The following is a 144,179-nucleotide window of genomic DNA, read 5'->3' on the forward strand; positions in this document are numbered from 1 at the left end:
GTACCAATCAAGGTACTTGGACACCAACTCCGTCGCAGACCCCCATCTGACCACAATCGGTCTGCTGGGCGGGAGGTCGAGTGACTTGTGAATATTTTCCCTGTAATTAAACTCTGCTCAACCCATTGTCTGCAGAACGTATCTTGCCCACATAATCACTGGTCGGATCTGATGATAATGGGATATATGTATTTTCATCCTTTAGTTGTCGCATCGCTTCCTCAAAATAATAGTCACGTGAAAGTAACACAATATTACACCCCTTGTCGGACGGTTTTAGTAAAATATCCTCTCGGGATTGCAGCCAATTTTATGCCTGCAAGTCACCAGGAGATAGATTAGGTCTGTGTTTAGGATACACCAGGGACAGTACCTCTCTTGTAACTGCTTCCATAAAATGGTCCAATGAACTGCCAGCTGGCAAGGGGGGGGGGGGGGTTAAATTTCGAAGGATTACCTTCAGAAAAAATGTTATTGGGCACCTCTAACTCATGTTCCCAGGGTCTTGTCATATCACATAATGTGGCCAATACAATCCGATTTTGTTCATCAAAATTAGTACTCAGGCTGAAACCTAAACGGCCAATAGTAGTGTTGAGTAGAGGGCTGAATTTTTGTTTAACCACATAGTTTGACCCTGTGAAGTTCAAAGTACAGCTGGAAAATGCTATAAGAAAAATTTACCTGTACCATTTTTTTCAGTTTTCTGCAAGTAGTACTGTGAATAGACCCATAGGGGAAGGGGAAACCCATCCCACTATTGGCCCTTTAGGTTTCAGCTTGAGTACTAATTTTGATGAACAAGATCAGATTGCATTGACCACATTAAGTGATATGACCCTGGGAGCATGAGTTAGAGGTGCCCAATGACATTTTTTCTGAAGGTAATCCTTCGAAATGTAACCCCCCCCTTGCTGGCCAGCAGTCCATTGGACCAGTTTATGGAGGCAGTTACAAGAGAGGTACTGTCCCTGGTGTATCCTAAAGACAGACCTAATCTGGTGAACTGCAGGCAGATATATCCAGGTAGTGTGGTGGCTTTGGAGCTTTTTCTTATATATACTTCCCTGGAGCACCCCTTTAACCCCTTAAGGACTCAGCCCATTTTGGCCTTAAGGACTCAGACAATTACATTTTTACGTTTTCGTTTTTTCCTCCTCGCCATCTAAAAATCATAACTCTTTTATATTTTCATCCACAGACTAGTATGAGGGCTTGTTTTTTGCATGATCAGTTGTCCTTTGTAATGAAATCACTCATTATATCATAAAATGTATGGCGCAACCAAAAAACACTATTTTTGTGGGGAAATTAAAAAGAAAAACGCAATTTTGCTAATTTTGGAAGGTTTTGTTTTCACGCCGTACAATTTACGGTAAAAATGATGTGTGTTCTTTATTCTGAGGGTCAATATGATTAAAATGATACCCATTATTACATACTTTTATATTATTGTTTTGCTTAAAAAAAAATCACAAACTCTTTAACCAAATTAGTGCGTTTATAATCCCTTTATTTTGATGACCTATAGCTTTTTTATTTTTCCGTATAAGCGGCGGTATGAGGGCTCATTTTTTGCGCCATGATCTGTACTTTTTTTTGATACCACATTTGCAAATAAAAAACTTTTATTACATTTTTTTATAATTTTTTTTAATAAAATGTATTTAAAAAGTAGCAATTTTGGACTTTTTTTTTTTACGTTCACGCCACTCACCGTACGGAATCATTAACATTTTATTTTAATAGTTCGGACATTTACGCACGCGGCGATACCAAATATGTCTATTAAATTTATTTTTACGCTTTTTGGGGGTAAAATAGGAAAAAACTGATGTTTTACTTTTTTATTGGGGGAGGGGATTTTTCACTTTTTTTTTACTTTTACATTTAAAAAAATTTTTTTTTACACTTGAATAGTCCCCATAGGGAACTATTCATAGCAATGCCATGATTGCTAATACTGATCTGTTCTATGTATAGGACATAGAACAGATCAGTGTTATCGGTCATCTTCTGCTCTGGTCTGCTCGATCTCAGACCAGAGCAGAAGACGCCGGGAGCCGGAAGGAGGAAGGTGAGGGGACCTCCGTGCGGCGTTCTGAATGATCGGATCCCCGCAGCGCTGTGGGCGATCCGATCATTCATTGAAAACGCGTACTGCCGCAGATGCCGGGATCTGTATTGATCCCGGCATCTGAGGGGTTAATGGCGGACGCCCGCGAGATCGCGGGCGTCGGCCATTGCCGGTGGGTCCCTGGCTGCGATCAGCAGCCGGGATCAGCCGTGCATGACACGGGCATCGCTCCGATGCCCGCGGTTATGCACAGGACGTAAATGTACGTCCTGTTGCGTTAAGTACCACCGCACCAGGACGTACATTTACGTCCTGCGTCCTTAAGGGGTTAAGGAAAGATGTCGATCCTTTATGTGGTAACCTGCTCCCCTTTTTAAGAAGCATAGCAACAATAAAACAGATATACCTACATTTAGTGTAAAGCTTGTGCACATCTTTGCTCTAGGTTTGTGGTTTTGTGGGTCGAGAACCAGAGCTGTAACTTTGCATTCTTGTGTTCTGGTCCTGCCTCAAATTCAAAGGATTCCCAGAAATAGAGGTTGAAAGTGACATCAGCCAAAACCCTGAAATAGTAAATGTGCTGATTTGCACGGCGATTTAACATGCTTAGACAGAAGTTTCACAAATGTCTTTGGCTGAAGATATGTGGTTTGTGGGGAAAGCAGCAATTGTATATTTCACAAAACCAAGGGATTTGTTCCACTCCTTAACACTTTTTGCCTTCAGAGAGGGGGCTATGCCCGCAGCACTTCATCATTACAGGGGTCATTATCAGTTTCATCACCATACCACACTTTGACAGTAAAAGTCAGTAGCCATTTATATTTGGTTAAACTATATGGAAATAAGGGGGGGCTTACAAAATAACATATATACAGTGAAGGAAAAAAAGATTTGATCCCCTGCTGATTTTGTACCTTTGCCCACTGACAAAGAAATGATCAGTCTATAATTTTAATGGTCATTTCTTTTGAACAGTGAGAGACAGAAAAACAGCAAAAAATACAGAAAAATGCATTTCAAATAAGTTATGAATTAATTAGCATTTTACTCGGTAAAATAAGTATTTCACCCCCTACCAGCAAAATTTCGGTCTCACAGGTATCTTTTATACAGGTAACGGGCTGGTATCAGGAGCACTCTCCTTAAGGGAGTGCTCCTAATCTCAGCTTGTATAATAGACACCTGTCCACAGAAACAATCAATCAATCAATCAGATTTCAAACTCGACCAACACAAGACCTACACCGGGTGAGAAGTTTACAACAGATGGTGCCAGAACGGTGAGGAATCAGCCCAGAACAAAAATTGGTAACACACTATGAAGAACAGCCAATGGTTGTCCGGGCATGCTGAGAGTTGTATTTCTGTGACAGCTGAAGGCCACTGGTTGGGAAACACTGATCTAGACTGTTGAAGCAGTTCTATAAATCTGTTGGAGACATACACTAGGAGAAATTTAGTAGGAAAAAAAAACTATCAGTTGAATCCGTATAGATGGTACAATGTAGAGCTTTATGTTGTTTTCTTTTATATTTTGTTATTGATTTACTGGATATACTCCAAGGACAACTGGAGATCAATATACTGTATGTGGCTTTAAACCTCCTTGAATTTCTTTTGTATTCCCAGCAGGATTTTTGCTAAAGATAAAAAAATTCCAGTAATCCACTGCTGTAGGAAAAAAATGATGGCAAATTCATGATGGTGGAACCACCAATGCAATGGTTGGCTCTCAGCATATACTGGCAGGTTGGTGGAATTGCTGGAGAAACTCTAATAACAAGTGTACAGCTGTGTGTGAGTGAAGAAAATAATAATGGTCATTATTTTTGGAGGCGATTACAATATTACATTAAATTCAGTGAGGATCTTGGTGTTTTAAATTGGTCTTTATAAAAGATGTCAGGGATACATGGGGGGCATGTCGGCCGGTGCGTCATGCTGGGGATGGACATGCCCTCTTCCTGCCGGGGCCCTGTACAGGAGATCGGGGATAATTTATTTTCCCAATACAGTATTCCTTTAAAATATGCTTTGTAAATAGATGCTATTTCCTGTTTTATGGATTTATAATTGTTTTATATATATATATTAAATATACATTTACTTAGGGATCAGCTCTTTCTTACCGAGTTTTAAAAGTGTGATTAAAGTTATATTCAACTTCTGACATGTCATTGTGATGTTTTAGAATATGTGATTGAAGTGGTTTTGGCTGCTGGGCAATTTGTCCCTACTCCTCTGGTTAGCATTCCTCAGAAACTAAGCACATGGAGTGAAGACCACATGACATGTGATACAATTGGTGAGATCAGTGAGGGTCTCAGCAGCCGGAACCCCAGAAATCACAAATGACACTATGACATGTCAGAATTTGAATAAAATGTATACTGAAGTATAGTAGCAGTTAAAAGTTATAAAGATACATACAATGTCTTAGTGTATTAGAAAAAATGGCATAGAATAGTAGAAAATGTTCATTTTGAGCTAAAAGATAATATGAAAGTCTTTGCAGATAAGTAAGTATGCTTACCTACGATTCATTTTCTTCAGTGCTTGCTGTTCAGATGTTCCTTAGTAAGTGAATATGCTTGTTGCAAAGCAGCTTTGGTTCTTCTCAAATCTCAAAATAATATTGTGTTTATCCGAATTTCTATTTTCTCGGATAAATTTTGGATGAATTGCAATGTACATGACTTGCCGCTCAGTTAACATTTGCTGGGCTGGGCATAGAGTGCACAGACCTGCCAGAGATAAGCTTACACTTGCAGGAATTCAGTGGTAAAAGCATATAGTGTATGGTTTACTGTTCAGTGTACAGAAGCAGGGACTCCTGTCTTTTGACAGGAGTCCCTGCCCCTGTATAAATTATTATTGGCTGTCAAATTTGAATCAAATTTAATGGCCAATGGTAGGAAATACTCCCAAAATGTGTTTTGGAAGGTTTATTTATCTGTACTCTTTAGGGCACTGTTTTCAATGAGATTCTGCTGCAGCGTGCACATAACGGAATTTCTGAGGCATAGACATCTGCCGCCGAAATTCCGATTTCGGCCTCCTAAGAAAGAATTGACATGTCAATTCTTCCTGAAGAATCCGCTCAGTAGTGCAATGCCATCTGTGTAGACAATGCCTTTCTGAGTGGTCCTAGCGCTGCTTTAGAATGTGCAAATTTTAGCTTTTTTCCTGAGGGTTGGCAACCCACACTACACCATAGGTTGAGTCACATCCAAAGGCCAGACAGCAAAAAAATATATAGTCTTATAGGAAGCTGGATCAAAAGAGGAGAAGGAGATTCGCAGATCATTACAATAGAACCTTACTGCTTAGATACAAGTAACAGTAAGGAGTCCATCTATATACGTGCAGCAGAGCGGGGATTGGTGTGGGAATTTAAAGTGAGACACGTGCTGGCTCTTTAAATCTTAAAGAGTAAGAGCACCCACACACAGGGATCCAGGAATAGAGTGGCAGCAATGGGAATTCTATTATCACCATAGAGCAAACAAGTTAAGAGATGGAAAAGGTAAATATGCCATTTGTTGGCTTTGGCATAATGGCACAGCAGTAAGTCATTTTTGTTTTAGGTCCCTAACCGCCACAGAAACCTACTGGATCCAAAACTCTGTGTGTGAATCCAGCCTAAGAGTTAGGCTGCATTCACATCACATTTTTGCTATACTGTTTGCTATCAGTTCTTTTTTGTATAAATGTATTCCTCCAAACTGGATCAAACCGTATGTAACTGTGTGTTTTAAAACTAAACTGTATACGGATTTAAACCGCATATGGTTTGGAAATGGATATACTTTTCAATACGGTTGCATACATTTTGATTAAAAAAAAAACGTATACAGTTGTAACTTTGTCTTCACATCTCAATAAAGTTCCACTTGTTCCAATGAAATTCCAAGGAATAGTGGGAGGGCTTGCATTACGCATGTGCAAAGTCCAAAAACCGTATTGTGCAAACCATACCGAACCATAGAGTCATACAGTTGTAATTGACTCCCATGTTATAATAACTGTATATGGTTAGTATACGGTTTTTCACCCGGACACCATGCTGTGGTAAACTCCAGTGTGTACGGGAAAAAACAGCCATAAATCCAGTTGGACATATGGTTTTCAATGGATTGTCAATGAATACGGTTTGACACACAGTTTCCTATGGTTTTCTAACTGAAACCAGATATGGGAACCGTAGAGCAAAAACATGATGTGAATGTGAATGCAGCCTTTAAGAGTACCTGTCACCAAATAAAACTTTTAATATAGTGTTCCTTGTGTAATTAGCAGACACTTTCTCATTCACTTGCTTTTAAAATTATCAACATAAATATGTTTAAAATGGCCACTAGATGGCTCTGTTCTGTTCCCTGCCACAATTAATACAGTAAGCTTGGTCTCCACCCAGCCTGGCAGGAGTCCGAACTCAGGAAGTGTTTCTCTACACTGAGCTTGATAGACAGTTGCACTGAAACATGCATAGAGCCTTACTGAAAGCTGCACAGAGCCTCACTGAAAGCTGCACAGAGCCTCACTGGAAGATGCAAAGAGCCTCACTGGAAGATGCACAGAGCCTGATGTCTTCTATTCATCACAGCACTGCAACCATGTGAGGGTGGAAGTGGTTCCCCAGCAGGCTTCAGTGATATCATGCCTGATGGGAAACGACCACTTTTTCCTGCTGGGAGATTGAACTTTGTGAGCAAGAATAAAAGGTATGATACACAGCTTTTTAAAGCTCTGAAATTTTGGGAGGAGGAGTCTTAGGAGTAGTTAGGGAGCATAGTTTGAGTTTGTTTAGAAAAGTTTAGAAAAGTTTATTTGGTGACAGGTACTTTTTAAATTAAAACAATCAAAAAAAATAAATAAATAAATTTCTATGGCAGTTTTTCCCAATCAGGGTTCCTCCAGCTGTTGCACAACTACAACTCCATGCATGCCCAGACAGCCAAAGTTGTAGTTTTGAAAAAAGAAAAATTAATACAAATTTTAATAAAAATTTGGCAAGCCTCAGTGAGTGAATCTAGCCTAAAATTGTAATTTAAAAAACAAAAACAAAAAAAAAACGGAGGATTTCCCAAACAGCTTGTCTCCAGCTGTTTTAAAACTACAGTTGTAGTTTTGCAACAGCTAGAGACACGGTGGTTGGAAAACACTGGTATATGTTTCCAAATTAATCCATAAAGAAAACAAACTGTGGTCCTCTTTAAAGTCATCCGAAGGTGGAAAATGTCTTTACGCGGCTTAAATAATATTTTAATCCGGAGGTTTGATTTACGTTACTTAATCTTTTTTTCTGCTTTGTTCCACTTTAATGTAAAAAAAAACAAAAAAAACACGTATTTAGAAAAAAACAAGGCTGCAGTAAGTGTTTTTGTCTCACGGCCGCCACATAATGAAGATGATTCTTGAGACTAATTAATCCTTAAAACGATCAGTTGATCTATCTCATTGAGACCAATACATTTTTAATTGTTCATTTTAGTCAAGCATCATTTGAACAGAACTCAATTTGCAATTTCATTAGTGTACAAAAAAAAAAAAAAAAAAAAGAAAGGAAAAAAAAGAGTCCCAGGGTCTATTCCTGGTAAAAGAAAAAAAGAGAAAAAATCTTTGGCAAAAATTCATAGCGGATGTTAATCCTGTAATTGATTCTATGTATCAAGCAAGAATTAATGTGTCTTTCAATTTCATCATATTTCATTGTGCCAAGAACTGCATTTTGTCATACCTTCCCCTTCAGAAAAAAAAAAAAGAAAAAAAAATGATCTTAACAAGCTCAGCGGCACAATATCCAGGCAACTAATGATAAGCTTTGAAACAACATTCACAGGCCATTTGCTTTGATGGCATTTCAAGGTTTCTTTTCCTCATTTAAAGCCTACTGTATGCAAAAGGAAGAAATAGCAATTGTTAAACGGCTTTTAGAAAAATGAACATTGAGTGTGTTTTCCCTGCCTATCCGCAGACGATTGTGTAAAGAGTAATCCCGGCTTCTTAAGATGTTCTGCCCCATTTACAGTATATAAACACTGGGAGTGGGTTCAGTCTTAAAGGGAACCTGTCATGGTGAAAATCTGTAGGCAGCATGTTATAGAGGAGGAGGAGCTGAGCAGATGGATATGCATATTTCAATATGACTAGCATCTTATTTGGCTAAAAATCTGTTAATTTCTGGATTAGGAGTCCAGTGGGCCGGTCCGATTTAGTAATTGCTTATCCTTCACTGTATGAGTGTGTATAAGAAGAAAACATACAAAGGAAACTGCTAATCACTGATTAGGACCACCTACTGGGCTCCTGAGTCCAGAATGCATAGACGTTATAGAGAATCTGAGAGCTATTTCACCTGCACTAAATCCAATATACTGAGTTACAGTGCAGGCAAATAGCTGTAAAAAGAGGGGTTACTTACTTTTAGGCTAGGTATGTCCTAAGTTCTGCCTGTCACAATGGCATTGCCATTGTGCTTCAGTGCGCAATGGAGATGAGGAGCTGACTTCCATGACATGAGAGCCAGGGGTGGCGTTGAGTAGAGCGCTTGTCCATACACTCCCCTCTCCACAGCCTCTCATGCCCTGTTAGAGAGTGGGCTGGAGGCGGAATATTGATGAGGCAGGGGAGCTGGAGCACAATGGGAATGCACTTGTAACGGGCAGAACTCAAGCACATATCTAACCTTAAAACATAACTTATCCCTCTTTTTACAGCTATTCACCCGCAATATAAGCCAATGTATTGTGTTTAATGTGGGTGAAATAGCTCTCGGATTCTCTTAACCCCTTCCCGACCTATGACATACCTGTACGTCATGGGTGGCAAGGTGTTCCCGACCCATGACATACAGTTACGTCATGGACATTACTGCCGCTACTCGCGGCATCCCGCAGCGCCCGGAAAGATGGTGGCTATCACTGATAGCCAGCCATCTTACCGTGCGACCACGGGGGGTTTCGTCCCCCCCAGCGATCGCTGCTATCAGCTGGTCAAATCTGACTAGCTGATAGCAGCGTTTCGCTATCAGAATACTTAGCAGCACGGTGTGTGAGTTCCGATCACGGGGATCGGGACACACACCGCTCTGCTAAGTGTCCCTGACCCGTCCCCCGGCGTCACTTACCCGTCGGAGCGGTGTCCCGAGCGGTCCCGGCGTCCTCCGTGCGGTCCCGGCGTCCTCCGTGCGGTCCCAGCTGCGCTGCGTCCCGGAGGTGAGTTTGCAGCAGCAGTGCGGCATCTTCATTGGCAGCAGTGAGATCGCCGTAAAGCGATCTCACTGCTGCCTCTTAGAGTTTCAAAACTGCAACTCCCAGCATGCCCAGACAGCCTTTGGCTTTCTGGGCATGCTGGGAGTTGTAGTTTTGCAACATCTGGAGGTCTACAGTTTGGAGACCACTGTATAATGGTCTCCAATCTGTGCTCTTCCAGATGTTGCAAAACTACAAATCTCAGCATGCTCAGTCTGTCCAGGCATGCTGGGAGTTGTAGTTCTCTAACATCTGGAAGAGCACAGATTGGAGACCATTATACAGTGGTCTCCAAACTGTGGACCTCCAGATGTTGCAAAACTACAACTCCCAGCATGCCCAGACTGCCCAAGCATGCTGGAAGTTGTAGTTCGGCAACATCTGATCCTTCAGATATTGCCGAACTACAACTTCCAGCATGCCTTGGCAGTCTGGGCATGCTGGGAGTTGTAGTTTTGCAACAACTGGAGGCACACTAGTTGGGAAACATTGTCCGTTTCCTACCTCAGTGCCTCCAGCTGTTGCAATTGTTGCAAAACTATAACTCCCAGCATGCACTGACAAACCATGCATGCTGGGAGTTGTAGTTTTGCAACAGCTGGAGGCACACTGGTTTGGAAACACTAAGTTTGGTTGCAAAACACTTGAAAGTTTATTACTTAACTTAGTGTTTCCAAACCAGTGTTCCTCCAGCTGTTGCAAAACTACAACTCCCAGCATGCACGGACAGCCAAAGGGCATGCTCGGAGTTTGCAACAGCTGGATGTTTGCCCCCTCCCCCCAATGTGAATGTACAGGGTACACTCACATGGGCGGAGGTTTACAGTGAGTGCTGCAAGTTTGAGATGGCGCAAATTTTGCGCTGCAGCTCAAACTTCCAGCGGCAAACTTGCTGTGAACCTCTGCCCATGTGACTGTACCCTAAAAACACTACACTACACTGACACTAACCTAAAATAAAAAGTAAAAAACACTACATATACACATACCCCTACACAGCCCCCCTCCCCCCAAAAAATGAAAAACGTCTGGTACGCTACTGTTTCCAAAACGGAGCCTCCAGCTGTTGCAAAATAATAACTCCCAGTATTGCCGGACAGCCATTGACTGTCCAGGCATGCTGGGAGTTTTGCAACAGCTGGAGGCACCCTGTTTGGGAATCACTGGCGTAGAATACCCCTATGTCCACCCCTATGCAAATCCCTAATTCAGGCCTCAATTGCGCATGGCGCTCTCTCACTTTGGAGCCCTGTCGTATTTCAGGGCAACAGTTTTGGGACACATATGGGGTATCGCCGTACTCGGGAGAAATTGCCTTACAAATTTTGGGGGGCTTTTTCTTCTTTAACCCCTTATGAAAAGGTGAAGTTGGGGTCTACACCAGCATGTTAGTGTAAAAAAATAAATTTTTTACACTGACATGCTGGTGTTGCCCTATACTTTTCATTTTCACAAGAGGTAAAAGGGAAAAAAGACCCTCTAAATTTGTAACGCAATTTCTCCTGAGTACGGAGATACCCCATATGTGGGCGCAAAGTGCTCTGGGGGCGCACAACAAGGCCCAGAAGGGAGAGTGCACCATGTACATTTGAGGCGATTTGCACAGGGGTGGCTGATTGTTACAGCAGTTCTGACAAACGCAAAACAATAAATATCCACATGTGACCCCATTTTGGAAACTACACCCCTCACGGAATGTAATAAGGGGTGCAGTGAGCATTTACACCCCACTGGTGTATGACAGATTTTTGGAACAGTGGTCTGTGAAAATGAAAAATAACATTTTTGATTTGCACAGTCCACTGTTTCAAATATCTGTCAAACGCCAGTGGGGTGTAAATGCTCACTGCACCCCTTATTAAATTCCATGAGGGGTATAGTTTCCAAAATGGGGTCACATGTGGGGGGGGGTCCACTGTTCTGGCACCATAGGGGCTTCCTAAATGGGACATGCCCCCCAAAAACCCTTTCAGAAAAACTCACTCTCCAAAATCCCATTGTCGCTCCTTCCCTTCTGAGCCCTCTACTGCGCCCGCCGAACACTTGACATACGCATATGAGGTATTTCCTTACTCAAGAGAAATTGGGTTACCAATTTTAGGGTGATTTCTCTCCTTTTACCCCTTGTAAAAATTAAAAAATTGGGTCTACAAGAAAATGCGAGTGTAAAAAATGAAGATTTAGAATTTTCTCCTTCACTTTGCTGCTATTCCTGTGAAACACCTAAAGGGTTAAAACACTTACTGAATGTCATTTTGAATACTTTGGGGGTGCAGTTTTTATAATGGGGTCATTTATGGGGTATTTCTAATATGAAGATCCTTAAAATCCACTTCCAACCTGAACTGGGCCCTGAAAAATTACGATTTTGAAAATCTTGAGAAAAATTGGAAAATTGCTGCGGAACTTTGAAGCCCTCTGGTGTCTTCCAAAAGTAAAAACTTGTCAATTTTTTAATGCAAACACAAAGTAGACATATTGTATATGTGAATCAATATGTAATTTATTTGGAATATCCATTTTCCTTTCAAGCAGAGACTTTCAAAGTTAGAAAAATGCTAAATTTTCAAAATTTTCATGAAATTTTTAGATTTTTTTACCAAGAAAGGATACAAATATCAGTGAAATTTTACCGATAACATAAAGTAGAATATGTCACGAAAAAACAATCTCGGAATCAGAATGATAAGTAAAAGCATTCCAGAGTTATTAATGTTTAAAGTGACAGTGGTCAGATTTTCAAAAAATGCCCAGGTCATGAAGGTGAAAATGGGCTGGGTCATGAAGGGGTTAAATTCGAGTAAAGAAAAAGTCATACTGATTTTTTTCATTAGTCGACGAGCCTGTTTTTCAACCTGCCACAGATCAGCTAGTTGCCTCTATCTTGTTGACTCCTAGAGCCAAGGCATGCTTCTGGGGAAATGTAAACAGGTGTCAATAAACAGACAGCTTTCTGGGAAAGTGTATGCAAATTAGTTCTTCTGCATAGTGAAATGGCTATTTCCTGTTGGAGTTCCCTCCCTCTCACTACAAGTCCAAGGATCCCTTGTTTGTAAGTATGAGGTCACTTTTCTCCCTCCCACACATCAGTCACCCCACCCTTTGCAGCACAGATGAGCTGTGTGGTGTTCATGAAACTGTGTCCTGTGGAGAATGATCTCCCCCTCACCCAGCGGTCGCTTAACTCAATGAAGCAAGGACAGGGTCCCTTTCATCACCTGACTAGTGATGTAATGTCTTGGGCCATACTGCAACCTGGGAAAACCTGAGAAAACATTAATTTTGTATGCTGGGTAAAATATGCATGAAAATTGTGAGACAAGCAACAAACAAAGGTACAGACCTTATATTATGAACTACACTAACTTTACAGCCTCTGTAGCCTAGTCAAATACAAAAAAAATTCCTGGAATACTCCTTTAAACTACATGACAACTGACAACAAAACAATAAAAAAAAATGCCTTTTTTATGTTACCTGTGGTATAAAATTGATGCTTTACATCACAAAATGAGCTCCAAGTGTGAACTTAGCCATGCTACGAGTGAGCTGCGACCAACTACTTCATATGCTACAGTATGTAGTATTGTTGAGTAATAGAGCCATACCCATGAGGACTAATGGTAGTTTGGGCACACCACTATGACCTTAGCATCCCCATTTAGAACAGGCCTAAACAATCTCAGCAGACTCCATAGCTCACAGTGCAAAAAGACCTTTTTTCACACAGTTGCTAATACTTATAATTCCGGGAGGCAGCGTGTGTAGGTGAAAAGCCATACAATTAGCAGACTTTTCCCTGGTCGGGCTTTGAATGGCTCGTGTGAATATTTTGCTCTACACAAATTTTAATCTTTCAAACAGTGATAGATCATTTGTGCTCAACTTGCAGTATATCAGAGAGCAGCCTACAATGAAAGAACAAAGAGGCCTGAATTTCCTCTTAATTCATATTCTCTGTGATATACTGTCCTATATTATTACAGCCAGGGCTTTTGATGTTAGAGAAATTATGCCAGCTTTGTAGATAAAATTCAAAACCATTACTTTACAAAATGTAATATGCATGACTGGTAATTACAAGAAAAAACACTGCGGCGGAGCAGATTACAGAGTCACATGGCGCTGTAGACTCTTCATGCTTGTTGAAGGTGGGTGAATAAAGACACCTCTTAAAGGATAGTTCTTGGCAAATCTAATTTACACATTCTTTAACGGATTACTAAAGTATTCATCATGAGCTTTGTCTGAATAGGATATATTATAAAAGCAACACTGCACTACTTGGTCATGGTTTATTGACAATACCTACGCTTCTAAGTAAAGAAAAGTGTTAACTATATACATAAAGCCTCTCCGCGAATTCTAAATCAGTATACTCCAGTGCCTCAAATATCCCCCACTGCTAAGGCTATGTTCACATGTCATCTTTTCTATTGGAGGTATACTCTCACTGGCCACCTTATTAGGCACATCTAATACTTGACTTGCCAAAAAGCTCTAGTTTTGTCTCATCTGTCTCATCAAAGGGCACACCCCATGGCTTATGGTTGAATGTCCTTTGGACAGATGAGACAAAACTGAAGCTTTTTTTGCAGGTCACATCAGCTCTTTACAAAAAAAAAAACACACTGTAAAGCATAGAGGAGGCTCAGTTATGTTTTGGGGCTTTAGTGTATGGGACATAGAGTGTCTTAAATATGTACAGGAAACAATTACAATTATAATCAGGGCATGCTGAAGGGAAATGTGCTTCCCAGTGTCAGAAAGAATTGGTCTCAGTCGCAGGTCATAGCTCCTCCAACAGGATAATGACCCAAAACTCACGGTTAAAAACACTCAAGAACAGAACATTGGACTATTATGAAGTGGCCTTCGATGAGCCCTAATCTGAATCTTATAAAACATCTGTGGACAGGGGCGGAGTGACCATCAGGTCCATTCGGACATGGTCCAAGGGCCTGGCTGGGGAAAGGGCCTGCCGACCGCAGCTTCTATTGTAGATCAAGGACACTTGTGCCGGAACCCCAGGCAGTCGATCACTGCTTTCAGTTGTATACACGGTGCATTCAGCTGAAAGCTTCCTTTCAGTGTGATCACATCTGCACTCTACACTGAGAGGAGACGTGACCTCCGCCCCCACGCAGTATAGGAATCAATTAAATCACTCATCGGTGCCTGCACTGTGGAGGAAGTAAGATTCGGCCAGCCTGCACTCTGGAGGACTTGATCAGGTGAACATAATTGGTCATGAAAAATTACCTTGCCTATGTTAACGCTTAAGATATATGTGTGCATATAAATATATATAGGGGTTGTGAGGTATGAAGAGTGATTAGGATGCAATAGGGGCAGAGCAGAGGTGTATCAAGGGGTAGAATCTCACAGAGGGCCCTCCTAGACCGAGGTGTATATTACTGACACATCACTTGTTTGGATGACAATTGCATGATATCAACATTAATAGATAGGTAAGAGCACACTTTGGCCCTCATTTACTATTCTAAACCCGACTTGTTTTGTCGGTTTTTTTTGTCGCATCTTTGCAACATGTCGCAGACATCGTGCGCCAGTCTGCGACACGATGCAACATTTTTTCCCGACGGACCCGATGTGGATTCTCCCAAACCCGAAAAAGGGGCGTAACCCGACATTTATAAGCTTTCCCACGTATTTATAAAGGTTTCCAACCCGAATTTGTTGAATTTTTGTGGATTTTTTCCTGACAACTCAGAGGAGTTGGAAACCAAAACCAACAAAACCCACGTACGACAAACAGGATGCGACATAATAATAAATATCAGGGGAAAAAAGCAGTCGGGTAAGAAAGCAAGATAGACTTACAACCCGATTTTCTAAGTAAATGAGGGCCTTTATTGTAATAAGAGAGCCTGTCCCCATTTCATAACATTGATAGTTTAGACCAGGCATAGGCAACCATAGGCACTGCAGATGTTTTGGAATACATCTCCCATGATGCTTTGTCAACATTTTGTCTGTAAGAGCATCATGGGAGATGTGGTCCAAAACATCTGCAGAGCCAAAGGTTGCTTATGCCTGGTTTAGACATTAAACTAAAGACAGGTTCCATTTAAGGCCACATTTACATGGCAACATTTTGGTCAGAATTTTGTATCAGTACATGTAAGCCAAAGCCAGGATACAATACAGTGTCTGAGGGAAACTACAAAAACAATCATCTTCAGTTTAATCCCTTTCCCATGCTTATAATGTGGGAGCACCTGTGGAAGCCCTCTGCCCACATTGATCCAGCCACAAATGTGAGTACAGGCTAAGTTTTATTATATGGTTAAGAGAAACCGTACCCATGTGAGCGTATGCAATACACCCCTGCTCAAAACATCATATGAAGTCATGTTACAGTGGTGTTGTGCTAGTGGCCTGAACAGATTTCCCGTTACTCCTCAGTCTTCTTCAGAGGTTGCATGGCTTCTGATGATGCTGCCATATTTGGTGGGATAGTCCTGTAGTCACTACAAGTTGGTCCTGAATCTATACCTTGTCCTCTTGGTCACAGGTTTCTCATTGTCCCACAAGCCATACTGAGTTTATCTACTGATGACGTCCCTCTCAAACAACAGAAACGGATTGCTTTTATTTTCCTTACCGCCAACCAAACAATTGCAAAAGCTTGTAAACAAAGTACTTCAAACTCCTTGGAAGTACATGGAAAGCAAGTTTATTTTTTGGTGAATTAGAAACTTGCGTCCCTTGCAAAAGCAGTCTTCCATACGCCAGAGCTAAGAGCTACTCTAAACATCTGCCTAGTGCGCTTTTTTATGTTTTACCTAGATGACCTCTGACTTAAGGTGTCATTTGTGCTTCCTAAGCCATAAAAAACTTATCAAGGGTGGGCAACAAGATTCTGTTCACTTCTCATGTACAGTGGGGATCAAAAGTTTCGGCACCCCAGGTAAAAATTTGTATTAATGTGCATAAAGAAGCCAAGATCTCCAAAAGGCATGAAATTAAAGATTAGACATTCTTTTAATATGTCAACAAAAGTTAGATTTTATTTCCATCATTTACACTTTCAAAATAACAGAAAACAAAAAAATGGTGTCTGCAAAAGTTTGGGCACCCTGCAGAATTTATAGCATGCACTGCCCCCTTTGCAAAGCTGAGACCTACCAGTGTCATGGATTGTTCTTAATCCTCATATGGGAAGACCAGGTGATGTCACTCTCAAAGGTTTTAAATGCCCAGACTCATCTGACCTTGCCCCAACAATCAGCACCATGGGTTCTTCTAAGCAGTTGTCTAAAAATCTGAAACTGAAAATAGTTGACGCTCACAAAGCTGGAGAAGGCTATAAGAAGATTGCAAAATGTTTTCAGATGTCAATATCCTCTGTTCGGAATGTAATTAAGAAATGGCAGTCATCAGGAACAGTGGAAGTTAAAGCAAGATCTGGAAGACCAAGAAAAATAGACAGAACAGCTCGCAGGATTGTGAGAAAAACAATTCAAAACCTACGTTTGACTGCACAATCCCTCCAGAAAGATCTGGCAGACACTGGAGTTGTGGTACACTATTCCACTATAAAAGAGATACTTGTACAAATATGGTCTTCATGGAAGAGTCATCAGAAGAAAACCTCTTCTCCATCATCACCACAAAAATCAGCGTTTAAACTTTGCAAATGAACATATAGACAAGCCTGATGCATTTTGGAAACAAGTTCTATGGACCGATGAGGTTAAAATTGAACTTTTTGGCTGGAATGAGCAAAGGTACGTTTGGATAAGAAGGGGGACAGAATTTTATGAAAAGAACCTCTGTCCAACTGTTAAGCATGGGGGTGGATCAATCATACTTTGGGGTTGTATTGCAGCCAGTGGCACAGGGAATATCTCACGAGTAGAAGGAAAAATGGATTCAATAAAATTTCAGCAAATTTTAGATGCTAACTTGATGCCATTTGTGAAAAAGCTGAAGTTAAAGAGAGGATGGCTTCTACAAATGGATAATGATCCTAAACACACCTTGAAATCCACGGGGAATTACATCAAGAGGAGTAAACTGAAGGTTTTGGAAAATGCAGTCCAATGTACTTCCTGTTCAATGTATGCAATCCTTGAATAACAGTTCGAGGGTGCATATTGTTGTGCGAGATGTGTGCTAGTTGTCCGTTTGGAAGCCCAGATCCTGCATCTAGAGGGGCGACTGGCAACAATGAGAAGCATTAACAACATGGAGAGGAGTCTCCTGCTCACTGAGCAAGCACTCTCGGGAGTAGAGGTGGGGGAGGACAGTGGGACGGAGATGCACGACAGTCAGGCAGTTAGCTGGGTTACAGTTAGAAAGCGGGGTAGGGGGAAAAGTGTCAGGAAGGCTAGTACTGAACTGGCACACCCCAACAAGTTTGCCCGCTTGGCAGATGAGGGGGATGCCATTACAGAGCTAGCAGAACTGCAGCAAGATACTGCCTCTGACCGCCAGGGGGGGTGTCTGCTCCAGTAAGGAGGGAGGGAGGAGTACAGGGCAGGCCAGACAGGTACTAGTGGTGGGGGACTCAATTATTAGGGGGACAGACAGGGCGATATGTCACAAAGACCGGGATCGCCGAACAGTGTGTTGTCTGCCTGGCGCACGAGTTCGGCACATCGTAGATCGGGTTGACAGGTTGCTGGGCGGGGCTGGAGAGGACTCAGCAGTCATGGTACATAATGGCACCAATGACAAAGTAAGAGGTAGGTGGAGTGTCCTTAAAAATGATTAAGGTCCTTGCCTTAAGCTTGGGACTTAGGCCGCAAGCTTAAGGCAAGGACCTCCAAGGTAGTATTTTCTGAAATACTACCAGTACCACGAGCCGCACCAGAGAGGCAGCGGGAGATCAGGGAGGTAAACAAGTGGCTCAGAAGCTGGTGTAGGAAGGAAGGGTTTGGGTTCATGGAGAACTGGGCTGACTTCGCTGTCGGTTACCGGCTCTACCGTAGGGACGGGCTGCACCTCAATGGGGGAGGGTGCAGCTGTGCTTGGGGAGAAGATGGCTAGAAGGGTGGAGGAGTGTTTAAACTAGGGACTAAGGGGGAGGGAACCTACAGCAAATAGGGGGGAGATAGTGTAGATAGAGAGGTGGGAATTATAAATGTATCTGGGGGTGGAGCAGAGGGAGGGGTTAGAATAGTTAATAGGAATAGGCTTCATAGAAAAATAAAACTTACACCCTTGAATCCCATTTACCCCAATAACATAAAGGATGGAAATGTAAAGTGTATGTTCACAAATGCCAGAAGCCTAGCAAATAAAATTGGGGAGCTTGAGGCCTTGATACTGGAGGAACATATTGATATAGTTGGGGTCGCTGAGACATGGCTGGACTCCTCGCATGACTGGGCTGTCAATCTGCAGGGGTTTACATTGTTTCGCAAAGATAGAATGAACAGAAAAGGTGGTGGAGTCTGTCTGTATGTTAGAAGTGGTATGAAAGTCAGTGTGAACGATGCCATAGTGTGTGATGATTCTGAGGAGGTGGAATCACTGTGGGTAGAATTACAAAAGGAGGGAAATACTGAAAAAATAATACTTGGTGTAATCTACAGACCCCCTAATATCACTGAAGAGATAGAAGGTCGGCTGCATAAACAAATAGAGAGGGCCGCCCGGGCAGGTACATTGGTAATAATGGGAGATTTTAACTATCCAGATATAGATTGGGGTCCGGGGTTGGCTAAAACTACAAAGGGGCAACAATTCCTAAATTTATTGCAGGATAATTTTATGGGCCAGTTTGTGGAGGACCCAACAAGAAGTGATGCCTTGTTGGATCTGATCATTTCCAACAACGCAGAGCTGGTTGGTAATGTAACTGTGCGGGAAAACCTTGGTAATAGCGACCACAATATAGTTACTTTTGACTTAAAATGTAGAAAACAAAGACAGGCGGGGAAGGCAAAAACATATAACTTTAAAAAGGCAAACTTCCCTGGGCTGAGAGCTGCACTACAGGACATAGACTGGGGGAGGTGTTCTCAAATACTGATACAGAAGGTAAATGGGACATCTTTAAATCAACTCTAAATAACTATACAGCTAAATATATACCAAAGGGGAACAAATATAAACGATTAAAACTAAATCCTACATGGCTGACAAATGATGTTAAAAGAGCAATAAACAACAAAAAAATAGCCTTCAAAAAATACAAATCTGATGGGTCAGCTATAACATTTAAACAGTACAAAGAGCTTAATAAAATCTGTAAAAATGTAATAAAAACAGCAAAAATTCTAAATGAGAGACAGGTGGCCAAAGAAAGCAAAACTAATCTTAAATATTTTTTCAGATATATAAATGCAAAAAAACCAAGGACAGAGCATGTAGGACCCCTTAATAATGATAATGGGGAGGTTGTCACAGGCGATAAAGAGAAGGCGGAGCTACTGAATGGGTTCTTTAGTTCTGTATATACTAGGGAAGAAGGAGGAGCTGACATTGGACAGGTCAGTGCTGGTAACACATCATGTAAAGTACTGAACTGGCTTAATGTAGAGATGGTACAAGGTAAGTTAAGTAAAGTAAATGTAAGCAAATCTCCAGGGCCAGATGGACTACACCCAAGAGTTCTTAGAGAGGTAAGTTCAGTAATATCTGTACCCCTGTTCATGATATTTAGAGATTCACTGGTGTCTGGTATTGTGCCAAGGGACTGGCGCAAGGCGAATGTGGTGCCAATCTTCAAAAAGGGCTCTAGGTCTTCCCCAGGAAACTATAGACCGGTAAGTTTAACATGCATTGTGGGTAAATTGTTTGAAGGACTTATAAGGGATTACATACAGGAATACATAGGGGATAATAGTATTATAAGTGATAGCCAGCATGGGTTTACTAAGGATAGAAGTTGTCAAACCAATCTAATTTGCTTTTATGAAGAGGTGAGTAGAAGCCTTGACAGAGGAATGTATGTGGATATAGTGTTTCTGGATTTTGCTAAAGCATTTGATACTGTCCCTCATAGACATCTGACAGGTAAGCTAAGGTCTTTGGGTTTGGAAATTTTAGTTTGTAACTGGATTGAACACTGGCTCATGGATCATACCCAGAGAGTGGTGGTCAATTATTCCTACTCTGGTTGGTCCCCGGTTATTAGTGGTGTACCCCAAGGTTCTGTACTGGGCCCGCTGTTATTTAATTTATTTATCAATGATATAGAGGATGGTATTAACAGCTCTGTTTCTATCTTTGCAGATGACACCAAGCTTTGTAGCACGGTACAGTCTATAGAGGAGGTGTATAGGTTAAAAGATGACTTGGATAGACTAGGTGTCTGGGCATCCACTTGGCAAATGAGGTTCAATGTGGATAAATGTAAAGTTATGCATCTGGGTACTAATAACCTGCATGCGTCGTATGTCTTAGGGGGGGAAGAGTCACTGGTAGAGAAGGATCTGGGTGTACTTGTAGATCACAGACTACAGAATAGCATGCAGTGTCAGGCTGCTGCTTCCAAAGCCGGCAGGATATTGTCATGTATAAAAAGAGGCATGGACTCAAGGGACAGGGACATAATACTCCCCCTTTATAAAGCATTGGTACGGCCTCACCTGGAATATGCTTGTTCAGTTTTGGTCACCTGTCCATAAAAGGGACACTGCGGAGCTGGAAAGGGTGCAGAGACGCGCGACTAAACTAATATGGGGCATGGAACATCTTAGCTATGAGGAGCGATTAAAGGAGTTACAATTGTTTAGTCTTGAGAAGAGACGTTTAAGGGGGGATATGATAAACGTATATAAGTACATAAATGGCCCATACAAAAAATATGGAGAAAAACTGTTCCAGGCTAAACCCCCCCAAAGGACGAGGGGGCACTCCCTCCGTCTGGAGAAGAAAAAGTTTAGTCTCAAGGGGCGACACGCCTTCTTTACCATGAGAACTGTGAACTTATGGAACAGTCTACCTCAGGAACTGGTCACAGCAGGAAAAATTAACAGCTTTAAAACAGGATTAGATACATTCCTGGAACAAAATAACATTAATGCTTATGAATAAATATAAAATCCCATCCCTTCCCCAATATCGCGCCACACCCCTACCCTTCAATTCCCTGGTTGAACTTGATGGACATATGTCTTTTTTCGACCGTACTAACTATGTAACTATGTTTTGCCATGGCCTTCACAATCTCCTGACCTCAACATAATTGAAAATCTATGGATAGACCTTAACCCCTTAAGGACGCAGCCCTTTTTCGCAATTCTGACCACTGTCGCTTTACGAATTAATAACGCGAAAACGCTTTTACCGAATATTCTCATTCTGAGATTGTTTTTTCGTGACATATTCTACTTTATTTTGGTGGTAACTTTTCGGCGTTACTTGCATCCTTTTTTGGTGAAAAATCCCCAAATTTCATGAAAATTTTGCATTTTTCTAACTTTGAAGCTCTCTAAATGGATATTCACAACACATTTTATTTTTATTCACAAATACAATATGTCCACTTTATGTTGGCATCATAGAATGGACATATTTTTGCTTTTTGAAAAAATTAGAGGGCTTCAAAGTAGAGCAGCAATTTTCAAAAAATTCATGAAAATTGCTAAATCTGAAGGGTCAGGTGTTACAGAATTACAACTCCCAGCATGCCTGGGCAGTCCAGGCATGCTGAGAGTTGCAGTTTGGCAACATCTGGAGGGTTACCGTTTGGGCACCACTGTAACAGTGGTCTCCAAACTGTGACCCTCCAGATGTTGTAAAAATACAACTCCCAGCATGCCCAGACAGCCTTAATTAAACATTTAATCTGATAAAGGGTATCACAGTGCTGACTATATAAAAATACAGAAACAAATGACATACAGGTATAACAATATATAAAAGAGTTTAGCAAGGCAAGTTCAGAAAACAAAAGATGAAGTTCTTACAGCATGATGATATAGCAGTCCATGAGAGTGAGTTCCAGCTGTTCTTAGGATGGTCTTGTCAGCTTGTTGCACAGCATTCAATAACATGAGTCTAGCATTGTTAAATATTATATATCTGCCTTTTTGGAGGGAGACTCCATTCCCCCCTCCCCTCTGATCCCACCAGGGGGTCTTCTCTCTTCCTGGCCCCTTATCTCTTTGATTATATGATGAGACCTGAGTGCATGACTTCAAAGGAAATACAAACAAACAGCCAGACCCCCCAATAAAATGCAATACACAAAAAACAAAGAATACACCATCTGAATGACCCCTCACCCATGTCTTATAAAACACATGTATGTTTCCATAATCAGGCCTTGGGCCTGACACCTCCCCCTTAAGATGGAGACAGATAGATCTGTCTACATTACTCCTCTATTTCTCCCTGACGCAATCGTACCAGTACTTCTGCCTGGACTGGGCTGCTGTGAGGTTGTCATGTACCAGCCCAGTCAATGTCTGCATCCTGTCCCTGAATCTAAGAATATACTCCACAGATATACACCACAGAAGTCTCAGGGGCATGTAACCCCCCTTCCCATTCTCCCCTAACTAAATCTAGGGGTCCTCGCACTTTGTGACCATACAATAACTCAAAGGGCGAGAAACCTGTAGACTCTTGGGGTACCTCCCTGTAAGCAAATAACAGATGGGGTAAATACTTTCCCCAGTCTCTGCCCTCCGATTCTACAAATGTTTTTAGCATTTGTTTCAAGGTGCCATTGTTACCGGACACTCTGTCCAACCAACGTAGAGGGTTGTGATCAGTTATGATACAGGTATGGCTGTAATTTTTGCAAAGCCCAGACAACAGCTAGGCATTCCTTCTCTATGACCGCATAGGCCACTCCCAAATGTCCTGCCAGGGGGTCTCATGGGCCAACCTCAGCAGCTCTTTCCTGTACTGCCTAGGAACTACTAACTGCCTTTCTCTCTCCTGGGCCCCTAGCATGCCTTTGGAAAGGGACTCCCAGTACAAGATATCATTTTCCCAATATACCCGATGCCCCACTGTGTCAACATCTGTATGCTCAGCACGTCGTCTCAGCCCTTCAAGGGAAGGGTCACTGCGTAGAGCTTCCCGGAAATGCTAATTTCCCTCCCCCCATCTCGTGGTATCAGGGAGCACATTTCCCCCAGGTGAACTAGCATCTCCACCTTCCTCTGCTGGGGCTTGCAAGTCACACAGCTTGCCCCTTGCATCACCATCCTGTTAAAGCTGCAGCCCTGGCATGCTGCTGACCCGTTACCACTGCCACCATTGGTAGGCCTCCCTGGGGTTTACCTTCCTCCCCCTCAGTTCCAGACATAACAATACAGGCATCATACACAGGGCTATCACTCCTTCCCTCCTCCTCCTTAGGCTCACAGGATTGGGACATAGCACTCACTGCTGGTCCCTCATCCTTAAATATCACCAAGGGCACACCAACCCCTCCCCCTAGCCCATCTCCACTAGGTTTTGGCATTGGCAATGCATTGTCACCATATGTTACAATACACCCCATTTCACTTTTGGAAAACATTACTGGTTCAGTCACAGGTAAACATTTATCAATCCCCTGCACTCCCTCCCAGTTACCACATCTCGCAGTGTCTTCCAAAGTCTCGCACAGTACCTCAGAATGAACAGGGCTCTCTCCTAGCCCATCCGGTGTGCAGGTAGTGTCCTCTGGAGCATAATGACAGAGCATCTGACCCAAATCATTCCCCAGCAGAACATTAACAGGGATGTCCTCAGAGACCCCCACCTCCCGCAAACCCTTGCTTGTACCCCAATCCAGGTACACACGGGCCATGGGCACAGCAGGCCGCACACCTCCAATTCCTTTTAAAGCCATGGTTCTTCCAGGGATGATGTCCTCTGTATCCACCACTTCAGGCCGCACCAAGGTAAAGGAGGCTCCAGAATATCGCAAACCCACTGTCACCCGGTCACCCACAGTTACACTCTGCAGTTTATCCGCTCTTTTCTCCACCGCTCCGGACACCAGAAGAATGGCTGTGTGTCCTCCAGCTACTGGTGGAGAATTCTTTTTGTTGGGGCAAGTGGCACTCAGGTGCCCAATATTTTTGCATCTGTAACATTGGCGGGTGTCCCCCTGACCCAATGTGGCTCCTGTTGCTTTTGGGAATGATGGTAAGAATTTCCCGGTTGACCTGGTGTTGCTTTGTGGTTGTGTGGCTCCCCTCTAGGTACTTGCTCCAGCTTGTGCAGAACCACGCTTTGCTGCTGGCGCCCGGTTGTTGGCAAAGTCATCTCATAGTTCTGCTGCTTCCATGGCTGTCTTGGGCTTGCGGTCCAAAATCCACTCTCTGGCTTCAAAGCTCCGTGTTTGGAGAAATTGATCCAGGACCATCAAGTCCTCCAGGGCCTCATAGGTAGTGACTTGTAGACCCCAGTCCATTGCCTGAATGCAGTCCGTAGCTGACCTGCATGTTCAGTGCAGCTTTCTGTGGCACTTTGTTGCAAAGTCCTAAATCTTTTCCGATAAGCCTCTGGAGTCAGATTAAAACTTTTTAGCAGGGCAGATTTTATTGCCTCATAGTTCTGGTCACTTTCAGAGGGAAGCGAAGCAAACACACCCAGAGCTTTCCCTCGCAGCCGTGGGGTTAGATATCATCCCCACTGTTCCTTAGATAGATGGAACTGCCGGCAATCCTTTTCAAATCCCCTCAGAAACACATCCAGATCACCATCTTTCTTCAACATGGGGAAATGTTCCAAGCAGGGTTTGTGGTCTCCTTGATCCTGCACATCACTCCGTGCGGATGAAGCATCCCCTCTCAGCCTCAGAACCTCCAGTTCATGCCTTCGCTGGGCCTCTCTTTCTGCGGCTTGTGCCTGAGCCTCTCTCTCAGCAGTTTGGTACTGGAGAAGCAGTTGGAGTTTCATATTGGCATCCACATTCCCAAGGTGTTGTAAGGCAGTCCGCATATAAGAGTCCAAGGTCTCATGGGGAGTACTGTCCTGATGGGGAGTAATGTTATATTCCCCAGGAGATATCAGTCCTTGGATGGCAGTTCCAGCTGTAGGACTTTGCCTCATGTCACTCAGCTCTTCTGCACGGGCATCATACTCCACAAGATCAGCAATAAGTTGTTCCTTGTTCTTTCCTGCAGTAGGGATGTCCTTTTCTTGGCACATTAGCTCCAGTGCAGGCTTGGACTGCTTGCGATATGCCTCCATATTTCCGAGATGAGACAGAGGAGGTAAAACAGGAGATGGGGAGGACAGAACTGTCTTGCACTCTTTTTGTATGTCTTTTAAACCAGCACTGAGCTCTGTCTTTGGAATTTACACACAAGAAGATGTATGCAATTTCTTTTTTAGTGCTAAGATTTCCTTACAGGTAAAATCCAGCAAGCACAAAAAATCTCTAAATATATCCCGACGCTGCCACCAGTTGTCACGATCACACCCTATCGGTCCAGCTAAGATGCTAGAGAGAGTGTGATGGTGCAAGGGTTAAGGCCCCCAGACCTCTGGGTATCCACTACTAGTCCAAGCAAGTCACCAAATTAACCCTTAGATAAACGTGTTTCCATCAGAGCTGCCTTTTGAAAGGTGAGCTTCTATATTTAGAGATAAAAGACCAGAGCTGATTAAACATTTAATCTGATAAAAGGTATCACCTTGCTGACTATATAAAAATACAGAAACAAATGACATACAGGTATAACAATATATAAAAGAGTTTAGCAAGGCAAGTTCAGAAAACAAAAGATGAAGTTCTTACAGCATGATGATATAGCAGTCCATGAGAGCGAGTGCCAGCTGTTCTTAGGATGGTCTTGTCAGCTTGTTGCACAGCATTGAACAACATGAGTCTAGCATTGTTAAATATTATATATCTGCCTTTTTGGAGGGAGACTCCAATCCCCCCTCCCCTCTGATCCCACCAGGGGGTCTTCTCTCTTCTTGGCCCCTTATCTTTTTGATTATATGATGAGACCAGAGTGCATGACTTCAAAAAAGCCTTTGACTTCAAAGGAGATACAAACAAACAGCCAGACCCCCCCCCCCCCCCCAATAAAATGCAATACACAAAAAACAAAGGATACACCATCTGAATGACCCCTCACCCATGTCTTATAAAACACAAATGTTTCCATAATCAGGCCTTGGGCCTGACAGGGGGGTCCTGCTCTGCCATTGGTCAGAATCAGTTCTGACCAATGGCAGGGGATAGGAGGTGATCGCAGCACTGCGACCTCACTCCTAGCCCTCAAGATGATCGGGGCTATCACTGACAGCTCCGATCATCGCTATTTTCCGGGTGATCGGGTCACCAGAGACCCGATCAGCCCGGAATAGCAGAAAATCGCATTTCTGAATTGACATGCGATTTTCTGCGATCGCCGACATGCGGGGGGGGGGGGGGGGTTGGGTTTGGTTGGTCTCAGGACCCCCCTGGGCGATGTGCCGGGATGCCAGCTGAATGATTTCAGCAGGCATTCCGGTCCGGTCCCCAACCGGCTAGCAGCGGGGACCGGAATTCCCCCGGGTGTATGCATACGCCCCACGTCCTTAAGGACTCGGGATGCAGGGCGTATGAATACACCCGGTGTCCTGAACAGGTTAAAAGAGCAGTGCGTGACAGACAGCCCAGGAATCTCAAAGAACTGGAAGACTTTCGTAAGGAAGAATGGGCAAAGATACCTCAAACAATAATTGAAAGACTCTTGGCTGGCTACAAAAAGCATTTACAAGCTGTGATACTTCCCAAAGGGGGCAGTACAAGATATTAACTCTGCAGGGTGCCCAAACTTTTGCAGATGCTATTTTTTTGCTTTCTGTTATTGTGAAAGTGTAAATGACAGAAATAAAATCTAACTTTTGCTGACATATTATAAGAATGTCTAATCTGTAATTTGATGCCTTTTGGAGCTTTTTCCATCTTTCCTTAGCTTCTTTATGCACATTAGTACAAATCTTTGCCTGGGGTCCCCAAACTTTTGATCCCCACTGTATACAGGTTCACAAACCTTTTTTGAGCGTTCTGAAAGAGATTTGTGCCAAGTCAGGTCAGTAAATTATTAATTTATTTGACAAATTTAATACCAGAAACTAGATTAAATTTATTTACATGAGAACTGGTTAATACATGAAAAAATTGGTCACAAAACAAAAGTCTTGGAGTGAAAACCGTGTCCAGGAGCGTTTTATGAGAACATGATCAATGCAAGCTCCCATGGTTTATTCCTGAACACAACAGGACACTTTATTATACAAAAAATACAAATATAGTTTAACACTGTAAACATTTTACAACAAACTATAATAAAAATAGTGTTTCCTGTGAATTCAACTTTAGTTTCTCTCAGAGAAATTATATTGCAGTTCTAAACAAAATATCCAATACAACAGAATGAGAAGACTAAGATGGCACTGTGTCACTGGAGGATGCCCGGACTTTCATTTTTCTCCTGGCCAAAGCTTCTTGTTTCTTCCTCTCAATCTCCTCCATCGAACATTTCTTACTTTTGTCTTCAGATACAAAGACTGGAGTAAAGAAAACACAAAGAAGACCTTCAGATTAGTAAAGCAATTGGCATTTTCTTCACTAAGATATTCACTAGTTCTATTTTTTGATACTCAAAACAAATTTTTCAGGCCTTTTTTATTCATAGGTCATCAATATCAGTGGGTCGGTCTTATTTCTTGCACCAACCCTCCCCCACCCCCAATCAGCTGACTAAGGGTGTTGCAGTGTTCATAAGAGGACTGTGACCTCTTCTCTTTTACCAAGACACAGCTCTTTACATTCGGCAGCACCTGTACCTAGTAATGTAGCTCATCCTAATAAAGTGAAGTGAATGGGAAAAGCTGTAAACTGTCAGCTACAAAATCAAGAAGCTACTGAAGCGCCAAGGCCCCATAAATAACTGATTGTTGGACCCCCCACCATTAGGGTAGGGATGGCCTAGGCTACAAATAGGCCATCAAACAAATGTCCAGTAAAACTTCTTTTAATACCCCACACATTACCATTATTCCAACATATGGGGCAGGATGGGCATTTATTATAACTGGCATTTCATATACCAGCCTTACCTTAAAGTCCACGTAGCATCAACTGCGCTGGATTTATGCAACACATGTGCAATGGTAAAACCCCGTAAGGCTTAATGGATCCGTCTCATATTAAAACAAAACTTATTATACACTAAACAATACACCTCTACAAGCAGACACACTGCATGCGCGGTGTACTCGCACACATCGCAGCCGCTCGCCCTGCTCAATGAGCTAGGCCGAGAGCAGCCGCGACGTGAGAGTATACTGCGCATGCGCTCAGCAACTCACACATCGCAGTGTGCCTGCTCGTAGCGGCGGATTGCCGCTCCGAGCAAGCACCTGTAAAGGCAGCATACACGGTCCTTCAGCGTCGGATTCGCAGCGTAATATGCGCTGGGGATCCACTCATGTGAATGTACCCTAAAGTACAGTTACACGTGTTAGTTCCTTAAAGGGGTACTCCGCCCCTAGACATCGCTGCCCGCCGTGATCTCCCTGCAGCGCCGTAGGCTCGTGACATCATGGCCACACCCCCTCAATGCAGGTTTATGGGACAAGCCGTGCCGGCACACATCACTAGTCATCCGTAACGGGGATAAGGGTATAAGATTTCTAGGGGCGGAGTACCCCTTTAACCCCTTAAGGACCTGGGCTTTTTCCGTTTTTTCATTTTCAATTTTTCCTCCTTAACTTTAAAAAATCATAACTCTTAAAAATTTTCACCTAAAATTATATATAATGGCTTAATTTTTGCATCACTAATTCTACTTTGTAATGACATTAGTCATTTTACCCAAAAATCTACGGTGAAACGGGAAAAAAAATCAATGTGCGACAAAATTGATGAAAAAACACTATTTTGTAAGTTTTGGGGTCTTCTGTTTTTACGCAGTACATTTTTTGTCAAAAATGATACCTTATCTTTATTCTGTAGGTCCATACGGTTAAAATGATACCCTACTTGTATAGGTTTGAATTTGTATCACTTCCTAAAAAAATCATGAATACATGCAGGAAAATGTATACGTTTAAAATGGTAATCTTTTGACCCCTATAACTTTTTTATTTTTCTGTGTTCAGGGCCCTTTGAGGACTCATTTTTTGTGCCGTCATCTGAAGTTTTTAGCGGTACCATTTTTGTTCTGATCAGACTTTTTGATCACTTTTTAGTGGTATAAAAAGTGATCAAAAATGCGCTATTTTGGACTTTGGAATTTTTTTGTGCGTACGCCATTGAACGGGCGGTTTAAAAAGCGGTATATTTTTTATAATTCGGAAATTTCCGCACGCGGCGATACCACATATGTTTATTTTTATTATTATTTACATAATGTTTTTTTTTATTTTTGGAAATGCCGGGTGATTCAAACTTTTATTAGGGGAAGGGATAATTGAAAGGGTTAATGATTTTTTTACACTTTTCTTATGCAACATTATAGCTCCCATAAGGGGCTATAACATTGCATGTACTGATCTTTTACACTGATTGATCCATCTCCATAGGAATGGATCAATCAGTGTTTTCGGCGATTGAATGCTCAAGCCTGGATCTCAGGCTTGAAGCATTCATTCGGCGATCGGACAGCACAGGAGAAGGTAAGAAGACCTCCTCCTGTGCTACAGCTGTTCGGGATGCCGCGATTATACCGCGGCGATCCCGAACAGCTCCCTGAGCTAGCCGGGCACTTTTACTTTCGTTTTTAGCCGCGCGGCTTAAGGGTTAATAGCGCGCGGCACAGCGATCAGTGCCACGCGCTATTAGAGGCAGGTCCCGGCTTCACTATGACGCCGGGCCCGCCACGATATAATGCGGGGTCACCGTGTGACCCCGCGTTATATCGCAGGACCGGGACTCATGACGTACGCATACGTCATGGGTCCTTAAGAGGTTAAAGGGGTACTCCGGTGGAAAACTTTTTTTTTGTATAATCAACTGGTGCCAAAAAGTTAAACAGATTTGTAAATTACTTCTATTAAAAAAATCTTAATCCTTCCAGTACTTATTAGCTGCTGAATACTACAGAGGAAATTCTTTTCTTTTTGGAACACAGTGCTCTCTGCTGACATCACGAGCACAGTGCTCTCTGCTGACATCTCTGTCCATTTTAGCAACTGTCCAGAGCAGCATATGTTTGCTATGGGGATTTTCTCCTACTCTGGACAGTTCTTAAAATGGACAGAAATGTCAGCAGAGAGCACTGTGCTCAGGATTCAGCAGAGAGCTCTGTGTTCCAAAAAGAAAATAATTTCCTCTGTAGTATTCAGCAGCTAATAAGTACTGGAAGGATTAGAAGTAATTTACAAATCTGATTAACTTTCTGCCACCAGTTGATTTAAAAAAAAAAAAAAAAGTTTCCCACCGGAGTACCCCTTTAATGAGGGCTATTAGATGCACCTTATATGCCCGTGAAACTGTTCTGCACCAAAGTCAAGGGCACACTAATGTGGCATCTGCTCCCTATTTAAGCAACCCCATTGCTTGAGTAGTGTATGCTAGAGATACCAAGGAACTGCAATATAAATTCAGAAACTGTCACACTCCAACATGTTTCACCACTAACACTGTGGCTTTCTCAAGGAGAACAAACTGAGAGCATGTTCTCCTTGAATGATGCCAGTTTGTTCTCTTTGAGAAAGCCGCAGTGTCAGTGGTGAAACATGTTGGAGTGTGACAGTTTCTGAATTTATATTGCAGTTCCTTTATCTCTGTAGTTTATAACATACACTACTCAAGCAGAGGTGGTTTCTTAAATAGGTGGTGGATGCCCCATTAGTGTGCCCATGACTGTGGTGCACATCAGTTTCTAGGGCATATAAGGTACTTTTAGTAGCTCTCTTTAAGGAACTAACATGTGTAACTCTACTTTTTGCTGGGGATCGCCCTTAGCAACGGTTTACAAGTGCAGGACCTCCGCCCCAGCAAAGGTGCACAACTGAACTTGGGGTTGAGTTTTCCTGCTATAACTACGTTCATGCAAATATAAGCCGTTATGTCTTTGCTTAGGGCTTATACTAATGCACCCTTTTAACTTTCTGGGTAGCATTAGGGTTTCACCTGTGAGGCCGGCTATAAATGAACCAACCAGGGTGAGGCTTGTAGCTTATCTACTCCCTCCCATTGTATGTGTGCTTAGATTCACACTGGAGGTGACTGAGGAGCAATCTGCAAGTCGGGCCAATGGCTACCGTAATTTGGTTCCTGGTTTTATTTATCTGGCCAGGTAGGTTAGTTGATAGGACCAGCACCATTTGAGAAACCTTGGGGTTTGTGTGCGGGCTCAAGTGTGTCCTTCATATAAGGATATACTGGCTCAATTTTACATCAGTTTTGAGGATTAGCTAATGTCATTGTTTACATTAACCACAGTTGGGAAACCACATTGTGATCCATAGGTGCAGGTCCTCTACTCCGACATAGGTGCACAACTGCACTTGGAGTTGAGCACCTTGTATCACCTTAGATCACATCAATGTAAGTGTAACTTTACTTTAGACTCTAAATACATGCTAATAGTCACCAATATATAAGTGAAATAAATTGAAAATGTAATCTGGCTATTAAGCAGCATGTGACTGAGCTGAATTCTAGAGGTTGTGTCACTAGCAGGACCATAAAACTGAGTGGTACATACAATCATTGAGACCATAGGGACTGTGCTTTAAATCCCCTTATCACTCACTCATCCTATATTATTGTTTAGTGTATAATAAAAGTGCTGTTTTAAAGGAAAACTGTCAGGCTGTTTACCCACACTAAACCCAATACCCTGGGTTATAGTGTGGGAGACCAGGAGTCCAACAAGGGGGTGACGTACATGAAAAGAGTACGTTATGATTTTTTTTATTATTTTATAATCCCCCCAGTTCACTGCCCCCATCAGGATAAACCACCCCCTGCCTTTATTTTTATATATTTTTTTATCTTGATATTGCTCTGTATTTTCTGCTCAGTCTCAGTGAGATTCACAGACTGTGAAGGGGCGTTCCCAAGCAGACATGACATCATCTGAAGTCATACAGGGGAGAACTCTCTCCCTACACATAGCCCAGAGCAGTTCAGTGTGAGATTAGCTATGATTGGCTAAGGCTGCACCCCCCCCATACACCCCTCCCCCCCAAGGAGTCCAAAGTCTGTGCAAGAGATGAGGACGAAATGTGCTCAGGACAAGTAGGGAAACTTAGTGGCAGCTTTTTTACACACAAATAAAACATAGAAAACTTAATTTTTTTCAAACAAAGTACATTAGAAAGATTTACCATAAGGAGTGCAATAGCAAAAATTAGTTTTAATGACAGTGCCAATTAAAATATGCCTAGTAGGTCCTGAGATATGTCCCCCAGAAGAGCCTCTACTGAATTCAGTGAATCGCGCACAGGGAGCTCCGCCCACTCAATTAAAATTTTCCTTCTCTGTGACTCCACTTCACCAGGAAGGAGGGGCTCCGCCCACTCAATTTACATATTCATTGTAGGGATCGACCGATTATCGGTTTGGCCAATATTATCGGCCGATATTCACAACTTTGGACGTTATCGGTATCGGCAATTACCTTGCCGATATGCAGATAATGCCCCGCACCACCGGGCCAGAGACCGCCGCCGCCCCATTGCCTCCCCCATCACTGGTTTTATAGTTACCTGTTCCCGGGGTCCACGCAACTTCTGGCTCTTGCGGCGTACCGGAATATCGGTATAAGTTATTAGCTATCAGCCTCAAAGTTCACAGATTATCGGTATCCGCCCTAAAAACTCAATATCGGTCGATCCCTAATTCATTGTAACTTAACTAGAATGTGGAGTTACAGACAATGAATATGAAAAATTGAGTGGGAGGAGCCCAATCCCCTGTGCGTGATTAACTGAATTCAGCAGATCTTCTGGGGGACATATCTCAGGACCTACTGGGCATATTAAAGTAAGTGACCCCTCGTTAGACTCCTGTTCCCCCACACTAAAACCGTGTGTACAAGGTTTAGTGTGGGTGAACAGGCTGACAGTTGTCCTTTAATTTGACATGATATGAGAAAGATCCATTATCCCTTACAGGGTTACTGGATTTATTGAAAGGCCTACATCTTTATAAATCTGCCTTATAAATCTATGCAAACTTAAAGATTATGTAGATTTCAGCTAAAGTGCAGTATATTTGGTGCACACTTGTGCCAAGCCTACTTGAAAAGGTTTGAAAAAGTCTCAAACTTGTGCATATTTGACATGCACTGGCTTGATAAATTCCTCCCTAGGTTTTTCTGTATAAAAAAAATTCTGTATACTTTTTTTTTCAACATGGAATTATGGAAGCATTTATCATATTTAAAGGGATATTTGTTCAAGAAAGATTTATTACCTAGGATAGGTGACAAATGATATATAGGTGGAGGGCCAACTGCTGGACAACCTTCTGAATATGGGCCACAGTAAATATTAGTGGCCCACCAGCTGTCACACAAATTGCCCCACTTGCATAAACATCAAAGACTCGTTCATGTCAATTTAACCTACCCTAAATAAACCCATCACTGTGTAAACTTACCCAGACCTCTAAAACCAGTCCTCCTTCCCAACATTGGCTTAGTAACCTGGGGGTTGGAACCCCACTGACCTACCAACCACTGTGTGCAAAACCATAAAAAGGTAAAATGCAGGGGTGTCCTTTGCATTACATGCTCAAAGGTGGGAACACAGGACTGCAAGATGTCCCTGAAGCTTTCAATCATACAGAAGTGCCCAATTTTCTGGGACTGTGCCCGGCTGTTTCTGGGACGAGTAGCCATGATCCATTAAAACACTGGTAAGTTACATAATAGCATGCATAATCAAAAACACAGGATAACTAAAAAGCAGAATATCAAAGTGTAACATCTTCACCCCATCTAACAACTTTTTCTTCCTCATACCTTTAGAAGACTGTATGGTGGACTCTGAAAGGTGTCTTTTTATTAAGGATTGCTGAGGTTTGCCTATGTTGCCAGAGTTATACTGCACGATAGTGTCCCTGCCATTCCTGCCGTCACCAAAACTCTGAGAATTAAGACCATTATAAGCGCTCTGGTTTCCAGTAACCGACTGTGCTACATGAACAGTTGTAACCTGGGATGGTTTTACCCTTGTAAAGGAATATTTAGAAGGTGCTAAAGTGTCTTTTGCACTGCATGAAGCATCCAGGGACTTTACTGGATTCTGTGTATGAGTGCTGGCAGGAATTATGTTTTTACACTCCATTCCCGAAGGCACAGAATTGGATCTGCTAAAAGTCTGGTTGAACTTCTGCAAAGAACTGTTCTGATAAGTATTTGAACAATTTCCACTAAATGAGGCAGGTGAAACCCCTCGAATATTTAGTTTATTTGAACCCAAAAAGGAACTCGCAGCAACATGGCTTGCATAATTGTTTTGCCGGCTTGTGTTGCCTGATTTTGCAAACATTTGACAAGTTGAACTTGGCAGCTGAGAAGTTTCCTTCTTCAGGTTTACATCATTGACTTCTTGAGCCTGAGTTAACTTTTCAACATCATCACAAACTTGATACAATAGATCGTCGTCATCCTCCTTCTCTTCCCAAAGGCTATCAGATTCACAAAACATATCAAGAACTTCATCAGAAAACTTAGGATCGTTCCATTCATCATGCAGGATGGAGTCTTTGGTAACCGTTGTCCCTCTGCTCTGTGGCGCAGTTTGGGCACTTGGTTTCTGTGAGGCTTTTGTCAAAGTGCTTTGTATTGCAGGCACCAAGTTATGGACATTATTTTTTGTATTCTGACCTCCTACATTTGTCTGAGGTTTTGAAGGCACCAGAGTTTGAGTACTAGCAAAGGTTTTGGCATTATTTGTGTCCCTTGAATTACCCTGAAATATATTAATACTAGTCCCTCCAGTGCTACATAGGTTATTTGTCTTAACTTCAGATGCACTAGTTACTTTCTTCGGCACAAACTTAAAATTATTAGTCTTACTAGAAGTAGAAGAAATAGCCAATGACTTAACCTCCCCTCCAGTAAGGAGTGCATTGGTTTTATTAGAAGCCATACTATTTTTAGGAGTAGTAATAAGTTCAGGATTTTGAGTAACCTGCATGATAAAAGAATCATCTTCAAGAAGATCATTGCCCCAGTCATCCTCAAAGTCATCTTGGTTGTTTGATACTGACTGGACAGGTTTCTTTTCTCTATCATTATTTTGCTCAGAACACTTTCTTACACCTTGAAATGTACTAGTGGGGAATTTGGAAGCCAAACTAGACTGCTCTGACTTTTTAAGGCTTTCTGGACATGGTTCCCTTCTATTGTACCCAGTCACTTCATTGACATTGCTCCTCACATTAACTGGAGCATCGTTCAAGCTACTTGTGGAAACATCTGATAAACCTTGGCTTAAATGTCCACTGTACTTCTGCGTTGATGAATCAAATAGGGCATTAAAAGCAGCTTCAGCTTCCTGATCAACAGACTTCTGACTGATCCTCTGTGGTGCAGATGTCTGACTAACAGATTTAAGAACATGGGCAATATCGTCTCCTTCAGGAATGTCTTCCAGGAAGGAATCATCTTCATTGTTTCCAGTGTTGCCTCCACTGAACATTTCATCGTCAGAATTGGCAGCCTGCTCCTCGCTCTGATCTTTTTGCTTCACCAGGTTATTGTCCAACAGCCTTGCCAATTTCATGAGTTCTTCCTCTGTCTGTAAAATCCTTGACCTACAGTAATAAAAACCAAAAAAGTAGGGTAAGTCATAAAATAGAAAATAAACATGCACATGTGATTGGTGGGTGACAGAGCACTGGCACCGTCCTAAAAATACCAAGACCTAGGTTTCCGATAACCTATAAAAGAATTGGCAGAAGAGAATAACCAAAAGGTTCCCACATTTGCATGGACACTCTTTATTCTTCTCTACTGCAACAACCTAAAAGAGTGCTTTATTCTGTGAAAAATCTATGTGAAAAATGGTTGTTGGGGGGCATAGACCTTTTTTTAAAATAAGCAAGAAATGCACTGTGTTGCGGATGTTATCCGGACATGCTGAGAATTTTAGTTTTGCAACATCTAGAGGGCCACAGATTGTAGACCACTGATATAGACAATAAATCATTGTAAATAAAATAAAATATCTAAATATATAAACAAAATTAAAAAAAACAACAGTTACTTCCCACCAAGCAATGTACCTGGGCATTTTAGTTCTAGTTCGGGTTACTACGGGGGTACACGGTATAGCATTCTCTCCAATCCAAAAACCAAGATATGCAGCATCAGAGCTTGAAGGCTTTTCATTCTAGAAAAAAAAAATATATAATTATATATATATATGCATAAAACTAGGAATATTTGCAAAACTACCTGAAAACAACCACCTGAAAGTTTCCACACACTCCCTCCCTTTGCTTGTCCATACAATATGGAATTGAGGAGTTGTCCAGAATCACTGAAATATAATTGTCAGAAGAAAGCAGCCATGTTTTCCTTATCTTGGACAATCCCTTGTGATTGCAAAGTGTTCCTTTTTTTCCCCTAGTGGCCAAATCTGCTTAAAAAACTGCAATGAAAAAATTGTATGATATTAGGGAAGCCCTATTTAGGACTTCCGGTCTGTAATCCCTGTGTGGGTGTCATCGATCTCTTGTTCCTTGTTAATACCACAATGTAAAAGTCCTAAAACAATAACTATTAGCTATATTTTTGAACTAGCTGTATAAATGGGTCAGTCAGAAACTGCAGACACAGATGTAGTGGAGTCCTGCATTGTTTTACAAACACAACAAGAATCTGCAGATGCAGATAAGAACCCAAGTTGTAGCCATAGACAGAATTACAGCATCAAAATGTACTGAAATCTGCTAATATAACTAATATAGGGAGTCACATCTAATAATAATAATACACTGGACTTTTATAGTTCCCATAAAAACAGATGTGGAGATTTTAGTGCTTTAATGATAAATTCTAACAAAAGATAAAATACATGCTAAAATAACAAAAAAGAAAAAAAGGTAGCCAAGCACCACGATTGGTGGGGAACCGCAGTCAGACCCTCAATCACCTGTCCTGAAGAAAGTGTGCCTTATGGGAAAAACCTTTAGAAGGGGTTTCCCAATGAAAGACAACGTATCCCCTATCCACAGGAACCCCCCTGCGATCTATGGAACGAGATCCTGTCCATTCATTTTTATAGGAGTGTTGAAGAGAACCGAGTACAGCACTCGAGCATCTCAGTCGCTCCCATACAGATGAATGGAGAACATCGCGGCTGCAGCATACGCTCCTCTCGGAGAGCCGGGGCCCATTCCGGAAATTGCAGATCGACTCAGCAGTCGGCCCCCACCAGCAGTCAGACACTTATCCCCTCCCTTTGGATAGGGGATAAGTTGCCTTTTCCCAGACATCCCCTAAAAGATAAAAAGAATGAACAGTTACCTTCGGAGCAATTCTATTAACAATATCTGAGATATCAACTGTATATTTGTTTGCAGCCAGTCTCTTCTTTCCATTTTCTACAAAAATAAATATATATATATATTCAATTTATTTTATTCTTATGTCCTTAACGGATGTACATAAATATACAAGCCTTGATAATATCTACTACAACCAGACCAATGCATTTTCAGATCTCTGTTATATAACCTCTTATCCACCACAATCAATATTGAAGAAGAAAACAAGTGTCCTCTTGGGGTTATTCCAATTTCAAAACTTCAGTATCCACATGCAGTGCCTCAGGTGGTACTAAGCTGTGTGTGTGTTTCCAGTGCCACTATACAGTGATGTATGCAGCATCAGTAGTGTGCGACACCGCTCTGTTTATCATATCTCAAGCTTTATCAGTTCACAGTCCATTAGATCTATAGAGGTGCACTTCACTAGGGCTGGGCAATATGACCAAATATGTGCATCACAGTATTTGTGTAACTTATGGCGGTTCCACGGTATATAACTGTATTCCCCCCCCCAAAATTGATTATCAGCCCAGGGCAGCACTGTCCCCATTGGGGTAAATACTCACATATCACCCGCAAGCACTGCCCTCCTCGTCCTCCTGTTTGTTGCGGGCCGCCGGCGCTGACACTCTATACTGTACGCTGTATCGCTATGCCCGGGCTGCAAAAGATAAACAAAATAAACTTTAACTCATCTTCTCCTGTCGGTCCGGACCTGCTTCCTGGGGACGGGAACGACGGACAGCTGTCAGCCTATGACCAGCCGCAGCGATGTTCCGGCTCGGCCAGCAGGCTTCTTACATGACAGTGCGCTCAACCTATCATCGGCCGAGACGGAACATCGCTGCGGCCGGTGATAGGCTGACAGCTGTCCGACGTTCCCGTCCCCAGGAAGCAGGACCGGACCGACGGGGAAGGTGAGTTAAAGTTTATTTTGTTTATCTTTTGCAGCCCGGGCATAGGGATACAGCGCACAGTATAGAGTGTCAGCGCCGGCGGCCCGCAACAAACAGGAGGACGAGGAGGGCAGCGTTTGCGGGTGATATGTGAGTATTTACCCCAATGGGAACAGCGCAGCCCTGGGCTGATAATTAATTGGGGGGGGCAGAACAGCGCTCGCGGGTCACATATGATTAGTTCCCCGATGTGGGGACAGCGCAGCGCTGGGCTGATAATTCATTCATTACCGAGGGGGAGGGGCCAAACCGGTATTGCGGTATGGGAAAAATTCATATCGTGCAGCACAAAAATTTCAGTATTCGGTATGAACCGATATACCGCCCAGCCCTACACTCCACTGATCATTTTACAGCAGCATAGGAAGAATGCTCAAACGGTAGGGGGTATGAGCCAGAGATTATTTATTCAACTCAACAGCAATGCAGAGAGTTGTCCAGACACAACAGTGCATGAGCAAACAAAGCCTACTCCTTATAGCAGTGTTTCCCAACCAGGGTGCCTCCATCTGTTGCAAAACTACAACTCCCAGCATGACCGGACAGCCAGAGGCTATCCGGGCATGCTGGGAGTTGTAGTTTTGCAACAGATGGAGGCACCCTGGTTGGGAAACACTGCCTTATAGGAATGTGCACAAACTGCAGGACAAATGTGGTGACAACATCCAAAGGAAATGTAACAGAAAGAGGACCATCACCTTTCCTGCCATGATTGTAGGTATTACATGTATTCTCCATAAAATTCTAAAGCAGCTTATATTGGAACTCTAGGAAAAGCATTTCTCAGCTATTCCTACTGAATATGTATGAATAAACTGATAACTGGGAAGCATTGACATATTTAGCCTTTGGGAAGACAAAAAATTTAATCTTGTCCAAAAGAGATTACCTATGATGCCGGGCTGTTTCTGAAAATTCTCATAGACAACTATACATTGTCCCCGTATGTAATGGGACAATGCCGCAGTACAGTGTGCAGCTGCTACTAAGAGTACACTGTTTTGTTGGTTCTATTTATGGTGTTAAAGGGGTACTCCAGCCCGAAGACACCTTATCCCCTATCCAAAGGACAGGGGATAAGATGTCTGATCGCGGGGGTCCTGCCGCTGGGGACCCCCGTAATGTTGCATGCCGAGTCGTGATGTCGCGATACTCCGACCCTGTAGTTGTGACCCAGCAGACTCGGAGGCTGCAGCGCTGCGTAAGCTCCCACAAGTGGGTACTGCATGCAACATTGCGGGGGTCCCCAGCGGCAGGACCCCTGCGATCAGACATCTTATCCCCTATCCTATGGATAGGGGATGAGATGTCTTAGGGCCAGTGTACCCCTTTAACCACAATGCAGATGTGAACAGGGCTTTACATTTGCTTTTACCTAATTTAAAGGTCGTTGGTGAATGAGGGTCCCAGAAAATTTCCTGCTGCTGATCCCCATCATTTGATGGAGAATTTAAGGTTAATGTCCATGGCTGGTATCTGGAGAATTGCTTTGGAGTCTTCTTACTCTGACATGGTTCTGTATGTAAAAAAAAAAAAGAAAAACAATTAATCTAAAATGATAGCTTATGGGTGACAGCACTTAACAGCCTGTCAACACATACATCTGAATTGTTATAGAAGGATTGAAATGGTCATAAACATCACAAATGTAATGCTATGGACACAATACCTAAGTATTTAGCAGCAAATTTTTAAGCATCACTGTCATTTTTAACATGTCAACAGTTTACATTGCAGCGGGTCTCAGTCTCAAGACCCACTGTGATAATCAGTAATAGCTGAGAAAGTGTGCGGCAGTGCTCTCTACTCACCGGCTGTTAATCAAATCTGATTATATCACTGCATTAGTCTATTAGAGTCGGATCAGACAACTGAGAGTGAAGCTTACTGCTGCGCACTTCAGCCGGCTATTATTCACGAACACAGCAAGTCTCAGGAGTTAGACCCTTGATCTAAACTTTTGCCATGTCTGGGCAACATGTCAAAAGTTTGTAAATAACAATGATGTTTTAAACCTTTCTGGGGCACACCTATATCTATCCTAAATAAATTAAAGACAGACTAGATGGAGTCTAGTCTTAAAGGTCGTCTTAAAGGGGTTATCTACCATAAGGCGATTTTAATACTTACCTGCCAGAACTGGGTATTTCCTGTTGGATTTTGTTCTCTAAACTACACATCCCACAGTTCCATGCTTGAAAGTTCAGGTCACTTTCTTTCCTCCCACACATCAGCCACCCCACCCATTGAAACACAGTGGGGGATATTTATCAGAGGATTTAGACTGTTTTTTCCTGTCTTAATTTGTCGCACAGAAAGTCGCAGTCTAAATATGTGCCACTTTTTTGCGACTTTTGCTCTAGAGGATTTTTAGAACATGATGCATTCTAGTCTATTTTAGACGGAAATGCATTGGAAAATGCATTGGTGCTGAATTTATCAAAAGTGACAAGTCGCATCGGCTGAAAGTACGCCGAAATGTCAGACCATGTTGGAGCAGGTTTAAATACAGTCTAAAGCATAGATCTCAAAGTCTGTGCGCAGAATTGCTCAAGAGCCGTGCGCCTTTTGATAAATTTGGCGCACAATAATCCAGCCTAACCCTCTGTAGTTTGGTCTATATTAATGCGGGACATAGACAGCTTTGATAAATATCCCCCAGTGTTTTCTAATCAGGGGGCCTACAGCTGTTGCAAAATTGAAGCAGGACAGGCTCCCTCTGATCACCTGACTAGTGATGTCAGGTCTCAACGCGCTGCAACCTGGGAAATCCCGAGACCTGAGTTATTTTGTATGCTGTTACAAATAAATATTGGGGGGATAATGACAGAAGAATTGTGAGAAAACCGTCACACACAGGTACAGACACTATATTATGAACTACACTAACTTTACAGCCCCTGTAGCATAGTCAAATAAAAACAATCCTGGAATACCCCCTTTAATTTGCAGTCTGTGTTCTTATATGCAGGGCACCATGTTGATCATATAAGGAGGTATTATATAAGAAGTACATCTATCTGCAGAATACAAGCTTCAGTCTGAATCCCATTCACTGACTTCATGAGCGTTTCCCAACCACTGTGCCTTCAGCTTTTGCAAAACTACAACTCAAAGCACGCTTGGACATAAAAACGGCCGTCCATGCATGCTTGGAGTTTTGCAACAGCTGAAGGCACCATGGTTGGAACTTTTAGGCCACATTCACAGCACGGAGAGTAAATTTTTAAAGGGGTATTCCGGCGGGGGAAAAAGAAATTCTAATCAACTGGTGCCAGAAAGTTAAACAGATTTGTAAATTACTTCTATTTAAACATCTTAACCCTTCCAGTACTTATCAGCTGCTGTATACTACAGAAAAATGTGTGAAGTTCCTTCCAGTCTGACACCAGTGCTCTCTGCTGACACCTCTGTCCGTGTCAGGAACTGTCCAGTGCAGGAGAGGCTTTCTATGGGAATTTGATTCTAATCTGGACAGTTCCTGACATGGACAGAGGTGTCAGCAGAGAGCCCTGTTGTCAGAACTTCACAATTTTCTCTGTAGTATACAGCAGCTGATAAGTACTGGAAGTATTAAGATTTTTTTTTTAATAGAAGTAATTTACTAATCTGTTTAACTTTCTGCCACCAGTTAATTTAAAAACATTTGTTATCCCCTTGTTCACACCGGAGTTCTCCTTTAAGATTTCAATGGAAGTTCTGCTGCTCAGTTCCATAAGTAATTGGTTTCATGCACACTCTCTGTAGTGTGTACAGGGCCTAAAAGTGATCTGATCCCCCCCCCCCCCCAAGGAGAGTCTTGGATTAGACTCTGAACTAGTGTTTCCCAACCAGGGTGTAATCTGCCATAATTAACCATCAACTGATTTAGTCTCATAGGGTAATGTTCACACTAAAAAAATGAGTTAGGAAATTCCCCACTGATTTTTTTCAGCCATTCAAAATGATCAGGAATTGAAGCTACCGTTTACGGCAATTTAGCACGGAAATAAACAATGACAATCCTCCGGCAGATTCGACCAGAAAATTTAACATGTTCATCCTTCCACCTGAATCCAATCACTTGTTGAAACTTCCTGCGTGTGAACTAGGCAGCAGAACTCCCATTGAAAATAATAGGAGGCTGCTGCAAGGTGGAAACCGCACGGAATTTGACTTTCCGTAGTGCTAATGGGGCCTAAAAGTGATCTGATCCCCCGGAGAAGTCTGGGATGAGACTCTGAACCAGTGTGCCTCCAGCTGTTGCAAAACTACAACTCCGAGCATGCCTGGACAGCCAACGGCTGTCCAGGCATTCTCGAATTTGTAGTTTTGCAATAGCTGGATGCACAGAGTTGTCGTTTTACAACAGCTGGATGCACAGAGTTGTAGTTTTACAACAGCTGGAGGCACAGAGTTGTCGTTTTGCAACAGCTGGAGGCACAGAGTTGTTGATTTGCAACAGCTGGAGGCACAGAGCTGTAGATTTGCAACAGCTGGAGGCACACTGGTGGAGAAAGCTTCTCCGATATGTTCTGATTTGAAATCAGGACCTACAGATTTGTTGGCGGCCACAGCTGAGGTCACCGGCTTTACAAGAGTCCTGAATGGGACTGTTAAAGAGCCATACAGCATGTAATAGATCTCTATGCAAATAGGCTGTGTTCACGCTGTGCGTTTTTTATTTTGTGTGTTTTCTGTTTTGATTAGTGTCCTCCACATGTGTCTCAGTGAGATCTACAATCAAAACAAAAAAATACGTTAAAAATGCAATAAAACACCCACAGTGTGAACACTGACATCCTAGGGCAGTGTTTTCAACCAGGATTCCTACAGATGTTGCAAAACTACCACTCCCTACATGCCTGGATAGCCTTTAGCAGTCCGGGCATGCTGGGAGTTGTAGTTTTGCAACACCTGGAGGCATCCTGGTTGGGAAACATTGTCCTGGAGGCAGAGGAATCCGGGGAGCTGGGACATAACTGCTGAGGCTTATGAGAACTACATGTTGGGAGTTATGATTCTGAACACGTGACAAGGATGAAGCCGCCCCGTACACACACAGCGGTACTAAGCAGCGATTTACCCTCTTCTCTCTCACTTCCGGGGGGCACAGAGGGGGCGGACAGGCTGGAGCGGGCAGCCCCGGTCCTCGTAGTGCGGGACAGCTTCTTGCTGGTCTTTTTAGGGGTCTCCCTGTCATGTTCTCCGGCTCGTTCTTTGGGGACTTTCTTTTCTGCGCCGTCCCCGTCTTCACAGATGTGGCGGGACCTGTCCGCGGGCTGCCTCCTCCGGCCCGCCATGTTTTCCCCGGGACTTGTCCGTTAATTCACAGAAACGGTACAACCGAGGCCTACTACTACGGCGCCGCCATCTTGCCTGGTACGGAGCGCTGATTGGCGGACGGAGAGACAGGAGATGGATCTGATTGGACAGCGCGGTCATGTGACTCCAGCGCTGCGTCATGCAGCTTGGCTGACGGCGTCGTACAGTGTGCGTCCTGCGGGCCCTGATGTTAACCCCTCCGCTGCCGAGGTCCATTGTATGGACAGCGCCGGGGTGCAGGAGGGTGGTCTGTGTGGTCTCCAATCACATTATGGCCACACTGGATGACTACAGAACACATTTATGTATTTGTTTTATGGGTTAAAGTGATGCACTTATCTGCATCAAAAGAATAAAAATGAAACTAGATATAGATAGATAAAGAGAAGGTTGGCTGCAGCACACAACAATGAAGTTTCAAGTGATTTTATTCCATTCCAAAGCAAAGGGTATCAAATCACTTGAAACTTCATTTTTGTGAGCTGCAGCCAACCTTCTTTCTTGTGGATAGCTGTGGGCCCTTGACCTGGGCTTTTTTGCTGCTCTGCATCAAACTACAGGTTTATATTGAGGTGCCGCCAAACCTGGACTTTTATCTATATATAGATATAGATACATCTCAAAGTATGTATATAGGTATGTATATAAGTATAAAAAAAAATAGAGGTATGTTTAGCTCACTCAGGTTATCTATCCTGAGGTTAACTGGATTGGTCTAAATCCCAAAAGACCTAATTGTAAGGAGAAATGCGTATATAATAAGAATTATATAACCAGTCCCCAAAGGATAGTGGAATATAGAAAAAGAGAGAAAAGAAAGAATTGTAGCAATAGTGAAAAATAGGGAGAAAAAACAATAAAAATGATGATTACCGTATTTTTCGCCCTACATGACGCACCGGCATATGAGACACACCCAATTTTAAAGGTGTAAAATCTAGAAAAAAAAAGATTCTGAACCCAACAGTGATCTTCAACCTGCGGACCTCCAGATGTTGCAAAACTACAACTCCCAGCATGCCTGGACAGCCGTTGGCTGTCCGGGCATGCTGGGAGTTGTAGTTTTGCAACATCTAGAGGTCCACAGGTTGAAGACCACTGGTATAGGAGGTAATACTCATGTGTCCCCGCCGCTCCGGACCCGTCACCACTCGTCACTGCTGCCCTGGATGTCGCTCCATCGCTGTCGCCACCTCCCCATGGTGTCCCCCGACGCTCCGGACGTCTTCCCCGGGATCCACGCTCTCCGTCGCCGTCATAACGTCGCCGTCATCAAGTCACTACGCACGCCGCTCCTATTGGATGACGGGACGGTGTGCGCGACGACGTGATGACGTCGAAGGAGAGCGCCTGCCATGCAGGGGATCCCAGCACGGAGCAGACACCGAAGAGGCAGGTGAGGTCCCTCCCGATGTCCTGTAAGCTGTTCGCGTGGTCCCGAACAGGCCGACTGAGCAGTCGGGTTAGTGTCACTTTCGCCTCAGACGCGGCGGTCAGCTTTCGCTTTGCGGTCGCTGCGTCTGAAGGGTTAATACAGGGCATCACCGCAATCGGTGATGTCCTGTATTAGCCGCGGGTCGCGGCCGTTGATGGCCGCAGGGACCGCCGCGATAGGACAGGTTTGAATGTGTATTTGCCGTATAAGACGCACCAACCTTTTCCCCCGAAAAAGTGCGTCTTATACTGCGAAAAATACGGTAACCTGAATCAAGGATAAGAGAAATTGAGACATATTTATTACAATATCTATTACAATATCTCACATCTGGGCAGGACCCTTGCACCAGATGTTATAAGCAATATGAGTAGAATAGGTAAAAAGCACTATAAGACATCCACCTTTGGATAAAAAACACACATGTATATAGCCTTGAAATGTCTGTATATGAGGACGTAATGTAGAGAGATCCAATAATGTTACTTGATGTTATAGATAACAGTTCAGGGAGCGATATGTTGTCAAAAGGATGGTTCAATATGGTTAAGCGGTGCCTCAGTATGTTCAAATAGTGATTGATAATACCTGTAAGTCGGGATGTGATTCCACTCACAGACAGTATATGCAGCCAGCGTCCTCAAGAGTGGCAATCTCAGAGGTGAAGGCAGAAGTCGGTGTCTGGCCTCTGTGCAGGTGAGCAGTCCCGGTGGAATGAACAATCCTGGCAAGATGCAGGCTGGCACGGATGTGCGTCCGGCCAAGGTGATCCTCGTAAGTATAAGTAGATAGATGGAAAAAAGCAATAGGCTTATCGCAATCCCTTGCGTCCTCATGTTGGAGAGAATAGATCACACTCGCGATCAACAGTGGTTTAATAATTGGGGTACTGCAGCGCTGCCAAGGCTAAAGACGGGCTATAAAATATATATAAAGGTGGTTGTAGTATAAAATGGATTTGAATAAAAGACTATACGCGTTTCAAGACGACAGTCTCATTGTGATGGACACTTTGAGTACTTAGTGATGCCGTTTGGACTCTGTAACGCCCCGGCTGTCTTCCAGGAATTTGTAAATGACATCTTCCAGGATTTTCTTTACACGTGTGGCGTGGTTTATCTTGATGACATCTTGATCTTCTCTTCCAACTTGGAGGTGAATCGCACTCATGTGCGCCAGGTCTTACGTCACCTGCGGAATAGTCATCTTTATGCCAAACTTGAGAAATGTCTATTTGAAAAGATCAGTCTTCCGTTCCTGGGTTACATTGTCTCTAGCCAAGGCCTCCAGATGGATCCAGTCAAGTTGTCTTCGGTACTCAATTGGCCACGAGCTTCTGGTCTTCGGCCATACAACGTTTTCTTGGATTCACCAATTATTATAGACAATTCATTCCACATTTCTCCTACTTGATTGCTATGATTGTTGCTCTCATCAAGAAAAACAGTAATTCCAAGTCTTGGTCCACAGAAGCAGAAGATTATTTTACCTAATTGAAGTCTGCCTGCGCTTCTGCACCTGTTCTATCTAGACCCGACTCAGAAAAGCCGCTCTATCTAGAAGTTGATGCCTCATCAGTAGGAGTCGGTGCCATCTTAACTCAAAAGTACTCTAGGGGAAGATGGTGACTTGTGGTTTCTTTTCTAAGATGTCCTCACCTGCTGAGAGGGACCTTTCTATTGGAGACCGGGAACTCTTTGCCATTAAGTTTGACTTAGAAGAGTGGCGTCACTTATTGGAAGATTCTACTCATTCTACACAGACCATAATAATCTTTTATATCTTCAGTATGCACAGCTTCTCAACCCCCGGCAGGTCAGATGGTCTCTTTTCTTTTCCCGTTTTAACTTCTTTATTAATTTTCGACCTGCAGACAAGAATGTTAGAGCTGATGCTCTCTCTAGAGCTTCTGATGTAAAAGGTCTGGACTCTTTTACTTCCTTTGCCAATACAGGAGTGCCCTTGCCCCTCCCTTGACTTCTTTCTGCTCCATAACTGGAGGATCAGTTCCTTCGGCATATCTTTCGTTTGCATGGCTTACCATCTCACATTGTCTCTGATCGTGGGGTTCAGTTTATTTCCAAATTCTTGTGGGCTCTCTGTTCTCGTCTCAAGATCAAGCTTGACTTCTCTTCCGCATACCACCCTCAGTCCAACGGACAGGTAGAGAGGGTGAAGCAGATTCTCGGAGATTATGTTCGTCATAATTTTTTCTACTCTACAAGATGATTGGGCCAACCTGCTTCCTTGGGCTGAATTTTGTATAACCACAGGACTCTGAAGCCACAAAAACTTCCCTGTTCTTCATCGTCTACGACAGTCACCCTCGTCCTCCTCTTCCTTTACCAGTTCCTTCTGAAGTACCTGTGGTGGATATTCTGTTACGGAACTTTGCTTCTATTTGACAACAAACTCGGCACTTTTTAATTTTTGCATCCTCTCGCATGAAGTTGCAGACTGACAAGAAGAGAAGACCTCCTCCGATCTTTTCACCTGGAGACATAGTCTGGTTGTCCGCCAAGTATATTTGTTTTAAGATTCCCAGCTACAAAATGAGTCCCTGCTTTCTGGGCCCTTTCAAAGTCATGCAACACATTAATCCTGTGTCTTACAATCTCCATCTCTACGCATACAGAACTCATTTCACATCTCTCTCCTCAAACCCGTTATTCTTATTCAATTTTCTCATATGAATGTGTCTTCCACTCCTGTCTCTGGTTCCTCTGGCATCTTTGAATTTAAGGAGACATTGTCCACCAAGATCGTCCGAGGAAAACATTTCTTCTTGGTGGATTGGAAGGGGTTCGCGTCTGAAGAAAGATCTTGGGAACCTGAGGAAAACATACTACAGCTGATTTCCTCCAAAAACAACACCACACCTGTCATCAGCTTGTGTATGGTATTGCAGCTCAGTTCGATTGAAGTGACTGGAGCCAAGTCGCAATACCACACATAATTTATTATCTCTGTTTTTCTATTACTGAGTAACCCCTTAAAGAATGCTGCTTTTTAACTTGATAACAAAATTACTCAAAATGGCCTAATCCCAACCATCCCATCTGACAGATTAGGGAACCCTCATTCTCCACATAGATGGAATTCCCAGATGTAGTATCTCAATCTATCAGTCATGGGATATCCTCTAGATGTGTTTTATAGTCCCAATGTAGGAAATCCCTAATAGTTAAAGGAGTTATCCAGGATTACAAACATAGCTAGTTTCTTCCTGAAACAGCACAACTCTTGTGCCCTCGTGAGTGGTATTACAGCTCATAGAAGTAATTGGAATAGAGTTGTATACCACATACAACCTAATGACAGGTGTGGCCCTGCTTGAAGACTCTGGAAAAACTGTTATACTGTAATATTTAATGTTTCATTTATAGCACTGGTCTAGGAAAGAGACACAGCACCCTCCACACTACCCTATAGTTATGCTCCTGAGCAGTAATGCTTTATGCTTTGCACCTTGCTCACATTTGCTGGATCAGACACTCTGCACCCAGTCGTGCAAATGTTAATGCATAACTCTGATTATGGTCCGGCAGCAGGATATCTGTTTAAATCTCTTGGCAACTTCATAGATTGAGAGTTATCTGAGACTTCAGCGATCATGATATGGATTTTCCAGAAGCCCTATAGACTTGCATAGGACTTCAGGCAAATCTGTATTCAGATTGGTGTAGCCTTGAGCAAGTTTTGGGCTACACAGTTGCCAGGAGATTTAACAGATACAGTCATGGCCGAAAATGTTGGCACCCCTGAAATTTTTCAAGAAAATTAAGTATTTCTCACAGAAAAGGATTGCAGTAACACATGTTTTGCTATACACATGTTTATTCCCTTTGTGTGTATTGGAACTAAACCAAAAAAGGAAGGAAAAAAAGCTAATTGGACATAATGTCACACCAAACTCCAAAAATGGGCTGGACAAAATTATTGGCACCCTTTCAAAATTGTGGAAAAATAAGATTGTTTCAAGCATGTGATGCTCCTTTAAACTCACCTGGGGCAAGTAACAGGTGCGGGCAATATAAAAATCACACCTGAAAGCAGATAAAAAGGAGAGAAGTTCACTTTGTCTTTGCATTGTGTGTCTGTCTGTCTAATCTCAAGGTTAGAAGTCCATCTCCAGAGATCTAGCTTTGCCTTTGTCCACAGTGCGCAACATTATCAAGAAGTTCGCATCCCATGGCACTGGAGCTAATCTCCCTGGGCATGGACAGAAGAGAAAAATGTATGAAAGGTGTCAATGAAGGATAGTACAGATGGTGGATAAGCAGCCCCAAACAAGTTCCAAAGATATTCAAGCTGTCCTGCAGGCTCAGGGAGCATCACTGTAAGCGCGAACTATCCTTCGCCATTTAAATGAAATGAAACGCTATGGCAGGAGACCCAGGAGGACCCTGGTTCATTGCCAAAATGAACTTGAGTAAGCCAAAATCCTTCTGGGAAAACATCTTGTGGACAGATGAGACCAAGATAGAGCTTTCTGGTAAAGCACATCATTCTACTGTTTACCGAAAATGGAATGAGGCCAACAAAGAAAAGAACAAACTACCTACAGTAAAATATGGTGGAGATTCAATGATATTTTAGGGTTGTTTTGCTGCCTCTGGCACTGGGTGCCTTGGATGTGTGCAAGGCATCATGAAATCTGAGGATTACCAATGAATTTTGGGTCGCACTGTACAGCCCAGTGTCAGAAAGCTGGGTTTGTGTCTGAGATCATGGGTCTTCAAGCAGGACAATGACCCCAAACATACCTCAAAAAGCACCCAGAAATGGATGCTGGAGAGTTCTGAAGTGGGCAGCAATGAGTCCAGAACTAAATCCCATTGAACACCTGTGGAGAAATCTTAAAATTGCTGTTGGGAAAAGGCGCCCTTCCAATAAGAGAGACCTGGAGCAGTCTGCAAAGGAAGAGTGGTCCAACATTCTGGCTGAGAGGTGTAAGAAGCTTATTCATGGTTATAGGATAGACTGATTTCAGTTATTTTTTCAAAACGGTGTGCAACAAAATATTGAGTTAAGGGTGACAATAATTTTGTCCAGCCCATTTTTGGAGTTTGGTGTGACATTATGTCCAATTAGCTTTTTTTCCTCCTTTTTGGTTTAGTTCCAATACACACAAAGGGAATAAACATGTGTATAGCAAAACATGTGTACTGCAATCCTTTTCTATGAGAAATACTTCAAATTCTTGAAAAATTTCAGGGGTGCCAACATTTATGGCCATGACTGTATTTTACCACTGCACATCAGATGTACACTGTTAGACTATGTTTACACATTGGAATGTGCACACGGAAAATCTCTGTGCGAACATTCCGGAAACTATGGATGCAGGCTTAATATGCCCGCGCTAGGACTGCACAGGAATGCGCCGTCTTATAGACGGCTATCCATTCCTTGAGGCGTTTGCAGAAAGAATAAACAGGTTAATTTCCGGACACGGAAAACAGAATTTTCATGCAGAAACATCTGGCACGGAAATTCTGTTGTGTGCAAAGCAGCGCAGCAAGGCTTCGCATCCCAATCAAATTCCCTCCAGCCTTTTTTAGGGAAATGACCTTAATTCAACAAGACTTTATTTGGGAGGGGTAAAGAAGGCCAGGAAAAAAAGAGAGACCATGTGTCGCCTTAAAGACAAGGGGGGGGGGTCGGTTTACCTGATTTGAAGGGTTGCTATATTTCCGTACATTTGGCGCGGGTAATGGAATGGTACAGACAACCAACACACAAACTCTGGATGGGAGTTGAAGAGGCAGAAACAAAAATGCCTTTAAAATTTCTCCTGTGGTGCAAAAAGAGCTGGTTAAGGGGCCTGAAAGAACATCCAACCATAGGCGCCACTCACGCGATATGCACAGAGGATAGGGTATGGGAAGTGTTTCTCCCATTCAACTCACAACCAATGCCCATAATAGGACATCCAGCTTTCCCTGTTAGTATAGAAGACCCAGTCTTCAGACAGTGGATAGCAGCAGATAGATTTAGAGTAAAGCATATGAGGAATGAAGACCAGCCTAAGGAACAGAGGGACTTTGGGGAAATAGGAGTATCAGCAAAGTTGGGAGTTTGGAGGGGGTTACAACTAAGGCACTATATGGCCTCAATCCAAAATCCAGATTGGTTTAGGAATGTGAACACTAAATTTGAAGAAATGTGCCTATCAGAGTCCCAGGTCGAAAATGCTGTTTCCCGTATATATAAGATATGGATCACAGCAGCAGATCAAATTTTACCGGGATACACGCAAAAATGGGAAAGTGATTTAAACAGACACTTTTCGATAGAAGAATGGACTAAGATGTTCAGCCTCGCACCCTGCACAGCTATCTCCACACATATACAAGAGTCTAATTATAAGATAATGGTGAGGTGGTATAGGGTGCCAAAAGAGTTAGGTAGAATTCAAGGTTGCCTAGACATTACATGCTGTGGTTGTGGAGAGGAGTTAGGCACTTTATTACATATCTATTAGCAATGTCCGCTGATAACAGTTTTTTGGGGACAGGTCCATAGGATTATTGGTGAGGAAACCGGACAATCTACCCCTTTTTCCCCAGAATTTTTTTTATTACAATATAATGACTTACCAGTAAAGAAATATAGATACTCCCTTCTCAGTTTTCTGATAACTACGGCTAGAAGTTGCGTGTCAGTGTTTTGGAGACAAAAAAGAGCTCCATCATTAGCAAGTTGGTATACAACAGTGAACGATGTTATGTACCTGGAGAACCTGCGTTTAGTAAATAAGGATGAAGATGCTAGATTCCTGGGTACTTGGCAAACATGGAAAGAATTTACCTCACTGCTCAGATGCAGATTGTCCTCCCTAGATATAGGCAGCATGCAAAAAGTGGCAAGATGGCAACAGGAGCAATATCAGTACACTTTTTTCACGTTACCTTGATTTATATGGAACCACTGTAACATGATTCATACATTTAACTCTAGTGTTGGGAACCCGGCCAGCTGCCACTTTTACAGCTTTTTCCTCCTTTGTTAATTTTTATTTTTATAGGCACTATGGGGGAAATTTATCAAAAACTGTCCATAGGAAAAGTTGCCCAGTTGCCCATAGCAACCAATCGGCTCACTTCTTTCATTTTTAACAAGGCCTCTATAAAATGAAAGAAGTGATCTGTATGATTGGTTTCTATGGATAACTGGGCAACTTTTCCTTTGCACAAGTTTTGATAAATTTCCCCCTATTTACCTTCTTAACCCCTTGGGGACGGAGCCCATTATGACCCTAAGGACGGGAGAATTTTTTGCAGATCTGACCACTGTCACTTTAAGCATCAATAACTCTGCTTATACTAATTTGATTCCGAGATTGTTTTTTCGTGAAATATTCTACTTTAGGGTAGTGGTAAATTTTTGTCGATACTTGCATCATTTCTTGGTGAAAAATTAAAACATTTGATGAAAAATTTTAAAATTTTGCATTTTTCTAACTTTGAAGCTCTCTGCTTGCAAGGAAAATAGACATTCCAAATAAATTATATAATGATTCACAAATACAATATGTCTACTTTATATTTGCATCATAAAGTTGACATGTTTTTACATTTGGAAGACATCAGAGGGCTTCAAAGTTCAGCAGCAATTTCCCAATTTTTCACAAAATTTTCAAAATCGGAATTTTTCAGGGACCAGTTCAGTTTTGAACTGGATTTGAAGGGCCTTCAAATGAGAAATACCCCACAAATGACCCAATTATAAAAACTGCACGCCTCAAAGTATCCAAAATGACATTCAGTAAGTTTATTAACCCTTTAGGTGTTTCACAGGAATAGCAGCAAAGTGAAGGAGAAAATTCAAAATCTTCATTTTTTTCTTCATGTTCTTGTAGACCCAGTTTTTGAATTTTTACAAGTGTTAATAGGAGAAAAAGCCCCCAAAATGTGTAACCAATTTCTCTCTAGTAAGGAAATACCTCATATGTGTATGTCAAGTGTTCGGCGGGCGCAGTAGAGGGCTCAGAAGGGAAGGAGCATCAATGGGATTTTGGAGAGTGAATTTTGTTGAAATGGTTTTTGGGGGCATGTCACATTTAGGAAGCCCCTATGATGCCGGAACAGCAGAAAACCCCACATGACATACACTTTTGGAAACTAAACCCCACAAGGCACGTAACAAGGGGTCCAGTGAGCCTTAACACCAGGCAGGTGTTTGACGACTTTTCGTTAAATTCGGATGTGTAAATGAAAAAAAAAATTCACTAAAGTGCAGTTTTTCCCCCAAATTTACCATTTTCACAAAGGGTTATGGGAGAGAATGCCCCCCAAAATTTGTAACCCCATCTCTTCTGAGTATGGAAATACCCCATGTTAGGACGTAAAATGCTCTGCGGGCGAATTACAATGCTCAGAAGATAAGGAGCGCCATTGAGCTTTTGGAAAAAGAATTCGTTTGGAATGGTAGTCAGGGGCCATGTGCGTTTACAAACCCCCTGTGGTGCCAGAACAGTGGACCCCCCCCCCCACATGTGATCCCATTTTGGAAACTACACCCCTCACAGAATTTAATAAGGGGTGCAGTGAGTATTTACACCCCACTGGCATTTGACAGATCTTTGGAACTGTGGACTGTGCAAATGAAAAATTACATTTTTCATTTTGACGGACCACTGTTCCAAAAATCTGTCAGACACCTGTGGGGCGTAAATGCTCACTGTACCCCTTAATACACTACATGAGGGGTGTAGTTTCCAAAATGGGGTCACATGTGGGGGGCGATCCATTGTTCTGGCTCTATGGGGGCTTCGTAAACACACGTGGCCTTCAATTCCGGACACATTTTCTCTTCAAAATCCCAATGGCACTCCTTCTCTTCTGAGCATTGTAGTTCGCCCGCCGAGCACTTTACATCCACATATGGGGTATGTTCTTACTCAGAAGAAATGGGGTTACAAATTTTAGGGGGCTTTTTTTTCCTATTTTCCCTTGTGAAAATTAAAAATTTAGGGTAACACCAGCATTTTAGTCAAAACATTTTTTTTTTCATTTTTCCCATGCAAATTTAATGAAAATTCGTCAAACACCTGTGGGGTGTACAGGCTCACTATACACCTTGTTACGTTCCCTGGGGGTGTAGTTTCAAAAATGGGGTCACATGTGGGTATTTATGTTTTTGCGTTTATGTCAGAGCCACTGTAAAATCAGCCACCCCTGTGCAAATAACCAATTTAGGCCTCAAATGTACATGGTGTGCTCTCACTCCTGAGCCTTGTGTGCCCGCAGAGCATTTTACGCCCACATATGGGGTATTTCTGTACTCAGGAGAAATTGCGTTACTAATTTTGGGGGGCTTTTTTTCCTTTTACCTCTTGTGAAAATAAAAAGTATGGGGCAACACCAGCAACACCATGTTAGTGTAAACATTTTTTTTTTCACTAACAGGCTGGTGTAGCCCCCAATTTTTCCTTTTCATAAGGGGTAAAAGGAAAAAAAGCCCCACAAAATTTGTAGTGCAATTTCTCCCGATTACGGAAATACCCCATATGTGGCCCTAAACTGTTTCCTTGAAATACGACAGGGCTCCAAAATGAGAGAGCGCCATGCGCATTTGAGGACTGAATTAGGAATTGCATAGGGGTGGACATAGGGGTATTCTACGCCAGTGATTCCCAAACAGGGTGCCTCCAGCTGTTGCTTAGCTCCTAGCATGCCAGGACAGTCAGTGGCTGTCCAGAAATGCTAGAAGTTGTTGTTTTGCAACAGCTGGAGGCTCCGTTTTGGAAACACTGCCGTACAATACGTTTTTCATTTTAATTGGGGGACAGTGTAAGGGGGTGTATATGTAGTGTTATTCCCTTTATTTTGTGTTAGTGTAGTGTAGTGTTTTTAGGGTACATTCGCACTAGTGTGTTACGGTGAGTTTCCTGCTAGGAGCGAAAAATTTGCCGCAGACCAAACTTGAAGCAGGAAACTTACTGTAAACCTGCCTGTGTGAATGTACCCTGTACGTTCACATGGGGGGGGGGGGGGGGGCAAACCTCCAGCTGTTTCAAAACCACAACTCCCAGCATGTACTGACAGACCTTGCATGCTGTGAGTTGTACTTTTGCAACAGCTGGAGGCACACTGGTTGTAAAACCTTCTGTTAGGTTCTGTTACCTAACTCAGTATTTTCCAGCCAGTGTGCCTCCAGCTGTTGCAAAACTACAACTCCCAGCATGTACTGACATACCGTGCATGCTGGGAGATGTGGTTATGCAAACTACAACTCCCAGCATGTACAAATCGCCGAAGGGCATGCTGGGAGATGTAGTTATGCAACAGCTGGAGGTTACGCAACTACAACTCCCAGCATGCTGAGACAGCTGTTTGCTGTTTGGGCATGCTGGGATTTGCAGTTTTACAACATCTGGAGGGCTACAGATTATAGACCACTGCACAGTGATCTCCAAACTGTGACCCTCCAGATGTTGCAAAACTACAAATCCCAGCATGCCCAGACAGCAAAGAGCTGTTTGAGCATGCTAGGAGTTGTAGTTTTGCAAGATCTGGAGGGATACAGTTTAGAGACCACTGTATAGTGGTCTCAAACTGCAGCCTTCAGCTGTTGCAAAACTACATATTCCAGCATGCACAAACAGCTGTCTGGGCATGCTTGGAGTTGTAGTTTTGCAACATCTGCAGGGCTACAGTCTCAGACTGTAGCCCTCCAGATGTTGCTAGGCAACCTACCGGCGACGTCGCCGCTCGCCGATCTCCGTCGCCGCCCACCGATCACCATCGCCCGCAGCCTCTGGATGGGTAAGTGGACCTTTGGCGTTCGGTCCCCTTCGTTTCCCCGTTCTGCTCCAGGTGGGCAGGACGAGGAAAACTAAAGTAAACCCCTCCGCCCCCGATCTGCTATTGGTGGTCGCGTCTAGACCACCAATAGCAGGGATAGAAGGGGTGGCACCCCTGCCGCCTCACTCCTATGCCTTCAGGGGGATCGTAGTTGTCTTAGACAACCGCGATCCCCCTTATATTCCGGGTCACCAGGTCACCATAGACCCGTAATGACCCGAAATCGGCGCAAATCGCAAGTGTGAATTCACTTGCGATTTGCGCCGATAGCCGACATGGAGGGGGGGGGGTCTAATGACCCCCCTGGGCATTTGCATGGGGTGCCTGCTGATAGATATCAGCAGTCACCCTGGTACGGTCCCCACCCGGCGCGCGGCCGGGACCGAAATTCCCATGGACGTATGGATACGCCCTTCGTCCTTAAGTTCCAGGACGCAAGGGCGTATGCATACGCACTTCGTCCCCAACAGGTTAAGGGGGTACTCTGGTGAAAAACTTATTTATTTATTTATTTTTTTAATCAACTGGTGCCAGAAAGTTAAACAGATTTGTAAATTACTTCTAATAAAAAATCTTAATCCTTCCTGTACTTATTAGCTGCTGAATACTACAGCGGAAATGCTTTTCTTTTTGAAACACAGAGCTGTCTGCTGACATCATGAGCACAGTGCTCTCTGCTGACATCTCTGTCCATTTAAGGAACTGTCCAGAACAGCATATGTTTTCTATGGGGATTTCCTTGCACTCTGAAATCTTGACATATAACAAAAAGACCAATAGGGGTCCCCATACCATCCAGAACATAATCCTGTCCGACTATAACATTATCTTTGTCCCAGCTGAAGCACATGCTGTGAAAAAGTCCTGGAAGTGAGTGCAGAATTAGCACCCCTTGTGCTCACTCCTGTCCTATCAGACTGCAGCATGAAAACAGAGAGGAGGGGGTTACAGAGCAACCTGCAGTGATTGAATGAAGAGACACACCAAAGCTGACTCAGGAAGGAAGTGAATGCATGGTGAGTGAGGACAGGCTTAGTGCTTGCCTCGGAAATGCCCTTTCTTGAGCAGTGGATGTCAGAATGAGTGAGCAAAGGACAGAGAGATTTGTGAGCCAAATACAGAAGGTATTAAAAAAACATACAAAGCATTTGCAAGACCTAGTGAGTAACATATATAAGCATTATTGTTTTTCTATGCTATGACAGGTACGTTTGATTTACCAATATATGTTCATGTATGAGATTGAAAATGTTTTTTTTTCATCATTGGAAAACCCTTTTAATGTAAGCACATCCTTAAAGTAACCACCAACCACTATTGACTACATACAGTGCCATCCATAATGCCCCTATAGTTTTGCAGGAAGAGAGATGAACAGCTCTAACCTGTCAGCATTTTCTAACATCAAAACGTGCTAATAATACAGTTATTATTTATATACACATCTATGGCAATGCTCCATCACACCGTGTCCTATAAACCTATAGAGTGAGACAGAGATATGTATTAGTTGCCCACATACACGTGTTTGCCATACACCTCTCATTCCAGTACCCTCTGTATAACTCCCACTTCATACATCTGGAATACAGTAAACTGGGATTCTAAATAGCTCGTGCACCATTGATAAGACGCTGTATCTTAGGATTTGTCAGCCCTGACTTTTTAACTTTCATGCTTTTAAACCCTCATTCTTTATCTCTCTAAGACAAGAAGGACATCAAGTTCCAGCATTCACTAGGATAGGAATTAATGAAGCATAACAAGCTCAGCTGTCTTTGATGGCCCTAAACCATCTGGTAACCTTATTATAAAACAGTCTCCTTTTCTTCTTTGACTTTTCCATTTCACTTTTGTCTCCCCCCCCCCCCTTCTTCTTTACTTCTATAACATCATTTTGGCAATTTTGATTCTCTAAGTCGTTTCCCAGCAAGCATCCTTGTGTGTTTTTCAAAAAACAAAATATTGGCACAAGCTGCGGATTAACAGGATCTCGTGCCAAAAGACTCGGAGAAGGTGAACGCTGTTGACTGTATGGCTTAGTCTGAGAACATTTCTCCATTGACAAAGCTGGGGTTTCTTGCCAAAGTACGAGAACTTCAAATCTCAGTAGCACGGTCCAAAATCTGATAAAACGGTTACTAAACCGCAATATGTATAGGCTGTAAATCAACACCCCGGAGCTCTGTATGGCTTGTCTTTTTAAGTAAGTAAAAGCAACATACATTGGACTTTTGTTTCATGCAGATGTTTCATGCCAAACAATACAGGTTATTGACTACAAGAGGCCCCATATAAAAGTGAAAGAGACTCTTACATAGGCTGGAATGGGGCCGACGTGATCTGGGATTCGACAATTTTTTTATTTTTATTTTATTGTTTAGTATGTGCATGAAATTTTGTTATTTATTTTATCTTCCTTCTTGGATTTCCCCCACTACTTCTGAAGGTTTTAACATCATCATCCTCTACATAGAGCAGCTGTGCTTTATCTCCGAAAAAAGCAAAAAAAAGCAAGAAGTCAAAGGACAGCTCATCAAAAGGATGGACAATTCTTTGGGATTGATTCATATTTACACGGACAATAAGGAAGTCTTCCTGTAGGAACATATGTTGGGCATTCCACCCTGCAGCTGGCTGCATGCATGTTTCCAAACCACTTTTATAGTAAAGCACAGGAAACCCATTGGACGGGGGAGTTAAGTCATTCCGTAACATATGTTTCATGTATTCTTTTTTTTCTTCTTCGTTCTCTTTTTGTCAGTTTTGCAAACTTTGGCTTGGAATAAGATTCTTTTCAGGTTGTCTATTTGAAGGGAAATTTTTTTTGGTCCAATTTAGGGAATATAAAAAAAACCTGGCCTGGATTTGCATTTGTGAAATATACAAGTCCAACAAACAGGCAGCTATTATCATGTCTTTACTTGTGCATTCTGTAAAATGACCGGTGTGACTAGTGGAAAAAGTAGCAAGCGGGGAACAGTAAGTGGTGTCTGACAGCAACGTGTAATGAAAACTGTCTTGTGGTCGGCCATAGACATTTCCTGAAAGGTTTTATCAATTTTAATCAGTTTTCCTTGTCTGCTCTTCTTCCCCCTTAGGTTCAGTAACATCTTGAAATGCTGCACAGACATTTCAGGACAGAGGATGTCGTGTGGCCGCGTCATTATAGGGTTATGGAAATGCACTTACAGATTTGGAAGACATTTTATGATGTTTTTGCAGAGTGTTTTGCTTCCTACTATTAAAGAAGCACAACTGGATTTGTTGTTGTTAATATACAGTGCAGCATAGGCTATTATTAGAAAATGATGTAGAGGTTCTTTTGTATGCCTTGTGTTCACCTGTTTTAGCTGATGTGGCAAGCATGGGTTAGGCTCCATTTTGGATGTAGATTCATTACTGAATTTCTGTACTGCTGCCTACATTTCCAATTAATTCTTTGGCTGAAGGTGTGGCGTTTGATCATTGTACCTGTTCATCTGATCAGACTACTAGTGCTAAAGTTCACCCAGATGAATTTATCAGACTCTATAAGGGGCTTGAGGTCAGTTCATATTATGTTCCATGGGTTGAGGTGAGTTTTAGTGTGTTTTCTTGTTCAAAGTGCATTCGCCATGAGACAAAGGTGAGTTCACCTATCATCACAGTTGAGGTGTTTTATATACACACGTGAAGCCTAAAGGTTCAGTGTTCACACGTTAAAATTTTTAAGCATTTTTAAAAAACTTTCAAAGTTTTTTGCTTGGCTGTTTTTTAATTTTTAAAATCTAGTTAAAAAGGAAACTTTGTTCTGTGATTTGCACAATTGTGTGACGATTTTGGGAAAATCACTGCAAAAACAGAATCAAATCAGCAAGAAATGCAATGTGTGAACATGGCCTCAGGAGAGATATAAAACAATGATATATCCTAATCCCATAAAGATAGCAGCAGTATGTCTGTGAGCTGCTGGGAGGGGATCTTGATGAAGTCATTGTGTAGTTCACAAGAAGTCAGTTAACCTAGGTCTTGACATATATAACGATGCAATCTTCTGTGAAACAGACTGGTGATCACATGACCAAGCAGAAATAAAGCAAATGGTGCTGTATGACCTGTGCTGGTGAGTGTGCATAATATGGGCACAAAAAGAACAAAACCTGGAGTGTACTGTATATAATCCAATATTATAGTATATATTATCCAACCAATAATGTATATAATCCAATCAATTTTTCTCCTATAAATTGTGTGTAAATTTCCCCTCTGTGGCTGAGACCTCTCATGCATATGCCTCTCTCTTCCATTATTGGGGCCACAGAATAAAATTATCATGATGAGGATTATGACATCATTGAGCCCCTAATCCATGTCTGTGCCTTTCCAACAGTCAATCATTTTTATTTTCCTGAAGGGAACTTCTCATTTATAGGATGTATTTTTCAGTGGTATTATTTAAAGGGATATATTACATATTGCAAGATACTCTCTACCAGAATTAATGTTTCTATGGAAGAACACCTCCATAATATAGCATTCAATAAAGGAAATTCTTTTTTTTCCCATCATACAGAAAAAAGAAACAAGCACTCAATGGACAGATATGGACCTGTATTGGTACAAAACATATGCTCAGTATGATACAATAAAATGTGGTGCATATAAAGGTGAAGGATGATCTCATAAAATTTAAAGGGGTATTCCAGGAAAAACACTTTTTTTATATATATCAACTGGCTCCAGAAAGTTAAACAGATTTGTAAATTACTTCTATTAAAAAATCTTAATCCTTTCAGTACTTATGAGCTTCTGAAGTTAAGGTTGTTCTTGTCTGTCTAAGTGCTCTCTGATGACACCTGTCTCAGGAAACTATGGGGATTTGCTTCTAAACTGGGCGTTTCCCGAGACAGCCTTCCCGAGAGAAGCTCATAAGTACTGAAAGGATTAAGATTTTTCAATAGAAGTAATTTACAAATCTGGAAAAAATAAATGGGGCTCGAGGGTCAAAGATATCTGGTTTAAATTAATCAATATTTATTAATAATAATATAAAATGCAAAATAGACCAAATAGGGATGTACAGGGCCCTTGTACCTCCCTATTTGGTCTATTTTGCATTTTATATTATTATTAATAAATATTGATTAATTTAAACCAGATATCTTTGACCCTCGAGCCCCATTTATTTTTTCCATATTGTTCCTATTTTTATACACCGTGGGTATAGGTGTTTGTTGGGTTGCTCGGGTCCTCAGTGACGGTCAGACAGACAGGAGCCTCTCCATTGTGTTTATAATAATTTACAAATCTGTTTAACTTTCTGGAGCCAGTTTTTTCCTGGATAACCCCTTTAATGTCAAACATATTACAAATCTGTAGAACTGTGCAGCACTACAATACAGCGGTGAGTATAACCCTTAAGTTCTGTAGTATTTTTCAGCTCCATAGCTGTGTTACTCAGCTTGACATCCTTAAAGAGGTACTCAATAGTGTTGAGCAGCATAGGCCATATTCGAATTCGCGATATTTCGCGAATATATGGACGAATATTCATCATATATTCGCAAAATTCGCATATTCGTAATATTCGCGTCATATTTTCGCATATGCGAAAATTCTCATATACGAAAATTTGCAGATTCTAAAATTAGCATAAACAAAAATTTGCATGTGCGAAAAAATTTGCATATGCGAAAATTGGCATAAGCGAAAATTCGCATATGCAAAAATTAGCATATGCAAATTTTCCCATATGCGAAAATTCGTACGCCAGTCTCACACAGTACTATAAGAGCCTTCTTTAGACCACACAAGCTGGAAGCAGAGAGGGATGATCACTGTGATGTGTACTGTGGAAAAAAAAAATAAAAATAAAAAAAAAATATATATATATATATATTCATAATTACGAATATATAGTGCTATATTCTCGAATTTTCGCGAATTCGCAAATAAAATTCTCATTGCGAATATTCGTGAGCAACACTAGTACTCAACTGGCCAGCATTCGGAAGTAAACTTTTTCTGAGTGTTATTGTCTGATCTTTGCCTATATTGACCTTTCTCTACTAACCTTGACCTCAGCCATTAACAACATGGTTGAATCCTGCCTTGACCATTGATACCACTGACTATCCCTTCAAGCTTAGTGGCTTGCTTCTGACTCCTGCTTGTCAGGTGACTACTCTGTCTATGCTGTTCAGATTTGGTGGGTTCTTTGGTTTGTATATTTATTTAATTAAAATAATTGTTAAGAATTTTAAAAATTCCTGTAATAATACCCAAGTTTTTTTTTTACTTACTGGAGTCTTTATCTTGCCTGTATTCCATAGAGTTAGCCACATACAAAGAAAAATGTAGACTGTTGTAGATAGTTTGTCCATAATGATATATGCCCTTATATTGCTGGTTTCTAATCTTGGCACACAGACCTAATAGGTTAATACAACATTGTAAATGCATTTGAAGTGGTACTCTGGAGGAATTTTTTTTTTCAAATCAACTGGTGACAGAACGTTATAGAGATTTGTAAATTACTTCCATTTAAAAATCTTAATCCTTTAAGTACTTATCAACAGTTCCTGACACAGACAGAGGTGTCAGCAGAGAGCACTGTTGCAACACTCACGGAGGTAGTAGATTCGCTGTACCTGTGTGGATGATGGCTTGGGCTGTGTCAGGATGCGGAGTCTAAGGTGCTGGTTTTCACCAGAGCCCGCGGCAAAGCGGAATGGAATTGCTGCTGCAGTCGGCACCCAGGTTGCTACCCCTGAAACGATTCGTCCACACATGCTGCTGAGGAGATACGTGGAAAAAGAGGGATCTGGCAACTTGCAGTCAGGATAGCAGATCGTCAGGACAGGCGGCAAAGGTACGTGGTCAGGAACGTAGCAGGAGGTCAATAGGCAGGCGGAACAGGAGCAAGGTCAGGTCACGGAACAGAAGGTCAGAACGCTGGAAGGGCAAAATATTGAAATGCTTTCTCTAGGGGCTCAGGGCACACAAAGATCTGGCAAGAGGTGGAAAAACTTATAAGGAAGGGACAGGTGCAATTATTAATTAAGGGCACACTGGCCCTTTAAATCTCAGAGCTCTGCTGCGCACGGCCTAGGAGACGGGGGCACACATGCTGGAGAACAGAGGCAGCGGGGAAGTCAGCAGGAGCAGAGGGTAAGTGATGGAAGAAAGAGGAAGAAAGAGGAGAGCACTCACGACCAGAGTGAGTGGCCAGAGCGCTCAGCACAACAACTGTGGTCAGACTGAAAATAACTACACAACTTCCTCTGTAGCATACAGCAGCTGATAATTACTGGAAGGGTTAAGTTTTTTCAAATAGAAGTAATTTACAAATCTGTATAACTTTCTGCCACCAGTTTTATTTAAAAACATAGTTTTTTTCTCTGGAGTACCCCTTTATCTTCACAATGAGTCACAATGGGGGAGATTCATTAAAACCTGTGCAGAGGAAAAGTTGCCCATAGCAACCAATCAGATTACTGCTTTTATTTTTGAAACGACCTCTGAAAAATGAAAGAAGCAACGTGATTAGTTGCTATGGGCAACTGGTTAACTTTTCCTCCACATAGCTTTTGATAAACCTCCCCCAATGAGACTTTCATATTTCTCTTTGGAAAAAATTTCCATGAATATTAAAATATTCATGTGCACATGGGCAAAAAACTTGTGCGTGCAATGCTATACTGCGGCTTTCTCCAAGCTGTGGTCAGCACAGGGGGTCCTGTCCTGAAGCTTTCGATTACCTCAAATAGTGGCTTCATTGTGGATCCATGTAAAAAAAAAAACCATGTGGTTCTTAGCTATATGAACATGCTGTAATAGCCACAAGTCACATATCACTTTTTTACTTATAGGAAATGATTGAAGTCTCTCTCCGACCACAATATACCACCAGCAAGTTTATTACACTGCGTAGAGGCCTAAAACATATTCACTTGAAATGATAAGGTATGTGGCACAGCAGCAGTCAACCCCTTAAAAAGAAAAAAAATTCAAGGTTATTCATTTCACTGGTGCCAAGGTATTGGCTGTCAATTAACCTAATAAGGTAGGGTCAAACATGCCATATTTTGCTGTGTGTTTGCTACTGTATATTTAACTACCTATTGAACTGAGTGGGTGGAAAAATCAGCTGCGGAAAATATGCAGCAAAAGGTGGCATATGTGACCCTACCCTTAATATGTTACCCTTAATGTGTGGGGATACCAGAATGCCAATTATAATTAAAAAAAATTAAAAAACATTGAAAAATATAAAAAATATAAAGGCGCACAAATAGCCATTCTAGAATTACTTCAGTTCTAGAAAGTCTGCAGGTATTCAAGTAATTTCCCGATGAAAGGTGTTCAGCCAAGTGTAAATTGCTGTAGCCAGGAACAGATACGCTGGTATCTCACAGCTTGGATGACTGGCACCTTGTCACTAGTATAACACACCTATATGAGAAAGTGCCAAAACCAACAAACAGCATAGGTGAAATTAAGAATTTTCAGTTCTCATCCTGATAATGTTAATTTGTGTTGACGCGTCTTTACGAGTTTGTCAACTGTAACAAATGTTAAGATGGTGGCTTCTAAATGTAAAACCCTTTAATTGCTCTTAGTCCTCATTTTTACATTTTTATTTAAATAAAATTTATCGACTCTAGAAAGTCTCTGTGTCTTGTTCACGCCATATTCTGCTCTTACTTCACTTATTTTTTTACATTTCCTTCACAAATATATGATAGTGGCTTTTGTGGTGCACCAACCACCCCAAAAATAAGGGTATAATAATCTCTTTTCCACATAATTATTCCCATACAATTTCCGTTCTGCATACACAGCCTGCGGAACAAAGTTAGGCTATGTGACTGTGCCGTCTCTTCGGTAATATAAAGACAGATATGTTTTGCCATTCAAAGAAACCACATTATCAGGATTTTCAGTGTATAAAAAAAAAATTTGTGGTTTTGCGAGCATTGTTAAACGGTTGGAGAATGCTGAAAAATAATTTATGAGGTGGTCATAAAAGGTGCCAGACTGGGTTTGACATTGATTACTGAATTTTCTTTCCCTAAATAATTATGGTCAGTGAAATTTAACGTCTAAATATGGGTGAAAAAACGTACATTTGACCTTTGCTCGTAGAAAAGCTTACCATTCCTATAGTAGGACAAAAAAGAAATTAAAATAAAAAACTTACCTTGATATATGGTAAAGTAAATTACAAAACATAAATAAATAAGCTTGCAAGAAAAAAAGAAATTCAAATAAAATACTGTAGACCAAATAAGTTAGAAAAGAAAACAATTGGAAAAATATAAAGCGGCAAAAAGTATCGCATAAAATGTAGAAAAGTCAATTACTAACCAATGTCAGTAATCTTTGTCAAAGCCAATCATTTTAGGTAAAAATTTCACAACAGAAAGCTGGTAAACTTAAATATACATGTTCTATTTACTAGCTCACTTTGTCAGTGTGCTCTTCATTATCACGTAGCTTTTTTTTTAATAGTGTTTGCTACGGTTAATTTCATTAGGTGATGACATGAAACCTTAAAGGAAATGCTACTTTTGACCTTTGAAGAGAAAACCTTTCTGTGAACTCAAATTATTCTTCTCGAAGCCATAAATGCTTCACATTTTAGATGCAAGTTATTTATTTTGTGAAAGTCTATGGAACATTTTAATACAGTCTCGAACAAAAAAAAAAATTAGCAGACTTTGTGGCTGTTCCTTTTTTTTCTTATCTGTAAATACTTGTTTTTTTTTTTTAGAATTAAAATACGTATGTGATGTGTATTCCATTTTTGCTTGTGTTCGCTGTAGGATGATTTACACGACTTTCTGATTAAATAATTTTAAATACTTGTTGATGGATCATTGCCAGATTTGGTAATAAATTATTTTTTATTAGGAAAGAAACACAAAATTATATTTTAGAAATATAGAAGTTTCGACCATTCATTTCTTTTTTTGTAGTATGGCAAGTCGATGAGTACAAACATTAAATGTAGAAATAATGTCTAAAATTGAGTTATATTTTTATTTTTTACATTTATTTTTTACATTTCTCATACGACTTACTTTCTATTAACATAGATCCTGGACAAAAAATCTAGAAAGTTAATAGCAGAATAATATGGCAGTAATGTACAATCATTATTATAGCCCCCAAGAGTATAATACAATAAAAAGACCACCAAAATAATGTTGCATGTTTTATATACTTTATATAACCCATAAGGGTATGTTGGGCTATTAGTGGGGTCCCGAATCAGAATCCCTTCTATTATAAAAATTTAAGAGCATCAATCAGCTTGACTTTCAGTTCTGAAGGTTCCTGTAATAATCCTTGGAGGAAAACTTTACTTTTGCACAATTTATAACATTCCATGGTTAAAATACAGTATATACAAAATGTTGATACCTTACTTTACTAATCTTTACAGGGGATGTTTTATTCTCTGTACATGTCTAAAGCGTAAAGGAGTACTCCAGTGGAATTTTTTATTTTTTCTATGTGTCCGGGCTGCAAAAAGTAAAATAAGTAATTTTAACTCACCTTCCAACATTCCTCCAGTGCGCCGTTATCAGTGTACCGTCCTCCGGTCCTGGTCTTCTTTCGCATCCTTGAGCCTGATCCGTCACGTTATGCTCAGCCTATCGCTGACCGCAGCAATGTCCCATCTTGGCCGGTGATACGCTGAGCTACGTGTCATGTAACAAGTCTGAGGCTTGCCTCCTTCCTGCTACCTGGGCCCATTACATGATACTTCACTCAGCGTATCACCAGCCAAGGCCGGACATCGCTGTGGTCGGTGATAGACTGAACACAGCTGGAGTCATTGGGCCCCAGGATGTGGAAGAAGATCGGGATCGGAGGACGGGACACCAATATCGCCGCACCAGGGGAACGTCAAAAGGTGAGTTAAAGGGGTGCTCCTGTGGAATATTTTTTTTTTAATCTACTGGTGCCAAAAAGTTAAACAGATTTGTAATTTACTTCTATTAAAAAATCTTAATCCTTACAGTACTTATCAGTTGCTATATGCTCCACAGGAAGTTTTATTTCTTTCTGGAATTATTTTCGGTCTGACCACAGTGCTCTCTGCTGACACCTCTTACCATGTAAAGAACTGTCCAGAGTAGGAGCAAATCCTCAATGCAAACCTCTCCTGCTCTGGACAGTTGATACGGATAGAGGTGTCAGCAGAGAGCACTGTGGTCAGACAGAAAGGAACTTCAGAAAGAAATACAACTTCCTCTGTAGCATACAGCAGCTGATAAGTACTGAAAGGATTAATATTTTTAAATAGAAGTAATTTACAAATCTCTTTAACTTTCTGGCACCAGTTGATTAAAAAAAAATTAATTCCACTGGAGTACCTCTTTAAAGTTTGTTATTTTGCTTTATGCCGCCTGGGCATAAAAGAGAGCAGTGCATTGTTGGAACTCATTTGCACACTTAAAAGTGAGCAGTTCCGCCCCATGTTTGCAGAGAAAATCTAAACCACTGTCAATTTCTAAGGACCACCTGCAGAGTAGCCATGTATATGAAAAAAGAAAACATAAACAGGAGAATACAGCAGCACACTGCTAGCACATAGATACAGATAAAACATGAAATGCTATACAGCTATAGTGCAAAAAATGAAAAAGTGAGGTACTTAGCTCACAATTTAGCGGCCAAGTAGTTTGGACCATCCCACCACGATAAGGTGACCTCATTGGGACGGACCCTACCCTGTGAATATGCCTCTGTGTAATCAGTTTAACAGGCATTGCAAGGTCTGAGACTTCAAGCACCTTATACACACCTAATAGAGGTAGGTGGGGGCAGGAGCCAACATGGAGGCAGCCACTCCCCCATATGTATAACACAAACAAGGATAAGTTGGCCAGCACTACTGATACCAAAACTACTGCATGGACCTGGCATACAGGTGCACGCTGCTAGGCTGAATATACATAAACAGGAGAATACAGCAGCACACTGCTAGCACAAAGATACAGATAAAAATTTAAATGCTATACAGCTACAGGGCGAAAAATGAAAAAGTGAGGTACTTAGCTCACAATTTGGTGGCCAAATAGTTTGGACCATCCCACCACGGTAAGGTGACCTCATTGGGACAGACCCTACACTGTGAATATGCCTCTGCATAATCAGTTTAACAGGCATTGCAAAGTCTGAGACATTCAGCACCTTATACACACCTAATAGAGGTGGGTGGGGTGCAGGAGCCAACATGGAGGCAGCCACTCCCCCATATGTATAACACAAACAAGGATATGTTGGCCAGAACTACTGATACCAAAACTACTGCATGGACCTGGCATACAGGTGCACGCTGCTAGGCTGAATATACATAAACAGGAGAATACAGCAGCACACTGCTAGCGCAAAGATACAGATAAAACATGAAATGCTATACAGCTATAGTGCAAAAAATGAAAAAGTGAGGTACTTAGCTCACTAGTTGGCGGCCAAATAGTTTGGATCATCCCAATGAGGTCACCTCACTTTTTAATTTTTAATTTTTTGCACTATAGCTGTATAGCATTTCATGTTTTATCTGTATCTTTATGCTAGCAGCGTGCTGCTGTATTCTCCTGTTTATGTATATTCAGCCTAGCCGCGTGCACCTGTATGCCAGTAGTCCATGCAATAATTTTGGTATCAGTAGGGCTGGCCAACTTATCCTTGTTTGTGAAAAAAGAAAACATATATAAAATATTTGAAACTACTGACAGGTGAAATTAATAGCATGGATTATTTTTTACAATGATACCTACTAAGGATATATCTTGAAGTTGATCTTGGAAGCAGGCATGGTGGAAAAAGATAAGGGTCAAAGCACCTTGGCTAAGACCAAATTTGACACCTTCAGAGATCTTTCAATTTCATGTCTCAATAGGTAAGAGCTGATTTGGCATTTTGAAGGTCACTCAAGAAGGTACAGGAAGAGAAGATATTTGGAGAAGAACTACTGGTTTTTTTTTTTCCAGAGAAAACATCATGGTCAATAATGATTTTATTGCTCACACTAACAAAATGGAGGGTGAGAAAGTCAAGGCTATTTTTTTTTTTTTTTTTTTTACTTTAAAAAGAGACTGTATTGATAGGTTGGCTTACATCACAAAATTTGGTCTTGCTCTTCAAGTTCTTACATACATAACGACAAGGACAGTAGCACCTTGTGAATAAAATATGCTTCCCTAATAAACCCTGGTAAGCTCCTTCATTTGACAAGGAACTTGCCTGATGTGGTATGGGGTGTGAGATGCAGGGCAGATGGAATTACCCTAGGGGCAGATGGCATTCACCACTTGTATTTGTGACACCAGGACGTGATTTATCATCAATTCCACCCGAAGTTTGACTGCTGGATCCTGGGCTAGGCACGGGGGCAATAATGACTCCGACGCCAAGTCACGGACAACGGTAGCTTTACTGAGTGACAGATGGTACAGTCTATACAGTGTAGCCAGGCCCACGGAGGTGACCAGTGATTTCAGAGACCTTAAGGGCTTGCTGGGACTTGTACAATTTAGTGCAGGCCACGTTGACTTGACAATAGATGACAGTGACTGACATGACTTGACTGGAGACAGACTAAGCTGTGACTTTAGCTTACTTGTAGACTTGTAACTTGTGGCTGCAGACTTGACTCGAGGCCTCCTATGACTTCAGACACTCATAGGCTCGACTGCACCTCAGCAAAGACTCAGGAACTAAGAGAGAGAAGAGACTCCTCCCAGGGCTTTTATGGGGGAGACTCTGATGGGGTCCCATGGGTCACCCTTAAGTCACCCCCTAAGTAACAATCACATGACAACTCACATGACAACTGGTGTTCACATGTTAACCTTTCTTAAAAGGGTACTCCGGCCCTAAGATATCTTATCCCCTATCCAAAGGCGTCATGATATTGCGTCTCCGTGGTCGGAAGGCATACGACTTGGAGCCTCCAGCGCTTCTTGCAGTGCTCACAGGTGGGGGCTGCATGCTAGATTGTGGGGGTCCCTAGCGGCGGGATCCCCGCGATCAGACATCTTATCCCCTATCATTTGCAAAGGGGATAAGATGTCTTAGGGCCAGAGTACACCTTTAAAGATACAATATTCTTATATACATAGGGGATAATATACAATTACAGTAGAACAGATGCAGGGGGGCCAGGGGAGACTGCAGGGATGCTGCCTGACAGGGCAGCAAGGGTACGGGGTAACAGCTCCCGTACTGGGCCACCACACTGAGAAGATTGAACAAAATAAAAAAGTAGTCCTGTGATCCCTAATAAACCCACATTTTTTCCTTAGCATATGTCAATGGCTACCATAACCACTGGAAACCTTATGTACCCTTCTACAAGGCCAAGTTTTTGGTACCCTCATAGAAGTAAATGGAGTATCTCCAATGATAACACAATATGAGAGAGATGTTATTTATGCAATTCTCTTGTATAAGTTGATCCCAGACATAAGCTAATCTTTTATTTTTAGATGAATAAAGACCAATCTTCCTAGATATAGCCAAAGCCAACATGACCCTTGCCACTGTAATAGTTTCATAGAGTCAAATGCACTTTCATATCATTGGTAGAAAGCACTGCTAATGTTATCCATCTACTGTCATTGTTTTATTATCATTACTAACATGTCTACTATGATTCTTAGTTTCCTTCTCATTCCTCTTACATGCTTTCCTTAGTTGTGAACTCTTCGCACCCTGTGATACGTTCTCACTGTAGTCTTAAAATATTTAATCAAAGTCACAATCTCATTTCTTCCTCCTCCTAGCTATGAAGCAGCCAGCTGAACCATTCTACCTTCAGCATCCTCCTCTTGTTTCCTTATCTGTAATTACTCTTCATATTTCATCTGTCATTTCTGAGACAGTCAAGTGCAACCTGATACTCTATCATTAAATGTAAGTAAATGTTCTCCCCAATTATAGTTAGCAGTCTATCATGTTATGTTGTTATGCGTACTAACAAATCATGGAAAGAGTGTATTTGCCTTGCTGTAAATATTTTTGATAAATACCTTGGAAAATATATGTTATGACAGTATGTAAAACTGTTTACAATACAAAAACGTAAATTTTTTTACCTATTGTTTTATGTAGCCCCAACATATTCCAAAGTGCTGGACACAGATTATCACTGTTCACATCATTTTCTGTCCCCAACTGTGTCCGCTTGCTATAATATTTAGACACACATTCTCCAATTTCTTAAAGTGGACCTGTCAGCAAAATAACATGGGTGTAAATAAGTCTATGGCTACACAGAGTTTTTTTATCAGGATTGCAAGAAATTCTTTCTTTTATTTTTTATTCCACAGTTCTTTCCATAAGCCTTTTGTACATATATTAATTAGGTTCTAGTGCCCAGGTGTGTGGCCTAGCATGACAAGAGCCCAAGATTAGCAAGTCCATCTTCTGTTAAATAAACCTACTCACCCTCTTAGCAAGCATGTAGGAGGTGAATACAATTAGATGAGTTGTGAAAAAGATTAGATGGGCTAACCCTGGGAACTTGCATGCTGGGAATGCCCCCTTGGCTCTTGAGTTCATAAGAAATTTACTATTGAGTTTGTTATTGCATTGAATGAAAGCTGTGTAAAGATCAATGGCGTGACCCACATTGCCACCTAACCGGTTCAAGTACTCCCGAGGGAGTTGTCTAAGTAGCCTCCTGGCTTTCCCCCTCCACCCCCGCATGGGGAACTGAATTCTGCTACAGTGGACTACCAAGTTTTTTCCTCTGAGAGTAGTCCCAGTATAAGTGGCAGCTAGACTTGAGGACCAAGAAACACCAGTGAAATGTACCGAGGGGCTACGCAAAGTTGAGTCCAGAAAACAAGCCAAGGACTTGGGCTGGTAGCATATAGACATGGCCAGGGGCAAGCAGAACAGGTTTAAAGTCAGAATCAAGCCAAGGTCAGAAAAAGGAGATGAAAGATAGTACAAATTAGCAGGCAAGGACAGGAGTTAAAGCAGCAAGTCAGGGGCATACACTGTGACAAAAACAAATGCACTGGAACACCCTTGCTGGAACACTAGGAATCTTTTCCTCAGGCAGGTAAAGAAAGGGGAAGCTTCCAGATATACCCAATAATCGTAAGTAAAAGGTGAAGAAAGGATTTGGACAGAGCTAAAGAACACAGACCACTATGATGTGAGGAAGCACAAACCGGCAACCCATTGGAAATGCCCACTTGGAAGCTCAGCATGCTGGCAGGAATGGACCGCCACCATTACAAGCTATATTAACAGATCTTTACTAAGCTCACCCTGGTGGTGGCAGCACACAGCCAAGGTTGTATTATCTAATCCTATTGCTGGCAAGAGATCGTTTTGTTCTCTGTATCACCAAGATGATCAGACTAACTAATAAGCACAACATTTAGACCGATTTTGATAAAACAATTGTGATACATGTACTCCAAATAGTTTTACAATTAACATGAGGTTTAAGAGTATAACTATTCAGTCAACATACAATAAACTTAAACAGATGTAGCAGATAACATTAGTCAATATAGAAGAATTTAGCCTGTTATAGGGCACAATTAGTTTTTGTATAAGGATTGTTATTTGCAATTGTCCTTGGGGATACAAGTAATCCTACTGAAATATCACAGTACTCAAGACAGTTTAATGACAAAGTCAGCTCTGCTACATCTGTATATGTAATAATGTTAAAAAGGGGAGGAAAAATGACCTGAATGAGACTTTGAAATTAATGTGCTGGGGATGTTGTCCAAGTACATAAACATTTTTTGCAGTACTCTTTTTTTTTGTTTCTAAGGGTTATGTGGGTCCCACTGATCGTCCATCAAGCAATACTCTGCAGTAGTACAGTTTTATGTTATTTTGTGGTTCCCAGGTTCAGACTGACATTAGAAACTGTTCCATATTATCCCTATACTATACAATTTATAAAAAGTGTGTGACTTTTCTGTGACCTTCAGAAAACCGATAACCAAAATTCCTGTTCCAAAATCTTACTTTGGGTTCTTCTGTTCTCATAATTCTTTTTTATCAGTGTAATTTATGCAGTGATATATTTCCCTACAGTCATAGTGTTTGGCCCACATAAAAATATAGTAGCAAGTTTCGCAATAACCATGGCTTGTAAACAAATCGTTTGTTGAGCCTATTTTGTCTGTACGACTTATAAATCAGGTTCTAAGTCTATGAATCATAGAAGTCCACATACCTTTCCATTAGTTCTGATTTTTGCAGTCTTGCAGGTTTTCTATTTAGTTGAGTTTTGTTTTATATTTTAAACTGATGAGAAAACCTTTTGAATATATTTTTTCAGCTGACCATCTCATATCAGGCAGATTCAATAAATGATCATAGATATATACTTGTCCTAGATATATATTTGCATCCATCGCCTGTCATTAAGGTTCTTACCCATCACCAGTGTTCTTGACCCTTGTATACCCTTTATACCTGACCTGCTGTGACCCAACCTCTGCTTATGATATGATGCTGCCTTCACTTCCTGAATTTGTACTGGTTTGACGCTTGCTTGCCCTGACTTTCGGCTTTCTTATTCTGTACTACGCTCCCCTCTAGGTTTTGAGGCTTGTTTTGGATTAACCCCTTGTCTGCTGAATTGATGCCTATTTAACCGGCATGACGCTTACCTGGCCTGTCTGACTTCTCTGACATACCATGCACTTGGTGAGTGTAGGGACCATTGCCAAGTTGGGGGCCACCACTTAGGGCGGATCGTCCAAGTAGGCTGGGATTGTTGTTGGGGCAAGATTCAGGTCTGCACTTGTCCCTTCACTGGATGTGCATTGAATTTTCCTTTACAGTGACACCATATAAATAGGAGACGACAAGAGCATGAATGGAGCACTTGAATGAAACTTCATTGCTGTTTGCTGGTAGCACCGAAATGCTGAATGTCCCTTTGGTCTTCTTATTTGTGGGGGTCCAATATGTTGTATTCAACTGAGAATTCCCTTTTCGTCATGTAGAAAAAAATTGCTCCCTTCAACACCTTGAGGCGAAACAAAACCAACCTGAGCAACCTAGTCCTCAAAGATATTGCAGACCAACCTTCACCTGGTCCTCAAACATATAGCTAAAGTGCTCTCCATGGTATGTATGCTATGGGTTTTGAATAATTTTGTTCTTTTCTGTAGTCAGTAAAGGAAATTTACAGAAAGTGGGTAGGACATTACGAAATACATACAATATACATAAGAAATGCATGCAATACATTATGATTCACACATATTTTTATGAATTATATCACCCTATAAAACTAATCTTTATTGTCAAGTAAAAAAACAGAGTTTTTAACTTTGGCCAAGACCCTTTTTAAGTAAATTTTAAATGTCTGGAAGATGTGAAATGACACCATTACTACCAGTGAGTTGGCACAGATTTCTGGACAAAATGACATTCCTGACGGGAAGTAAGGACATACATTATCTCTAGAGTTCTGTCATTGCAAGTAAAATTAGATGAGTATGCAGCTGAAATGCATACAAGGTTTTAAAGGGTTTGTAGCTCTAAAATTATGTCAATTAAAATAAAAGAAGATAAAGTGGATAATGTAACTAATTTCTTTATCTTTTGTAAGAAATACAAATTTGTCTTAATGTGGTTATATCAATTTTATTCCCTTGTCACCAGTATTTATACTGCAATGCTATTAGCATAAGTACAAAAAAGTTTATTGCTCTCAGAGAGATGAAATAGCAGTCTTGCAGATCTAAGTTTAATATTAGTGGAAATGTCCTCTAAAATAGCCCCTTAAATGCTTTTGCTTGTGGTCTTATTGGGTCAGGGTCTTTTTTGGGACCACCCTTCACCTTTATTTGGTAATGAGGAAGAATAGGTTCAACCGGTCTGTGTGCCCAAAATTCCACCCTGAGACACGTCTTCCTTTAATTCATCAAACTAGTTTACAAAGTTCAGAATCCTTCTATCTTGGTCAGAATTGAGTGGTTAGAAAGAGTGTCTTTCACGTTGGAGGACCTTTCCTGTCTTGCATTACATATAAAACCCATTGACTCAAATGGCCACTGTGTAATTCTTACTTTCCACAGTGGAGGCACTGCAGAGAAAGTGAACATTTAAGGCAGCTATACTTTTTAATGACTGTCGGCTGACAGTTATCTCTATAGACATCCCCATACACATGAACAATTATATGTTATCAATAGCAAAGAAGAGGTGTAAGCTGCAGCCAGACTGCTCTTGTGTCAGCTTATTCCTTCCAGGAAAAAATCCAACATGCCAGACATCTGTTGGTTGAGAGTCAGGAGACTGCTATACACCTTAAAGGGGAACTCCGGTGGAAACAAGTAGAAAACAAATGTTTTCAAATCAACTGTTGCCTGAAAGTTAAACAGATTTGTAAATGATTTCTATTAAAAAATCTTAATCCTTGCAGTACTTATCAGCTGCTGTATAAAACAGAGAAATTTGTGAATTTCTTTTCTGTCAAACAACAGTGCTCTCTGCTGATACCTCTGTCCATGTCAGGATCTGTCCAAATTAGAATCATATCCCCATAGAAAACCTTTCCTGCTCTGGACAGTTCCTGACACGGACAGAGGTCTCAGCAGAGAGCACTGTTGTCAGGCTTGAAAGAACGTTACTCATTTCTCTGTAGTATATCTGAAGTATACAGCAGCTAATAAGTACTGGAAGGAATAAGATTTTTAAATAGAAGGGATTTACAAATCTGTTTAACTTTCTTGCACCAGTTGATTTGAAAACTTTTTTTTCCACCGGAGTTCCCCTTTAACCCCTTAACCCCTTAAGGACGCAGGGTTTTTCAGTTTTTGCACTTTCATTTTTTCCTCCTTACCTTTTAAAAATCATAACCCTTTTAACTTTCCACCTAAAAATCCACATTATGGCTTGTTTTTTGTGTCAACAATTCTACTTTGCAGGACATTAGTCATTTAACCCAAAAATTCACGGCGAAACGGGAAACAAAATCATTGTGTGACAAAATCAAAGAAAAAACACCATTTTGTAAATTTGGGGGCTTCCGTTTCTACGCAGTGCATATTTCTGTAAAAATTACACCTTATAATTATTCTGTAGGTCCATACGGTTAAAATGATACCCTACTTATATAGGTTAGATATTGTCGTACTTCGGAAAAAAATCATAACTACATGCAGGAAAATTTATACGTTTAAAAATGTCCTCTTTTGACCTCTATAACTTTTTTATTTTTCCACGTACAGGGCGGTATGAGGACTTATTTTTATTGGGGCCATTTTTGTTTTGATCAGACTTTTTGATCACTTTTTATTCATTTTTTAATGGTATAAAAAGTGACCAAAAATACGCTTTTTTTGGAATTTGGAATTTTTCTACGTGTACGCCATTGACCGTGCGGTTTAATTAATGATATATGTTTATAGTTTGGACATTTACGCACGCAGCGATACCACATATGTTTATTTTTATTTACACTGTTTTATTTTTTTTTTATGGGAAAAGGGGGGTGATTCAATTTTATTAGGGAAGGGGTTAAATGACTTTTATTAACACAACTTTTTTTTTGCAGTGTTATAGCTCCCATAGGGACCTATAACACTGCACACACTGATCTCTCATGCTGATCACTGGCGTGTATTAACACGCCTGTGATCAGTGTTATCGGTTGACTGCTCCTGCCGGGATCTCAGGCACGGAGCAGTCCTTCATCGATTGGACACCGAGGAGGCAGGTAAGGGCCCTCCCGGTGTCCTGTAAGCTGTTCGGGACTCCGCGATTTCACCGCGGCGGTCCCGATCAGCCCGACTGAGCAGCCGGGTTACTTTCACTTTAATTTCAGACGCGGCGGTCAGCTTTGTTCGCCGCGTCTGAAGGGTTAATACAGGGCATCATCGTGATCGGTGATGTCCTGTATTAGCCGCGGGTCCCGGCCGTTGATAGCCGCCGGGATCGACCCAATATGATGCGGAGACACCGCGTGACCCCGCGGCATATCGCGGCAGCCGGCGGAGGACGTACATATACGTCCTTCGTCGTTAAGGGGTTAAGGACCTGGGGGGTTTCCGTTTTTGCACTTTTGTTTTTTCCTCCTTACCTTTAAAAAATCATAATTCTTTAAATTTGGCACCTAAAAATCCATATGATGGCTTACTTTTTGTGCCAGCAATTCTACTTTGTAATGACATCAGTCATTTTACCCAAAAATCTACGGTGAAATGAAAAAAAAAATCATTGTGCAACAAAATTGAAGAAAAAATGCAATTTTGTAAGTTTTGGGGGCTTCCGTTTCTACACAGTACATTTTTCGGTAAAAATGACACCTTCTCTTTATTCTGTAGGTCCATACAATTAAAATCATACCCTACTTATGTAGGTTTGATTTTGTCGTAGTTCTGAAAAAAATCATAACTGCATGCAGGAAAATGTGTAAGTTTAAAATTGTCATCTTCTGACCCCTATAACTTTTTATTTTTCTGCGTATGGGGCTGTATGAGGGATTATTTTTTGGCACCATGATCTGAAGTTTTTAGTGGTACCATTTTTGTATTGATTGTACTTCTTGATCACTTTTTATACATTTTTTCATGATATAAAAAGTGACCAAAAATAAGCTAATTTGGAGTTTTGGGAATTTGTTTGCGCTTTTGCGCGTACACCATTGACCGTGCGGTTTAATTAACAATATATTTTTATAATTCAGACATTTCCGCACGGCAATACCACATATGTTTATTTTTATTTACACAGTTTTTTTTTTTTTAAATGGGAAAAGGATTAACATTTTTATTAGGGAAGGGGTTAAATGATCTTTTTTTGCAATGTTGTAGCCCCCATAGGGGGCTACGACACTGCTCACACTGATCTTTTACATTTATCTTTGTTAGCCCATAGGATAACATAGATCAATGATTCTGCCACTTGACTGCTCATGCCTGGATCTCAGGCACTGAGAAGTCATTCAGCGATCAGACACCAGGAGGCAGGTAGCAGGACCCTCCTTGTGTCCTACAGCTGTTCAGGATGCCGCAATTTCGCCACGGCGATCCCGAACAGCCCCCTGAGCTAACCGGCAGCAGTTTAGTTTCACTTTAGATGCAGCGATCAACTTTGAACGCCACGTCTAAAGGGTTAATAGCACGCGGCACCAGGATTTGTGTCACGCGCTATTAGCCACGGGTCCCGGCCGTTGTTAGAGGCAGGGCCCGACCCGCTATGATGCAGGGCCACGCCGTGGGTCCTGGTATGCCCTGGGTCCTTAATCTGTTAAGGACGCAGGGCGTATCCATACGCTTTCATCCCGAGTCCTTAAGGACGCAGGGCGTATGGATACGCCCGTGGGAATTCTGGTCCCCACTGCTAGCCGGTTGGGGACCGGATCGGGAAGCCTGCTAAAATCATTCAGCAGGCACCCCGGCACATCGCCCAGGGGGATCCTGAGACCCCCCCCCCCCCATGTCAGCGATCAGAGAAAATCGCATGTCAATTCAGACATGCGATTTTCTCCAATTCCGGGCTGATCGGGTCCCTGGTGACCCGATCATCCGGAAAATAGGGATGATCGGAGTTGTCAATGACAGCCCCGATCAGCCTAAGGGATTGGAGTGAGGTCACAGTGCTGAGATCTCCTCCTATCCCCTGCCATTAGTCAGAACTGAGTTCTGACCAATGGCAGCGCAGGACAGGGGGTTGCCATGGCAACCCCCATTCTGCCCACCCCTGGATGTCGAGGGGATCGTGGGAAGAAGATGGAGGCCGGTACCTGCAGGAGAAGATGCCTGGGGACCCCGGATCTTCGCTGGAGATTGCTGGATACTGAATCAGGTAGGGAAGCGACGGTGGGGGGGTGAATTGAAAGTGAGAGTAAAACGATCTTTACTGTGGCAACCACTAGGAAGGCCAAACTGCAAATCCAAGCATGCCCAGACAGCCAAAGGCTGTCTGGGCATGCTGGGAGTTGTAGTTTTGCAACATCTGGAGGGTCACAGTTTGGAGACCACTGTTACAGTGATGCCCAAACAGTAGCCCTCCAGATGTTGCCAAACTACATCTCTCAGCATGCCTGGACTGCCCAGGCATGCTGGGAGTTGTAGTTCTGTAACATCTGTCCCTTCAGATTTAGCAATTTTCATGAATTTTTTGAAAATTGCTGCTCTACTTTGAAGCCCTCTAATTTTTTCAAAAAGCAAAAATATGTCAATTTTATGATGCCAACATAAAGTGGACATATTGTATTTGTGAATAAAAAATAAAATGTATTGTGAATATCCATTTTCCTTACCAGTAGAGAGCTTCAAAGTTAGAAAAATGCAAAATTTTCTAAATTTTCATGAAATTTGGGGATTTTTCACCAAAAAAGGATGTCCCCTGCGCGTCGCTTCGTGGGCTGGGCTTGGGCCGTGATGCGAGTGACGTTCTTCCTGTGCGAAGGCACTGTTACCGCCATCAGCGATGCCGCACATGGACCTGGTATTGTTTATACACAAGGTAGGCATTTACCGCGCGCTTATGGGCCATATACATAGATAGGTGTGCGTCATGATTTCACCACCCACATGTGGGGCGCAGTATTATGACCTGGGCTCAGGGAGATCTGATTCGATTGGTCTCTGGGAATATAAAAGGAGGAGCGGGAGTGTCTTAGACCACGCCCCAGATGAAGCAGTAAGCGAAACGTCGGGTACAGCGTGTGGCTACTCAGGTATACTCCTTCCCACTGTGGTTTTACATGTACTATTGTTCACTTATATGTATTTGGAGTACTTAATATCTCTCCTTGTGTAGAATTTCTTACTTGGGCTTTGTCCCAAGCTGTAGGGTTAGACTTTAACATGCTTTCCCTTGCACTTTATCATGTAATGCATATGTATCATTGACTTTAAGCCACCGCCTTTTGTTCTGGCCCATTTGGACCTTTTTTTTTATTGCTATTGTACTCTATTACACACAATGGCCCTTATTTACTAAGAGTGTTGTGTAGGTTTCTTTGTGGGTTTTAATTCCCTACAATTTATTTTCCACGGTATTTACTAAGGTTTCCCTACATTTTCCACTTTCCCTACACTTTGCTTTTTTTTTACACATGCTCTGATCTGTCAGGTTTTCCTCAGCTCAAATCCACCACATTTTATGTGGAAACCTTAGTAAATATGTTGGGTTTTTGGGAAAATGTCAGGAACAAGCCCCTGTCCTGAGACCACGCCCCCTTTCCCCAGAAGCCATGCCCCTTTTTCGGGGTTTTTCTTAGCAAAATATAGAGTCAGTCTTTTTTTTTTTTTTTTATTCTGGCGCAAATACTGGCGCAGACAGAATTTCTGGCGCAATGCGACAGAATCTGGCACACAATCCAACAAAACATGTCGGGTTTGCAATAGTAAATGAGGGCCTATGTGTGTGTTTTTTAAGCATCTTTTGTAATCAATAAAGTTAATCTTTGATCCGTGAACGCATTTGGTTCTTTTTTTTGTTTTCATCTCATGTAGCATGGGATCAGTTACCCATTGGGGTTACTGTGTATATTTATGAACATTTGTTAGCTGGGACTATAACATGGGACAATTATCAACCTATTAACAGCCATAATACAATCCCGTTTAGACACAGCCCATAGTATTCTGGTGGCACAGAATACCACCAGAATACCCCCCCCCCCCTCCCACACACACACAAACGCACAGTCAATCTCAATACCTCATCCCAACCTCCCCGACAAAAAACAAACACACACAGATCTTAGACTTGTCTGAAAAACCTATAATAATGTAAACACAAACAGCTGGTTAGCAAACAGTTCCTTAGCTTAAAGGGGTAGTCCAGGGGTGAAAAACTTATCCCCGATCCTAAGGATAGGGGATAAGTTTGAGATCGCGGGGGGTCCGACCGCTGGGGCCCCCTGCGATCTCTCTGTACGTGGCCCCGGCTCTCCGCCGAGATAGTGGGTGTCGACCCCCGCACGAGGCGGCGGCCGACACGCCCCCTCAATACATCTCTATGGCAGAGCCGGAGATTGCCGAAGGCAGCGCTTCGGCTCTGCCATAGAGTTGTATTGAGTGGGCGTGTCGGCCGCCGCCTCGTGCGGAGGTCGACACGCCCCCTTTCAGCGGGCTGTCGGGGCTCCGTACAGGAGATCGCAGGGGGCCCCAGCGGTCGGACTCCCCGCGATCTGCAACTAATCCCCTATCCTTAGGATAGGGGATAAGTTGCTCACCACTGAATCACCACTGGACTACTCCTTTAACCTGTAATAGTACCCAGCACCTACTTGTCACCTGAGGTTAGACAGCACACTACCCCCCCCCCCCCCCACCTCCGACCGACACACCACAGACAGATACATTTATAGACACACTCACCTGGCCATCTGTGGTTTTTTCTTTCCTGCAGCAGCAGGGACTGAGGTGCGACATTGCTGACGTCCTCCTGCGCGGGTCTGTGGAGCAATGTCCCTTGTGCGACATTCCCCATCAGTCCCGGCTGCAGGCTCACTGTTTTAAAGGCCGCAGCGCGGCTTTAGAATGGTGGCGTCTCCAGCTTTCATATTTTGCGGGGGCAACTAGGGGGGCAGGGGGCATAAGTGGGAAGGCCTTGTCACTCCCTGTTGTTACATAGTTCATCATGTCTTTCATTGCACACTGATTGACACCAGACACTGACTTTGGAGTTGACTGGCGGAAGGTATTTCCGAAAAACACCCTCACACAGTGTCCATTTAGGAGGTTAGAGGGAAAGCAGTTACCGTGCAGATGGGCCCGCACCTGATAGACGCTGCGAGGTAGTGGATGACTAAAAAGGAAGCAGCTTGGACAGGGCGAGACTGGGACTAAAAGGCTGTCAATATTACCTCCCATTCCATATCAGAAAAAAAAAGAGTTGCGGTGCTGCAAATTATGCTTTATTTTGGCCCCTTTTGTCACTATTTCCTTAAAAATGTAAACCACACACAGCTTTTAACAATTAGTTGCCAGCTATTAACCCCTTCCCGCTATGGGACGTATGCATAGGTCCCAGCGCCTGACGTGTTTTCCTGTAAGAGCTCTTAAAATATATACTGTACCTATTGATCCCACACAGTGTCACATCCCAGAAAAAAAAATTTAAAGTGATGAAAAATTCTCATGTATGCCAAATTGTTCCCAAAATGACATGGAGCAAAAAAACTATTCCAACACAGCTTAATAAAACAGTTACAGGGATCAGAAACATTTTAAGCATACCCATTTGTTTAAACTAGTAAATAATTTTAAAAAACTATAGAAATTGGTTATGGTAATCGTACTGACCTGAAGAATAAAAATAACCTGTCCGTTTTACTGCAGGAAAAACAGCTTTCTATTGGGAGGCACATGAGGGGGGCACAGCATGATGTAATGGGGCACCGGCCCCCTCTGGCCCCTCCCTGGAGACGCCACTGCTTTATAACAGGCCCTGCACTAGCTGCTTTAGCGTGGGGCAAAAGGCTAACTGCTTTGGGCCCCCAGGAATGACAGGGCCCAGAGCAGCTGCCCCTTTTGCCCCGCGTTAAAGACGGCCCTGGTGATGGCAGTGGTTGACTGAGGGGGCAGTCCCTGTGGGAACAATACGTCACAAGGACCAGGAAAAAGCTAAGAGCAGCAGGTATCGGGAGCCATAGTAAAGGCAGCAGCAGGGGATCAGGACAGGTGAGCATGGTGTCCTTTTTATTTTTACAGGACCCCCAGCAAAATAAAAAAAAAAAATGGTGCTTTTTGGAATACCACTTTAATTAAAATCTAGGGGTGATTTATCTTAAGCACAAATTTTTGTACAGTGCGAAACCTTTTACGCAAGTGTGTGTTTTCCCAGTTTCTGAGACGTCTGAGACGTGGTGGACGTCAATTCATAAATTTGCACCCCTGCATGGTGAAAATAACGGTGAAAAGCTCACACACATTCCTTTGATAGCTGGTCACTGGGGTACATTTGTTCAACTATAATAAATTCAACGCACCAACCAGCAAATCTGCAAATGAAGCCAAGTGCAAAGCAAGATAAATGAGGAAGCCAGCCCAGACAACCTATAAAAATACTGCAAAACTAGGTGTTAACTGTGGTGCAAATCAATATGCAATATACAGTCATGGCCGTAAATGTTGACACCCCTGACATTTTTCAAGAAAATTAAGTATTTCTCACAGAAAAGGATTGCAGTAACACATGTTTCTGTATACACATGTTTATTCCCTTTGTGTGTATTGGAACTAAACCAAAAAAGGGAGGGAAAAAAGCTAATTGGACATAATATCACACCAAACTCCAAAAATGGGCTGGACAAAATTATTGTCCTCTTTTCAAAATTGTGGATGAATGAGATTGTTTCAACCATGTGATGCTCCATCAAACTCACCTAGGGCAAGTAACAGGTGTTGGCAATATAAAAATTACACCTGAAAGCAGATAAAAAGAAGAGAAGTTCACTTCATCTTTGCATTGTGTGTCTGTGTGTGCCACACTAAGCATGGACAACAGAAAAAGGAGAAGAGAACAGTCTGAGGACTTGAGAACCAAATTTGTGGAAAAATATCAACAATCTCAAGGCTACAAGTCCATCTCCAGAAATCTAGATTTGCCTTTGTCCACATTTATCAAGAAGTTTGCTACCCATGGCACTGTAGCTAATCTCCCTGGGCATGGACAGAAGAGAAAAATTGATGAAAGGTGTCAACACAGGATACTGTCCTGCAGGCTCTGGAAGCATCAGTGCCATCGCAAATTATCCATCAACATTTAAATGAAACGCTATGGCAGGAGACCAAGGAGGACCCCACTGCTGACACAGAGACATAAAAAAGCAAGACTGCATTTTGCTAAAATGAACTTGATTAAGCCAAAATCCTTCTGAGAAATCGTCTTGTGGACAGATGAGACCAAGATAAAGCACATCATTCTACTGTTTACCAAAAATTTAATGAGGCCTACAAAGAAAAGAACACAGTACCTACAGTGAAATATGGTGGAGGTTCAATGATGTTTTGGGGTTGTTTTGCTGCCTCTGGGACTGGGTGCCTTGAATGTGTGCAAGATCATGAAATCTGAGGATTATCAATGGATTTTTGGTTGCACTGTACAGCCCAGTGTCACAAAGCTGGGTTTGCGTCCAAGATCTTGTGTCTTCCAGCAGGACAATGACCCCAAACATATGTAAAAAAGCACCCAGAAATGGATGGCAACAAAGCTGTTGGAGAGTTCTGAAGTGGCCAGCGATGAGTCCAGATCTAAATCCCATTGAACACCTGTGGAGAGATCTTAAGATAGCTGTTGGGAAAAGGCGCCCTTCCAATAAGAGAGACCTGGAGCAGTTTGCAAAGGAAGAGTGGTCCAACATTCCGGCTGAGAGGAGTAAGAAGCTTATTGATGGTCATAGGAAGCGACTGATTTCAGTAATTTTTTCCCAAGGGAGTGCAACCAAATATTAAGTTAAGGGTGCCAATAATTTTGTCCAGCACATTTTTGGAGTTTGGTGTGACATTATGTCCAATTTGCTTTTTTTCCTCCCTTTCTTGGTTTAATTCCAATAAACACAAAGGGAATAAACATGTGTATAGCAAAACATGTGTTACTGCAATCCTTTCCTGTGAGAAATACTTCATTTTCTTGAAAAATTTCAGGGGTGCCAACATTTACGGCCATGACTGTATAATCAGCGCCCGCTATTTAACAGGCCCACGCCAGTTGATAGATCCCAACAGCCCCCCCCCCCCCCTTGAAAACTTTTATGTGACTATTTCCACCACATTTTTTGGCAAGATCATGTCCTAATCTGGCAGCTTCGGTGTGTCTTTCAAGCTTCACTGATAAATGAAACCTTGCCTGCTCTGGCACTTAGCGACGGAGTAACGAAAACCATACCAGGGTCCTTATTCACTGTACGCTGCCATTCTGTAAGACGTCTACAGCCGCAACACATCATGCTGTCAATTCCAACACTTCATGTCCTTTATAGTCAAGGAGTGCTCAAGGATTTTGTCCTTTTCCTCCTTTTTGTGATTTCTGCTGTGTTTGAGTATGGTAATGTTGCAAATAATTACTTGAGAAGAGACCTGTTCTCCACATTTAAACAATAGCTGGGTTACAGCTTGGAAATGATCAAGATCTAGAAGCAAACCTTAATGGAAAACAGAAAAAAAAACTCTCCCTCGCTGTAGCTACCCCGTCATATGTTAGGACATGTGGCAGGTTGACTGCTCATTAATTCTATTTATATCAGTATGATAATACACCCCACCGAGTACACATGTGTTAAAATATTCATAGATTATGGCTTGAGATGGCAGATATAGATTTAGTGGCAGGAGAACGCTATTGTCATAATACAAAGTAAACACAATCTTTTTTCTTTATTATAGTTATTATATGCTTATTGTGCTGCATATATATATATGCCGCATCATATTTTATAGACAGCCTACAGGAGAGTAGAGCTCTGTATAATAAAACTGTATGAGTGCCAAAGTATGCTTTACCGTTATTCTAAAGAGTATTACCATGAAGAATTTTTCAAAGCTGCTTGTATTTTATAAAACTTATATGAGATACAAATACATCCTGATTCATTTTAGTTTGTTTTAAAGAGAAACCAATCTTAAATAAAAAGTAATTATTTTAAAGTAAATAAAGTTATTTGTTTTAATATTAAGAATTATGCTATTTTCTATTGTATCAATATCTCATGGTTTTTAGGATTTGTTTGAATGATTGTTTTCTTTGTTGAAATCTTCATTGTTTACTTACAGGTCATGTTAAAGGGGCATTCTGGCCATAGATATCTTATCGCCTATCAAAAGGATGTCTGTGGCTGGAATACCCCTTTAAAGGGATATATAGATTTCAAGAAAAAAAAAAACTATTTATAGACCATTGTGCAAATAAAATAAACTACACCATACTCATCTCTCCCAGTCTCTCCCAGTCCAACACTGGTGCTATTTTTCTGATGTCATTTTCTCCTGGCTCTGAAGATCACTTTCCGAACACATTTCAACCTCAACAATTGGCTGTAGTAGGTTCAAAACACCAACAGGAGAGCTGGGAGGTTGTCATTGGAGTAAGCAAGCAGAGGCACCAGGGCAGAGCATCGGCATTGGACTGGGCTGGGTGAGAATAGTGTAGTTTGTTATTTTACACACACAGCAGGCTGGATGTTTTTTGATTTAGCTAACTTGGAGAACCCCTTTAAGAATTCATCATAAGAGCAGAATTGTCTGTTGTGGCAGATGCAGCTACAAAACCACACTTGCATACTAGGCTGTAGTTTCCAAAATGACATTGATTAAAAGCAATTTGATTGTTGAAGGGCAACTATTGTTTTAAGAAATTTCTGACATGTCATAGTGAAATGTCAGAAATTTACATCAAGGGAGGTCTGGATGCTGAGACCTCCACCTATCGCTAAAACAAAGGGGCAGAAGCGTTCAGCACCATGTCCTTTCATTTCCTCCTGGCACTGTCTGGTTCTCCTCTGTATGCAGATTTGTGGAATGTCTGCAATACTTTCGGATGGGAAATAGAGGGGAAAATAATCTTGTCATATAGACACAGTTTTATTATATAACTAAATTCAAGGAGATGTTATACAGTGTTCCCTCAACATACTATGGTAATTCGTTCCAAATGAACCATCTATTGTTGAAACCATCGTATGTTGAGGGATCCGTGCAATGTTAAATATAGGAAGGTATACTCACTTATCCCCGCCGCTCCGGACCATCACCGCTGCCCTGGATGCCGCCGTCCATCGCTGTCGCCGCGTCCTCGTGGTGTCCCCACCGCACCAGACTTCTCCGCTGCCCAGGATCGTCGTTCCTTATTGCCGTCATCACGTTGCTACGCACACCACTCCTATTGGATGACGGGACGGCGTGCGCGGCGATGTGGTGACAACGATGGAGAGCGACGGCGATGCAGGGGATCCCGAAGAGGATGGTCCGGAGCACCGGGGACATGTAAGTGATCGTCACCGGACCACACGGGGCACCTTAAACGGCTATCCGGCGGCAGCTGAAGCAGTCTGCGCTGCCGGATAGCCATTTATGCGATGGCTCCGACATCCAAAAGCATTGTATGTTGATGCTGCCTTCAACATGCGATGGCCTCTCAGAGGTATGTTGAAATTATCGTATGTCGGGGGCCATCGTAGGTCGGGGAGTATTAATCTAATATTCCATGTAATGCTTTTATACTGGAACTTATTTAAAGAAGAAAAAAAAGATAAACATTGTATAATCAGTGCTTTCTTTCCAATACAAACTTTTTGCATTCTGTCTTCAGACAGCTACATAAACTTTTGATATGTCATGAATGGGGGGCTGCAGGGAGCAGGGAGCTAGTGAGCCCTAAAGCTGTCCTTAAGACAGCCTAAGCTGACCCTGCCTACTTGCCTAGACACCCTAGCGGTGAATGACAACTGAGCACCGGTCCCTTCCTGCGCTAAAGTGCATGGGCGCCAAAGTCAACAAAACAAACTGTACATGTTGGGAAACAAGTCGGGATCATAACAGGAATGCTACAAAGCAACAAACATATAAAGACAGGATATAGCATACTAACAAGCAGTTCAATAACCATGATCAACATTAACGGCAGATAAGATAATAAGAACAAGACTAGATATGAGGATAAATATATAGTAGACCAAACCAGGAGATGTAGGGGACAAAACCAGGAGATGTAGGGGACAAAACCAGGAGATGTAGGGGATGAACAGGTAACAGAATGTCTGAACACTAAACGGGTCAGGAAAGCAAGGGCGCTGTTCACACTGGACTCAGAACAAGGAACACACTAGACACCCCACTCCAATCAAGGAGGGACAACAATACTAATAGACTCCTAGCTAGCGGGCACTCTCCATAAAGTGATCAGGATACTGGCCTAAAAGGAAACAAAAATTCTAACTACAAGCAAACACGGGTACAGACACAAGGCTAACTCACTCCTAGATAGACGGATAGCAGGAGGCTCAGAACAGGATTCTATCATAGGAGATCCAGGATCAAACAGGGTCAAAACAGGACTGACAAACACACAGTGTGAACACGGACTATGAAACAAAGCATATGTAGAACAAACAATACAGGAATACTTAAACCCGACAAAGGTACTAAAACAAAGCAAGCTAAAATCTAGATATTAGACAGGACAGGTAACCTTGGTTAAAACTCAGGATACATGTGCTCAAACAGACACAGTGAACATAATGCAAACATGGTCAAAGTAACAGGTGTAATATCCAGCCCAGAACAGCACCTGAAGAGGCCTTATATATCCTCCCAGTGCTGAAGGGTTAACTCTTCCCAAACCAGGAAGAATAAACACAAACCTAAAGTCTGAACAGGACCCCAAAGCAGAAAAATGCAAAACACAGACAAACGGACATTACATGATATTTATCAAAGTTTTAATTGATTGGGTCTCAAACTGACCCCAACCTATCACTAGAATAGGTCGGGGGAAGGGTGTACCAAGTGCATTCTCTCCTGGCTCTGTTCCCTGTGCCTGAGACAGTGTCATAAAGCCTATCTATGGGACCTAGAGTCTATGGAACCATAATGCAAGTCTATGGGTCTTGGTATTTATTATGTTAAATAATAGTTACTGTCATAATTCAACTGGAGGCTTTAAATTTCTAGACGAATCATCCATAGGCTATGTTCACACATCAGAATTTTCAAGTGGAATTCCGCAGAAATATTCTGCTCGGACACTCCCCTGCAGCAGAGTTCCATTGATTTCATTAGGATTCTGCTGTGCACACAGCAGGAACATTTAAATGTGCAGAATGTACGCCGTGTTTTCCGGGCAAGGAATCGGCCGTATGAGCATGGCCTTTGGCTGGGTTTATACGACAGAATTTCCTCACTCTGTTTTCCTATGCAAAAACCATGGCGGTGAGGAAATTCTGTCGTGTGAACCCAGGCTTAGAGTTTCTTGGCTATGTTCACACTATGGAATGTCCGCACAAATAATCTTTATGCAGATATTCTGCAAACTGTGGGCGTTGGCATAAACATGCCAGCACAAGGACAGCATGGAAATGTGCCGTTACATGTTCCGTGTGGAGTTCAGAATTTCCATACTGGAAACATCTGGCACAGAAATTCCACCGTGTGTACAGTGCAGCAGAATCCCATTGAATTCAACGGGACGCTGCAGGGGAATCTCTGTGCCGAATTCCAATGTGGAATCTGGCTCAGAAATTCCGATGTGTGTACATGACCTTAGAGTTCTCTGTGTCATAGCTCATAGCAAATTCTTCTGAGTTGTTTTTTTTATTTTTTTTTCATCATCTGTTTCCCTAACTACTGCATCTTCTTAAGCTATAAGTGATGGACCCAAAAAGTTGCAGCTCAAAATTTGCTTTCAGTTGCTAGGCAACTGGATACTTCTTTTCCTTTTTCTCTGGCTTCTTTTTCCTCCCATGACTATGCAAACTTCTGCTTTGTACAAGGGCACCAGGTTGCCAAGTTGACATAAGGACTAGTGACCTTTTACAGGGGAATCACTCTCATATTGTCTCATGATTAGGTTACGCCTTCCTGTCTTCTTGATCCTGATTTTGGCTTTATTTCCTGACTACACTTATGCCTTTATGAGTAATAACTCATGGTCCTGACTCCTGGCAATCCCTACTATGCTGTGGCCTTGTCGCTTGTATTTGTGGTATGACTCCTGGTCCTCACTCCCGGCTACTCCTAATGCAATTGCGGCCTAGACTTTTGGATATTTTGCTTAGTACCTGTAGTGCTACTTCTGGCCTGCTCCTGTTGCTGACTTTGCTCCTGCCTCTTTTTCCGAGGCATTTGTATACTGATTGCTCTCCTGGTGATTACTTGGCTCTCTTTCCAATCATGCCAAACTCCACCAGTGCCATCACCTCCATCCATAACTGTTCTGAGAACTAAAACCTGAGATTTATCCTGCAGATGAGTCAATACCTCTTTAATGGAGTTAAGGGTACAAAACAAGAGATTCACGGTATGTATATGAGATGTATATGAGATCTAGCAGGAGCGGTGATGTCATCCTGTAGCTCACAGGCCGGTTGACCCAGGACAGGCCACTTCCTCTGACCCATTAAGTCAGTATTTTCCAAGCAGTGTGTCTCTAGCTGTTTCAAAACTGCAACTCACGTTATGCTTCTTAACACACTGTTTGGAAAACACTGCATTAAGTGCTGTGATTTTCTGTGGGTCAGACTTGTGATCACATGACTCAGTTACAGTAATTAAACGCATAGAGGCAGCTGTGCTGGAATAAAACAAATGGTGCTATACAACTAGTGATGGTAGGAGTGCATGACATAGGCAAAAACAACTGCTTCTTGCAAATAAAAGTAAGAGCCCTTCTGCCTATGATGCTTTTAACACTTCATAAATATTTTTCTATTTTTGAATTGGTAATGTACTTTTCGAGATACAAATCCCAGTTAGTACTATTTGGTGTCTCCTTCAAGTTTCTCTCCGCACTTTATTACTAAGCTGAAGTAGTTGAATTCCAAAACTGCTCTCATGCAATCCCCTTATATCATATTGTGTTCTAGATTCTGTACATCATCCAGGTTTGCTTCCATCTGGATTTCTAATAAGGTTAAAATGATTGATCTTTCTATAAACAACTTAAGCTTTCTGATTCATTAAGTGGAAATTTTTTCATCAGTCCATTACTCCTTAAAGCTACCAACTTTGTTCCTTTTGTCATCTAACTACATCCCAATCTGGAATATGATTCTTAAAAAAAATAGAAAAGACGAAAACCCTCTTAACTCACATCCTAAATCACGTTGTATACCGAAGAGCGTAGAAACCCCAAATAAAAACTTCCAGTCTTTCTGCTTTGAAGGGATTCGTTCAATTACCTGGGCAACTCGTTCCGTTCATATATTCTTTTAATTTTTCTTTCTGTTGTTTCGGAATATGATGGAAGGAACAGGATTCAGAATTAATGTACCCTAAATAAGGATAATACTTGTCAGCAAAAATCAGAGACCTTAACCAAACCCAGACAGAGCTCCGGTAGGATGGAATTCATCAAGCTTTGTCTCCTGTTAAATGAGCTACATAATTAATTATTCATGTGTCTCTTATTCTGCGTCAGTAAGTTGAGCAACATGAAGGATCTGAATTGGCTCAAACATAGGACTGGAGGAATAATAAAAAAATTAAACCTAAAAAAAAAAAAAAAATAGGGGGATTAAGTCGTAACATAAATGACCCCATATTCCAGACAGAAGGTCGTAAGATATTCCATTCTTACCGTCAAGCAATAAATAGTATTTCAAGATACCTGAAAACTCTCTAAGACACAAAAGATATAATGTATTTTTCTCCAAACTGACATGCCTTTATAGGTAAACTTTAAAGGTTAAGAAAAACATGGCTTTTTTTTTTTTTTTTTTTTTTTTATAAACAGCACCACACATGCCCACATATGGTGTATGATTGGGCTAGAAATTAGCAAACCTCCGAAGCCTTGTAAGGATTCACTCAATTTGCCCATTAAATTTAATTTAGATTTAACAGCCAAATTCAGACTTCAAAAGACAGGAGTCCCTGCAAATGTACACTGAGCAACCAGGCCTTGTGCTATTTAGTTAACATAGAGATTACTATCTCTGGCTGGCTACAGACATTCTCCTTACTCCCTACTCCTGTACAAACCGTCCTTGGTGCCCTAGACAGATAGCATAGGCTGCAGGGAGCAGGGACTTCTGTCAAAGGCGGGAATGCCTACTCCTGTACATTCACATACACTGTATGCCTCACTGTTCATATCTGTTCAGCTTGGCTCAGAGCACCCATCCCAGCTGAAGCCGACGGTATAACCAGCAATTCACTTGGGATTGCCACATGATTCTGAGCAGCTGCACACACTTAGGGGTGAGGCATACAGTGTACAGAAAATGACAAAAAATTAGAAATTTCTATTCACATTAATGTAATACCGTACACAACCCATGACTGCAATACCAGATACATCCTATGAACAAGTGGGGCCATGTGAAAGCATGTTTTTCTGATCATGAACAACCCCTTTAAAATGCTTAGTTTTAATCTGTTAAGGACCCATGACGTAACGTTGGCCCCGCGTCATAGCGGGTCGGGCCCGGCCTCTAACAATGGCCGGGACCCGTGGCTAATCGCGCGATTGCAGTGCGGCGCGCTATTAACCCTTTAGATGCGGTGTTCAAAGTTGAACGCCATGTCTAAAGTGAAAGTAAAACCATGCCTGTTAGCCCAGGGAGCTGTTCGGGATCGCTGCGGTGTAATCGCGGCATCCCGAACAGCTCTGGGACAGGAGGAGGGTCTCCTACCTTGCCTCCTGGTGTCCGATCGCCGAATGACTGCTCAGTGCCTGAGATCCAGGCATGAGCAGTCAAGCGGCAGAATCATTGATCACTGGTTTCCTATGAGAAAGCATTGAACAATGTAAAAGATCAGTGTGTGCAGTGTTATAGCTCCCTATGGGAGCTATAAAATTGCAAAAAAAAAGTGAAAAAAAAGTGAATAAAGATCATTTAACCCCTTCCCTATTAAAAGTTTGAATCACCCCCCTTTTCCCATTTAAAAAAAAAACCTGTATAAATAAAATTAAACATATGTGGTATCCCCGCATGCATAAATGTCCGAACTATAAAAATATATCATTAATTAAACCGCACGGACAATGAAAAATTGCACAGTCCAGAATAGTGTATTTTTGGTCACTTTTTATATCATGTAAAAAAGAATAAAACGCAATCAATAAGTCTGATCAATACAAAAATGGTACCACAAAAAACTTCAGATTACGGCGCAAAAAATTTGCCGTCATACCGCCCCATACACGGAAAAATAAAAAAGTTATAGGGGTCAGAAGATGACAATTTTAAACGTATACATTTTCCTGCATGTAGTTATGATTTTTTCCAGAAGTACGACAAAATCAAACCTATATAAGTTGGGTATCATTTTAACCGTATGGACCTACAGAATGAAGGGAATGTGTCATTTTTACCAAAAAATTTACTGTGCAGAAACGGAAGCCCCCAAAAGTTATAAAATGGCTTGTTTTTTTTTCAATTTTGTCTCACAATGATTTTTTTTCCCGTTTCGCTGTAGATTTTTGGGTAAAATCACTGATGTCATTACAAAATAGAATTGGTGGTGCAAACAATAAGCCATCATATGTATTTTTAGGTGCAAAATTTAAAGAGTTATGATTTTTTAAAGGTAAGGAGCAAAAAACTAAAATACAAAAACGGAAAAATCCCTGGTCCTTAAGGGGTTCAAGAGTGAAATGAAGAAAAGAAACATTGATCAATGGGTCAATGGAGGAATTTACTAATATTGTCTAATTCTTAGACGGTGTAAATTTAGACAGTCAGACTTCAGATGTCTATGTTTGCACGGTCCATTCATTATAGCCCAATTATTAACTGGGCAACCTTTTGGTGCAATTGTGGCACATGTGCAGACCACGCCTTTTCCATATAAGCCACATCCCTTCCTGAACAAACCACATTTTTTTTTTGTGTGTGCACTTTGCATAGTAAATTGCTGTGCGCTGCAATTCAGGTGCTTATGGAGCCAATAAGACGAAACCCTATGTACTAGTAATCAGAAATACATAATCAGACGTTTAAAAAATAAATAAAAAATGAGTAATAATTTGTCCTTATGACTGAATTTGTAATGTTTTGAAGCAATAAAGGTGATAATCATTTTGTATTCACTGAGAATAATTTGTATTTAATGTGAATAAAATAGGAAATTATTACCTTTGATACTTATTGTTTGTATCATTCACATTTTATTGTTTGCAAATACATATTGTTACCTTGATAAAAATATTTTCTCAGCATCTTTGACATATTGGAAAGGTTATAGCGGTCTTCTCTTTTGTACTGTCATTCTTGCCCCCTTTGTATCATTGAACATATGGCAGTCACCCTCTCTGGATCCTTAAACAACAGGAGGGACTTGATTTTTATTCTGTATCCTGTCACCAATAAATCCCATGATATTTTTCGAGCTTGAGACTTGACTTGTGTGTACCATGAGGATCCGACTCGTGTTCTGCATTTTTTCAGGAGCCCTTTTATCGGTTAATTAAAGACGATATAAATCTGACGCTATAAGATAAATATAGGGAACCTGACAGAATCAGTAATAGTCACCCTTGTCTGAGTGTGAATCACCATTATAAAGATTATCCTTTTGAAACTTTAGAGCATTGACTTGGCTTTGTTGGTTTAATCCTCCCGTCTGCTTTGTGCAACCTGAGACCCTTTGCTGTCATCTTTATCCAAAATTCAGCCAAAATTTCCTGAGCTTTCACTCAGTCATTAAAATCAGCATTCATGACGTTTGAAGATCAAGCTTTTCAGCGCACCACAAAGATTCATTTCCTCCGAAGAGATGGCTTCATGTCCGATAAATATTTCATTTCATTTTAGTATGAATTGTTGTCTTGTCTGTGTGTAAAAAGCTGTTGTGGCAAGTGCATTCTATCACTGCAGTATATGACCAGAGCACAACCATTCTTTATCTTTCTCTCTCTTTTGTTTTATTTTATTTATTTTAGGAGTAATTGTAGGAATTCAAGAAAGATGAGAAGGCTGCTCTACTGGATTATACAATTCTATCTTGAGTATTATGCAATTACTATATCATTGTATTGAGAGTTCTACAAATTAATTAACAAAAGCACAAAATGTATCTGCATCTGTATGTAAAAATTGTATAAAGAAGCATAAAGGAAAAAACTTATCTGACTCTAAACCAGCCTGGGGATGTCAGTAAACTTAGCATCACTGGCAGCCATTAAACTAATACTGTAAGGGGCAAGGGAACCACTAGGTCATCTCTGCTGGGTCAGAGGAGTATGTGTATTAAAGAGTTGGGTAGTGTTTTTTGTTTTTTCTTTGATATATTTAAAAAAAAAAAAAGTTTTTTTCTGTTTGTTTTTAAGAACCTTAATTTAGTTATTATTGGCCAGTTTCAATGTTTCCATTAATATCCATCACTATATAATATTATATTATATTAATATTATTCTAAAGCAAATATATTTTATGGTCTACTCACATGCACAGATTCCTGCACATCTCTTAAAGCCGACACTCACTCACCTAGACAGGAAATAGAGTATAGTATATGCATGCCTATGTTCAGACAGGCAGCCTTGCCCCAGTAATTGAAAAAAAAAAATAAGAAAATTAACATGATGGCAGTGAGCCCCCACTTGGCCCGGGCCCTTGGGCAGTGCCCAAATGCCTGACCTCTCAGTCTACCCCTGGCCCCTCATAACCTGTATGTGTATATACATTAACATATCTTACATTCTTACAATACAGGTAATAGAAACATCCATCTTTTATTAAATGTTTTTACCCATCGGAATCTCTTGTTTACTTTTTTATACATCAGATATAAGGCCCAAACATGAGCATCACCTTACATATTAGCTGACAAGTTTTATCTCCTACAAATACATATAAAAGAGGGAGTAGGGCATGTAAATCTGTCATTGTGTTTAACTTTTTGGATGACTAATGTTGAATAAAGATATATGAAACTACTTAATTCTTATCTATCAGCATCTTAACACTAATAGGATTTGCTTTAAATCATTCTATCAGGCCAAACATGTCTTTGTTTAAATCGATGACAAACTGACAATAAGATATGTCATCTGTAGTAAAGTATAATTGCCTCATTTATATGCAAATGAGTCTGGTGTATGTATTCGTATGTTCATTCCGAGTCTGGTAAATATGGAAATGGATATGCACTTCTGACATCACAATTTATCATGAAGGTAGGAATACCTGTTGTACATGATCTTGTGTGAACTTGCGTTGTTTATATAATGCCAGTATGGATATGGAAAAATCTGTTTCTCTAGTTCTTTAGTAGCAAAGTTTGAAAGTTTAAAAAAAGAAATAATTGATGATTCTTTTACAGGAATAAAATAACATTAATGTAAAAGAGAACCTGTGGCCTCTTCTGATCTGTCTCTTTTAGTAAATCCTTGTATTTTCCATGAAATAACAATTCTGGAACATCTTTTCTCATAGCTCTGTGTTGTGCGGTTCCTCTGTTATGCCTCTAAGAAATGTATTATTAAATGGCCAACTGGGTGTTATGAATTGGAGGCATGCCCCTATGCTATCCGGTACTATCTAATTAGAGCTGACATTGAGTGCCAGACAGTGTAGGGGCACACCCCAAGTGGTAACATACTGTCAGAGTTGACAGTCCCAGACAGTGTAGGGGCACTCCTCCAACTTGTAACATCCAATCAGAGCTGACCATGCCAGACAGTGTAGGGACACCCCACAACTGGTAACACCCAGTCAGACCTGACAGTGCCAGATAGTGTAGGGACATGCCTTCAACTGGTACATCTAATCAGAGCTGACAGTGCAAGACAGTGTAGGGACACACCTCCAACCTGTAACACATAGTCAGAGCTGACAGTGCCAGAGGGTGTAGGAACACCCCCACCACTGGTATCACCCAATCAGAGCTGACATTGCCAGACAGTGTAGGGACATCCCCACAACTTGTAACACCCGATCAGAGCTGACAGTGCCAGAGAGTGTAGGGACACCCCCACAACTGGTAACACCCAGGTGTGGGTCTTTCATCATATATTTATAGAGAGAATAACAGAGAAACGATCCAACACAGAGCTCCAGGATTGTGTTATCATAAAGAATACAAGTATTTACTGGAACAGACAAATCAGGAGAAGCCACAGGTCCTCTTTAAAATCTACTTTTGAACTCTGTTTTGTCTTTTTAATCTAAACAGGTACAACATTCTGTGCTGACTAAGTAAATTGAATGGAATGAAACTTTCTATTTGTGAATGTAATTGATGATATATGGAAGTCATTACAAATGGATATATTTATTGGAGAACACTGTATAATTAATAGGAGGCTCTAGTATCCTGTTGGGCTGCTCCTAGCCTGGATGCAGACTGACATACAGTTGGGCATGGAGGCAAACAGGTTCCATATGGCATCCTTTGGCACATTTGCCCCCAGATGTTGCAGGTGGGTCTGTAGATTCTGCACACTCATAGGCTGCCAAAGCTAAATTCTCGAATAGGACAAATATGGTGAGGAAGTTTTGGAATCAATACAGTGCAGTGTGCAAGTTTCTCAGAAGGGGGATGCTATTTGTAGCCACTGTCCATACTAACTAAAAGATGACCGTCCTGAAGATGGAACTCCTCTATAAACTTTTCTTAATGGGATAGTCCGGTGAAAAACTTCACTGGTTAGAGAGCAAACTTGTGTAGTTCCTACACCGCTGCCAATATAAAGGAGCTCCACTGCCTATTGTACAGAAAGTTTTTTTTGCCAGACTATCCCCTTAAGAGTAATTAAAAATTGGGGTCACATTTAAAAAGATAGCCATCCATACCAAGGTCAACTCTAGAAACCATAAAATTGTGCACCCAAAATACTGTCAGACACAGGAGTTAAATTGCCTTCTGTGACTACTTACAGGTCAAAGATGGATTGCAATAGCAGCCCAATATGAATGTGGATCTGAGACCAAATAATGGTATTGTGCCACATTGTTGAAAGAGCCTTTCCATTGCTTTAGAGTCCAATGATTTAACCCCTTAAGGACCAAGCCCATTTTCACCTTAAGGATCAGGCCAATTTTATTTTAGCGTTTTTGTTTTTTCCTCCTCGCCTTCTAAAATCCATAACTCTTTTATATTTCCATCTACAGACCCATATAAGGGCTTGTTTTTTGTGTGATCAATTTTACTTTGTAATGAAACCATACTTTGTAATGAAACCCTAAAATGTACGGCGAACCCCAAAAAACATTTTTTAGGGAGGAAATTTTAATGAAAACCAACATTTTGCACATTTTGGAGGGGTTAGTTTTCACACTGTACAATTTACGGTAAAAATTACATGTGTTCTTTATTCTGTGGGTCAATATGATTAAAATGATACCCATGACTAGATACTTTTATATTTTTGTACTGCTTAAAAAAAATCTAAAACTTTTTGTACAAAATCAGTAATCTAAAATCGCCCTTTTTTGACCACCTATAACTTTTTCATTTTTCCGTATATAGGGCGGTATGAGGGCTAATTTTTTTGCGCCGTCATCTGTACTTTTTTTTAGATACCACATTTGCATATATAAAACTTTTAGATCATTTTTTATAATTTTTTTTTGAATAAAATGTGCCAAAAAAGCAGCATTTTTTTTTTTACGTTTACGCCATTCACCGTATTACTTCCATTCAAAGTAATGCACATCCTGGTGCGGGAAGTCCCGCCAAACTAGGACGTACATTTACGTCCGTGGTCGTTAAGGGGTTAAAGGCTCTGCACACCAGTTCTTAATATAATTCTTTATTTTATATTGCACACACAGATTCTGTACTGCTGTACATTCCAATTTGCCCCCGTGGCTCACAATCTAAATTCACCTATCAGTATGTGTCACGATGCCGGCTGGCAGGTAGTGGATCCTCTGTGCCAGAGAGGGATTGGCGTGGACCATGCTAGTGGACCGGTTCTAAGCCACTACTGGTTTTCACCAGAGCCCGCCGCAAAGCGGGATGGTCTTGCTGCGGCGGTAGTGACCAGGTCGTATCCACTAGCAACGGCTCACCTCTCTGGCTGCTGAAGATAGGCGCGGTACAAGGGAGTAGGCAAAAGCAAGGTCGGACGTAGCAGAAGGTCGGGGCAGGCAGCAAGGATCGTAGTCAGGGGCAACGGCAGAAGGTCTGGAAACACAGGCAAGGAACACACAAGGAACGCTTTCACTGGCACTAAGGCAACAAGATCCGGCGAGGGAGTGAAGGGGAAGTGAGGTGATATAGGGAAGTGCACAGGTGTAAACACTAATTGGAACCACTGCGCCAATCAGCGGCGCAGTGGCCCTTTAAATCGCAGAGACCCGGCGCGCGCGCGCCCTAGGGAGCGGGGCCGCGCGCGCCGGGACAGAACAGACGGAGAGCGAGTCAGGTAGGGGAGCCGGGGTGCGCATCGCGAGCGGGCGCTACCCGCATCGCGAATCGCATCCCGGCTGGCAGCGGAATCGCAGCGCCCCGGGTCAGAGGACGTGACCGGAGCGCTGCCGCGGGGAGAGTGAAGCGAGCGCTCCGGGGAGGAGCGGGGACCCGGAGCGCTCGGCGTAACAGTACCCCCCCCCTTGGGTCTCCCCCTCTTCTTAGAGCCTGAGAACCTGAGGAGCAGACTTTTGTCTAGGATGTTGTCCTCAGGTTCCCAGGATCTCTCTTCAGGACCACAACCCTCCCAGTCCACTAAAAAAAAATTTCTCCCTCTGACCTTTTTGGCAGCTAAAATTTCTTTGACCGAGAAGATGTCCGAGGAGCCGGAAACAGGAGTGGGAGGAACAGACTTGGGAGAAAAACGGTTGAGGATGAGTGGTTTGAGAAGAGAGACGTGAAAGGCATTAGGGATACGAAGAGAGGGAGGAAGAAGAAGTTTATAAGAGACAGGATTAATTTGACACAAAATTTTGAAAGGACCAAGATAGCGTGGTCCCAACTTGTAGCTAGGGACACGGAAGCGGACATATTTAGCGGAGAGCCATACCTTGTCTCCAGGGGAAAAAACGGGGGGAGCTCTTCTTTTCTTATCCGCGAACTTCTTCATGCGTGATGAAGCCTGTAAGAGAGAATTTTGGGTCTCTCTCCATATGATGGAAAGGTCACGAGAAATTTCATCCACAGCGGGCAGACCAGAGGGCAAGGGAGTAGGGAGGGGGGGAAGAGGGTGACGGCCGTACACCACGAAAAATGGGGATTTGGAGGAAGACTCAGAGACCCTGAAGTTATACGAGAATTCGGCCCATGGGAGGAGATCTGCCCAGTCATCCTGGCGGGAGGAAACAAAATGTCGCAAATAATCACCCAAGATCTGGTTAATCCTTTCTACTTGTCCATTGGACTGGGGATGATATGCAGAAGAAAAATTTAATTTAATCTTGAGTTGTTTACAGAGAGCCCTCCAGAATTTAGACACGAATTGGACGCCTCTATCCGAGACAATCTGCGTAGGCAATCCGTGAAGACGAAAAATGTGTACAAAAAATTGTTTAGCCAACTGAGGCGCAGAAGGAAGACCAGGAAGAGGGATGAAATGTGCCATTTTGGAGAATCGATCAACGACCACCCAAATAACAGTGTTGCCACGGGAAGGGGGTAAATCAGTAATAAAATCCATACCAATCAGAGACCAAGGCTGTTCGGGGACAGGCAGAGGATGAAGAAAACCAGCGGGCTTCTGGCGAGGAGTCTTATCCCGGGCACAAATAGTGCAGGCTCGCACAAAGTCCACAACATCCGTCTCCAGAGTCGGCCACCAATAGAAGCGGGAGATGAGTTGCACAGATTTCTTGATACCCACATGACCTGCGAGATGGGAGGAGTGACCCCATTTGAGGATTCCGAGGCGTTGGCGAGGAGAAACAAAGGTCTTTCCTGGAGGAGTCTGCCTGATGGAGGCAGGAGAAGTGGAGATCAGGCAGTCAGGTGGAATGATGTGTTGCGGAGAGAGTTCAACTTCTGAGGCATCCGAGGAACGAGAGAGAGCATCGGCCCTAATGTTCTTATCGGCAGGACGAAAGTGAATCTCAAAATTAAATCGGGCAAAGAACAGAGACCACCGGGCCTGGCGAGGATTCAGCCGTTGGGCAGACTGGAGGTAGGAGAGGTTCTTGTGGTCGGTGTAGATAATAACAGGAGAACTTGATCCCTCCAGCAGATGCCTCCATTCCTCAAGTGCTAATTTAATGGCTAGAAGCTCTCGATCCCCGATGGAGTAGTTCCTCTCCGCTGGAGAGAAGGTCCTAGAGAAAAAACCACAAGTGACAGCATGCCCGGAAGAATTTTTTTGTAGAAGAACAGCTCCAGCTCCCACTGAGGAGGCATCAACCTCCAATAGGAAGGGTTTGGAAGGGTCAGGTCTGGAGAGGACGGGAGCCGAAGAAAAGGCAGACTTGAGTCGTTTAAAGGCGTCTTCTGCTTGAGGAGGCCAGGACTTGGGATCAGCATTTTTTTTGGTTAAAGCCACGATAGGAGCCACAATGGTAGAAAAATGTGGAATAAATTGCCTGTAATAATTGGCGAACCCCAAAAAGCGTTGGATGGCACGGAGTCCGGAGGGGCGTGGCCAATCTAAGACGGCAGAGAGTTTGTCTGGATCCATCTGTAGTCCCTGGCCAGAGACCAAATATCCTAGAAAAGGAAGAGATTGGCATTCAAACAGACATTTCTCAATTTTGGCATAGAGTTGGTTGTCACGAAGTCTCTGAAGAACCATACGGACATGCTGGCGGTGTTCTTCTAGATTGGCAGAAAAAATTAGGATATCGTCCAGATATACAACAACACAGGAGTATAACAGATCACGAAAAATTTCATTGACAAAGTCTTGGAAGACGGCAGGGGCGTTGCACAGTCCAAAGGGCATGACCAGATACTCAAAGTGTCCATCTCTGGTGTTAAATGCCGTTTTCCACTCGTCCCCCTCTCTGATGCGGATGAGGTTATAGGTGCCTCTTAAGTCCAATTTAGTGAAGATGTGGGCACCTTGGAGGCGATCAAAGAGTTCAGAGATGAGGGGTAAGGGGTAGCGGTTCTTAACCGTGATTTTATTAAGACCGCGGTAGTCAATGCAAGGACGTAGGGAGCCATCCTTTTTGGACACAAAGAAAAATCCGGCTCCGGCAGGAGAGGAGGATTTACGGATAAAGCCCTTTTTTAGATTCTCCTGGACGTATTCGGACATGGCAAGAGTCTCTGGGGCAGAGAGAGGATAAATTCTGCCCCGGGGTGGAGTAGTGCCCGGGAGGAGGTCGATAGGGCAATCATAAGGCCTGTGAGGAGGTAGAGTCTCAGCTTGTTTTTTGCAGAAAACATCCGCGAAGTCCATATAGGCCTTAGGGAGACCGGTTACAGGAGGAACCACAGAGTTACGGCAAGGGTTACTGGGAACCGGTTTTAGACAGTTCTTGGAACAAGAGGACCCCCAACTCTTGATCTCCCCAGTGGACCAATCCAGGGTAGGGGAATGAAGTTGAAGCCAGGGAAGTCCAAGGAGAATTTCCGAGGTGCAATTGGGGAGGACCAAAAGTTCAATCCTCTCATGATGAGATCCGATGCTCATAAGAAGGGGCTCCGTGCGGAAACGTATGGTACAGTCCAATCTTTCATTATTTACACAATTGATGTAGAGGGGTCTGGCGAGACTGGTCACCGGGATGTTGAACCTGTTGACGAGAGAGGCCAAAATAAAATTTCCTGCAGATCCAGAGTCCAAGAAGGCCACTGTAGAGAAGGAGAAGGCAGAGGCAGACATCCGCACAGGCACAGTAAGACGTGGAGAAGCTGAGTAGACATCAAGGACTGTCTCACCTTTGTGCGGAGTCAGCGTACGTCTTTCCAGGCGGGGAGGACGGATAGGACAATCTCTCAGGAAGTGTTCGGTACTAGCACAGTACAGGCAGAGGTTCTCCATACGGCGTCGTGTCCTCTCTTGAGGTGTCAGGCGAGACCGGTCGACCTGCATAGCCTCCACGGCGGGAGGCACAGGAACAGATTGCAGGGGACCAGAGGAGAGAGGAGCCGAGGAGAAGAAACGCCTCGTGCGAACAGAGTCCATATCTTGGCGGAGTTCCTGACGCCTTTCGGAAAAACGCATGTCAATGCGAGTGGCTAGGTGAATAAGTTCATGTAGATTAGCAGGAATTTCTCGTGCGGCCAGAACATCTTTAATGTTGCTGGATAGGCCTATTTTTGAAGGTCGCGCAGAGGGCCTCATTATTCCAGGACAATTCTGAAGCAAGAGTACGGAATTGTACGGCATACTCGCCAACGGAAGAATTACCCTGGACCAGGTTCAACAGGGCAGTCTCAGCAGAAGAGGCTCGGGCAGGTTCCTCAAAGACACTTCGGATTTCCGAGAAGAAGGAGTGTACAGAGGCAGTGACGGGGTCATTGCGGTCCCAGAGCGGTGTGGCCCATGACAGGGCTTTTCCGGACAGAAGGCTGACTACGAAAGCCACCTTAGACCTTTCAGTGGGAAACAGGTCCGACATCATCTCCAGATGCAGGGAACATTGGGAAAGAAAGCCACGGCAAAACTTAGAGTCCCCATCAAATTTATCCGGCAAGGATAAGCGTATCCCAGGAGCGGCCACTCGCTGCGGAGGAGGTGCAGGAGCTGGCGGAGGAGATGACTGCTGAAGCTGTGGTAGTAACTGTTGTAGCATAACGGTCAGTTGAGACAGCTGTTGGCCTTGTTGCGCTATCTGTTGTGACTGCTGGGCGACCACCGTGGTGAGGTCAGCGACAACGGGCAGAGGAACTTCAGCGGGATCCATGGCCGGATCTACTGTCACGATGCCGGCTGGCAGGTAGTGGATCCTCTGTGCCAGAGAGGGATTGGCGTGGACCGTGCTAGTGGACCGGTTCTAAGCCACTACTGGTTTTCACCAGAGCCCGCCGCAAAGCGGGATGGTCTTGCTGCGGCGGTAGTGACCAGGTCGTATCCACTAGCAACGGCTCACCTCTCTGGCTGCTGAAGATAGGCGCGGTACAAGGGAGTAGGCAAAAGCAAGGTCGGACGTAGCAGAAGGTCGGGGCAGGCAGCAAGGATCGTAGTCAGGGGCAACGGCAGAAGGTCTGGAAACACAGGCAAGGAACACACAAGGAACGCTTTCACTGGCACTAAGGCAACAAGATCCGGCGAGGGAGTGAAGGGGAAGTGAGGTGATATAGGGAAGTGCACAGGTGTAAACACTAATTGGAACCACTGCGCCAATCAGCGGCGCAGTGGCCCTTTAAATCGCAGAGACCCGGCGCGCGCGCGCCCTAGGGAGCGGGGCCGCGCGCGCCGGGACAGAACAGACGGAGAGCGAGTCAGGTAGGGGAGCCGGGGTGCGCATCGCGAGCGGGCGCTACCCGCATCGCGAATCGCATCCCGGCTGGCAGCGGAATCGCAGCGCCCCGGGTCAGAGGACGTGACCGGAGCGCTGCCGCGGGGAGAGTGAAGCGAGCGCTCCGGGGAGGAGCGGGGACCCGGAGCGCTCGGCGTAACAGTATGTTTTTGAAGTGTGGGAGAAAACCAGAGTACCCAGAGGAAACCCATGCAACCATGGAGAGAACATACAAACTCTTTGAAGCTATTTTCCTTTGTGATATGAACCTAGGACCCCAACACTGCAAGGCAATAGTGCTAACCATCATGCCGTGGCCCTCCATACTTGTGGCAGTATGGCGGGACATACTCTGCTCTTCAGCACTCTGATGGCCTAACCTTTGAGTTTGTCTGATCACCTATATTTTACGATGTCAGGGTGGCCACGCCATGGCCGATATAGGTGGCCGCACCCACAAGAGCATTTACTTACTGTTGGCTTGTCGAATATCTGGCTTGTGTTTTTCTAATTTTCTTGCGTGAAGAACACGAAAATGTGGAAGTAGACAGTAATCATATAATTTTATTTTATCAAGGGACATTGATTCTAATTAGTCGCTGAAACACAATTAAAACCGAATGTTAGGTGTAATTAAGATGAACCGATTTTCAGGGAAAAAAGACCATTAAGAATGAAAAGGAAATGATCCGCTATTAATTGAAAGAATTAAATTGCATTTTCTTAGTCTATGGATACCATTAAAGAGCATGCTTTGCGCTGCTGATTAATAGCTAGTATTTATTAGTCAACAAATAAATGACTTCAATAGCCAAATGTCTGTCTTCTGTTTATCCTTAATTTATTAAGGCGCAATGAAAAAGAAAAAATAAATAGATAAATAATTAGAATTAAAAAAAAATAAGCATCTTGAGTGTATGGAGAATTTAACACACTTTTAAATCCACAGTTTTGGTAATGCTGTTGCTTATATTTTAGGACAAGGGCCAGAAAGGCAATATTGGCAGCACAATATTAATACTTTGCATTGTCTTGTTGCACAAAGCACAGAAGCACCCAAAAAGACCAGCATAACCACGGGGAGTAAATATGGCTTGGTAGACAGTTTTTTTTTTAATTATATGAAGGTTCCAAGATATGTAAGCTAATGTTCTAAGGCAGTGTACCCCAATCTGTTAGCTGTTACAGAACTACAACTCCCATCATTCCCTGAAAGCAGGCAGCTCTTGGCACTCCATAAAGCATATATAGCAGTAATTCTCAAGCCAGTGTTTCCCAATAAGGGGGCCCCCAGCTGTTGCAAAACAACAACTCCCTGCATGCCCCGCAGCCTTTGGAGATCTCCTGTCCGGTGTAAACGTGCTACAAATGGCAGATGCTACATGCTTCATTCATTTCTATGGGAGCACCTGAGATGCCTGAGTACAGCACTCGGGTCTCTTCAGCACCCACATACAAATGAATGAGCTGGGGCATCATGCAGAAAATCGCAGGAGGTCTCAGCAGTCCCCCCGCGATCTCAGACACTTATCCCCTATCCTGTGGATAGGAAATAAGTTGTTTTTTGCCAGACTACCACTTTAAGAGCTGAATATTCTCTATAAATGTTCCCGTAGATCTTTTATTCAAACATATAAAACATAATAATAATTAGTGATGATCGGCAGGGGCCATATTCAAATTTGCAATGTTTCGCAAATATATGGATGAATATTTGTACTAAGTTTGCAAAATTAGCATATTCGCTATATTTTTTCTTTTTTTTTTTCCATGCGAAAATTCGTAATGAAATTTGCATAGTGCGCATGAGCAATTATATCACCTAAAGGAAGGGAGGGATCAGTGTCCAGTCTGGAAGTGCCGGTATTGGCATAAATATTCGCATAAATATTTGCATACATTTTTATTACGAATATATATCACTATATTCAAAATTTTCGCAAAATTGCAATTGCAAAATTCGCGCACAACACTGATAATAATAATAATAAACAACAATATAACAATAATACAAACAACATGTACCTGTACAATATACACAAAAATGAGTATAAATGTCTATCAAAGTATTTTCAGGTCTAGCCTCATAAACACCAAAAACACAATAAACACTAAACTAATTACCTTAAAAAAAAAAACTATATTAATAATAATATTACTCATAGTGTTAACAATAAACTGTAAACAATACCGTAACTAATATACTAATGCAAATATCCTAATATTTCTGCTCCGTTAGCATTTTTACCTCACCTGAAATAATAAATATGTGTCCATCCTGAACCACCAAACACCACATAACTGTTCCTGCAGTTTCAACCAGTACTATGTAACCTAAGCAAATCATGTAGATTTTTTTTGCCCCCATAATGTCACTATTCAATATTGAATGACTTTTAACCGAATCCTTATTTATTTTTTGATACATTGACTGGTGAACACAGAGGATTTCTTCCCAGTTGTGGAGAGTTTTTGTGCTCTTGACTCTCTCGGCAGGACATTATACGTGCCTCAATCACCCCATTGTTATATGACATTTGTTAAGCTAGAGACATGAATTCTGGTATTGACATGCAAATAAGCAGCTAGTGGGCATCTTGCTTTTAACTACATATCAAGTAGGTTATCAGGGTGTATTCCAGCATCAAATTGCCTTAACAAGTAAAGAAGGAAAAAGAAGACGGAAAGATGTGAAACCCGTTGACTGTAGAAAGCAGCTAAGGTCTTTGTCAGTAATGGACAGTAGATATCCTATTACCAGGAGTCTACATTAAGCTCATGGCCTTATAATGCTCTACATTGTTATGTTATCTGGCAGTATTCACATCCCAAGGAACTATTGTTTGTTGTTGGCAGCTGCCATCTTTCTCAAGAAATAAAAGCATAGATGGTTTCTCTTGAGAAGAGCAACAGCTGCCACATAAAGTAGTTTCACCCATTAAAAAAACATCCTGCCAAAAGACTAAGCAAATTGTATGGCTTACATTATAATATTACATTTAAATGTATGAAGTGGTAAAAGTTGTTTTAAAAAATATAACTAGGGATGAGCGAATTTCAGGAAAAATTTGATTCGCAACTAATGCGAATATTGCCACGATTCGATCGCGCAAATCGCTTCAATAATCTCCATTTAGTGTGGCCCAGGCTCAAGGGCATATAAAATGGCGGATCCACATGTGAGGACATGGGGTAAGGAATCCTGGAGAGGCGAGAACAAGGGTCGGCGGGATGACCCTGAATCACATGCAGCATGCAGCCTATCACCAGCCAGTCACCCCAGTGATGTCACAGCCCTATATAATCGGCAGCCATCTTGCGGCCAGTCACTTCAGCATTTTATTACAGAGTGAGAGAGAGGGGCAGGGGACAGTGTGTGTTTTACAAAAAAGCATTTTTACAGCAATGATTAACCTCCCAGTCACATCAGAGTTCTATTGCAGAGAGGGACAGAGAGCAGTGTGCTGCACAGAAAAGCTTTTTTGCAGCAGCGATTCACTTCAAGCCCAAATCCAGCCTAGAAGCACTGATAGGGAAGGGAGTGAGATTGAGAGAGAAAGTGCAATTTTGGGTACAGTACACTGCGACTGTGTGCTGCAGCACTGTTGTGTACAACAACTGAAAAGCTAATATTAGCCAGCTAGTTAGGGTGAGCAGAACACTAAAAGCATATTGTTCTCTATTAAATGTAACCTGTGCTTACATCTAAGTGGTGTACCATTTTGTTCCTGTTAAAGTCTTAAGGGCATAGATACTGTGAAAGGCCAAGCAAAAGTACACACTTGCTGGTGTTGTAGGCAAATACTGTTTTAAGCGTATTGGAGCGCATTGTCCTCCCCTCATAAGTGCATACCACATATGTACATCTAAGTGGTGTACTATTTTGTTCCTATTAAAGTATCAAGAGCCTAGATACTGTGAAAGGCCAGCCAAAAGGACACACCTGCTGGTGTTGTAGACAAATACTTTATTAAGCGTGAATTCGGGTAGAAGAAACAGGCATGGTCGCACATCTACAATCTTGTATAATGATCTGATTGCTTCTCAACATAATATCAAAAACTAACAGGTTGTTAGTATACATTTTTGATCAAAAAGTACAAGCCCACTCGCCACGTCAAGGCCACCTATTTAGAGTGGATCCCTAACGTCCCTAGCATAAAATGGCGTAGCACTGGGCGGCGACCACCACGGCCGTGACACCAGTGCCCACGGGGGGGGGGGGGAACGACCCACTGGCAGAGCGGCCCCAATGCCACTCAAACCAGTCTATGGGTCGCACCTCCCCACAGACACGGCCGCCGCACAGCACCACACCATTGTGTTTTCTATCCCTTCTTTTTTTTTTTTTTTTTTTTGAACATGTGTCTGCACTCTTCCCCACCCCCTCAGCCCAACCCTATATAAGTAGTAGTTAGCTACACATGGGCCATTTCTTTCCTAGCAGCCTCCCAGTCTGACTGGGAGAGCATGGTAAGTGAGCTGTAGCATCCTGTTCACACTGGTGTGGTGCTGTGTGGCGTCTGTTTCTGCCGTGGCGCCGTGTCTGCGGGGAGATTGGACCCATGGACTGGTTTGAGTGGCATTGGGGCCGCTCTGCCAGTGGGTCGTTCCCCCTGTGGGCACTGGTGTCGCGGCGGTGGTGGTCGCCGCCCAGTGCTACGCCATTTTATGCTAGAAACGTTAGGGACCCACTCTAAATAGGTGGCCTTGACGTGGCGAGTGGGCTTTGTACTTTTTGATCAAAACGTATTTACTAACAACCTGTTAGTTTTTGAAATTATGCTGAGAAGCAATTAGATCATTGTGCAAGATAGTAGATGTGCACCATGTCTGTCTTCTACCTGAATTCACATTGTGTTTTCTATCCCCTCTTTTTTTTTCTTGTTTGAACATGTGTCTGCACTCTTCCCCACCCCCTCAGCCCAACCCTATATAAGTAGTAGTTAGCTACACATGGGCCATTTCTTTCCTAGCAGCCTCCCAGTCTGACTGGGAGAGCATGGTAAGTGAGCTGTAGCATCCTGTTCACACTGTTGTGGTGCTGTGCGGTGTCTGTTGCTGCCGTGGCGCCGTGTCTGCGGGGAGGTGCGACCCATGGACTGGTTTGAGTGGCATTGGGGCCGCTCTGCCAGTGGGTCGTTCCCCCCGTGGGCACTGGTGTCGCGGCGGTGGTGGTCGCCGCCCAGTGCTACGCCATTTTATGCTAGGGACGTTAGGGACCCACTCTAAATAGGTGGCCTTGAAGTGGCGAGTGGGCTTTGTACTTTTTGATCAAAACGTATATACTAACAACCTGTTAGTTTTTGAAATTATGCTGAGAAGCAATTAGATCATTGTGCAAGATTGTAGATGTGCACCATGTCTGTCTTGTACCTGAATTCACTTTATTAAGCATACTGGTGCGTATTCTCCTCCCCTAATAAGTGCATACCACATACGTACTTCTAAGCGGTGTACTATTTTGTTCCTGTTAAAGTCTTAAAGGCCTAGATTCTGTGAAAGGCCAGGCAAAGGTACACACCTTCTGGTGTTGTAGACAAATCAGGGATGTGGAATTTCTATCACTGACGCCCGGGACATGCAGTTCCTGGCTCCGGGCAGGTGAACTTTTCCAGCCCTTAGCCCTGCTTTGGACAAGCAGAGCTCGACCTGACAAGCACGGCGGCACTCAGCAGTCTGTATGGAGCGGGCTCCCAACTGCTGCCCGCTCTGTACTCTGCAGCCCCGGCTGTTCTCTGTAGCCGGGGGCCGCCACTAATAGCAAGCATGCGGCGATCGCCACGGCTGGCTATTAACCCTTTAGATTGCCGCTTTCAAAGCTGACAGCGGCATCTAAAGGGACATGTGAAAGCTCCTTGATGGGCTAGTGGGGTGGATGGCCCCCCTGCAACGTGATCGCGGGGGGCAATCTACTATAGAGGTAGCCAAAGGGCTTACCTCTGTTTCCCTGTTGTCTGTGGCTCTGTCATTGATAGAACCTGGCTGGACTAGGCTCTATCAATGGATCGCAGAGCACACAGATCAATGGAGTTCAATAGAACTCTATTAATCTGTATGAGGAATCTAATGATTCCTTCTAAAAGTCTATTAAAGTGTAAAACAAAACAAAAAAAGTTTTAATAAAAGATTAAAAGACACACAATAACCCTTTCCCTGTTAAGACTTCAAATCACCCCCTTTTTCTATATAAAAACTTGAAAACATAAGAAAAATAAAAATTTTTAGTATCGCTGCTTGCGTAATTGTACGAACTATTAAAATATAACATTATGTATTCCATACGGTAAATGACGTAAATGTAAAAAAATACCAAACCACAGAATTGCAATTTTTATAATATCCCAGAAAAAATTGTAAAAAGGCGATTAAAAAGTCAAATCAATACCAAAATGGTACTGATACAAAAAACTGATTATGGCACAATAAAATGAGGCCTCATACAGCCTGGTATGAGAAAAAAAAAAAATAAATAAAAAAAGCTACAGGGATCAAAAAGTGGCAATGAAAAAAAATTGAAAAAGTTCAGAATTTTTTTTTAAATTAGTAAAACATGACAGAAACTATACAAATCTGGTATTGCTGTAATTAGCGTTATGTCCCTCGCCATTTGAGAAACCTTGGCATTGGTGTGTGGGCTCTGGTATGTCCTTCATATAAGGATATACTGGCGAATGTCTCAATTTTAACATCAGTGTTGAGGGATAGCCAATGTCATTGTATACATCTACCACAGTAGTGCACCCATATTCCTGTATTGTATTATTCTAATTGTTACACATCCACACCGTCTATCTGGTGAAGGATTCTATTGTGGCACTTGTAGTCTGTTGCAGGCATCCTCCATTGTATGCATTATTATGCTGGGGATCGCCCCTAGCAACGGACTACAAGGGCAGGATCTGCTCCCCCAGTATAAATGCACAACCGCATTTGGGGTTGAGCACCTCCAGCCATTTGAGACCACGTTTTTTGTTGTTTGTTTAAATTTTATACTTGTAGGTGTGTAAACTCCATATGTAATGCGCCTTGAATATCTTCCAGGCAGCATTAGGGTGGCACCTGTGAAGCTATGCACCTATATTAGCCAACTCGGGTGGGGTTTGCAGTTTGCCTCTCTCCTCCCATTGTATGTGTGCTCAGCCACGCTGGAGGGTACCTGGGAGGACGCTGTGAGTCGACCGAATGCTACCGTAATTGCCCACTGGCCCCTGTTTTGCTTATCACGCACAGGTAGGATTAGCCTTAGGTCCCGCACCATTTGAGAAACCTTGGCGTTGGTGTGCGGGCTTTGGTATGTCCTTCATATAAGGATATACTGGCGAATGTCTCAATTTTAACATCAGCGTTGAGGGATAGCCAATGTCATTGTATACATCTACCACAGTAGTGCACCCATATTCCTGTATTGTATTATTCTAATTGTTACACATCCACACCGTCTATCTGGTGTAGGATTCTATTGTGGCACTTGTAGTCTGCTGAAGGCATCCTCCATTGTATGAATTTTTATGCTGGGGATCGCCCCTAGCAACGGACTACAATACTACCCAGTATAAATGCCCAACCTCATTTGGGGTTGAGCACCTCCAGCCATTTGAGACCATGTTTTTTGTTGTTTATTGCTGTTATTAGCCTGGCCTAAAGTATCAAAACAACATGTTAAGTCAACCACAAGGTAAATGGCGTAGAAAAGAAAACCACCACATTTTCAAAATTATCTATTACTATTTCAATTTCATTATAGTTGGTAGTTTGGGCTATTATAGGGCGAGGAGGAAAAAATTTGAGTGTAAAAGCGAAAATTGGTCCAGACAAGTGGATCGTCATGAGGGACAAGTAGATTTTGCTCCATTTTAGTCCTGTGGACAAGTATTTTTTTATTACATTTCCACACCCCTGCAAATACTGTTTTAGGCGTACTGGAGCGCATTGTTCTCCCCTCAGAAATGTACACCAATACCTACATATAAGTATTGTACTTCCCTCATATACGCACTAAGTATGTCAGGCAGAAAAGTGCCAGGACATGCAGATGCCTAAATTAATCAGGCAGAGGTTGCAGCAGACTAAGGGCGAGTGACTGCAGAGTCGCAGCGAGAGGCCTGAGCTCCCAGTATCAGCTAGTGATCATGTCTTGACCAGCAACCCATCTGCCATCATCGATTGGTTAACACGGTCATCCACTTCATTACAAGTGACATCTGACACCCCCAGTCAACAGTCGGTATGTTCCTCAGACACATCCCTCAGTTGGCATGGCCCGGGAGCAGTCCCTGTCCTCCCATTGCCTCTGTCCTATGCTGTTCCCACCCCCACAGAAGTATCTAATGCTGTGGGTTCAGCTCCACTATTTAGTGAGGATGATCTATTTGAGGACAGTCAGCAGCTACTACCCAGCCAAGCAGTGGAGGAGACATCCGCTGCTTCCTCCGCTAGGCGGGCAAGTAGTGATAAGGTGAGTGGCGTTGGAGGTGGTGTTGCGAGCATTCATGCTCCTGAAGCAGACACTGTTGGATAACCTGAGGAGGACATCAGTGACGCGCAGACACAACTCGATGATGATGAAGCCGATCGCACTTGGGAGCGGGGTGCAGAAGGGGCTTCATCATCTTCAGGAGAAGAGGGTTACAGGTTGCCCATGAGGCAGCAGCTGAGCCAGCAAGGTGGTAGAATGGTTGGCAGCCAGCATGGTGGCAGAAGTCGAAAGTCGTGAGCCAAACGTGCCCGGGGGAGACCACCTGCTTCGCAACAGCCTACCTTCCTGGGAGGTAGTGGAACAGGGGTTCCTGGAGTCGGCGGAAGTAGTAGTCAATCAGTGCGGACTGTTGGTGGGAAAATCAGCTACTCGGCGGTGTGGCAATTTTTCATCAAGCATCCGACAGATGTTAACCTGGCCACATGCAAGATGTGTTGGCAGAAGGTGAAGCGTGGCGAGGGTCCCAATGTTGGCACCACGGCCCAGCATCAACATGTGCATTGTCACCATAAAGCGGCCTGAGAGGACCGTGGCTCCGATCTGTTGGTCCAGCCTGCTGCATCACCCAGTGGCACGTTTCAGCCAGCCTAAGCTCCACCACCTCAGCCGAAGGGAGCTGTGTGTCATACCCATCTTCTTTCGCTCCAGATGCTCCTGCTCCTCCTACTTCGGGTCAGTCATTCCGCCAGCAATCCATCGGCGAAGTCATGTCCAAGAGACAACAGTATGCGCCCACTCATCCAATGACGCAGAGGCTAAATGTGCTCCTGTCCAAGTTGCTGGTGCTGCAGCCCCTCCCTTTTCAAGTGGTAGACTCTGCACCTTTCATAGAACTAATGGCTTGTGCTGAGCTGAGGTGGAGAGTCCCAAGCCGTCATTTCTTTGCGATGAAGGCAGTACCAGCCCTGCACAATTTTGTGAAACAGAAGGTGGGCCAGTCCTTGAGCCTGCCGGTGTGTTTCAAATTGCACGGCAGCGCCGACATGTGAAGTTGTAACTATGGTCAGGGACAATACATGTCTTTTTTGATCCACTGGGTGAATGTGGTTCCTGCACAGCCACAACAGCAACTTGGACAGATCCCACCGCTTCCTCCTCCACGCTCTCAGGAAGTTGATCCTGTGACATTGTGTGACTCCGCCTCCTCATACTCCACTGTGTCCTCCGCCTACACTGCATGGACAAGTCTCAGTGCCCCTCCAGCATACCATGTGTGCATGGCATGGCGATGTCAAGCTGTTCTTCACATGGTTTTCCTGAAAATTTTCCCCCATCTGCAAGACATCCTAACAATGAGAAGGAATCTTTGCATGCACTTCAGCCACTAGTACACCGCAAAGCACACCCTCTTTGAGCTGCAGCATCAGAACGGCATCCCTCAACATAGTCTGATTTGCGATGTTTCCACACGTTTGAATTCCACAGTACATATGTTTGACCGACTATAAGAACAGAGAAAAGCCATCACCGATTGCTTGATTATCCGAATGTAACTTGTAACTTCAATGTGAACCAGTGGCAGCTCATACGTGACACATGACGTTTGCTCAGGCCCTTTGAGGAAGCCACATAATTAGTCAGTCGCAAGGATTACGGGATGAAAAATGTCATTCGACTGCTTCATCAACTACAACACGTGTTGGAAACAATGGCTGGTCAGGGTACCAGAGATGTGGTGCCTACATCTCTCGGCCACATGAGCCTGGTGGGGCTTAACTGGAGGAGGGGGAAGGGCACAGTGGAGCACAGTTTAGGTTTCGCAAGATAAGCGGTTTTTATAGTCATCTGACAGGAAAGGAGGAGCAGGAGCAGCTAGAAGAGCATGAGGGTTATGAGCAAGGCGAGATAGAGGACCAAGTCACACCGTGGCAGAATGCAGTGGAGATGGAGGCAGGGAGTCCCTCCGAGTCACTTGCACAAATGGCACGATGCATGCTCACTTGCTTGCATAGTGACCGCCGAATTGTCACCATTCAGCAGCGCGATGACTTCTGGCTCTCCACCTTATTGGACCCTCACTACCGGCACAAAAGGGGGGCCTTTTTTACACCCACTGAGAGGGAGGACAAACTGACCTACTACAGAGACATCCTACGTAGTCAGTTGGCCGATGCCTATCTGCGCCATCGTCCATCCTCTTGCAGGTCTGACTCAGGGGGCCGTCTGCGCTCACCTTCCACTGCCATGGCTGCTGGGGAGGGGTGGTGTGGCAGGTGCAGTACCAGCTCCTTTAGCAGCTTCCTGAGTCTACAGTTGCTGATGAGTAGCTTTCTTCACCTGCATAGTGAAGCAACTCATCAGCAGCAGATAGACCTGGAGCAGGACCTGAACCAGCAGGTGTGGCATACCTTGACATGACCATGCCAACACACCTTGAAGATCTGCTGGACTTCTGGGCAGCCAAACTTGATTTGTGGCCGCAACTAGCAGAGTTTGCCCTGGAAATGCTGTCCTGCCCAGCCAGTAGTGTGCCATCAGAGCGGGTGTTTAGTGCCGCAGGGGCCATAGTAACCCCAAGGAGAACTCGTCTGTCTGCGAAAAATGTGGAGAGACTGAGCTTTGTGAAGATGAATCAGGCATGGATCAGCCAGGATTTCCACCCAATGCCTGATGCATCAGAGTAGATTGACCATGGTGCCACACCAACACTTTACAAATATGAATAGTGCAAAACATGTTTAAGGTGCTGCTCCCCAGTTACAGACATTCCTCGCCATCAGACCACAAGTAAGTATTGAGGATATGCATTACGTAAAACTTAACTTTTAATAATATTCTTAGGATTAAAATAAAATATATGTACCCAAATTTTTTTGAAATCAAAGAAAAGGAAAGGTGTGCAAAAAGCACCATGTGCCACCTACACCACCAAATATTGATGTGATGCAAAGACCTCTAAAAGGTGGAAGGGAACAATGTATGGTCCATTGTAACCAGTGGGGGTAAAAACTTCCCCTGTAAGACCCTACTCTCAAATTATTAATTCCCTTCTTTGCAAGTGTTACTCGCCCTAAAAAGGGCGGCCCCACACAGGAACCTCTCCCTATTTCCCCCTACAAACACTGCAATTTCCCAAGGTTTTTAAGTGGATATAGAGAGAGTTTCCTGTGGGGGACTGCCCTTTTTAGGGTGAGTAACACTTGCCAAGAAAATAATTAATAGGGCGAGAGTAGGGCCTTACAGGGGAAGTTTTTACCCCCACCTTCTACAATGGACGGTACGTTGTTCCCGTCCACCTTTTCAAGGAAAGTGTTACTCGTCTTAAAAAGGGCGGCTTCACACAGGAACCAATCCCTACTTCCACCTAAAAACCCTGGCAAATGTCAGTGTTTGTAGGTTGAAATGGGGAGAAGTTCCTGTGTGGGGCCGCTCTTTTTAGGGCGAGTAACACTTGCCAAGAAAGGAATTAATAATGCAAGAGTAGGGCCTTACAGGGTAAGTTTTTACCCCTACCCGTTACAATGGACCATACGTTGTTCCCTTCCACCTTTTAGAGGTCTTTGCATCACATCAATACTTGATGGTATAGGTGGCACATGGTGTTTTTTGCTCACCTTTCCTTTCGTTTGATCTAAAAAATATATACATATATACATAAATACATATATTTTATCCTAAGCATATTATTAAAAGTTAAGTTTTATGTAATGCATATCCTCAATACTTACTTGTGCACACTAACACTTTTACAAAAGAGACCATTTTATTCTGCCTACCTGCCTCAGCTACTATTCTGATCCTGCCACCCGCCTGGTGCCACACATCTGATGCCAAGTTCTCCTTTTTTCACCCACCTTCATCACCGGGTACTGGTATTGCCACCCACCGCACCACTCTGTCACTGGTTCACTTTTAGTACTCCTGATGCTGCTGCCTTCTCCAGGCTGTCTCATTCTGCCACCATATGTTCTACTCATGCTGATGCCACCTCCAGGCTGTCTCATTCTGCCACCATATGTTCTCCTCATGCTGATGTCACCTCAAGGCTGTGTCAGTCAGCCACTATATGGTCTCCTCATGTTGCTGCCACATCAAGGCTGTGTCATTCATCAATATATGTTCTCCTCATGCTGCTGCCAACTCCAGGCTGTGTCATTCAGCCTCTATATGGTCTCCTCATGCTTCCGCCACCTCCAGGCTGTGTCATTCAGCCACTTTATGCTGCCGCCAACTCCAGCCTGTGTCATTCAGCCACTATGTGGTCTCCTCATACTGCCGCCAACTCCAGGCTTTGTCATTCCACCACTATAAGTTGTCCTCATGCTGCCGCCACCTCCATGCTGTTTCATTAAGCCACTATATGGTCTCCTCATGCTGCCGCCACCTCCACGTTGTGTCATTCAGGCAGTCTATGGTCTCCTCATGCTTCCGCCACCTCCAGGCTGTGTCATTCAGCCACTATATGTTCTCCTCATGTTGCCGCAAACTCCAGGCTGTGTCATTCAGCCACTGTATTCTGCTGCCAACTGCAGGCTTTCTCATTCAGCCACTGTGTGGTCTCCTCATGCTGCCGCCAACCCCAGGCTGTGTCATTCAGCAACTATATGTTCTCCTTATGCTGCCACCACCTCCATGCTGTGTCATTCATCCACTATATGGTCTCCTCATGCTGCTGCCACCTCCACACTGTGTCATTCTGCCACTATAGGGTCTCCTCATACTGCCGCCACTGCCATGCTGTGTCATTCAGCCACTATATGGTCTCCTCATGCTGTTGCCACCTCCACGCACGATCAATCAGCTACTACATGCTCTCCTCATGCTGCCGCCACCTCTACGCTGTGTCATTCAGGCACTATATGGTCTCCTCATGCTTCCACCACCTCCAGGCTGTGTCATTCAGCCACTATTTGGTCTCCCCATGCTGCCGCCACTTTCACGCTTTGTCATTCAGCCACCATATGGTCTCCTCATGCTTCCCCCAACTCCAAGCTGCTTTATTCACCCACTATATGGTCTCCTCATCCTGCCGCCACCTCCACGCTGGGTCATTCAGGCACTATATGGTCTCTTTATGCTTCTGCCACCTCCAGGCCGTGTCATTCAGCCACTATATGTTCTCCTCATGCTGCCGCAAATTTCAGGCTGTGTCATTCAGCCACTATGTGCTTCCGCCAACTCCAGGCTGTGTCATTAAGCTACTATATGGTCTCCTCATGCTGCCGCCAACTCCAGGCTGTGTCATTCAGCCTCTATATGGTCTCCTCATGCTTCCGCCACCTCCAGGCTGTGTCATTCAGCCACTTTATGCTGCCGCCAACTCCAGCCTGTGTCATTCAGCCACTATGTGGTCTCCTCATACTGCCGCCAACTCCAGGCTTTGTCATTCCTCCACTATAAGTTGTCATCATGCTGCCGCCACCTCCGCACTGTTTCATTAAGCCATTATATGGTCTCCTCATGCTGCCGCCACCTCCACGCTGTGTCATTCAGGCACTCTATGGTCTCCTCATGCTTCCGCCACCTCCAGGCTTTGTCATTCAGCCACTATATGTTCTCCTCATGCTGCCGCAAACTCCAGGCTGTGTCATTCAGCCACTGTATGCTGCCGCCAACTGCCGACTTTTTCATTCAGCCACTATGTGGTCTCCTCATGCTGCCGCCAACTCCAGGCTGTGTCATTCAGGCACTATATGTTCTCCTTATGCTGCCACCACCTCCACGCTGTGTCATTCATCCACTATATGGTCTCCTAATGCTGCTGCCACCTCCACGATGTTTCATTCTGCCACTATATGGTCTCCTCATACTGCCGCCACTGCCATGCTGTGTCATTCAGCCACTATATGGTCTCCTCATGCTGTTGCCACCTCCACGCACGATCAATCAGCTACTACATGCTCTCTTCATGCTGCCGCCACCTCTACGCTGTGTCATTCAGGCACTATGTGGTCTCCCCATGCTGCTGCCACTTCCACGCTGTGTCATTCAGCCACCATATGGTCTCCTCATGCTTCCCCCAACTCCAGGCTGCTTCATTCACCCATTATATGATCTCCTCATGCTGCCGCCACCTCCACACTGTGTCATTCAGCCACTATATGGTCTCCTCATGCTGCTGACACCCCCACGCTGAGTCATTCAGCCACTATATGGTCTCCTCATGCTGCCGCCACCTCCACACTGCGTCCTTCAGGCACTATATGGTCTCTTTCTGCTTCTGCCACCTCCAGGCCGTGTCGTTCAGCCACTATATGTTCTTCTCATGCTGCAGCAAATTCCAGGCTGTGTCATTCAGCCACTATGTGCTTCCGCCAACTCCAGGCTTTGTCATTCAGCCACTGGGTGGTCTCCTCATGCTGCAGCCAACTCCATGCTGTGTCATTCAGCCACTATATGTTCTCCTCATGCTGCCGCCAACTCCAGGCTGTGTCATTCAGCCACTATATGGTCTCCTCATGCTGCTGCCACCTCCACGCTATGTCATTCTGCCACTATATGGTCTAGTCATGCTGCCGCCACCTCCACGCTGGATCATTCAGCAACTATATGGTCTCCTCATGCTGCAGCCACCTCCATGCTGTGTCATTCAGGCACTATATGGTCTCCTCATGCTTCTGCCAACTCCTGGCTGTGTCATTCAGCCACCATATGTTCTCCTCCTGCGGCAAACTCCAGGCTGTGTCATTCAGCCACTGCATGCTGCCGCCAACTTCAGGCTGTGTCATTCAGCCCCTTTGTGGTCTCCTCATGCTGCCGCCACCTCCACGCTGTGTCCTTCAGCCACTATATGGTCTCCTCATGCTGCCGGCACCTCCGCGCTGTGTCATTCAGCCACTATATGGTCTCCTCATCCTACCCCCAACTCCATGCTGTTTCATTCAGCCATTATATGTTCTCCTCATGCTGCCGCCACCTCCAGGCTGTGTTATTCAGCCATTATATGTTCTCCTCATGTTGCTGCCAACTCCAGGCTTTGTCATTCAGCTACTATATGTTCTCCCATGCTGCCACCACCTCTACGCTGTATCATTCAGGCACTATATGGTCTCATCCTGCTGCTACCTCCACGCTGTGTAATTCAGCCACTTTACGGTCTCCTCATACTGATGCCACCTCCAGGCTCTTTTATTGTACCGCTCTGCGACAGTGATTCTAATATCGACACCTCTGATCTGTATGTCATACTGAATAACATAAGTATTTCACTAACCCAGCACACACCCTATGCATGTTACAGCAAGGCAAGCAGAAATAGCCATTTTTAATAGCGATTCGCTGCAAATAAATTCTGACAAATTTTGGGGGGAAATTCGGCAAATCGGCCAAATCAAATTTTTCAAAAATTCACTCATCCCTAAATACAGTGATCCCCCGTCCTACGATGGCCCTTCTGACATACGATAATTTCAACATGCGATGGCCTCTCAGAGGCCATCGCATGTTGAAGGCAGCATCAACATACAATGTTTTTGTATGTCGGGGCCATCACATAAACGGCTCTCCGGCAGCGCAGACTGCTTCCGCTGCCGCCGGAGAGCAAGGATCCCAGGGAAGCAGAGACGTCCGGAGCATCAGGGACACTACGGGGACGCGACGACATCGATAAAGGGCAACATCCAGGGTAGCGGTGATGAGCGGTGACGGGTCCGGAATAGCGGGGACAGGTGAGTACAACTTCCTATTCTTTTCATTGCACGGATCCCTCAACATACGATGGTTTCAACAAACGATGGTTCATTTGGAATGGATAACGGATTACCATCGTATGTTGAGGGATCACTGTATAACATATATATTGAAAAAAAATCAACTGTAAGAAATCAATTATTTAAAGGGATTTTGCTAAGGGGAATATTTTCCAAATTATGTGATGATTCATCCCCCTGGATAGCTAGATAATGGTGGCATTGAAGTCATAATGACCACATTGGGTGTCACCCAGCTTTTCCAAAAGTGGCAGAATATAAGACAAAGCAAAAAAAAATCAACAAATAAAAATAAAGCTTGGTTCACATACATATCTGGCAATATGAAGCTGGAAAGTCAGAAGCAACAAGCTGGATCTTTTGCATCTTCCATCTGTTGCCCTATACACTGAAATGATGACCGGGTTAAAAAATATTGCATTGATCTTTTTTTTGATGTGGCACCTGCATACTGGATGGAAATCATGCCGGATCACTGAATGACTGGGAATGAGAACTAAACAAGTTTTTTTTTCTCAAGAGCAGCAATTATCACCTATCTCCAGAATAAGTGTCCGTCTGCTAAGGACCTCACTATTGGGATCTCCACTGACTAGGGGACCTGTTTGAACAGAGCAGCAGTTGAGCATCAGAGCTTCCGCTCCATTCATCTCTATGGAGCAGATGGAGCTACAGTAGATAAGTACAGTAATCAAGCAGTAGTTTGCATGGCTGACAGCATCTACATTCATACAAGGGTAAGGGACACTTGTCCTTGTGACCAGTAATGATTCCTGTGGTGGGGGGTGGGGTCCCAGTGATCAGACCCTCATCATTTTTCCTGTGGATAGGTGATAGGTGTTGTTCATGTGACAACCTTTTTAAAAGGTTAAACCCATATCAGACATTTATAGAATATCTTCAAGACCTGCAATAAGATCCCAATACCTGTGCTTCCTTTGACACTCGTACCATTAGCTAAGGTGGCCACACTCTGGTTGCAGGCTAAATGCTGTCGATCATTTGGCCTAGTGGAATTGGTGACCCCTGTTCTCCAGACAGAAGATTGAAACCTCCATTTATATGCTTTCCCTATGTTTGTTTTGTACTTACTGTAGTTTCCTTCTACACTCCAAAAACATACTGAAAGGTGAAGTTGCCCTAGTATGCTTTGATCTGAGATTAAAATTGTAAGCCCAATTGTTGACAGGTATTGATATGAAATTATGTTTTCCTCCATATTTTTATTGGGTGTAAAGGTTAATTTACTTATAACAGAAAATGCAATGTAATGTTTATCGAGCATATTCCATACCGAGAGGGCCACGGCTTGTACCAATAAAAACACCAAAAAAATAAAGAAAATTGTCTTGGTCGTTAACAGGTTAACATTATATAAGCTATAAGATCTATTGCTATCATTTGATTGTCCTTACCTTTTGTTTTGTTTTTATCCAAGATAAGTATAGTGGGCAATACATGGAATGATACTGGATTTCTGAGCTGGTAGATATATTGTAGGCTACAGTATGTGAGTGTGTAAATTCACTTTTCTTGTAATTCTAACCTTAAATATACACTGCCAAAATCAAAAACTTTTATATGTTTTACATCTTGGCAAAACTTTTACTTTTCTAATATACTTAATAAATGTTTTATGTCCTTTTTATAGAAATCATGTCTTGTAAATAAAAGACCACTAGGGGTCCCCATATCATCCAGAACATAATTATGTCCAGCTGCAGCATCATCTTTGTCCAAGCTGAGGCACCAGCTGAGACAAGGTCTAGTAAGTGTGGGTGAGACTAGGACTCCTCTGTGCTCACTCCTTTCCTGTCTATTAGATTGCAACATATAAACAGAGAAGGGGATTACAGAGCAACCTGCAGTTATTGGATGAAGAGATACAGCACAACACAGCAGACTCATGGAGGAAGTGAATGCATGGTGAGTGAGGGCGGTTCAGAATAAGTGAGCAGCAGAATAAAGAGATTTGTGAGCCAAATACAAAAGCTAGACAAATAAAAAGACATGACAAAATGGTAGAGAGGCTCGTATTAACCAAGTGACCAATGACTCGAGCTGCCCAAATAGCACCTATACCCACAGTGCCAAAAAGGGGAGATACAAAATATAGAAATTGGGGCTCAGAGTCTTGAATATAGGATTTAAATTAAAACGTTTATTAAATATATGATATAAAATTGTACATATAGGTATAATGTACAGTGGATCACAGGGCCCTTGTGATCCCACAGTAAAATTGATAAATATTTAATATTTATAATCCTTGGCAATTTAATAATATATATAATGTTACAATATTAAAAACAATAATATATTAAAAACAATAAATGATTGAAGCTGGACACATTTCAGGTCCTCCTTAGGACCTTTCTTCAGCAGCAAAAAATATTATTTTTTGCTGCTGAAGAAAGGTCCTAAGGAGGATCTGAAATGCATCCAGCTTCAATAATTTATTCCAAGTGTCACATCATCTTTAATCAAAGAATACACCTTTCTCAAAAAAAGATTAATCACTTTTGTCAATCAACCCCTGACAGTACGTGCTACTCCGAGGAGATCGACCCCCAGCATTACTGCTAGCAGGACAACAGCTGCAGTACTTATAGACAGAGTCCACTTCTATCGCTGCATATCTGAGGCTGCCGAGCCTCCAGCAGCGCACCCTCCATCCAGGGACCAGGACCCATCTGACGACCAGCGCTATCTGCATAAAGTACTCACTCTGACTATAGATATAAGTGCTGCTTTCTACATCATAATATCACTGCATATAGGAGACGGCAGTGTCTCCAGCGGCGATTCCTCTGAATAGAGGATCGTCATTTGCCATATAAGTACTGACTTTCACTTCCACTTGTACTTCTATATTTAGGAGATGGCAGTGTCTCCAGGTGAGAGCCCTCTACATAGAGGATCGGAACTTTTTGTAACTAACGCTGTTTTTCATTCATTTGTCATATTGCCGCGGCACAATTAGGAGACGGCAGTGTCTCCAGCTGCGGGCCCTCTGCCTAGAGGATTGAAATCTGCTACACAAGTATACAATAAATGATACAATTGCCATTCATCTTTGCTGCATTCTATTCAAGACGTTAACCACTTTCCTTTTCTAACTGGATACAAATATTTCTGAAAATAGCAACTCAAACTGTTATCACTGCTATTCACAAATCACCAATTTCAATTATTTCTATAGATATGTGGACACTTATTTATTGTTTTTAATATATTATTGTTTTTAATATTGTAACATTATATATATTATGTAATTGCCAAGGATTATAAATATTAAATATTTATTAATTTTACTGTGGGATCACAAGGGCCCTGTGATCCGCATTACATTATACCTATAGGTACAATTTTATATAATATATTTAATAAACTTTTTAACTTAAATCCTACATTCAAGACTCTGAGCCCCAATTTCTATATTTTAGATAAAAAGACATGTAAAGCATCTGCATGACCTAGTGAGTAACATATATAAGCATTATTTTTTCTGTGATATGACATATCCACAAAGAAATGTTTTGTTTTTTTTACTTACTTGCTTCGTTCATATTTAGAGATCAGTCCAATGGCTTCTTTTCAAGGGACTATAAAAATGAATTCCAGTTACAAAATTGCTTTGGGTTTTGGTTTACAAGTCAGAAGATTATAATACTATTCTTAATTTTGATTTACAGGGATGGGTTGTTAATGACAATTGAAAGGTGGCGGCTTTTGCCATTAAATTTTGTATCTGCAACAAAAGAATGACGTATGTGAACTGAATAAACACCAGATTAATAGGTAAAACACCTTCACAGATAAAATAAGAATGACATCGTAAGAGAAGGATAATCATGTATTTTGGGTGTTAGCTTCTATGTGATAATTCCACCAAAACCATTCTCTATAAGGTTGGGTTTCACATATATACACAGTAACTCACATACGTCCACTCCTAACTTTTTTGTAAATATTTTATTACATCTTTTCATGTAGAGTTTCATGTTTTTCATGTTTTATATGACAACACTGATAAAATGACACTGCTACAATGTAAAGTAGTGAGTGCACAGCCTGTATAACAATTTTTATGTTGTGTCCCCTCAAAATAACACAGCACTCAGTCATTAATGCCTTAACCTTGGCAACAAAAGTGAGTACACCCCTAAGTGGAAATGTCCAAATTGGGCCCAATAAGTAATTTTCCCTCCCAGGTGTCATGTGACTTGTTAGCTTGACAAGGTCTTAAGTGTAAATTGTGGAGTAGGGGTCTGAAATTTGGTGTTATCGTTCTCACACTCTCTAATACTGGTCACTGATAGTTCAACACGGCACCTAATGGCAAAGAACTCTCTGAGGGTCTCAAAAAAACAATTGTTGTTATACATAAAGATGGCATTGGCTATAAAAAGATTGCCAAGACCCTGAAACTGAGCTGCAACGCGGTGAGCAAGACCGTAAAGAAGTTTCACAGGACAGGTTTCATTTGGGAGAAGCTTCGTCATGGTTGACCAAAGAAGTTGACTGCATGTGTTCAGCGTCATATCCAGAGGTTTCACTCATGTTCCTCCAGCGCTAGGAACATTGGGAAATGCGCTGTCTCCATAGAAAGCAATGCATGTCCAAGCATATTTCACCAAAAGAATATGTTCATTCTGTCAATAGACACTGGAATAGCAATTTCTACGTCTGAAACATCTGCCGTAGAAATTCCACTGTGTGCAGCAGAATCCAATTGAAAGTAATAGGACTGTGCTGCAACAAAATTTCTGAGCTTAATTTTTCCGGCTATTTTGTTAGCAGATTGTGCCGTGTGAATATACCCTAAGGGTTGTCAGGCAATACAAAGGTTTTTAAAAAAGGGAAAGGCTAGCCTACATAATAGGAGTTTGACATCTGTCCATCACTCACTGGGTCCCTATTACTATCCACTTCTTGGTCTCATCTCAACACAGAGAGAATGCCCGCTTAGCTAGTCACAAGCCAAGCTGGGTGACCGCTACATCAGTAATCAATACATAAGTACTGCATTGATCTGAATTCTATGAGAGATGAACCTTCCACAGGCAGCTATGTAAATATAGCTAAGACCTCCAGAAAAGATATCTCCTTCTCATGATCGCATGAGCGCATTGTTGCAAAAGATCCTAACCTCTGCGCCACCAATTAAAGTCGTAACTGCCATTTAGATGCGGCTGTCAAGTTTGACAGCAGGCATCTAAAGAGATAATAGCCGTCAGTGTCAATTTCTGTATGCTGGCTATTAGTGGCAGCCCTCAGCTACTGAAAGCAGCCAGAAGCCACTGGGTATGGAGTGAACTCAAGTCCTGAGCCCTCTTCATTCACCCTTCATGACCTCATCATGTATGTGATTTTGCTTGAAAGGGTGAAGGGTCTTAGACTTCGCACCTTGGTATGGTTACATGCTACCTCACAGCAGCACAGGGGATCCACAGCAAGAACAGTTAGGCCTTCACCTAAGGGAGCTCCGTTGCAAAATGACAGGAGTTATGTGGGGTTAAAATACTGCATGTCCGGTATTTTTCTCCATTCTACTTCCCTAAAACAATGGACACCCAACGGATCCCATTCAATGTCAAAGGTATCCTTTGGGACGGCGCTGCCTGTTGTGCTCCAACCCATTCAGGTTCTGTTAGGCACAAAAAAAAGAGCCTAATGGAGCCAGAATGGGGCAGAGCACAACGGCAGTGTGAACTTAGCCTTTTGGTCTCCAATATCAGATAATCCTGAAAAAAGTAAAGTAAATGGAGATGGAAGAACACCCTGCTCTAATTTGGTGTTGATAATAACCAGGAATTTCACTTTAAAATCTTATTGCCACAAAGTCCCTATATAATTACGATACAGCATGTGCGGGCTCTGACTATGGGGTCATTACAGTCGCATCCCAGAGGCTTTTGTTCGCAGAACTGTTAAAATATTGCCTAATGAAAATAAAGGATTTGTGGATCTTGCCTTTTACAAGCAACACATCATAACACGCATTAATCACGCCGCACATCACCATGCCCATAAATCACCTTTCCCTTCTATTTATTTTTTCCGTTCTGTAAAAAAAAAAAAAAAATTTAAATAAAGCGCATGCCACTTACAAAGTATCAGACCTGCAAAATACTGGCTATTCAGTTTCTCTATTGACTTTGATGGTGAAGGCTTTCTTTCTTATTGTGAGAAGGGAAGGAGTTGAGATCATTGCAGAAGGTATGTAAAAACTGAAGCTGTGGCGTATCTCCACATTTTTCTATATTAGTCACAATAGACAATTTAATAACCCGGATTAAGTCATCAGATGTTGACAGTGCATGTATTACCTAAGGGGAAAAACATTCAGACATGACAAGATTAGACCTGGCTTTTGTTAAGAAATATTTAAGTGAGGTTTACACTGCCGTGGCTGGATAGACATTTTATAAGCTCTTGTTGTAATACACAGCAAAACAACATTAATAATGACTCGCTATTGTACAGCTGCACGGTGACAATAGGACTGGGAACTACTGGAATTTATCGTCTTAGATTTCATCTGTTTCATTAGATATTTTTTTTCTCTTTAAGACGCTTGAGAATATTACAGAGATGTATAACTCGCCAAATGAAATGTTAAAGGGAAAACTCAGTTTCATAGTTCCCTGTTGTGAATATTCAGTAGGGATTCTGAGGTATAAGTAAGTTTCCAGGCATAATGTTTGGCAAACAGTCAGCACCTATCCAGGTATTCTCTGCTCACTTAGGATATATTCACACAGTGGAATTTCCATGCGGAATTCTATCGAAAAATTCTGCACGTAAATTCTGCAAATTTTAATGTACATTATCTTCAATTGGGGATTCCACTGTCCCATTCACAAAGAGGAATTTCCACGGCAGACATTCCCGCAAGGGAAATTCCGGATTCCGCAAAGTTATAAGACATGTCTTTTGCGATATTCCATTCAGAGCCCCATTAAAATAAATGGGACTCTGAATATAAGTAAAATCTGTATTTTGAAACCACAAAAATTCAGCTCAAATTCCACTTAAATTCTGCTCAAGTACCACAAAACTGCGCGGAATCTACACAACTGCGCAGTCTGCTTTTCTGAGCAGAATTTGAGCGCAGTATCAGAAATTCCCCCATATGAACATAGCCTAAGAGTAAATGTGACAGAAAAGTCAATGTCACCAAGAAATGGGCACTCTGCTGTGCCTACTGATTCATGATGTAGTCTGCTTGGCTTACCATAGTTATGTTAACAGTGCAGTTTAGTGCCAATAAAGTTATTATATGTACAGCAATAAAACAGCGCCACATAGTGCAGACATAGTCAAGTGTAAAAATAGAATTTTTGGAGAGTTTACAAATGCTTGGTGGCCCCACTATACTAACTTTTTCTGGTTATGATAGATCAGGGTTTAATGATAGTATTTATGATGGTCTAGCTTGACTTGGATCTTAATGGTAATAATGCAAGTGGTTCAAGGATTATAGATATAAAATATAAAACTTACTAAAATTGTTTAATTCTTAGGGACCATTGACACTACGTTTTTTCCAAGCGATATTCTTCTCCGGAGCTCCACTGTAGAAAATCCGATGCGGCAGCTTCCAGTTGCTTTTAATAGGATTCTGCTGTACCATTCACACTTAATAATTTTCTTGGTGGACGTTCCGCTGTGGAAATTCCAGTCCACAGACTCAGCCGAAAGAATGAACATGCAGAATGCACTCGGAAATGCATTGTCATCTAGGGAGATTGAGCATTTACAAGTGATCATAGCCAGCGCCTGCTGCAGGTGGAATCCTGGGCAGAAATTCAGTGGTGTGAATGAGCTGTTAGTGTAAATGTACAGTAGATTTAACAATCTAGCAATGCAACTGATTTATTAAAATGACTCAAGCTGTTTTATACATTTGGTGCATCTTTTGTCCAACTTTACACCATGTATTAGCTGCCGTAATTTGCACCAGAATAATGTGCCAACATTTTGGCACAATTTTGGCACACAGTTTCACAGTCCAGCCCCTTTCTAGTGTCCATTTTTTTGACCATGTTGCAAAAATTGTCTGAAACACATAATAAATTTGGTGCACATATGTATAAATCAGTGAATGACTAGGGATTATCAGCCAACCCAGAATCTCCTGTAAAAGGAAGAGGACCCATCTGTAAGTCCAGGGTGCTGGCTGACTGTTGGAGAAAAATCCAACATGGATCTGAAGGGGTAATGTGTCACTTTTAGGGTATGTTCACACGGAGGAATTGGAGAGGAATTTATTCGAGTAATTCTGCTCATTTTTTCTGCTCCAAATCATCTAACAATAAAACTCTACTTTAAAGGACATCTGTCACCAGTGTCACCTGCACTAACCTGTCAGTACCGACAGGTAGTGCAGGTGACACTGATGACAACGGTACTTACCTTGCTACACCAAAAAGCAGAATTACTGTAAAGAGTGCACACCACAAAATTATTGAATATATAACAAGTTTTTATTAAGTACACGGTAGAAAACACAAGACAAAAAGGGCTAAAATCAATTAAAAAGCTCTAAACCGAGCAAACTTCTACAACATGGGAGAGGGGCCATGAACCCCCTTCTCACCATAGTCCTGTCCCTCTGTTGGCAAATGATATGGCTACTTAATGGTGGTGCTAAATAAAGAATAATTATACATGCCAAGAATAAACCTCTGCACCATACACTCGGTATAAATGAAACACCAAATAATATCAAAATAAGCAATGTGCAAGAGAATAACATAAATTCATATCACCAGTGCATAGCGACCACAGAACAGACGAGCCAAAATAGTAGGTAGCGGGACAGGACCCCAAAGCCCCACGCGTTCCGTCACCGTTTGTGACTTCCTCAGGGGTGTTGTGTACTTACCTTGTCCCGTTCAGTGCTGGGGATCTCCGGTAATCTCCTCCGTTATTTTCAGCTCTGGCCTGCCTTAGGGCACGGGGCGGAGCTTAGTGATGTCACCATTGCTGTAGAAGCTTGAGGCATGGGCGGAGCTTAGTGACGTCACCTCTGCTGGCTCCTGATGCTAGAGAACAGCAGCGGTGACGTCACTAAGCTCTGCCCGTGCCACAAGCCCGGCCGGAGCTGAAGTTAATGGAGGAGATTACCGGAGATTCCCTGCATGGAACGGGACAAGGTAAGTACCGTTGTCATCAGTGTCACCTGCACTACCTGTCAGTACCGACAGGTTAGTACAGGTAACACTGGTGACATATTTCCTTTAATGGACTTTCTGCTGCCCTGTTCACACTGAGGAATTTCCGCTAGAAGGATTCTGTGACGCTGAATTCTGTTCCCCCTGAAGATAGAACATGTTCATTCTTCAGGCGGAATCCGCTTGTAAAAGCCCGTTAATACAATGTGAATTTTACTTTTGAGGAAATCAGTTTCAAGCAGAATTCAAGCGGAAATGGCTGAACTTCCTCCCCAACATAATCCTCCTCCTGAGTTCTGCTTGTAATATCTGCTTCCATTCTGCTTCAATTCCTCTTCAATATCGCGGCAAGCAGAAGATGGCAGATTTCAACATTTTCCTGACTAAAATGATTCCTCTCCAATTCTTCAGTGTGAACATACCCTTAGGAAACCAATGGCACGAGGAGACTTACTCTTTCTTTTGGAGGAGATTCTGGTTTGGCTTGCAGGGATTCTGCCTCCAATAGGTGACAATAAAGAGCAAGCTCTTCTAATTCTGAAGAGATGCTACTATGCATTAATTTGTCCTAGGAAGCAATTTGGGGGGGGGGGGATCTTTTCATGGAGACCCATCTCTGGTGGTTAGTACTTTCATGTGGTTAACTATTGTACACTTGAAGTATAGAGGCCCCTCACTTCTTCAGAATCCAGAACTGTCTGCAGTATGTGTCTTCTCCTGATCCTGTTCATATCATAGACATAAATGCAGGGCAGCATTATAGTCCTTAGCAAAGCCATTAGTTTCAATGACAGCTCTGGCAGTCACTTAACTAGGGGATGCAGTTGTGTCTTTTTCACCTATACTGTCCCAACAGCATCTATGGAGCATGCAACTAAAATAATACCATACAATATACTGTAAATAAAAGGGTATCCTAAAGTTCCAATATTGTAGTGACACACTGTTCAGTATTGCTACACAGTGCCAATACTATTGGTTGCCAAAATAGTATTACTATTGCTAAGCCCTGTTGTTAATACAAATGACAATATGACCATGCCATATGGATTCATTGGAGACACATTGTACCAATCCAGCAGTGTCTCCAGTCGTAATGGAGCAGTTTCATTTCTTCTTAATGTAAATATATTTATCACCTGCTGATCTGTCTACTTTGTTATCAGGGAATCTACATGCAGCACCCTATGATTAACTTCTGCATGTACTCTCCTGCCCCTGTACCAGTGTCTGCTAAAAGAGAGATTGATGCAGAAACTGGAGAACACAGTCCCCGTCCTATGTGATAATTGCAGGGTTATCTTATCTCTTCCTGGCAGGAGTGGTCTGTCCACGCTCCTCTTATTTCTGGGATGCTGGGATATCTCCACAAGTGGGGCCCCAGAGCCACAGGGGTGCACTCTCCCTTTATTGTCTTAGGCAGCATGTCAGTGGTATTTTTTTTGCCTCTTTATAGTACCTCTTACCTGCAATCTCTACTCACAAACAAGACTAATCATTTTGGACAGAGAACATACTGTAACATGGAACTTTTCTGATTTTTAGTTCCATGCATAAAACCTAGCGGAAAACTTCCAGGACAAATCCAACATGGGTATCTTGTAAAATATCCTCTTTATTGGTTAATATTAAAATACATGTTTCCAGTAAGATGATTGCACTTAAAGGGGTAGTTCAGTGGTGAAAAACGTATCCCCCATCCTAAGGATAGGGGATAAGTTTCAGATTGCGGGGGGTCCGACCGCTGGGCCCCCCCCGAGATTTCCTCTACGGGGCCCCGGCTCGCTGGCCAGATAGCGCGTGTTGACCACCGCACGAAGCGGCAGCCGACACGCCCCCTCAATACAACTCTATAACAGAGCTGGAGATTGCCGAAGGCAGCGCTCCGGCTCTGCCATAGAGTTGTATTGAGGGGGCATATCAGCTGCCGCTTCGTGCGGTGGTCAACACGCCCCCTTCCTTTGTACAGGAGATCACGGGGAGACCCAGCAGTCGGACCCCCGTGATCTGAAACTTATCCCCTATCCTTAGGATAGGGGATAGGTTTTTCACCACTGGGTATCTCCTTTAACAGGTTTCAACCATCAAGGTCTTAATCATACGCTTATGATACAAGTCAAGTGCATTGTTCTTATGTTCGAAACGAGTCAAGTGCATTGTTCTTATTGGAAACACCTTTTAATAAGGAGAAAGCTTATCCCTTTGACCTATGTCAACAGTCCTCTCACCAGCCAAGCCAGCACATCCTGCTCTGTGCTGATAAGGGGCTGATTGCAGATGTTTTTTATTTCTTCTGGTTAGAATTCGTGCTTGGCATATATTCCCAGTCAGTTTCTTAGACTCCTGAATTCTTCCCAGAATTCCCAGTGAAATGCTTATAGCCTAAAAATCTTCACACCGTTTTGGTTCTCTCCTCAAGGAGAAACTTTACAACTTTGTACCAGGTCGACAGGCCTCTCACCAACAAAGCTAGCAAACCTTGCCCTGTACTGATGAGGAGCAATCACCCCTACGCAGCTGCCTGCAGATGGGTAATGTTTCCTTCTTCTGTACAGTATGGCTTGCCATACTGTACATTCCAAAGTCTCCTTGTTGTAGTGAAATACTGACATTAAAGGGGTACTCCACTACCCCAGCATTCAGAACACTTTGTTCCGAACGCTGGGTGCAGGCTGCGGGTGTTGTTACATCACGGCCACGCCCCTCGTGACATCACACCCGTGCCCCCTCAATGCAAGTCTATGGGAGGGGGCGTGACGTCACTATGCTCCGGCCCCTGTATCGCCTGTCATTACGCACAGAGCGAGTTTGCTCTGTGCAGTAATGACAGCGGGGTGCTGCACCCGAGATCCCGGGGGTCTCCACTGGCGGGACCCCCGCGATCTGACATCTTATCCCCTATCCTTTGGATAGGGGATAAGATGTCCTGGGGCGGAATACCCCTTCTCATATCCTTCCTTCTCAATATTAACTAAGAGAATATTTTACGAGGTACTTGTGCTGGATTTCTCCTTTAAGTTTTTCACTGCAGTTACCGGGTAGCTCCATTACTGTGCATGAGATTGCATATAACAGCTGTGCTGGACTTTTACATGTTTTGCTATCTAAAGCACCTACTTACACTTTAATCTGTCCTGTGTAGCACAAATGCCTCAGTTGGTTATATCATCGTATACATTTTTTACTAAACAGGTATTGTGGTTGGATCATATGTGTAATGCGTGGGAACCTGTCAGTTGGGTTATGCAGCCCTTGTTAACGACAGTATCAACTAATTACAACCATAATTACCTAATACTAAACTTACACTTCTTGTTCTGTAATCATCACAGGTAGGATTACAGCAATGACACACAGGATCTGCCATTCACAATAAGTGATGATAACAGCTCCCTCCTCCTCCCTGCGCAATGACCTCAGCACAATTCACAGATCATGCCCAGAAAAGTCTCCCATAGAAGTCAATGAGTCTGCCATCGATTATTGTTTCCTATGGTCAGTATGGTTGCTGTACAGCATATCTCTAACTGCTCATGCAAGATGGCTGCCCTATGATAATGTGCAAAAGATAAAATAATAAAAAACTGTCAGAAATAGAAACAGATTGGAAAGAAGCAACATGTTTCAAAACTTGGCTCCAATAAATAAAGAAAATTGAAATGTGAAAATCACAAAGACAATTATTAAATATCTATCTATCTATCTATCTATCTAGAAACAATAGGGAAGCAGCACAATCCAATGAGAAAAAAATAAGAAGTGGTGCACGCAGAGCCAGACCTTGGTCAAAGGTCCGTATAGTATACAAAACTTTCCTAAATCCGCAGCACTCTGGATTCCATAAAAAAAAGGTGTAGTTTATTCCATAAACAAAAGTGTCACAGCAACGTTTCTGCCAGCTCACGTGGCCTTTCTCAAGCTCCGAGCTGCTTTCTGAGCTGGCAGAAACATTGCTGTGACACTTTTGTTTATGGAATAAACTACACCCTTTTTATGGAATCCAGAGTGCTGCGGATTTAGGAAAGTTTTATCTATCTCATATCTATCTATCTAATTCTTGAAGGAGGATGGCACTCCAATTATTGGTTTGGGTGCAAGCTGATAAAGCCCAGGTCAGAGACTCACCATGTAGACAAAACCGAGATATCCAGCAGCACTCCAGATATCAGATGAATCAGTGTTTGGATTTATACATCAAATGGTAAATCAATGTTTCAGCTGCCTCACACAGCCATTGGCAGTAAAGGATGAATAAAGCCAAACATTGATTTAACTGATATATGGAGTGCTGCTGGATTTTTCGGTTTTATCTATTTATCTATCTATCTATCTCAACATCTTTTTATCCATCTATCTATCTCATATCTATCTATAAGATAAAATATCACAGCACACAAAAAGTTTCCTTAAAAAAAAAGTGTGGTATTTATTCCATCCTCATACAAACAGTGCGACGTTTCCGTGGCCTCACACCGCCTTTTTCAAGCATAGCAAGTGAGTTACATCAAGAGGTTTAAATAGTGCATTTTACAATACATCATAAAACAATCAATAAAAGTGCATACCAGAATAATTCATATCATACAACATAGTGTTACATCACAAAATCATCCCAATGCAATTGTGATGTAACACTATGTTGTATGATATGAATTATTATGGTATGCACTTTTATTGATTGTTTTATGATGTACAGGGGGGGGGGGGCATTTATATGGATACACCTTAATAAAATGGGAATGGTTGGTGATATTAACTTCCTGTTTGTGGCACATTAGTATATGTGAGGGGGGAAACTTTTCAAGTTGGGTGGGGACCATGGCGGCCATTTTTAAGTCGGCCATTTTTAAGTCGGCCATTTTGTATCCAACTTTAGTTTTTTCAATAGGAAGAGGGTCATGTGACACATCAAACTTATTGGGAATTTCACAAGAAAAACAATGATGGGCTTGGTTTTAACGTAACGTTATTCTTTCATGAGTTATTTACAAGTTTCTAACAACTTATAAAATGTGTTCAATGTGCTGCCCATTGTGTTGGATTGTCAATGCAACCCTCTTCTCCCACTCTTCACACAATGCTAGCACAGGCTTCCAGTATTTGTAGTTTCTTGCTGGAAAAACTCAGGGAACGTGCCAGCTTCAGTGCATAAAGAGGGAAACACATCATCATGTCGCAATTTCGCATATCCAGTGGCCTTGAGGTTTTCATTGGTGAAGAATGGCCCCACTATCTTTGTACCCCATATACCACACCATACCATCAATTTTTGTGTTCCAAGAGTCTTGGAGGGATCTATCCAATGTGGATTAGTGTCAGACCAATAGCAGTGGTTTTGTTTGTTAACTTCACCATTCACATAAAAATTTGCCTCATCACTGAACAAAATCTTCTGCGTAAACTGAGGGTCCTGTTCCAATTTTTGTTTTGCCCATTCTGCAGCACCTGAAACTGCAGCACCTGAAACTACGGAGCCTGTGCTAGCATTTCTCCTGCGGTGTTGCTATCAGTGTGTGAAGAGTGGGAGAAGAGGGTTGCATTGACAATCCAACACGATAGGCAGCACATTGAACACATTTTATAAGTTGTCAGAAACTTGTAAATAACTCATGAAAGAATAAAGTTACGTTAAAACCAAGCACATCATTGTTTTTCTTGTTAAATTCCCAATAAGTTTGATGTGTCACATGACCCTCTTCCTATTGAAAAAACAAAAGTTGGATTCAAAATGGCCGGCTTCAAAATGGTCGCCATGGTCACCACCCATCTTGAAAGTTTCCCCCCTCCCATATACTAATGTGCCACAAACAGGAAGTTAATATCACCAACCATTCCCATTTTATTAAGGTGTATCCATATAAATGGCCCACCCTGTATTGTAAAAGACACTATTTAAACCTCTTGATGTAACTCACTTGCTATGCCTGAAAAAGGCGGCGTGAGGCCGCGGAAATGTCGCACTGTTTGTATGAGGATGGAATAAACACCACATTTTTTTTGAAGGAAACTTTTTGTGTGTTGCGATCTTTTATCTTATGGATATACATGGGATTCCCTGACCAGGAGCCTGATGATGACGTGCACCTAACTATTGAAAACATTGGAGCGGTTGTGCTGTTCTTCTTGGAATATCTGTATCTATCTCGCATCTATTTATCTATCTTATGTATATCCATCTATCTTTGTATCCATTAAATGCAGTGATGCACTATGCTTACGTATTGTTGTCATCTGACTGCTTTCTGCACACTTTATGGGGATTCCCTATTGAGTAAATATTGCTTAGTTTTTCCATCTCTCCTTGGAGGAAAATCCCATGTGACATCTTCCACTTCTGTGTTCTTTCCCGCAGTTACCTTACTGTGAGGCCATAACATTCGCTTTCTGATGTTCCTTGTCGTTAAAAAAAACAATGTTCTGTATCTAATGGATACCATCATTTCTCTTCTGTCATTGCGCTCACTTTAAAGAACGAAGCTGTTATTACTTACCAGGAACTGAAAAGTAACCACAGGAGTCGTGTAGAAAGACTTCCCTTCACCCTTCATCTGTCATTTGGAGTCAAGATTAAGGGACTGTCTTTCTGATCATCGGGATGTGTGGTCTTATTCTCAGAAATACCTTCTCGGTGATATTGATTGTGACGGCAGAATCTGTAAGTACTATGTCGTAAAATCACAGGACTTGACTGTAAATCTCCAGTATAATATATGAAAAAGTAATAACATCCTATCTAGACAGAAGAAGACTCTTTAAATAAATCTGTAGCCTATGTCGAAATGCATATTTGCAAAAGATTGATGCAATGTAACATTCATATAGTGATGTACATTACAGTACATAAGTGTTTGTAATAAGAGTTGGTAATGCTGGCAATCCATCCCCACTAGGGTACTGCTCATCCCTACAGGCACGGACATGGGTTACCATCACATCATGTGCTGTAGTTTGTGCTCCTCCCAAAAAATTGTCCCCAGCCAATCACCTGTGGTCACCTGGTATAAGAGGCAGCTCCACCCTTCCCATCTCGCCTGAGCAACGCATTCCTAAGGGCCCATTCACACTACAGAAATTCAGCGGAAATTCCACTTGCAGTAATCTCTCATTGATTTCAATGGGATTCTGCTGCGTAGTCCACATGTTGGAAGTTCCATCATAAAACTTCTGTCAAAGAAATGGATTCCTGCTGAAGATGTTCAGTCTTCTGCCAGAATCTAACAGTAGGTGTGATCATACTCCCTCTCCCCTGTTTCCTCCTGTCCTCAGGCAGCCTGATATCCAGCCATACCAGGTCTCCCCTGATGCTGCTGCCCCCATCTTTCCCCCTTCTGTACAAAGTTTCCTGGGCTCTCCCTGCCAGTGATGCTCGGGACATAGAGCGGCGGTCAGAGAAGGTCAGTACTGCTGGGCCGCTCCATGTACTGCACTAGTACAGCCTGCAGTCTCAGCACTGTCTTGAGCCTATATGGTACTGAGATTGCAGACTGTACTAATACAGTACTGGAGGACTAAGTTCGAATTTCTGTACTTTTCTCCATGGCATATTGCCCTGAAAAATAAGCATTGATTTCACCTAATTTCTGCTCCAGTACTGTGGAGCAGAAAGGGCACAGATTCTAGAGGAATTCCTTGCTGAATTTCATATTGTGAACAGGGCTTTAGTATTTCAGTGAAAGTGTTTTGTGGCTCCATTTGTGTGTATTGCCTCAGCTTATTTTATCTGCAACTCAGCCTTGACTAGACGGAGTAAAAAGGTCCACTTTTATCCCTCACTCTAATTAGTTAAAACTGAACTTTTAATGAGAAAATTAAATAGTGAATAATGTGTGAGTTAAAAACGCAGCACATACAACACAATCCACTGCCAGTTATTGGTGCTTTGTAGGCATACTATATCACAATAATTCACCAGGCACACCTGCAGTTTATGCAGTGTGTGCACTGTGAAATAGAGATGTTGCGAATTGTTCGCCGGCGAACAGTTACCGGCGAACTTAGCATGTTCGCGTTCGCATTGCCGGGCGAACATATGTGAACTTTGACCCTGTGAGTCAGAGTCAGCAGACACATTACAGCCAATTAGTCCCTCCAATTAGTCCCTCCCTTCCAGACCCTCCTACCTCCTGTACGGATGCCATTTTACCTTCATTCGGCATGCTGCAGGCTTAGAAAGTGGAGGGACAGAGAAGCTGTTCCTACTTTAATAGGGAAAGCGATAGCTAGGTTGCTGCTAGGTGGTGTATTCAGGGTCCACTTTACTCCCAAAGCACTAGTCTAACATCTGCTTTAAGGACAGCACCCAAAAAAGCCCTTTTTAGGGCTCAAATATCAGTCCGTGTGACTTGCAACAGCTGGAGGCACCCTGGTTGGGAGGGAACCACTGGTTAAAAGGGGTACTCCAGTGTAAAACTTAAGTTCCTTCAAGCAACTAACTACAGTATTAAAAGGGCTATAAGTTCAGTCCGTGTGTCTTGCAACAGCTGGAGGCACCCTAGTTGGGAGGGAACCGCTGGTTAAAAGGGGTACTCCAGTGTAAAACATAAGTTCCTTCAAGCAACTAACTACAGTATTAAAAGGGCTATAAGTTCAGTCCGTGTGTCTTGCAACAGCTGGAGACACCCTGGTTGGGAGGGGACCGCTGGTTAAAAGGGGTTCTCCAGTGTAAAACTTAAATTATTTCAAGCAACTAACTACAGTATTTAAAGGGCTATAAGTTCAGTCCGTGTGTCTTGCAACAGCTGGAGGCACCCTGGTTGGGAGGGAACCGCTGGTTAAAAGGGGTACTCCAGTGTAAAACTTAAGTTCCTTCAAGCAACTAACTACAGTATTAAAATGGCTATAAGTTCAGTCCGTGTGTCTTGCAACAGCTGGAGGCACCCTGGTTGGGAGGGGACCGCTGGTTAAAAGGGGTACTCCAGTGTAAAACTTAAGTTCCTTCAAGCAACTAACTACAGTATTAAAAGGGCTATACGTTCAGTCTGTGTGTCTTGCAACTGCTGGAGGCACCCTGGTTGGGGACCTCTGCTTAAAAGGGGAACTCCGCTGGCAACCTTTTTTGCTCATTGTCACACTAGTGCAAATCACATTCGGTGTGACAGTTATTAAAAAAAAAAAAAACCTTTTTTGGCTGTGAAATAAAACCAGTCAGTTCACGTCACATTTGTGAGTTTTTTTTTTTGCCTGCAGGGCTAATTGTGGCACCCTAGTGCAAATCACATTTGGTGTGACACGTGCAAATAAAAAAATATATATTTTTTGCCTGTGAAATAAAACCAGTCAGTTCACGTCACACTTTGGAGTTTTTGGGCCTGCTGGGCTCATTGTCACACTAGTGCAAATCATATGTGGGTTGACAGTTGTGTAAATTAAAAAAAATAAATACCTTTTTTGGCTGTGAAATAAAATCAGTCACTTCACTTCACACTTGGGAGTCTTTTAGCCCTTAGGGCTCATTGTTACACTAGTGCATATCATCTTTGGGGTGACCGACCATAGTGTAAATTTGAAAAAAAAAATTTGGGGCTGTGAAATAAAATCAGTCAGTTCACTTCACACTTGGGAGTTTTTGGGCCTGCTGGGCTCATTGTCACACTAGTGCAAATCATATGTGGTGTGACCATAGTGTAAATTTGAATAAAAAATTCCTTTTTTTGGCTATGAAATAAAATCAGTCAGTTCACTTCACACTTGGGAGTTTTTGGGCCTGCTGGGCTCATGGTCACACTAGTGCAAATCATATGTGGTGTGACAGTTGTGCAAATTTAACAAATTTTTATTTTTATTTTGACAATAATAGATTGAATAGCAGTTAGTTGTCTGCAAGCGTGTATGTCAGGCCTACAGTGTCTAATCTACGTCTACGTATGTCAAGGACATGTTTGAGCGTAAGATGCCAATGTCACAAGGGCTCCCCCTAGCCCGGCGTCTGACAGCTGGCTTGTCTGAACTCATAGCCTGCCAGCTTTTAAAAAATTAATTTAAAAAAAATTATAAAAATGTAAAAAATAAAAAAAAATAGCTAACATTTTTTTTTAGCTATTGGGACACCGCAGTGGAAGGTACCCGGCCAAAATTTCTTTGCACAAAAGGCAATCCCCAACCGGTACTCGATTGTGCAACAAGAAGTAATGGCATGTCTGGCACACAGTGTTGGGGCAAGGGTCCATCTGACCACTGATACCTGGTCTGCAAAGCATGGTCAGGTCAGGTATATCACCTACACTGCGCATTGGGTAAACCTGGTGATGCTGTGCAGGGTTGCCCTGGTGGATTTTGAATGAAGACGGGCCTCTTGAAGCTGATTGGTCGCTTGCTGCTGGATGGTATGGGGTAGACCAATCAGGAACGTGCCGTACATGGCTGTGTACAGTTACACTGTCATAGAAAAAAGTCGGTGAGGGGATGTCATCCAAACATGGGCATGGGGATGGTAGGCTTAACTCTGATTGGCTGTTCGGGATGTTGAGTGAGCCAATCAGAGAGGGGACGTATGAGTTCAGGTTGCAAGTTTTTGCCGCTGGTGGCGGCAGAATGTCTTTCAAATCTTTCAGCCAATCGCTGCTGGGCAGGTCCGGGCGGTGACCAACGAGGTTAAAGACGTATAATTCCTCTTTGGGGGATTCCTAGAGGCATCGGTGGCGAATCTTTTTTGAAGAATTCAACCAATCGCTGCTGGGCAGGTCCGGGCAGCGACCAATCAGGGATAAGACGTGTATTTCCTCTTTGGAGAATTCCAAGAGGCATCGGCGGCAACTCTTTTTTGAAGAATCCGACCAATCACGTTCCGTCTGGGTAAGGTGGCGACCAAGGATGACTTGCATGACTTATCCGCCACCAACTATGGTTCAAGTCGCAATGTTTTAGGGCACTTTCTGGCTGGGAAACAAACAGAAATGCGAAGAGTGCTGGATCAGGCAGTAGATGAGCATGAAGAGTTGTGGTCACCATCACCACCAGAAACAGCCTTATCAGCATCGCTTGCTGGACCTGCGGCAACGCTGGAAGAGGATTGTGAGGAAGACGAGTCAGAGGAGGAATGTGTCTTTGAAGAGGAGGAAGAAGACCAACCACAACAGGCATCCCAGGGTGCTCATTGTCACCTATCTGGTTCCCGTGGTGTTGTACGTGGCTAGGGGGAAGAAGATGATTCCTTCCCTGACATCACTGAGAACGAGGAACGGGACATGAGTAGCTCGGCATCCAACCTTGAGCAAATGGGGTCTTTCATGCTGTCGTGCCTGTTGAGGGACCCTTTTATTTTGAAAAGGATTTCTTTGTGTTTTTCACCGTCCTACATTATAGAGTCTTCTGGACTTTATGATAATTTAAACTTGAATTTTCAAGAGTACTTACCAGTACACAAAGGAACGCTTGTTACATGTGATTTTTCAACTTAAATTTTCAAAAGTAAACTACAGAGAGGGAAGAATTCTGTTTCTTTATTTGATGAAAAATTTTATTTAGAAAATAATTTCTTTGTCTGTTTCTCCATCCTGCAATATAGAGTCTTCTGGACTCTTGGATATGCGCTTGTTCTTATTTTTCAGCCAGGTGTACATGACTAATTTTTCTGGCCTCTGGTGCTGCACTTTTTATGCTGCTGCAATTTTTCTGGCCGCTGGCAACTTTTTGAGCCATGTGTACATGCCAAATTTTTCTGGTACTCTCTGCTGACATCTCTGTCCATTTTAGCAACCGTGCATATTAGATGTATGCTAAGGGTAGCATGGTGGCTCAGAGGTTAGCACTGCTGCCTTGCAGCGCTGGGGCCTTGGGTTCAAATCCCACTATGTGCTGCCTAAAGGGGGGATCTAACTATGTGATGCCTAAAGGGGGCACATTATTCCAAAGAATTTAGGAATGTTAGGCCCTTATGCCCTTTATGGGTTAAAACCAGACTCTGCATCAACTATGTAATTTTGCATGGGAGTTTTGCCATGGATCCCCATCCAGCACGCCACAGTCCAGGTATTAGTCCCCTTGAAACAACTTTTAAATCACCATTGTAGCCAGAAAGAGTCCCTGTGGGTTTTAAAATTCGCCTGCCCATTGAAGTCAATGGCAATTCACCCGGTTCACCGGTTCGCAAATATTTGCGGAAGTTCGCGTTCGCCGTTCGCGAACAGAAAATTTTCTGTTCGCGACATCACAACTGTGAAAATGTTTTAAAATCAGCACTAACACCTTACCACAGCACACACTGGAGTCTGCTGCAGTCTGATAGACAGGACTGGAGTGAGCACAGATGATGCTAGTCCCTCCCTTACTTCCTGGACTTTTTCCCAGCCTGTTTTTCAACTCGGGCAAAGATGATGCTGTAACCGGGCAGGATTATGTTCTGGATGGTATAGGGACCCCCAGTGGTCTTTTATTATAAGCCATGATTTGTATAAAAAGAAATACATTTCTTATGAAGTATATTAGGAAGGTTAATGTTTTGCCAAGATGTACAACATGTAGAAAGTTTTTGAATCTGACAGTGCCCAGTTAAGGTTCAGGCAAGGTGAGCTTAAACAGTATTTTAGCTTGTAAATAACAGAGAATGACGTATTTTTGTTTTAGGAACTGAATTGCCCTCTTTTTTGTGAAAGATAATGTAGTCGTTCACCACAGAATTTTGTGACCCATATTCTGTCTATTGAGGCTAGGAAAGAAGATGACTTCAGAAAGAGAAGTTGAAGCCGGAGTGCATTCTGAGCTACTCTGCTTTTTCCCATCCTCTTGAGAGCCACACGTTTTCTGATTGATAAATCATCAGGGGCTGAGAAAAGGAATGGAAAGAATAGGAAAGTACAAGGACTCTACTGTCCTGGGAATAAACAGATTTTTACTGAACATTCACATTGTCAAAAGACAATTCCAACATTACTTCACAATAAAGAGAATGTTTATTTTTGAAAGTGAAGAAGGTGCCCACTTCTGAGCGACCTTCAGTTCTCAAGGAGATTTCATTGCTAAATATAGTTCTGCCAAGTGTTAAGTTTTGCAAGTTTTGTTGCATGTGACAAATTCTATCATTCCAGTGTTTTTGCTGAAAGGTGACCAAAATCTGCAGCAATGCACCTTTTATTGTGTATTTTGGTTTCTCCATTACATTACATTAAATACACAAAAAATCTGCATTTTGCAACATAAATTGACTTACTGCAGATTTAAAATCTCCACCTTAGGTCATGTTTCGGCAGATTCTCAGCTTTTCTCTATAATGAATGATGAGATTTGCTAAATCCCATCCACAATACTACTCTGAAGTATACCACAGATTTTTTTTCAGTACATCTACTCAGAACATACTTGAAAACTGTCCCTTTTGAGTCTGACACAATACTAATGACAGCCTGCTCTCATGTTCTCTTGTCTCACATAGACTGCTCTCTATTATCCCTGTTTTATACAGACTGCTCTACATGACCCATTTCTTACATAGACTCATTCACATGTCCTACTCTTTTTGCACAGACTGCTCCCCAAAATAGACTGCACCTTATGCCCCCTTACACAGACTGTTCTACGTTATCCCTCCTTTGACATTGACATTCTCAAGGCCCCAACCTGTCTTAGACACTGCTGTCCATAGCATCTTCCTCTCTCACATACTTCTCACCATGTTCCCCTTTTCCTCTAGATTTCTTCCTATACTCCCAACTGAAAACAGAGGAAAATGTCCAGAGCACTTTTTCAGATTAAGAGTCAACAAGAAATATAAAGAACATGTGACCCGTTTTGGTTAGATTATCCAATCTTAGTTAAACCATCATAAGGTTATAACTTATAAATAAATAAAAAAGTATGACATTAGGGACATATAAATACAATCTGGGTCTATAGACTTCTATGGGTGCTAAATTATGGCTTTGTACAATTAAGAACTTGGAAGAGGTTGTGGTACGGTCATGTTTAGGGGCCATAAAAGATATTTAAAAAAATAATATACAAGCAGATATGTGCAGACTATGGACCAAAAAACACAATAAGATGAGCCAAAACAATACAACATAAATCCAGAGTGCTGCGTGTCTTTATAGATTTCACGCCAATCAATAAAATAAATTATAATAGAAACAAAACAAAAATAAAAATGTAGAAAACGTTAAAAAAAAACAATCAATTAAAATACACCAACAGAAGTTGACTAATTTACTTAGTAACAAATTCAATACAAACATTTAATCAAATTACCGAGCCTCCATCTGATGGATCTTTAATTTAGTTTCTTTTACAGAACAAAATTGTTTGTACTCGAGAATTGTTGTTGTTGTTGTTGTTTTTTTTTTTTTTTTTAATTCAAACTATTGGCAACTACATTTACTGCCAGTGTGCATTAGAGTGAATTTTTGGCCTGGTACTCAACACCTAAAATTCAATTTACAAAAGCAAACCAAAGTTGCACATATTCCTTCATGTTCTCCCCGATGAGCTGCTTTCTTCAAGCTAATACTTCTAAAGCAAGGTAACTTTAGCTAATTATCTGCTAGTTTATTCTCCCTTGCTAAATTTTGGCAGGTTGCTTCTGCAAATTATGAAAAATAAATGTGAAATATGCAGATGTCTTTGGTTTGAAGCAGATGTTTGGTCCTTTCTGCCAGAATCTAATCAGCTGTATCCCAAGAGTTCCCTCTCCAATATTGTCCAAGAGTAGTTTAAAAAACATGAAGGGGATAGGGACTACACACATTGAACAGCGATACTCCAATGTGCACTGCGAGCTTCAAAGGCTT

The 144,179-nt window shown here is 42.5% G+C and overlaps 1 protein-coding gene and 1 long non-coding RNA gene across 2 annotated transcripts; one reads left to right on the forward strand and one right to left on the reverse strand.

The window, feature by feature from the left end:
- Positions 1-27,275: 27,275 nt before the first annotated feature.
- ETAA1 (ETAA1 activator of ATR kinase) lies at positions 27,276-44,100 on the reverse strand. Its single transcript, XM_056567923.1, has 6 exons — positions 43,745-44,100; positions 40,055-40,195; positions 37,701-37,777; positions 36,455-36,561; positions 34,185-35,983; positions 27,276-27,771 (listed from the first exon to the last, which is right to left on the reverse strand). The coding sequence occupies exons 1-6, from the start codon at positions 43,959-43,961 to the stop codon at positions 27,647-27,649; spliced, it is 2,466 nt and encodes an 821-aa protein (XP_056423898.1). The 5' UTR covers positions 43,962-44,100; the 3' UTR covers positions 27,276-27,646.
- Positions 44,101-44,180: 80 nt separating this feature from the next.
- Positions 44,181-95,700, forward strand: LOC130362850 (uncharacterized). The gene is made up of 5 exons (XR_008891594.1): positions 44,181-44,619; positions 64,083-64,176; positions 69,131-69,274; positions 71,016-71,145; positions 94,783-95,700. It is a non-coding gene; the product is annotated as an uncharacterized LOC130362850 (long non-coding RNA).
- The last annotated feature ends 48,479 nt before the right edge of the window (positions 95,701-144,179 follow it).

The sequence above is a fragment of the Hyla sarda genome, chromosome 3, assembly GCF_029499605.1.
Source record: "Hyla sarda isolate aHylSar1 chromosome 3, aHylSar1.hap1, whole genome shotgun sequence".
Classification (NCBI taxonomy): Eukaryota; Metazoa; Chordata; class Amphibia; order Anura; family Hylidae; genus Hyla; species Hyla sarda.

Coding starts and splice junctions, on each gene's coding strand:
- ETAA1 (XM_056567923.1), bottom strand. CDS start 43,961: ATGGCGGGCCGGAGGAGGCAGCCCGCGGACAGGTCCCGCCACATCTGT. Junction 40,196..43,744: donor CGGAAGTGAGAGAGAAGAGG/GTAAATCGCTGC, acceptor TTTTACATACAG/AACCATGTCAGAGTAAGAAG. Junction 37,778..40,054: donor ACCAACGACCTTTAAATTAG/GTAAAAGCAAAT, acceptor TTATTTTTGTAG/AAAATGGAAAGAAGAGACTG.